General features: G+C 42.2%; 1 protein-coding gene across 3 annotated transcripts; it reads left to right on the top strand.

Moving 5' to 3' along the window:
* The first annotated feature begins 3,171 nt into the window (after positions 1-3,171).
* Positions 3,172-86,243, top strand: PRDM15 (PR/SET domain 15). 3 transcript variants are annotated; one of them, XM_060234222.1, is made up of 25 exons: positions 3,172-3,796; positions 12,467-12,512; positions 16,215-16,308; positions 19,459-19,612; positions 20,092-20,344; positions 20,900-21,025; positions 21,495-21,593; positions 24,596-24,820; positions 29,051-29,186; positions 31,523-31,701; positions 46,270-46,364; positions 46,672-46,759; positions 48,202-48,369; positions 53,364-53,458; positions 56,571-56,702; positions 58,323-58,457; positions 60,148-60,311; positions 61,085-61,164; positions 62,080-62,199; positions 64,505-64,636; positions 69,315-69,398; positions 69,521-69,696; positions 81,653-81,733; positions 82,820-83,029; positions 84,516-86,243. In XM_060234222.1, the coding sequence occupies exons 2-25, from the start codon at positions 12,476-12,478 to the stop codon at positions 84,993-84,995; spliced, it is 3,543 nt and encodes a 1,180-aa protein (XP_060090205.1). In that variant the 5' UTR covers positions 3,172-3,796; positions 12,467-12,475; the 3' UTR covers positions 84,996-86,243. The 3 variants fall into 3 exon arrangements, with proteins under 3 accessions (XP_060090205.1, XP_060090206.1, XP_060090208.1); XM_060234223.1 differs by having other exon boundaries at positions 82,841-83,029; XM_060234225.1 differs by lacking the exon at positions 84,516-86,243 and having other exon boundaries at positions 82,626-82,995.
* Positions 86,244-144,179: the final 57,936 nt, after the last annotated feature.

Below are 144,179 nucleotides of genomic sequence, written 5' to 3' on the forward strand. Positions count from 1 at the left end.
AAAAAACCCTACATTAGCTGTATTTTTGTTTTTGCCATTCAAGACGTAGAAAAAAATTAAAAATGGAAAATAAGTTTTATAGTAAACAGAAATATGTTTTTGGACAGAAAGAACCTTGCATACAAACTAGCAACACATTTGTGTATTGAGTTAAACTTTAGTATAGACAAACTATTTTTTTCAGTCTTGTATAATAATTATAGACAAAGTAGGAGTCAAGTTCACCTTTAAGACCAACAAAGTTTTATTCAGAATTAGTCTTGTTTAAACAATGTATTTTTGTGGAAATGATATATAAATTTTCAGCACACATGAATTAGCATAGCCTAATGCAATCGATCGTCTTACATGAGAACTGGCATGCTATACACCTTTATGCTGTCAACTCATTCTAAGAGTGACAATATTTTGGGTTGGTTTCTGGTTTCCCCAGTTTTTTACTACGGGAGAAAAAAAATCTGTTTGCATGTGAATATGTTTTTGCCCCCAGGCCTTTCTGGTTTCCCCAGTTTTTTACTACAGGAGAAAAAAAATCTGACCGTCCCTCCAAGGGAAAAACCATTGGGTTTAGCTGACAAATGAAAGTTTCTCCAAGAATTCATTCTAGTGATGTGGCTTTCAACTGCTTGAGCAATATTAAAGGGTGGTGCTGACAACAGAATACTACTACTTGGTACAAAGTAAAAGCTGGAACAGCCCAAAATGGGTAATAAACAATAGTACCGCAAAAACAATGGGATGGCTCCCACAAAAGCAACAGAGAAGACAGCTGTCAACCTTATTACTGGAGAAAGGACTGGCCTTTTGAGTGGGGCTTAGAGGGCTTACAAGGACTGGCATTTGTAAACAGAGGCAACTCTGGTGAGAGACTCGGGCAACAAGCAAGCCAAATAGCTTGCACAGCAGTGGAGGCTTAATTGATTCAGGGGAGACACTGTGGTGGTAATGCAGAATGACTAAATAAAAGAGCACCTGAATTGCAGTACTTGAGAGTTTCTGGCCTTAGTGACTCTCTGAAAAAGGGTAGGGTCTGCATGAACTGTTACAAATAGTGCCACAAAACCCAGTGGGATTCAATACAGACACTTGAGAACAATATGTTAGAAACAGAGATGACAAGCTCCTGTGCGGGGCAGGGGTTCCCCTGGTTTGGGGGCCCCTAAGCTGCTGGCATGGAGCAGGCTGCCAGGGGGATCCCCACCCCCAGAGCTCCGTCATTGCGCGATGAACCCTGCACGATGGCATCACCCAGAAGTGACATTGTGCTGGGAATGCTCTAGGATTTGTGGCAATACTCTATGGTACCAGAGTTTTTACCACGAATCCTAGAGCATCCCCAGCATGACACGGTTGACATGATGACATCACTGCTGGGTGTGTCACTGCGCCATGCACTTGAAGCACACGCAAGCAGCAGCAGGGGGACCTGGCAGCCCAAGTTAGAAATTAGAATGTGGAACTCTCACATTTTATAATAACCCTTTCCAGGCCAAAATGCTTCCAGAACAGCCCAGAGTGGGCATTAAGCAATAATTCTATCACAAAAAGCAGTGGGCTGCGTTAAAGGCACGCCAGAATATTTTGGAAATCAAAATGCAGAAATATTGTGCATTTATTAATCCTTTCCAGGTCAAAATGGCTCAAGAACACCATGGGCATTAAATGAACAATAGTTCTATAAAAAAACAGTGCGATGCATTACAGACACTCCAAAATAATATTTTAGAAATGAAGAAGTAACATGCTTTTATTCAGCCAAATAGATTTGGAGCAGCATGGAGCCAGTTGGAACCTGTATAAATAAATAGTACTGACTGTGTTAATGTGTTAATGACACTTGAGAACAATATTTCAGAAATGAAAACACTGAAATTTCACTCTTTTATCCATCATATTGCCAGCTCTGGTTCGGGAAATTCCTGAAGATATGGGGATGGAATTTGGGCACGGAGTTTTTGGAGAGGAGGGACTTTAGCAAAACATATCCATCCTCCAAAACTGGTATTCTCTCCAGAGGAACTAATCCCTGCTCTGGAGAGCAGAAATAAACTAGGGATATCTCCAGCTACCACCTGGTGGTTGGCCACCCTAACCCTTTCCCAGCAAAGTTGATTTGGCATGACACACAAGACAGTTTTACCCTTCTCACCACATAGGAAATCAAACTGAAACTGTACATTTTCTAACAAACCACCTGCAGGGCAGAAATGGTATTCCCAAGAAGTTCCCAAAGGGAGAGAATGAGTTTTCAGAAAGAAACTCAATACAGACACTTGAGAACAAAGTTAGACAAAAAGAGGCATCTCATTCATTTAGAAGATAATACATATGCACATAAAGCAATGGAGCAATCCCCAGTGTCCAGGCATGCTAAGTCACCTTACTCCAACAAATAAAGGTGTGAAATTTCAACTTTTCCATTTCTAAAACATTGTTCTAAAGTACCTGTAATGCATCCCACTATTCTTTGTGGTGCTATCATTTGTTTAATGCCCGCCTGGGTGTTCAGGAGGCATTTCGCTGGGAAAGGGACAATAAAAAGCATGAGAGTTCTGTTTTTTATTCTAAAATATTATTGTTGAGTGCAACACATCCCACTGTTCTTTGAGGTACTATGGTTTGCTTCATGTCTGTTCCAGAGGCATTTTGGCTTGGAAAGAGTTCATAAAAGCATGAGTTTGCTGTATTCTCTTTTCTAAAATATTGTTCTGTTACACACCCCACTGCTTTTTGCAGTAATCTTTTTTTAAGCTCGTTCTGACCTGTTCCAGAGACATTGTTAATAGAGTTAATAGGAAAGGATTAATAGAAGTGTGAGAGTTCAGCCTTTTCATTTCTAAAATATTGTTCTTGAGTGTTGGTAATGCATCCCTTTGTTTTTTGTGGTACTATTGCTCATTTAATACTTGTTCCAGCCTGTTCTGGAAGCAATTTGGTCTGAAACAGATTAATAGAAGTGTGAGAATTCCATGTTTTCATTTCTAAAATATTGTTCTCCAGGAGAATATTGTTCTCCTGTATTTCAGGGGTTTTTTTGGCAGTAGTATTGTTTGTTTAATGCTCGTTTAGGACGTTCAGGCTTTTACTCTGCCTCCTATTTCCTAACAAATCCAGGTGGGTAGCCATGTTGGTCTGAAGCAACAGAATAACGTTCTAGTCCAGTGGCACCTTTAAGACCAACTAAGTTTTATTCAAGGTATGAAAGCACACAGTTCTTCAGATACAATGAAATGGAAGAAAACCGTTTAAACGTATAGACAGGGCTGAAAAGCAAATTAACATATAACATGATGTAGACATTTTGAGACAAATCAGGAACAACAAACCAAATATACTGGGTCAACAACAGCCGTATGGATCAAATTAAGAGGGAACAGCCTCCTATTTCTTAACAGTTATGGATGGTTTCCGGAATGAACAACTCAGCCGCAAGAGGGTGGATGCGGAAGTTATAATTTTACTCAACCTAACCACTTCGAAGGCATTAGCTACGAATTGGAAACCGGAACACAGAGAATTGTGGCTGCAACTGTACTGGAACGAGTCTGATGCCAGAATTTCAGCTATGCCAGGCAGGAACGCTATGCATTACACTTCGTCCCAGAAACTATTATTACAATACCCTCTTCTCACCACGGCCTTCCTGTCTGCATCAGGGACATTTTGAGCCATAAGAACTACGATTCCCAAATTGCATTGCGAAAACCACACACCAGCTTCCGGTGGCGCGTAGTTTCCGGCTCAGATCGGAACCCGGAGTCCGGATTCGATCCGGGTGCGAACATTCCAAAAGCAGGTAATGCCAATCCCCGCCTTGCAGTGCGCCGTTCTGTCGTTTCCAGGAACCGCCCTTACTCGCTGCTCGGGACCCTCCACCAGGGGCTCCTCGTCCCGTCCATGAGGTTGCCCAGGGCGGCGCAACGGAGCCCATGGTCCGGCCGCGCCTCCGTCTTCTCCTCCTCCCCTCCGTCCCGCTCGCCTCCTCCACGCCGCCTGTTCTTTGTTACAGGCAGTCGCCGCCAGCTGCCGCGCGCGCGGTGAAGGGGCGAGGCGGGTCCGAAGCAAAACCCGGCGGAGCCGCTCCTGGATCCCTAGCCGGGCCCAAGCAGTCGGACGCCTCCCCAGTGCGGCGCAGGATGGCCGAGCTCGTCTCCTCTGTCCCGTCCCGTCCCGGGTTGTTCAGCCCGAGTCCCTCCCTCTCCGTCTGCACCTTAAAACGGGGAGGGGCAGCTTGCGTGGGGCCGGGGAAGGAGAGAGGAAAAGAACAAAATGGGCATGATTTGGAGCTGCCCAGTAAAGGGTGGGCTCCGCTGGAGGGTCGCACGGCCCCGGTTAGTCTCAGCGCTCGTTGGCTGAGTCAGTAGAGGACGGGGCTCGCTGGTTTTGCTCCGCCACTCTTTGTCACTGCACTGGTGCCTGAGGCGCTTTTCCAAAAGAGGAAAACGCCTCATGAGGGGCGTGTTAAATCTTCAAGTTGCCACGAGGCTCCTCTTTTATTTTGGGATTGTGTAAAGGTTAGCTGTTTGATAAGGGGTGATGTGGGGATCGTGCCTTTTTGCATTTTTGTGCTGCATAGTTAGGTGTTGGATCACACCCAAGATCACTTCCTTCTCTATGCGCAAATTACTTGCATGGATTGCAATCCCTATAACAAGCAAAACGCGCTGAAAGGATTTTCTTAAAATCCAGCCTTTTACCGTTTTTCCACTCACAATAAAATAAATGTTGATGGTAGGTAAGGTATCCCTAAAATACTTAAAATTCTTTCTTGCATTCTGTTTCGCCATCAACACATTCCCCTGCATTGTAGAGAATCTGGAAAACCCTGTCAGCCAAATTTTCTTAATGTTATAAGTAAGGGAGGATTCTCCAGCAAATTGTGAGGACTGGGTTTTACATCACTGATGACAGCCGTAGGTGAAGACATGTATTTTTCTGTTGGTTTTGAAAGGATCATAAAATAGTGATGCGCCAACAACAGTTGTGCTGTATGAGTATTTTCTTACATGCTAGTTTATATTAACAGCAACATTTTCCAGAATAATATATTGATTTGGATTTAGTATGCTCATTTTTTTCTGATACACACACATTCTTTTCTGCTAATGTGCATTAGGTCCACATTCTGCCTATTCTCTTGATACTATGAGTAAAGGAGGAAGCATGTGTGCTTGAAGAGATTTGTATAAACTGAATCGAAAACACAGCTGCAAGTTATATGAATTGCACAATTAACTTTAATCCTACAACACTTAATGGGGCCAGTGTAGTTCATCTACTAGACAGAGTCATGTTTAATATTACAGCCAAAGATTCTGCAGGGTACTGATGCATCTCATAGAATTATACTTAGATAAAAATGTTAATTAAGCAAACAGCAAAATAGTGGGAGGTGTTAGATCCTGCTTGTAATTGTTCAGATACAAATTCATGTGTTAATTCACCTGTACTTTCCCATCATTTGTAAAATGCATGTCGATTACATTAATCCTGCAAATTTTAGGCATGTTTATTTCTTCAGAAACCAAGTGGTTGTAACATCGGGACCAGACTTTTCAGTGTCAGAATCCTTGCTTTTTTAGCTACTCTGAAATATGACCTCTGCACTCTACATTGGCTCTTTTTTATGTCTGTTAGATCTATCTTCCATTATTTGTCCTCAACAGTAGTATACCAGTTAACAGTATATTGTGTTCATTTGCCTGGTACCATTTCCCCCAGTTTTATGACTGATATATGTTCTTCCAAAAACCATGGCAATACAGTAAATATCAGTTTGGATAATATATCTGAATTAGGAGCCATGTCCCTGGAGAACATAAATGAAGGCATTAAACATCAAGGAGAAAGGACAAAAAATCATATTCCTTAGACAGGACTTTTAAAAACTACACATGCAGAAATACTGTTATGGGATTCAAAACAATCTTGCTTTTGTCAATATGTTGATTTTTATAGCATGCTTACAGAGACTAGTAATACAACAAAACAAACACTTTGCTTGACCTGTAAAAAATTATTGTCAACTTACATCCTCATAGGGGCATGAGGATGGGAAATTTGGAACAAAGAGATCTAAGAACTCCATTCCACTTCTTATTCCTTCCTAATAACTCCCTCCAGAAGTGGCCTTTCCTGTGTAAAGACCATTGAGCTATAGTTGCATGTATTTGCATAGACTATATTTGTATAGATTTGAATGGGTAGCCATGTTGGTCTGAAGCAATGGAATGAAGTTTGAGTCCAGTGGAAGCTTTAAGACCAACAAAGTTTTATTCTAGGTCAGGGGTGGGGAACCTTTTTTCTGCCAAGGGCCATGTGGATATTTATAACATCATTCATGGGCCATAAAAATTATCAAATTAAAAAACAGTGCTCCACTGTGGAAGAATGATTCAGGCCAGCGAAATTAACGCAAATAATTGTTTTTCTATTTGAAGTCATGTGAAAGCCTAATCTAGCATGTACACACACACATACACCTGGCCCGCTGCCCTAGGCAAATGCATAGATCCAGGGCTCTTTTGTAGAAAAAGCCCAACAGGAACCCTGCAAGCATATTAGACCACAGCCCCTAATATTAGCATATTAGATCACACACTTATTAGCATATTAGGCCACACTGTCTGGGATAATCAAGTGCAAACTGAACTGTGAAAGAAACTTTTCCAAGCCTTGCAGCCATTCTGGCCTGCCGGCCAGGCCCCAGGGAGGCTGTTGCACAGCACATCTGGGCCCTGTGATCCCTGCCTGGCCCTGGGGAGGCTGCCGCACAGCGCGGCTGGGCCCCATGATCCTCGCTGCCCAGCCAGGCCCCAGGAGGCTGCCACATGGCTTGGTTTGGTCCAGCAATCACTGAGGGCCACATGGAGTGACCTCGAGGGCCATATACAGCCCTTGGGACTGAGGTTCCCCACCCCTGTTCTAGGTATTAGCTTTTGTGTGCATGCACGCTTCTTCAGATAAGTGTGCATTCACACAAAAGCTAATATCCAGAATAAAGCTTCATTAGTCTTAGTGTCACTGAACTCAATCTTTGTATATTTGTATGTGGGGCTTTTTTTGCAGAAAAAAGCCTGGCAGGAGCTCATTTGCATATTAGGCCACGCCCCCTGACATCACCATTGCTTCACATAGGACTTTTTTTGTAGAAAAAGCCCAGCAGGAAGTATTTGCATACTAGGCCACACCCCCGACACCAAGCCAGCCGGAACTGCGTTCCTTCTCAAAAAAAGCCCTGTTTGTATGTCTTTGTACAGTTGCATGTTGCCTAGACTGCGTGAATGAATGAGAGAATTTAAATAGGTCTCTGAATGTGCAGAAGAGCAGCCTGAATAGCCTTCTGTCATCAGAGCTTGAAAGCTAAGCAGAGTTAGCAGTAGTTAGTAGTTGGATGGAAGCCCACCAAGGAAGACTAGGTTTGCTGTGCAGAGGGGGACCATGGCAAACCATTCCTGGTCATATCTTGCCTTGAAGACTTCATGAGGGCTGGAGCTTGACACTTTATTATTATACACGGTAGTAGGTCAGCATACCTTGAGGTGGAGCAGCTGCTAGGGCCTAAGACCTCTGGTGGGAGCTGCTGCCTCTGATCTCCACCTACATACCTCCCCTGCCATATGTCTGTAGTTGTGCTTCAAACTGCCCAGAGTCATAAAGGTAAGGCCTGTGGGTGGTGCACAGTGGTAGCACTCCTGGTAGCAATGGGAGCAGCATTCACAGATGCATACACTGGCCAGTGCTGTTGGGAAAAGGATGTGCAGGTGATGCAGGCAACTGAGTATGGAGGTCTTGCAAGCAGAAGAAGGCCAGGTGGGGTATACAGATGTGGGGGTAGAAAGAAGGGCATGAAGCCCCCCCCAAACCTCCCCCCCCCCGAAACTAGCCCTGTGGTAGAGAAAGAAAGTCAAGTGTATTTTTGCATGGCACCTATTAGTGAGTGACCAGTAGCTCATAAGCTACCTGTTGGAGACCACAACACAAGACTGGAGACGACAATGCTAGTATTGCCATCTGACTTTCCCTTGGATAGTTTATGAAGTGGAGATTTGTCAAAATCAAGAAATACAATCTAGATCCAGTCCTCTCCCATTGCTTGATTCCCCAGCCAGGAATCAGGCTGCTCAGCTCAGCTGAGATCCTGGGGCAAAAGACATATTTTGGGAGGAGGGAATGAATTAGTTAGGCTGAGTGTTCTTCAGACTTTCCCTCATTCTGTTGTTCTCCCAGGATTCATGCTGATAATCTTGAAATCTAGATCTGAGCCGGGAAGAGAAAGATGAACCATGCCAATGCAGCACTTGGATGAACTGATAGCAGAAGAATGTATAGCAGAAGGGAAAAATTGCCCAAATTGATTTGCCTTATTTCCCAATGATAAATTTCTTCAAGTCTAACTAAACCTCAAGGGCGTAAGAGCCCCACTGGATTGGATCAGTCATCTCAATCTGGCAGTCTCTTTGCAAAAACAGCTGGCCAGATGTCTCAGGCAAATCAGTCATGAAGGCAACATCTCTTGTACATCTACATCATCTGGTATTTCAAGGAATGCTTCTCTGAATGTGGACAATCTATTTAAATATCCTGGCTTCTACTTTAAAAGAAAAACATGCAAGTTATGTTTTATGGTCTTTCAGACAAGGAGACTACCTTTGCCTTGCAGTCTGACCCTGCAGTCAGGCATCCTTCTCCACAGCTGACTTGCATTGTACAAAAGCCTCCACTTTAAAATTTGATTCTGAAGTCTTGCTCTTATAGTAGTTGAGAAGAAAACCCTCTTTTTTAGTTAAACAAAAATCCACTCCATTCTTAAGTAGTTAAAAATGTCTTGATGGGAGCTGTTGCATTCAGAGTTTTCTTGAGTAAATGGTATTCTTGAAATATGTCAGGGTAGGTGCTATTGCAAATATGCAATGTTATCAATAACTGCATGAAGTATGATTTATCAATAATGAGCACAATATAGACAAATGAACAAAACTAACCTTTTTGGCATAGAAAGGGCAAGGCATTAGTTACAATCTAAATTTTGACATGTCTTTGACAGTGATGCTGTGACAAAAAAAGTTGTTGCAATCTTGGGGTGTATCAACAAATCACAAGATGTCCTAGTCCCCCAGTACACTGCATTGGCCAGGCCGCACCTGGAGTATTGTGTGCAGTTCTGGAGGCCTCTCTTCAAAAAGGATGTGAACAGAATGGAGTGAGTGAACAAGAGAGTGACAAGGATGATCAGGGGCTTGAAGATCAAGCCCTATAAGGAAAGGCTGAGGGACTTGGGAATGTTCAGTTTGGAGAAGAGGAGGTTGAGGGGGGGGGCATGATTACTCTCTTGAAGTATTTGAAGGGCTGTCACTTAGATGAGAGCAGGGAGCTGTTCCTTTTGGCAGCAGAAGTTAAGACTTACAGTAATAGGTTTAAATTAAGGGCGGGAAGTTGAATTGGGTACCTAGGGAGTTGGTGAGCTTCCCCTCACTGGCAGCCTTTAAGCAGTGGCTGGACAAACATTTTCCAGGGATGCTCTAGGCTGATCCTGCATTGAGCAGGGGATTGGACTAGATGGCCTGTATGGCTTCTTCCAACTCTGTGATTCTTTATGTCTTGTGGTTCATGAGTACATCATGAGGGATGGTGGCTCAGTGGTAGAGCATCTGCTTGGGAAGCAGAAGGTCCCAGGTTCAATCCCTGGCATCTCCAAAAAAGGGTCCAGGCAAATAGGTGTGAAAAACCTCAGCTTGAGACCCTGGAGAGCCGCTGCCAGTCTGAGAAGACAATACTGACTTTGATGGACCAAAGGTCTGATTCAGTATAAGGCAGCTTCATATGTTCATATTCAAATACATTCTTTCCAGGGTTCCATCCTATTGTCACATTTCCCCAAAGCTCACGTTCTTCTCTTTTCTGATCTATTCCCAGCATCTCAAGTTAGTGGGGTGGGAATGTGAATTTTCTACACTGGCTAGTGCTTTTCCAGCATTTCTTTTCATGCCCAGTTATCTGTTAACTCCTGGAATTCAAAGCTAAATGTGGCAGTTCTGTGCTGCATGCTCATTTTTAGGCCTTTTCTTTAGACTGGTAATGCAGTCCTAAGCAAAGGTATGCCCTTCTATTCCAACAGATGTGGAAGGGTACAATACTGCTTCGGATTACACTATAAGGACTGTTCTGCTTATTATGTGAGTCATAAACCTAAAATGAATCTAGTTTCTAAAAGTGCCAGACTGATAATCCCAGACACAAGACAGATGCAGAATAGTAGAGTTGAAATGTGATAGAGTAGGAATTATAGGGACAGCTGAATATATGAATGAATGTCAAACTCTTTACTGGGGCCCATTTAGTGAATACATTACAAGGTAGAGAAGTATTGCCAAATTATGCATCTGTGACAGGCCATTTGCCATTTTACATCCCAAGTAGCTCCTTTGTTCTTCAAGGAAGAATGAATCCCACCTGTTCTTTGAGGCCTAAGAATGTCGACTGTCATCTTTATTAGTAGCTTTCCTTGGAATACTACTAGACTTCATATTCTTCTGTGGCAGTGAGTATACTCCAAGCTTGGGGGGGGGGGGTGTCAGAGATATTTAGGATTTATTCACTCAATGTAACCACTTCACTATCTCCCCACCCCAAGTCCAGTTTATGGTGAAACAAAAATAGTTTCTCAAGGTAGAGTATCAAAATGGTTCTCAGAAGCAAAGTTAGTTTCTGAACATAGACAACTCTTGGATTCCTGTTCCCTCAAGCTGTGTTTTCACCAGCATAGCAAAACTATCCCAGCCTTGGGAATCTCATATGATGGCTGTTGACAAGCCTCTGTGAAGGACCCTTATGTTTAAAGGATTTATTAAATTTCCTGGGTGGGAACAACCTCTACCACCTGCCATGGTATTTGCTTTCAAGCCACATTAGTGTTTCCAACATGATGTTTTCTTGCCAGTTGTGAGTATCTGGAAGCACTGAGCAGTGTCCTACCTAGGGTTGCCATCTTTACACTTAAGGATATTTTTTAGCTTCGTCATGGCTGCCCTTTTGGTTAATGATGAAGCCAAGGAATAGAAAATCTTGAACAATTTCAATTGCATCATTGTCATCCTTAAAGTTGTGCAATTCCTTTTGTCTTCTTGATGTTCAGCTATAATCCTGCTTTGGCACTTTCTGCTTTAACCTCCATCAGTAGTCATTTCGCCTATTTCTGCTAGTAATGTGATGTCACTTTCATATGTTCCTTCCACCAAATTTCACTCCACCTTAATCTAAACCTAATGCAGTTTTCTTTATGGTATGTTCTGCATTAAGACTGAAGAGACATGACAATAAAATACATCCTTGCCTGACACTTGTCAATTAGAAGCCATTTAGCTTCAGTCATATGGGATGGGGACTTTGGTATGGAAAGAAAATAGGCAGGAGTGAGTGAAAAAACTTGGTGGATTCAACCCAATATCTACAGTATGTAGACCCATATCCAGAAAGATAGTATGAGAGAGCATATCCAGACAGATTAGGATCCAGAGTGGAAGAAATAAGCAGGAATCACTGGCAACCAGGGCTTTTTTTTTAGTAGGAACGCAGTTCCGGCTGGCTTGGTGTCAGGGGTGTGGCCTAATAAATGAATTCCTACTGGGCTTTTTCTACAAAAAAGCCCTATGTGCAACACTGGGGTGTGGCCTAATATGCAAATGAGTTCCTGCTGGGCTTTTTCTACCAAAAAAGCCCTGCTGGCAACTATTTAGAAATTTGTTGCATGGTGACCCTGTGAATTGGTAGTGGCCAACAATATTCAGTTGTGTAGGAAAACCAGTGTTGCCATCTCATAGCTTCCTGGAAATCTGGGGAGATGAGGAAAAAGTATTGTAATGCTAACCCTTTCATGCAGTTACCGCATGGTTCCTGTTTGTTTCCATATATAGATGACTCAGCAGTAATCCGGGTGTTGCCCAGAGTAGCATCATATTTGCATTTATTACGGTGGATGTTGAAGCATAGTTGGAAGGAAACTTGTTGCACTTAAGTCCTATTTATATTGCACTTATTACCTCCCTGATCTATTTGATTTGACATAGTTTTACATCATTTAATCCGCCTCTTGTTGAGAAAGGCAGACTGTAAAGTTATTAAAGAAAAAACAGCCAATAATGTTCACATTGTATGCTGTTTCATGAAACAGCACTAAGAGTCTTACTAAATAAGAGTTTATTCTAATCACCTTGAGTGCTCAATCTCTCAGTTTATCTTCACATTAAATACTGTCACATGAATTTATTATCACATGATAGGATCTCAGAGTCAGTGATCTGTAACACAATTCCCATTGAACATAAGATGGGTCAAAATTATACCTTGCCTCTGAAAGCGCACAGAAGTATTTTTACAAGGATGCAGAAATCTATGTAACTCTGTGGGGAAGTATTTTGTCAGGAAGTGCCCAATAATCTAATTGGTGTTGTCTCTTCTGTTTTGACAGAGATCAGAAATGGCAGATGATGGCAATGAGGAGACCATGTTTATTTGTGAGTATTCCTCAAGTAATGGCAATTTGTTAAGAAGTCAATGTTTTAACTGGTTTTTATTGCTTTTATTTGTATTTATTGTATTTTTAAATGTTGTAAGCTGCCCCCAGTGCCTTGTGTCAGGTTCCCTGACAATTGGGTCAGAGTGTCAGATGATTGTGCTGTACTGAGGTGTTCATTCATATTCAGTCATTCCTATTTCTTTGCACTATATTGCACCCCTATATTTTACCCTCATAACCTGGATTGTATACTCATTTTCTCCCTTGCTCAAACATGTATCCATTTGTGCTTGCTTTGGCATTTCACTTGCTGGTAACTTTTCACAAGATGTGCAGGAGGAAGACTTTGGCAGTGGAACTATTATGTGTTAGCCTTGGCAATGTCTGGCTTTGGGGGAGGATGCAGGTTTCTTGGCCAGATGAAATCGAGCACCTGGAGAAGACTCTGTGTTATACACCTAATCCTGAACCTTAATGGACAGGGACTGACTTTAGCTTGCACACCTTTTTTGCTTCGTATATTATTGGTTCTGTTTGTAAGTTACCCTGTCCTCTGCAATGGTTTCGTAGCACAAAGGTCCATTGCTCTGTATTGATCTCCAATAAACTTCTGATCATTTTCATATGGCTGAGTTGACTGGTATCAGTAACTGGCAAAACCTCCCACCTTGTGGGGAGAGGGTGCAGGGTATAAAATAAATAAATAAACCTATGGGAAGATTATATGGAAATCTGCCCCATTTGCAAGATGTTTTGCAGACATTTGCTGTAATTTTGACAGAATAATTCCAGAGGTATTCTCAGAGTGATAAGCCTGGTTTCTCTGCAAGTTTTTCCAGCTGTCATGGTGGGCATTTGTCAAGTTCTGGCTGTATGTGAAATCTGGAGGTGATTCAGGTGGTTGATGTGATCACTTTTAGATGTTTCCTTCCATCCTATAGAGCCCATTCTGAGCTTTGCTTTTCTAAGTCTTTGAGGTTGGCTGACTGCTTGAGCATAATTTATGAAAACTTAAAATAAACGTAATTGAACAATGGTTAAAATGCATTTTTATGCCTTGCCTACTCTGTAGCAGTAATGCAGTAATGGTTAAAAAAACCATGTGTTTGCACAAAGCCGTGCTCTTCTGAGTAATAAAAGGTTTGCTCCATTAGAACCCATATGAACATCTAGACTGAGTGTGGGATAAATATATTTTAAAGAAACAGATACGTCTGCTAGGCTGCTAACAAAATGGCATTTGTGGTTGTATGTATGCTGCCCCATTTACTTTGAGAAGAAAAAGAAGAGGCTTTTATATCCCATTTTTCTCTGCTGTAAGTTGTCTCAAAGTGGCTTACAATCACATTCCCTTGCTCCCCACACAACAAGCACCTTGTGAGACAGGTGGGGCTGAGAGAGCTCTGAGAGAATTGTGACTGGCCCAGGTCTCCCAGCAGGCTTTATGTGGAGGAGTGGGGACTCAAACCTGGTTCTCCAGATTAAAGTCCACTACTCTTAACCACTACACCACGCTAGTTATTCTATAGTTTACTTTATAGAAATTTCAGCTAGTGTTTCAAAACCACAGCAAAGAATAGACCAACCCCACCTTAGGTATTACATTCCAATATTATGATGCCTTAAAGTGTTAATTTGCTTTCCTATTCTTTCTCTGAACTTCATAGTCTTTTAAAAAGAACCTCAAGGCCATTTCTGGCATTATATATATATATATACTTGATATGCATTCTTTAAATATAATCTGCATCCTTCACTTGCACATTAGACAGACAGACAGATAGATAGATATACTGTATATATATATGAATGGATGTCAAGTTATGGGTCCAGTGACCGCTTTTTATTCATGTTCAATATAGCGTTTGACCTGAGCTGAAACATGTTATGATTTTGTTTGTATGATTTGTTACCTTGGCAAATGCTGGATTGCTGATAGTGTGTTGAGAGCCTACACACACACATACACACACATGTCACTTGACTGTACACTCTGTCTACATGCTCAGGTGGGAGTATAGTCTTATTGTACCCCCCACCCGGTGGAACTTATGAACAACCCAGGACTCTTCTGCAGAACATCACTTAAGTGAACTTTTAGATGTGGCAAGTACAAGTGCTTTAACTGGTTTCTGGTTGGTTCCCTTCATACATTTATAAATGATTTGGGAAATATAGCATTGCAAACTTCTCTCAAAGTAATGGAATTAAGGATACATCAGTAAAAAGTATAGGTTGTAATTTTTTTCTAAGTTCTGTGTGAAGCATATATTAAATAATCCTATTTAAACAATCCTAAATTGTATTTTTTGTTTGCTATAGGAACTGAATGTGTGTAGGGGGATTGTGATGGGTGGGGGAGAAGGGAGAAATTAATTTCCACCTACTAATACCATGGATGCCTATGCCTTCACTATCATTTTACAAGGCAAACAATTTGTTTCTTCTAATAAAATGGTACTATTGCTATGTGGGTTATGCTGCCCTTTTCTTTTTTGTCCAAGATAACCTTTGTAGATGTACAGCAAGCATAAGAGAACACATAGTGCTGTTCAGTTGCACTGACTCTGCAGTGCTGACAGCTATGAAGCTTTTTAATGTTATACAGGCAAGCTAAGAAGATGTGTTTGAGATACTGGTAATAAATTATAGTTTAACTCCATTTGGGATTTTATTAGGGTGCAGTACCACAGGAATAGAAGCAGAGGACTGGGTGCTGGAAATAATTTTTAAAAAAATTATGACACTACTGCTGACTCATTATGAATGGCTCCAGCATTATTTGCTTGTGTGTTTGTTGCTGGTTGGGGAAAGGGGCTTGGTTGCATACCCAGAGGAGGATTAATTTAGGTTGGCATGTTTTTGTCACAGTAGTTCTTGCTGTCAAAGAGACAAGCCACTGTTTAGTTTAAAAAGCAGGTTGTGTCTTCAGCAGTAGAAACCATTGTGGTTTTAAAAAAATCCAGACATTAAAGGCTTGGCAGGAATCCACATTTCTTGAAGATGAAGATATTGGATTTATATCCCACCCTCCATTCCGAATCTCAGAGTGGCTCACAATCTCCTTTATCTTTCTCCCCCACAACAGACACCCTGTGAGGTGGGTGGGGCTGGAGAGGGCTCTCATAGCAGCTGCCCTTTCAAGGACAACCTCTGCCAGCGCTATGGCTGACCCAAGGCCATTCCAGCAGGTGCAAGTGGAGGAGTGGGGAATCAAACCCGGTTCTCCCAGATAAGAGTCCGCACACTTAACCACTTAATTTCTGCCCTGACAATGCATGTCTCTTCTTTGGATCCTGAGTTGGACACTTGTTGGGAGTGTTTGCAGAATAATGAAAAGACACTACAGTTATATACATGTGTATTTTAAGAAGCTGATGAGAGTGCTTCCAGTTTTTAGGCACACAGATTATTCTATTTGCACTATCTGAATCAATTCACAATATATAATTTTCATGTGTTTCTGCTCCTTGTGTTAGGCATCTTTCCTCAATTGCAAAAAGTATATTTGAAGCATAAGTTCTTTGGAAATTTTATCACTTAGATGAAGTGAAATGTAGTCTTGTTTCAACTGGGTATGTAGCCACTGGTTTATGGAATATCGCAGAAGATGGAATTAAACTGGAGAGCCTTGAATGTCCTCCCTGGCTACTTACTGAGAAAGTTAGTCCAAGATGGTCTTTCTCTTGTCTGCCTCCAGGGTGTGAAGACTGTAGTCAGTATCATGATTCAGAATGTCCAGAACTGGGACCAGTAGTGACTGTCAAAGACTCCTTTGTATTAAGTAGAGCAAGGTAAGTTGAATTTCAAATTCTGTCATTTTTTTTTAAGCAAATGAAACCAGAGCTGCAAAAGAGAATTCACTGAACTTTTGATCTTTCTTTTTTGCCTGATGTTGGAGACTTCACATGTACCCTGTTCTGACTGGCTGCTAAAATAATTCTAAACTACTGCTGAAAGTTTTTCCCAGTCTGGCATAATTCAGTACTGGGAAGGCAATGAAGATGGCTCTGCAGCAGAGAATAATTGGAAAGGGTGTGGCTCAGTGGTAGATCCTCTGCTTGGCATGCAAAAGGTCCCAGGTTCAACCCCTGGCATCTCCAGTTACAAGGACCAGATAGTAGGTGATGAGAAGGACATCTTCCTGAGACCCTGGAGAGCTGCTGTCAATCTAAGTAGACAATACTGACTTTGATGGACTGATTCAGTATAAGGCAGTCAGTCAGGAAAGAAATTCATGGCTATATGTCTCTGTAGGCTTCACATTGTATTTGGACTAGAGCAGGCGCAGATTGGCCCTTAACACCATCTGGAGACATCATGATGACCAGTAGCCTAAGGGGCTTCCCCCCTGTTTTGGGACTGTCCCAACCCCAAAGTGGCCCCTTATGAAGTGGGCAGGGGCAACTGCTGATGCAAGTGGGCAGCCCGCATGAGTCCTTGATTCATGGGAGCTAGGGAAATTTTAGCCAATGTTGAAACCGCTTGCAGAAAGACAGATTTCCTTCTTCATCACTGGAGGTGTTAATGAAACTGCCGGCGCTGGGATTCAGGGGTTGGCCTTACAATGGCTCTCCTCCTTTCTCCAGGGTTGGGGACAGAGGGTAGTGATAGGGGAGGAACTATCCCAGTGGCACCCACTTATATGTGGTGTGCCACGGGGGCAGTTCTCTCTCCAAAGTTATTTAACATCTTCGTGCGCCCCCTTGCCCAAATTGCCCAGAGGTTTGGGCTGGGTTGCCATCAATATGTAGATAACACTCAACTCTATCTGATGATGGGTGGCCAGTCCAACTCCTCCCTGGAAGATCTGTCCATGGCCTTACAAGATGTGGCAGGGTGGCTCAGGCTGAGTCGACTGAAATTGAATCCGACGAAGACAGAGGACCTGTATCTAAGTCGTCACAGTCAGGGGCCAGAGGTCTCTCTACCAAACTTTGATGTAGCGCAACTCACGCTGGCACCTAAGGTTAAAAGCTTGGGAGTGCTCCTGGATCTGTCCCTCACAATGGAGGCCCAGGTAGCAGCCACTGTCAAATCAGCCTTCCATCATCTTCTGCTGATAAAGCAGTTGATTCCCTTTCTTGAACGCGACAACTTGGCAACAGTGATCCATGCTACAGTCACCTCAAGATTTGATTATAGTAATGCCCTCTACATGGGCTGCCCCTTGTCCCAAATCCGGAAGCTGCAACTAGTGCAAAATGCTGCATCCAGGTTGTTAATGGGACTTCCTTCACGGGAACACATTCAGCCTGTGCTGAAAGTGCTGCACTGGCTTCAAGGTGCTGGTTATTACCTTTAACATCCTACATGGCCAGGGACCTGCATACCTTAAGGACCGCCTTTCTCCGCATGTATCCCAGAGAGTACTTTGGTCAGGGTTACAAAATCTACTCTTGATCCCCAGCATTAAAGAGGCCAGGCTCAAGATGACCAGAGCCAGGGCCTTTTCTGTTGTGGCTCCTGGCTGGTGGAATGAGCTTCCAGAGGAGTTTAGAGCCCTGCGAGAGCTCTCACAGTTCTGCAGGGCCTGCAAAATGGTGCTCTTCCGCCAGGCATTTTTGAACTAAAATCTACAACAGAAAAAAACAGATATTAAATCATCTGACCCAAAGAAACAGATACCATTTGGCCCACCTCGAACACTCTACTGTGACCTGGAACTGTTAGATCAAATAGCACTTTATATTGTTTTATATGTTTTTATCTATGGTGCACTTTATATTTTTATGTGACAGCTTATTAATACTGGTTTTTTATGACCTTTCAATGTAAGCCGCCCTGAGCCTGCTTCAGCAGGGAGGGTGGGATATAAGTTGAATAAATAAATAAATAATAAGACAGATGACTGAGCTGGGGTGAATACTTGCTTACTATGTAAGTTTACCATCCTTATTTGAGTCATTACTTTATATCATTTGCAAAGTGATTTGCAATTGGTCTTTGCAGTGGGCATGCACAAGCTCATTGTAAATTTGAGACTTACTGTAGCTCTATTGAATATAGCACCTTAATTTATTGTAGTTTTAAATTTTATGTAACTGTTTTTTAAATGTATTTATTAACTGTATTGTAAAATTGTTTTATACAAAATCATGGTATATACCATGTCCTGTTAGCCGCCCTGAGCCTGCTTCAGCGGGGAGGGCGGGATACAAATAAAATTTATTATTATTATTATTATTATTATTCAGATTTTAAATTTACTGCATAGAATTTTTTTTAGTATAGGGAAAACACATATACATGATTTCTAAACAGAAGTGTTTTGGTGGTGGAATGTGCCATCATATCACAGCTGACTTATGGTGACTCTGTAGGACAGGGGTGGTCAACGGTAGCTCTGCAGATGTTTTTTGCCTACAACTCCCATCAGCCCCAGCCAGCATAGCCAATGGCTGGGGCTGATGGGAGTTGTAGGCAAAAAAAACATCTCCAGAGCTACTGTTGGCCACCGCTGCTGTAGGGTTTAAAGGCAAGAAACATTCAGAGGTGACGTGCCATTGCCTGCCTTTGTGTCACAACCCTAGTATTCCTTGGAAGTCTCCCATCCAAATACTAGCCAGGGCTGATCCAAGATCTGCCTATCCTGGGCTATCCAAGTCAGGTTTTACTTAAAGGAAAATCATAATTCCTAAAAGAACATTTAAGGTGATGCTGAAAGATGGCAGTATCAGAAGAAGACTTCCATTGCTTGTGCACACTGATGTTCATACCATATAAAAGTGCAGAAAGGCCAGCTTCTTGTTCCATCAGTGTGGCAGGATGATTTCAAACTTTTGGATTTTGCACTTGCTAATTATTAGCTGTTTTTGACATTACTGCGTTGAGGGGTGAGGTTGAATTACTGTGTTGAGGGATGAGGTGAATGCTGGCAGACATGTACCAGACACAGTTCATTTCTGGCCTGCTCTGACTTGTCCAAAATACTATCTTTTTAGGTCTTCGCTTCCCTCCAATTTGGAGATCAGACAACTTGAAGATGGAACTGAAGGTGTTTTTGCAGTGACTCAGATGGTCAAGCGTACCCAGTTTGGTCCCTTTGAATCCAAAAGAGTTGCCAAACTGGAAAAGGAGTCAGCATTTCCATTGAAGGTACCATATATTAAGGCTTAGGTTATATGTCTGTGTGACAGTTTTATTCTGCTCTTTCTCAAGATAGGTTAGATAGAGAAGAGTGAGTGGTGCGCTCTCTCTCTTTCTGCATACGTATATGGGGAGGGAGGGTATTTTGGAATTGTCATTGGGTAGGACTTAGTAGGAATAGGAGTCCAAAAAGTCCAATACACTATGGGCTTTGTGGCCAAAACCTGGAGGAAAAATGAGATTTTCACAGCCTGAAGAGGTTGTGTTACATCAAAGAACAGAATTCCTATTGCCAGAGGCTATCTTCATCATGGGAACTAGTTTCTAATAGTTTATTTTTCATGTCACAACAATAATACCTGAATGCTGGGACCACATGGGCAGGGCACAGTCTAGTAACAGAAATGCATTCTTGTATTTATTATTATTTGAAGTGATCATTAGCAATAAGTTTATATTCAGTTTCTAGCTCAATGGGTGTGTCTCAGGTTTTTCAGAAGGATGGACCTCCAGTATATTTTGATACCTCTAATGAAGATGATTGTAACTGGATGATGATGGTGAGACCAGCCACACAGTATGAACACCAGAACCTGACTGCCTTCCAGCATGATAATGAAATTTACTTCACTACTTCCCGGGATATCCCACCGGGAACTGAATTAAGAGCATGGTATGCAGCTTTCTACGCCAAAAAAATGGAAAAGCCCGTTCTAAAGCAGGTTACTAGCGTTGCCAATGGTACGTGTGGTTGGATTTACTGTGCAGGTCTATGTACATGGTTGAACGGCTAGAAGTTTCAACTGTCTCCCAGTCCTTTTAGACAGAAAGTTGTAATAGATGGTTTTGTGGCTTATTTTTTCATATTAAAATATTAATAGCATATTGTAAATTCTTGTTTTAAAAAGTATATGCCTTCTGTTAAGATCTCTCAAATTATAACGTGCATTGTATGAGAGGCGGCTGGAACATTCTTGGCCTAAGTAGAACAGAATTAGAGGTATGTGTGCAGTATTCTATTCCCTCCACATCCCTCCAAATGAAAAAGCCACTTTTAAAGCAGGCTACTAGTATTTTTGGGTGGGTCTAGGGGAAGTGTAGAAAGAATAATTTTTTAAAAATTCTCATCCTTCAAAGTTAATATATTAGAGGCATGTTTTTTGACTTTTCTGTTTTTCTCAAGGTATGGGATGGGACCTCCCTTGTATATCAGTGTAGCCCATGTTGCCAACCTTTGTAGTATCTCACTGATATAGTGTGGGAGAAAAAATAATAGAAATATTCTTATTATATTAGATGTCTGCTTAGTTGTGATGGAATGTGACCAAGAAGGAAACAAAATTACTTCAAAGCCTTCTGACACATGTGTCTTTTCTGTCAAGAAAGTAAAGAAATCACGATTCCATGAGGCCAGTCTTACAGGTATGGAAACCCCTTTGGTCTCCATTCCATTCTCTTTCTGCTATGTGGTGGGGAATGTTGATGCCTTTGCAGACATTTATTACAGAGTGTGCCTGTGATGAGACAGCTGTCAAGTCTGATGGTTCTTGCGATGGTGCTGGCTGTAATTCAGGAGTGGATTTAAGCATGGCCCTACTTTTGAGAAAATAGTCACATCTCAAAATGCAGCTTTATTTTGAACTCACCCAGAGATTTTTCAATACTGCCCCCCCTACTCTTATCTCTGTGCAATCCTAAGTGGAGAGGCACCCTTCAGATCCCATGGGAACCAGTGGGCTTACTTCACAGGTAGCTCTGCTTAGGTTTGCTTTGTCAGTGTTCCATAAATCTGAATATTTTAATGCTATATGTGTCCATAAAGATACTGAGGAGTTTTCCATTTTGTGTTTTTGGGAATGCTAAGTGTTCATTTTTGTTTGCTATAATCTAGAGAGCACTATAGAAAGTAGTGGGCCTCTTGAAACGGAGTCCAACCAGTGGACATGTAAAGTATGCTCAACAACCTTCCAAGAACCTCAGCTGCTGACAGGTAAGGGAAGGATTCCTCAAGTTCTGCAATTGCATAAATGCTCTGCTGATATAGAAGCTGGTATGGAATCTCAGCTGTTGTGTGTGATTTCTGCTGCTATTTGTAAGATTGCATTTGAGGAAGCCATTGCTTTGTGTGTGCCCTCGAGCATCCAGGAAACTTTAGATCAGTGCTCTGCTCTGTCTCAGCACTGTGTCTGTGTTTTCATAGGGTCATTAACTTCCTGACATTCTACTGATCCTTGCAAAACAAATATGAGTTGTTCCTTAAAATATCATTCCAACTGTAGGCTATATAAAATTGATCTTAAAATAAAATGGGCAAGATAAATTGATCTTAAAATAATTTAATTTAATTTAACTTAATTTAATTTGTGGTTTATGCCCTGTCGTATCCCACAAGATGGGCTCAGGACAGCTTACAACATTAAAACATTGCAATAACAATAAATAAAACATATCCAATTAAACGCAACAAATTTAAAATAACTCATAAACATAATACATAAAATAGAGAGTCATAACTCCAACAATAGTCCAGTCAAAGGCCATAGTTCAGCAGTTGGTATGACTTCAGCTAGTTAACACCACTTAGCAAAGCTTCAGGTCATTGACACTACTTAAGGTTGTAACTCAGACCCTTGATCCAACTCAAGCACATGGGTAGTAAAGTGCTGGGGGAAGGTTTCCGAGGACGCCCGTTAGATTAAAAGCCTGGTGGAAGAGCTCCGTTTTACAGCCCCTGCAAAACTTAGGTAAGTCCCACAGGGCCCGGATCTCCAATGGGAGCTCATTCCACTATGTAGGGACCCAGATTGAAAAGGCCCTGGGTTGAGGCCAACCGGTCCTTAGGACTAGGGATCACAAGAAGATGTTGTGTAGATGATCTCAAAGTCTGGGGGGGGGGGGGGCTCATATGGGGAGGGGTGGTCCTGAAGATATGCAGGCCCAAGGCTGTATAGGGCCTTAAAGATAAGGACCAGCACCTTGAAACGGATCTGGTACTGGATGGGGAGCCAATGCAGTTCGCACAGTACTAGCTGCATTTGCGCCCGCATAGGCCTCAATGCTAATAACTGGACTGCTGCGTTCTGCACCCGCTGGAGTTTCTGGAGCAGAGTCAAGGGCAGCCCCACGTAGAGAGAGTTACAATAGTCTAATCTGGAGGTGACCATTGCATGAACCACTGTGGCTAAATCACAGGGTGCCAGATAAGGGGCCAGCTGCCGGGCTCGCCTCAGATGGAAAAAGGCGGTCCTTGCAGTGGCGGCAACCTGAACTTCCCAAGTTCTTTACCTCTGTTGATGGCATTAATGGAGTACCATCGAAGGGTGGGAGGCGGATCCCACTCCCTGTCTGCTCCCCCCCACCCCGATTCAGACACAGGATTTCCATTTTAGATGGATTTAACTTCAGCTGGCTCTGATGCAACCGACCAGCTTGCAACACCTCACCCAGTTGATCTGGGGCGGAGTCTGGGCGGCCATCCATAAGCAGATAGAGCTGAGTGTTATCAGCATACTGGTGGCAACCCAGCCCATATCTCCAGACCATCTGGGCAAGGGGGCACGTATAGATGTTAAATAACATTGAGGAAAGGATTGTCCCCTGCGACATGCCATGTTCAAGTTGGTGTCGCTGGGACAACTCCCCCTCAAGGGCCAAAATAAGTGGACAAGATAAAGTTGAACAGAATTAGTAATTAGTTAAAAATATTGCTGATCCAAAATACAATTGAAAGCATAAATTTTTCTTAGGAAAGGAAAGGTCCCATGTGTGTGCAAGCACCAGTTGTTTCCGACTCTGGGGTGATGTTGCTTTCACGTTTTCACGGCAGACTTTTTACGGGGTGGTTTGCCCATTGCCTTCCCCAGTCATCTACACTTTCTCCCCAGCAAGCTGGGTACTCATTTTACTGACCTCAGAAGGATGGAAGGCTGAGTCAACCTCAAGCCGGCTACCTGAAAACCCAGCTTCCATCGGGAACTCAGGTCGTGAGCAGAGCTTAGGACTGCAGTACTGCAGGTTTAACACTCTGCACCACGGGGTAATGCAAAAGTCTTCATTTTCTGGATGACCCCTTTAGTGGGTTTTAGAAACAAAAAGTTCAGTTTTCTGCAAACTGGACCAAAACTGTTGCTTCACCAACCATTTATGGCAAAATCTTTTCCTTATATTCTCTGACGATATATAGGATAGGAAAACAAACAAGGTAGTAAGATTCCCCCTAATTCACAGGATCAGTGCTGCTAATTATATGCAGTCTCTCTGTAAAAACATAGCTTGCATTGATGGAAATCTCAAAAGGTGTAAGTTCTCCTTAAAAGGAGCTTGACTGAACATATCCCCATGCCATCTTGATACTTATTCATGTTTTGTCTGGGAACAATACTAACTGAAGTTATGGATAATAAATTGCTCTGAGCATGCACTTCCAGGTCATAGGGATAATATGAGCAATGTTAATAAAAGCAAAGAAATTGCAAAGAACTGGGCCCTACACATCACATTTTGGAAATCTGAAACTTTTTCTGGAATAGCCCAGAGTTTGGATGTCAGAAATAATCCAGTCATTTCAGTCTTTTCCGAAACTGTAACTGGGGTCCACAAACCCCCGTAATTGTGAATTGTATTCTTGAAAGCATGAGAATGTGTATTGGTAGAAATTTTCTGGAATACAATAGAAAAATCCTGCACCCTGTACAACATTGACCAAATTGGTCAGCAGTGGATTGAGAGGATCCTGAGAACTGTACTACCCTTTAGAAGGTAAGACTATCTTTAATTCTAAGTCCAACTTTACTTTTGCAGCTTTGCCAAGTTGAAGATGTTTTCGGATGGCAGTCTTTTATTCCCCCCCCCCCCCAAAAAAAAGTTTGATGAAGTATTGATTTTGTTGTTTCTTTGTGTTGGATGCTGTGGACTGCTTCTGGCTTTAGGAAGAATCCAATTTTTAAAAGCTCCCAGATATTCCTGTCAAATATTTTTGGTCTTTCTTTGCAGAACATCTGCTGAGTCATTTGGAGCAAGCCAAAGGAGCTCCTCAGGGCAATCAAAATGATGCACTTCCAGAGAAGGCTATTGAGACTCATCCTCCCAGTCAGCTGGAAGTCTGTGAAAACACCAACATCAATGCAGATATGAAAAGAAAACCCCAAAGGAGCAGAAAACCAAAAGAGGCAAAGGCAGAAACTCAACTTGCGGTTGTGGATGATAAAGACCATTCTGGTGAGACCTAGAGTTATTAAAAGTAGCCATCACTGGCCTTTCATTTAATACCTAATGATAGGATTATATAGTGGTAGATATGCCACACTTTTCACATCCCTCCATGTTGCAGAGCTGCTTTCTCTTCAGATTTGCTTCTTCTGTAAGATGTAAATTACTTATATGAATTATGGAACACGTTAGTGTTTGTGATTTATAACTGCAATTTTTACATGCAAGGAATGTTTTTTTAATGGACGTAGAAATTAAATTGGAAATAAGAAATATTTTATACTCTTAGCCAGTACCTCTTTCCACTGCCAGTTGATACATCTTTCACAAATGTGCTGCCTCTCTTTCACCTGGATTATCTAAGATCATTTACAAATTACCTTACAGACAAAAATGAATGTCGGTAAGACATCTTCTTGCATTGGCTGCTTGCATTACTTGTACTCACTTCTTCATATGTTTGCCATCTGTATTAATCAAAATGCCATCAATTTACGCACTATTTCCATTCTGCAGTCATCCCTGAAGATCTCTGTAATTGAATATATAGCTTTATCTATGTCCCAGTTAGTAAACATCCATTGAAGTCAGGGCCCCAAATAACTTTTAACAGTGCAGTCCTAAGCAGAATTACACCCTTCTGAGTACACCAAAGTTAACGAATGGTATAACTCTACTTAAGACCTCTTAAGAATTCTGCTTAAGAACTTTTGCACTATAAATAACCTTTGGCTTAATCAGTTTGTTTTTTTTTAACCTGAAGCGCCAATGTAATGCATGGTCTAAACTTCCACTACTGTGATGTCTTGGGATTCAATGCTCCCCCAGTAGTAAAGTCAATAGATACAGAAAAGAGAATTTAAATAGCAATGACCATGGCCACAGAGACCCTAGCAATAACATTGCTACTCACCAATTACATTGCTCCTGGTGATAGCTATGCACTGCTTGTGTGTATGAGAGGCATCTGTCAGCAAGCAGTAATGTCCAGATTCTGTCAGGTAACCTCTTCCACACTTGCCAACGTACACATGGCACAGATTTCCTGCCTGAAGGCATTGCATGTTTTGACTCAAAATGATAGGGAAGAAGTAGCCTGTGCCTGCAACGGACACATAAATACCCTGGTAGTCCAAGCTAAGACAGTACCCTTTTTGCCTGGTAAATATAAGGAGGGAAGTAATAACATTACACCCATTTGACACTTCCCCCTCCAAGCATAAACTCACTGTCTGGTGACTGTTAAGTGCCTCTGCTTTAAAGGGCAAGGTGCTAGCTTACCAGGTTAGACAGCAAGTAGCTGGTGTCTGCAGGCAAGAGTTTGAGAGCCTGCATCAGAGCATCTGAGATACACAGGGGTGAAATAAATGCTGTCCCAACGACAGGATAACCATCTTCAGAGTGATATGGGGAAGTGTGTGCAGAGAATGTATGCCTTTCTTCTACCTCTTTGCAGTGTGAGGGTTCATTGGGGATAACATGCTTTTTTAACAAGGGGGAGCTATTCATGTGAAAAGAATGGAAGCTGCAACACCAAGCAACAGAGTAAATGCCTCCTGGCACTGTGGGGAGTATGAGAGAGAAAATGAGACTGGGGTTTGAGTCTCACTCCCCACCCTGGGAAGTAGCAGTACAGCCTCTGCAAGATTCTGGCCAGCAAATACGCTGGTCTAGAAAAAGAGAAACAGGCTAAGGAGAACTGATACCACCATTCCACAGATTCACACACTTAACCGAACAGCCAGAAGCATGGTCAAATGTAAAGCTTACAATGGAGCTTTTGAAGTCTTTCAGATGTAGCATGTACTTCAGGCACTCTGCCCCATGCCCTTCATGCACAGAATGATCCCAGCTATAGGACCTGGTGCTGAAGGGCCACTTCACAGTGCTGTAGTTTACTGAATATAACTGGCTTAGGACACAAGAGGCTGCAGGTTCAGTCTGCCTACTGAGCCCCTGCGATTTTTCCTCTTTATTTTAGCCAACCCTATCTTGTTGCTTATTAATTTGCTGCTCCTTACCCCAGTAGGCCACATTCTCCATCTCCTCCACTTCAGGCAGATCAGCTGCATAGCTTATTTCACTGGCCATATCCAGGAGAGGTGTGAACTGCTGGGAGTTGCTCCCTTGCCCTAGTGTTCAGGTAGCCAGAGCCTGGAGAAACTGCAGGTGGGATAATGAATAGCTATAGCCTGATGTCCTAGTGCAGGTCCCATCCTAAAGAACCCCATGATGAGTAAGTGCAAGGAGAGAAGAAACTCATAGCTGCCACACAGGGACATGCTATGAAGCAGACATAAGGGAGGTAGTTCTGAAAGCAAAGAGGAAAAGGGTTTCCATTATTTTGATTCCAACAGGCTCCTTTGCCTTTGAAAGCTGATTGACAGACACCAGAACAGCAGGTACAGTGCTACTGTCCATACAGTCACTTGTCAGGAATGACTACACCTATCATGTAACTTTATACACTGCACATTTCAAAGACAGAGGCATTGCACTATAACGGGGTGACCAAACTTGCTTAATGTAAGAGCCACGTAGAATAAATGTCACATGTTTGAGAGCCACAAGACATGAACATCAGATGTTTGAGAATTGCAAGACAAGGAAGGAAGGGGAGCATATAGATGGAGAGGAGGGAGGGAGAGATGGAAAGAAAGCAACTTTAACTTTAATGCATTCTCCAAGTAGCTGGCTGGCTTGGCTTAGAGAAATGATTTAAAGAGACAAATGCCTTCTCTAAGCTGGCCAACGGGATGGTGGGGACTTTGAGTGCCAACAATATGTGTGAAAGAGCCACATATGACTCCTGAGCCACAGTTTGGCCATCACTGCACTATAACAAGAGAGCTGATGGTCCTGCAGCCAGACAGCTAGATATATGCTGTTCCTGGCTGAGGCCTCACATATGAGCTACATTGCAATCAGAGACATTGCAAATATCTTTGCCTCTGAAGCTGTTGTGAGGCTGCGTGGAAGAGAGAGCCAAGAGACAGTATTGAGTATGGGCCGGCAATTGCAACAGGCAGCAACTGGGTTCAGGCAACTGGGAAGGGAAGGGGAAGAAATGAGCGAGTGATTGAGCTAATGGCAGTGGCTAGGTGTTCTTGCACACGAAGTCATGAAAGTATAATTACATCTTGAAAATAGTAGGTTAAAATTATGAGCATGACAGCTGATAGACTCCTTAAAATTTACTGTGATATACTGCTTGCTCTTGTCTGTTTACTTTGATTCAGTAATTTATGTGGATGATCCACCTGTGTAGATTTTGTCCAGAATATTTGATTGGTCTTGAATCATTGGTTGCCACAATGGAATTTTTAAAAAGAACAAGAGATATGTTTGTCTATAAGAATCTAGCTCCACTAGCAGCAGTGAGAATACCACAATGATATAAGATGTTCAAACTGTAGTAGGGAGTGGGGAATGGCTTGATAACTCACCCTAGAATTCACTTTATTCAAGCTGTGGTATATTTCTTCAAGCTGACTGGATGAGCATTACCTGTGTATGCAACAGAAAAAAATTAAAGTCTAGTGGCACCTTTAAAACTAACAAGGTTTAATTCAAGTTGTGAGTTTTCATGTGCAACCACGCTTCATCAGATAATGGAATGGAACTGTCCTACAGCCTCTGTTAATTCCATTCCATTGGCTGATGAAGCACAAGAAAGCTCACACCTTGAATTAAACTTTGTTGGTCTTAAAGGTGCTACTGCACTCTAACTTTGTTCTGTTGCTTCAGATCAACACGGCAACCCACCTTGATCTGTCTTTGTATGCAATACAATTGGAAGGTTTGTGCTAGTGGGAATATGGCAGTCGAAGACATAATACATTATTAATTTGACTGCCAAACAATAAAAATTGCTAGCCATATTTCTTTCTGTTTTAAGGAACTGGTCAAACAAGCAGAAATTAGAGTGACTGTTGGCAAAGAGCAGTAAAGATACGTATATTTTGGCTACCTGTCTGCTGGCAGCTATGAAATACAAATGAAAATGTATCAGTTAGATTGTTGTGGATTGAAATGTGAGCAAATAAGCCCTTTGCTCTTTATTTTCATGAGGGATTATTGATTCTTATACTGCTTTTCAGTTATGCTTTTTTGTGTTGTTCATCTTATGGTCAATTTTTTACTGCCAAATTAATCAATGTACTCTTGTACTTTCGGTCTGCATGGTAGTACTTTAAAGTGACAATTCCTTTTTTTAAAAACAATAAATTCAATCAAAAGAGGATCATGTTGCTGAAATTATAACGGAGATCCCACCTGATGAGGTAGCTCTTCCTTCTGCTGCAGAAGAAAGGATCATGGAGCTGGTTTTAGGGAAGCTACCCAGTACTGGAAACAGTATGAATTCCATGACAAAGTAAGTTCCTCTGAAAACAGAGAAGGCAAATGGTGAACATTCTTGCATTGTACACTTGTTTCTTTCATTTTAATATAAAATATGAATAGAAGATGTTCATGTGGGACAAAAGGTAAAGGGATGTATACTGCCATTCTACTCTGCTAAGTGTGGAACCCTCCTCTGGCAAAAAAAAAGGCTCTTCTTTTGGAGGAAGGCTCTGTGCCCTGGAAAAAGTCCGTACGTTTCTGAGTGCAGTGGTAGGATATAACCCAGTGGCTTTTGTCATCTTCAGTAAGATTCCATATGAGATAATTACTTTTTAAAAATAGTAGAATAACTGTATTAAAATTCTTCTTATAAGGAATATAAGAATCAAATTCTAGTCTGTGAAATGGCATATTAATGCTGAAACTTTATAGCCTGATGAGAGTACTTGGTTTTATTTTATATCACTCCTATATCATGATTGTCCATTTAACTTTCATTAAAAATAATCCATAGATATTTGCTGATTGCTAATTTTCAATGTTATCATATTTGTAAATAAGACATCCCATGTGGTGACGTCCATATGGTTAGCAGAAGAACCTCATCTAGGAACTTCAGAGCCCTTCAATTTCTCTGATCTGTCTAATAGAGATCCAAAATCACACTTCTGGCAAGATTCAAGTCTGTTAGTGACTTAAAATCTAACAAGATTTCTAGGACATATGATTTTGAGAGTTAGAGCTCCCCTCATGAGATGTCTAACAAAGGAGGGCACACTGGCTCTCAAACGCTTATACCCTAGACATCTCATTGGCCTCTAAGCTACTGTTGGATTTGACTGTTGCTCTTCCACTGACTGGCCACCTGGCATTTCTGGCTGTAATCCATAAATGGGGTTAAAGTAGTATGAAGGGTTTGAATATGGTAGACCCTGGTTTCAATCCATGTTCAATCACCAGAGCTGCTGCTTTGGCTTAGTTGTATGTGTGTGTGTGTGTATATATATATATGATTAGATTTTGTGGTGTTTGTTATGTTGTTTTTAATTTAGTTTAAGTAGGGTATAATTTTTGTCAAATACTAAATGAAGCTCATTGGGCAGGTTCCTGTGAAATGCCCCAAATGGTCAGGGAAACATGTTTTCCCATGCAGATTATATTACTTGTAGGACACATTTGGGGACCATTTGTTGAAATGGAAAGACAATAATAATAATAATAAATTTTATTTGTATCCCGCCCTCCCCACCTAGGCAGGCTCAGGGCGGCTAACAACATTTCGTACATATACAATAATAAATAAAACATTATATTTAACAGTAAAAACTTTAAACATTATTTAAAAACCAGTTAATGTATTTAAAAAATTGATACTTTGAATTGATCTGGCAGTAATGGTGGCATTCTGACGCTAGTTCCTGCCAGTTTAAACAAATTCCATGATGACATAGGTCCCTAAACCAGGACCATGTTGGCGGGTCCTTAGTTGACAACAATTCAGCAGTCGATGTATGCTCGTTTAAAGAGGGCAGTCTTGCAGGCCCTGCGGAACTGGTCAAGGTTCCGCAGGGCCCGCACCTCCTCAGGGAGCTGATTCCATAGGGCAGGGGCCGCAGTTGAAAAGGCCCGTGCTCTGGTATTCTGAAACTTGATCTCTTTCGGCCCAGGGATAGTCATTTTATTTTTTCCAGCTGACCTCAGTGCCCTCTGGGGTTCATATAGGGAGAGACGGTCCCTCAGGTAGACTGGTCCTCGGCCATACAAGGCTTTAAAGGTAATGACCAACACTTTGTACTGGACCCGGTATGTAATTGGCAGCCAGTGCAGTCCACGCAGCCCCGGCCGTATGTGCTCCCATTTTGGAAGCCCCAACAGCAGCCTGGCTGCCGCGTTCTGCACTAGCTGCAACTTCCGGGTCCGGCACAAAGGTAGCCCCAAGTAGAGGGCATTACAGTAGTCCAATCTTGAGGTGACCGTTGCATGGATCACTGTTGCGAGGTCGCGACGCTCTAGGAAAGGGGCCAACTGCCTTGCCCGCCTCAGATGGAAGAATGCTGACTTGGCAGTGGCTGCTATCTGGGCCTCCATTGATAATGAATACCTCCAATAAGAAGCTTCCCATGTGGGAAGAGCTTTTGACATAGGGATACTTTCAAAGAAGTTAATTTCCCCCATGAGTGCTGAAGTATTAACACTTCAGTGAGAGGACTATACCAGCATGTTGCATTGGCTGTTCATCCTGCTTCAAAGGTGTAAAGTATGCTGATTCTGTTGAGAAATGTAGATTTAGAAATGATCTGTCTCCCAAAGCATTCTTTTCATAGCATGGTTGAACTTTTTTGTTGTGACTTCTTTCTAACCTGGTAGATATCCTCATCATCAAAGCTCTATTTCCCTCAAGAGGAGCTTAATCCTCTCTAGTAGGCATGGAATACGACGAAAGCTGATCAAGCAACTCGGAGAACACAAGCGGGTATATCAGTGTAACATCTGCAGTAAGATGTTCCAGAACAGCAGCAACCTCAGCAGACACATCCGGTCTCATGGTGGGTTCAAGCTGGTTTTCTTTTGGGACCTTCCATAGCTAGTTGTGGCAGCAGATCTATAACCTAGCAGACAAAAATAAAACAAAATTCAGTGACAGATAGTTGAAATATTAGTTAGATGGGCCTACTGTGATTTTTAGCATTCAGATTACTTGTAAAGAGAGTTTGTCAAAGTTCAACAAGAATCTCCCATCATTTGAAATGTAGAAATTGCTTGTCTTTTCCGGGAAACTGTATATTATATATTGAAGTGTTTTAATTAACATGATTTTAATAGTTAATGCTGATGCATGTTTATATAAATGTTAAATTATGTATATGTAGATATTGAAGAGTTAATATGTAGTTATTCTTAAATTTCTATAATGATTTAATAATAATAAGTTTTTTAAAATGAAATGTTTAAACCAAAATTTGATCAGAACAGTTGGCTAAGAGCTTTATTGGTTAATAATGCAAAAATGTGATGGTGTACATTTGTTATGTCTTCCATCCATTTCTGTTTCAGGGGTATGTGATTCAAATTTCATGTCAGGGTCGGGCTGATGCAGTTCTTTCCCTAGCTAGTACATTCTGGATAATGTGTGAAGTAGCTAGTGACATGCAATCTAACCTCTCCAACCATGTGGTGGTTTTAAAAAAGCAGGCTTTCAACAACTTTTAAAAGCAAAATATCCTTGTTGGCTATGTACTCTCCTCCTGTGCTAACACACTTCTGCATTGTTCAGCAACCACTAATAATTTTATGAAGGTAGGGTTTTCCTGGTGTCTTTTTCACTCCATTATTTCAAGAACCAGAGTGTAACTGATGACAGTAATATTTGTTATTTATTTTATTTTCAACATTCGTATCCCGCCTTTCTGCCCCATCGGGACCATCAAGGTGGCTAACAGTTAAAACAAGCATTTTAAATATGTCATTAAAACAATTATTTATTTTTAAATTGGATTTATATCCCACCCTTCCCACCGAAGCAGGCTCAGGGCAGCTCACAACAATAAAAACATTTACAATTCTGAACTCTAACAGTTAAATACATTAAATGGATTAAACAGTAAACCATTAAACACATTAAAAGCAATTTGGTGCTAGTGTTATTTCCAGTGTATTCAGCCCTCTTTAGGTGTCCTCCTATCTCAGTTGAAGGCGAGTTGAAACAAAGCTGTCTTACAAGCCTTGGGGAAGGTCCCACAAGGCTCTTACTTCTTCTGGGAGTTGGTTCCACCAATAGGGGGCCGCTATAGAGAAGGCTCTTTCTCTCATGGTCTTCAGTCTTGCCTCCCGTGGCCCAGGGATCGGTGGCAGATTCTGTGTCCCCAATCTGAGTACCCTCTGGGGAACATATGGGGAGAGACGGTCCCTAAGGTAGGCAGGTCCTCAGCTAATTAAAGCCAAAAACTAAAATACGTATTTAAAAACACAGCAAAACAGTATTTAAACATAGGACAGGAAAGAGGGATCACTGTGGGAATGCCTGAAGAAACAGAAAAGATCCTTAACTTGCTCGTGGAGGAGACCTAACAGAAGGGAACAGCCATTTTCATAGCTATGGTGCAATGGCAGAGAAGGTACTTTCTTGAGTTGTCACCTGCCACGTTTTCAAGGTGGGGGCATTTGAAGCAGGGCTTCAGAAGGTAACTGTATGTTAGTATAGGAGTAGATGGTCCTCTAATATTTCATTAATTAGTAGGAATTGGTACCCAACCAGTGTAATGTATTGAAAAGCAGCTATGACTAAAAAGTGAAGCAAAGCCATCCAAATATCTTAATTTACATATGTTTTCCTCCAATAAGAGCATATTTAAATAAACATTTTTAATGTAATTACATATTGTTCTTTGTACATGTGTCATTCTAATATAAAAGTTAATACTTTCAGAGACATAATGGAGGATCCACATTTGTTTATTCACATCTCTACTAATTGTATGGGAAAATGACAGGCGGTCTCTCCTCCTCCCCCTCCTCCTTTTTAACATAAAGGGTTTATGAAGGTGGTCTTACCTGGCCTTAGCTCTCTATACTCATAACTTCAAGCATTTTTGTTGTAGCCCAGCTCAATTGCAATATCACATGCTTGAATAATAAAACCAGATGTCATTCTCATCATACACATGAATAGGTGTGCCCATGAGTGAATATATACACATACCCCTGTCATGTCTAGTTTGGCACTAAGCCTATTCTAGGAAAAGAGTCGTTTGATTCAAAAGGATATTTTAAATTTTCTTATATTGGATTAAGATGTCTATAAACTTTCCATTGTTACCTGTGATCAGGCCTCAGATTCAGTGGGAGCTCGCAGGAGCAGAGCTCCTGAAGCTTTCTAAGAGTTCTACCTCCTTCTGAGAGTTCCACCTCTTCCTGAGAGTTCCACCTCCTTGTCCATTGAATAGTATTGCAACTGCATAACAATCCCTGGATGAGCCGATTTGAAAGCAGCTCAGGACACAATGGTCCGAGCCGCTTTCAACAGCGCGCTGCCGAAACCAGCTTGTTGAGGGGTCGCCCCCGAAGGACAACTCGATTCTGGGGCCCAGGAAGGGCCCCAGAAGGCAGGGAAGCTTGAGTGGTAGATCGGGGGTGTCAGTGGAGGCGGCTGCTCCCTGATCCTGCTTCTCCCGAGCCTCATCGCTCCGATCGCCATTTTTAAATGGCAAGAGGGTCAGCCACCGGCTTCTTTCCCCTTTCTTCAACACTCTACATTCTGGACTTTCAAGCTTTTCAATTTCAAGACAAGTGACATTGATCTTTCGTCTGCTGTGTTTCTTTCCTATACTATTTTTGGATTGGTAACATCTCTGAGAAGCAGGGAAAAGGAGAATCAGGACTGAAGCAGATTTCAAGTGGGGCAAAAGACTGAGAAGGGGGGGGGACTCTCCCTCATTCTTTTTCAAGGCTTGCAAAAGTTTCTGTCTAACCTGATAACATTTAAAATACCTGCATGAGATTGCACCAATTTGTAGCTTTATAAGAGATTTGATGACTGAACCTAACTGATTTACTTTAAACCCTCCCTGGTGGTGGAAAATGCTTTGGATTTTGGGAAAGATGCTTGCTGACAAGTTTACATGGATGTGAAAGATGGTTGCCTAAAAGACACTTTGAAGTTTAAACTGACGTGCTCTGATTGAATTTATGAGAAGTTTAATTAACTTTTAAAGGCTGGTGGGCACCTGATATTCATTTATAAGGTATTGCAGGATCTTTGGCTGTAAGAAGAATATCTTTACACATTTCCAAAGTGGATTTTTATCTATTTTTGTGGATGATATGGATATAATCTTTTAAGCTTGCTTTTAATTTTTTTCTCTTTTTGCCTTTTGTCCTTCTATGGTTGGATTATTTTTTGACATGGTTTAAACATTTTTGGTTTGGATTTTATTTTTTATGCACCTTTTATTTTTCATTCTTTTTTGCATCACCAAATAGGAGAACTTTTTCCTATTTTTATTATTTTTTGCTCTTATTTTTTGGTTTGCTGGATTTTCTTCCCTTGTGTCTGGATTATTGGTTTATTGTTTAATTTTGGGTTTCACTCTTGTATTACAAATAGGGGATTCAGCCCTGGATTACAAATTTATACTTTGTAGCTGCTGAATTTTGATAGTTGCAAGACATGGTGGTGATCTGGATTGTACCTGAATCAGCATTGCTGGAAGACATTTAACAGTGAATTGCTGTGTTTGTAGTGAACTGAACTGTTTTGTCTATTGGCTATTCAGTGTGGTGAACTGAAAAGTTGTGTGTATTATTATTCTTAGAATTGTTTTGGCTACCACAAATTGTTGATAGAAGCTAGAAGGTTGTTTTCTTTTTGGAACTATTTTATAATAAGGGCATTGCTTGGAGGTGATTAGCCTATCTGTTACAAACAGGAACACAGAGTTTTAAAACAAACGTTGAAGAGGCCTTATTTAACTTGTGGCCGTGAGTGTGCTTACTTTAATAAGAATGGAAAATAAAGCTGGGACTGCTCCCAAAGAAACCGTCAAAAAAAAAAGAAACTAGAGAAGGAAAGCCACCATTTATTTCACCTAACGCTTTACCTGGACCTGGGAAATTTACGACTATGCAAGGAGATTTGAAAGAAATGCAAACTACCTTAATGACTGCTATAACACAGCTAACAAGTAAAGTAAACAATATTGGCGAGCAGATGGCAGAGATTAAACAAGAGCTTTTGGAGAATAGCAGACAGACAGCTGAGACCAACAAAGCCTTAAAAGTACTAGATGGCCTGGTGATGGAGAATATCCAAAAGGTGGAACATCTGGAAAAAGAACAGAGTATACAAGATTCTAGACTCTTGCAACTGGAAGTAGATTGAGCCGCCTGCATGTTGAGGTTTCAAAATATACCAGAAGAGAAAAATGAAGACTTACAGAAAATTTTAAGTGAAGCCTTGGCTGAAATTTACAGGTGACTCCTCAGAGGATGGAAGAAGAGTTTGATCAAGTTAGACGGGTGCCATCGAGCTACACAAGATGAAACAAATTACCTAGTGAAGTTCATTTGAGAGTCACAAGAAAGAGGACTAAAGATGACATTTTGAAACAAGTAAGAGATAGATCTATGATGATAGCTGGAAATATGGTCAAAATTCTAAGAGACATTCCTTGGCCTGTGAGACAAAAGAGAGAATATCAAGCGTTAACAGATTTTTTGAGAGGAAGAGAAATACCCTATATGTGGCTAATGCCAGAGGGTCTTCTTTTTACATATCAGGAGAACAGATACAGGATTAACTCCACTTTCAAAGCCCAGAACTTTTTGGAAAGAATGAAGAAAAAAAAAGGCAAAAAAAAGGATGATGAGGAGGAAGAACGTTCTGGTGAAGAAGATCCAAATGAACCATGGAGATACCATACAAGGCAGAATTCTAAAAAAGATAAGAAAGATAATGATAAGCAAAACCCATAATGGCTTCAATAGTTTCAGTTAATGTGAATGGACTCAACTCTCCTGCCAAAAGGAGAAAGACATTTAGATATTTGGCAAAAATGGAAATGGACATAATTTGTTTACAAGAAACTCATATCCTAACTAATTATAACTGCAATATTGGCACAACGTTTGAAGAAAATGTTACAATCTATAATACACTATGATCACGCAGAATTCCTTCCTAAAAGGTAGTTGAAAGACAATGTCAGAACAGATTGTAATATTTTGGAATATTATGAGAATCACCCAGAGAAGCAACTGGCTTTAATTTGTTTAGACGCTGAGAAGGCCTTTGACAATGTTCGTTGGCACTTTATGCTACAGTAACTGAAAGGCATGGAATGTGGTGAAAACTTCTTGAGAGTGGTAGAAGCAATATATTCCTCACAAAATGCAAGGGTGACAGTGAATGGCAAACTAACAGATGTAATTAACATTCAACATGGTACAAGACAAGGCTGTCCATTGTCACCTCTACTTTTTATTTTATCTCTAGAGATATTGAATAATCAAATAAGGGAAGATGCAAGTATAAAGGGAGCTGTGATAAAAGATGAACAATATAAACTCAGAGCCTTTGCTGATGATTTAGTTTTTATACCAGAACAACCGATGGACTCAATAGACTGTCTTATAAATAAGATTAAACAATTTGGCTATTGGGCAGGATTAAAGATCAATTATCACAAAACAAAATTTTTGACAAAGAATATGACAACGGAACAGATTCAAGCCTTCCAGCAAAAATCAAGATTTTTGTACGAAAAAAGAATCAAATATCTAGGTGTTGTTATTACAAACAGATGTAGCAACTTAAAAGCAGATAACTATGACAAACTACTTAAAGAAATTTAAAAAGATCTGGAAAAATGGCATAATTTGAACCTATCTTTAATGGGAAGAATAGCTCTAATAAAGATGAATATTCTACCAAGGTTATTATTTCTGTTACAAACTATCTCAATATTTTTAAATAGTGGATTTTTTCAAGAACTGAATAAGATGGTTGCCAAATACGTATGGCAAGGCAAAAAAATCTAGAATTAAACTAAAGACTTTGCAGGTCTCTAAATTAAGAGCAGGTATGGGCCTTCCAGATTGGCAATTGTATTATAAAGCATCTGCACTTCTTTGGGTAAGAGACTGGATATTGCTGAATGACAAGAGACAATTGCTGTTAGAAGGACATGATTTGACTATGGGGTGGCATGCATATTTGTGATATCAAAGACTTGAAGGCCACTCCTATTTTAAGAATCATTGGTTTCAAAAAAACTTGTACCATACATGGTCATGGTTAAAGACTAGAATTTATCAAAAAATTCCAAGATGGGTTTCACCAGTAGAAGCATTTACCCATCCAAATCTCCTAAAATTAAACCAGAGCTATAGGTATGGACCTGTTGGGGAAAGATAATCAATTGAAAACTAAAGTAAAGCTGGAAAATATGGATGTTAAAATGAATTGGTGGCTGAGAATGCAAGTTGAATCCAGATATGCCAAAGACAAGGCATATCTTTCATCAGCGCTGCCTTTGCACCATCCTCAACATCCACTGGAGTGACTTTGTGACCAACACTGAAGTCCTCAAGTGGGCGGAGGTTACAAGCATCGAGGCATTGCTGTTGAAGACGCAGCTGCGCTGGGCAGGGCATATCTCCAGGATGGAAAACCACCGCCTTCCCAAGATTGCCCTTTATGGTGAACTTTCCACCGGCCATCGAAATAGAAGGGCACCAAAGAAGAGGTAGAAGGACTCCTTGAAGAAATCCCTTGGTACCTGTTGCATTAACCATCACTAGTGGACTGACCTAGCCTTAGATCGCAAAGCATGGAGGCACACCATCCACCAGGCTGTCTCTTCCTTTGAGAACACACGCACAGCTGGTCTTGAGGACCAAAGGAGATTGAGGAAGAATCGTACTGCTACAGCACCAACCCCAAATCAGACTTTTCCCTGCAGCCACTGTGGCCGGACCTGCCTGTCCCGCATTGGTCTTGTCAGCCACAAGAGAGCCTGCAGCAGACGTGGACTACTGCACCTTTCTTAAATCTTCGTTCGCGAAGTCAAGCCGAGAGAGAGAGACTTCAAATGAAAACACAAGATGAAGTTGTAAAGGACTGTATGGTTCAATGGGCAAAAAAATTTGGTTATAATATTACATTAGAAGAATGGAAGAGACTGTGGAAGCTTAATGTTAAACTAACTAGGTCAGTAACTTTTAAAGAAAACCTGTACAAGTATTTTATAGATGGTACTTGACCCCACAGAAATTGTGTAAGATTTATACTAATATGTCTAACAAATGCTGGAAATGCACTAAGCAGATTGGTATCTTTTACCATATGTGGTGGATGTGTGAGATGGTGAAAGGTTATTGGAAAATGGTGTATGAAATGTTACAGAAGATTATGAAGACTCAGATTCATTTCAAACCAGAACTATTTTTATTGAACATATTTTTTGAGGACTGTTCTAAAGAGATGAGACATTTCTTGGCACACTTTAACACAGCAGCTAGGATACTTTTGGCACAGAGATGGAAATCTCAGGAAATTCCCACAAAAATGGACTTGGTGGGAAAAGTTCTAGAGACAGCAGAGCTGGACTTTCTGTCCCAGCTGATGGCTGGGAAATCTAAAGAAGAAGCAAGAAAACATTGGATGAAATTTTATGCCTGCTTGGACATTCAGAACTATTAAGATTCTTTGGTGTGATCTGATTTTTTTCTCTTTCTTCCTGTATTTTATACTATAAAATTTACCTTTACTGGAATTGTCAAAAGTATTAGATTAAAACAAAAGACTTATACTAAACAATTTTAAAATGGATTATGTACAGTTTAGATAAAATAATATGGGACAATTTATGTAAAGAAAATATTGTAGAATTAACCTTGTATTCTTTGAAAGTATTTTTATGCAAAATAAGGTCAGAATCTATTGTGCTTTTTATCTCTCCTATTTCCTATCTCTTTTTTCTTCTGAAACTAATAAAACTTTTGAAAACTCAACAATCCCTGGATGAGCTCCACCATCTATTTTTCTACCAAACGACCCCTGCCTGTAATACTTTTGTATGATCTATTAACACTCCCAAGCAGTCGGTAGGGGGTTGACCCTGGAGTCATGGGAAAAATTGGTTTACCCATTTAAAACTTTCTACAGGCATGCACCTCCTGTTAAACCTTCTCCTTAGTGAACTGTACTGCCCTGAAATCCCTCTCTTCCCTCCCTACTGCTTTTCTTTTTTTAAATTTTGAATATCATCAAAAGGGAGATTGGGTCAATTTGGCCCCCAGTAGACTTGGCTTGAAAATGAAAGCACTATCCATAATAGTCACTAGGGGTTCTATTTACCCCAACAAATACTGAAAAAATGTTTTTAGCACTGTTCCCATGTTTATATAAATGGACAAACACTTATTATCTCAATTTTATTGAAAGGTGGAGCAAGCAGTGAAAACAAAAAAAATCTTATAATTTATATCTATAGCTGTTTTTTTGCTTTGTTGCTTTAGAACACTTTTGGAATTGGGATTGCAATGACCCCAAGGGAAAGCAGTCTTTGCAACCTGAATTGTTGAATATATACTAGGAGCAGGTAAAAGCCCTATGTTTGTGCTCTGTCAAAGCTTCCCTCGTGCCCATAGCCTCATGGAAAAGCTCAAATTGAGCTGCACTATACTTTTGGAAACAGGATAATTCTATCCTCCAGCAGTATAAGCCTGGAGAGATTTGAAGGCATCCACTGAACCTCACATTTTTCAGACTTGAAGGAGCCATGAAGTCTGGAACTCTAGAATTCTAGACCACCTTTTTTCTGAGAGAATTGCTTCCCTTTTGTCCTTTAAATTTTGCAAACCTCAGAGTGATCTTCTCAACTTTACATATCTGGGTTGGGGAAAGTACTCTAGATGACCATCTGTCTACTGAGCTGATTGGTTCCCTTTGCCCATCAGAGTTTCCAAACCTCTGATTTGATCATCTCAACTTTACAGGGTGAAGTTACTCTAGGTGTCAGACTCATTTATTAGTAAGACCGGAACTGACCCAAATGGGACTTTGTGGAGCCAGGCCATGTGTGTCATAAAACGTAATGTGAGGTAGCAGAGCTATAAACTTTATAGATGACACAGACAAGCACAAATAAAGATATTCTGTTTTAACTTAAAATACAAACATGCTTAAAACTCTTGCAATATTTTGTTTAAAATGGAAAGGTGGGGGAATACTGGGATTTGGGAGTACAATTTTAAAAATGAAACATCAAGAAAAAGCACAAGGATCACAGCAGAAACTAAAAATATAAAATGCTCTGAGCCTGGGAAAACAATGAAATGGCATTGCAAGCTTCTCTCTCCCCCCCCCCCCCTCCAGCCCCGGGGTCTACTCAGCTTGGCAATGACTCTCCAGTATAATATCCTTCTTTGGCTGTGGGTTCCCAGGTTAGAGTACTCACTAGGTCAGGTCCATTGAGCAGAGACAAGCTGTTTCAAAGCATCAACCCTTGATTTGCAAGGACACAACTCCAAGAAGCCTGAGTTTCAGATATCTATATAGGAACACTGAAAGTTAAACTGATCTCCACTCCATCGAAACACATTGCAGCACAAACAAAGCTGCAAGGAAAATGTGGAATGGATCTTCCATCAAGGTCCCTGAGCCCTATCTGTCTGGGCACAGAGACCATAAAAGAAAATGCACTCCCCGTTCTCCCTGCAGCTTTGATGGAGAGTCCATTCCATGTTTTCCTTGTAGCTTTGTCTGTGCTGCAGCCTGCAAAGACAAGGCAGAAAAGGCAGGAAACTGAAAGAGAAGGGAACTTAGTGTGTGTGTGTGGGGGGGGGAAGAGCCCAGGGGCCTGATTAAAGCTCTGGGTGAGCTGGTTCTGGCCCACAGGCTGGACATTTGACACTCCTACTCTAGATGATCCATAGCCACCTGTGCACTGAACTTCAGATTTCCCAAACCCCTGAGTAACCTTCTCAACTTTACATATTTGGGATGTGTGTGTAAAGTTGCAATGATTGCTTTCTTTAAAATAAACAGTTTTATGGATTCCCAACTGTCTGTGTCTTTTTTTTTTTAAATGGTGAGGTCAATTTGACCCATGTACGCTTTTTTTGAGGGGGGGTTTTTGATGTTTTCAATGAGGGGTATTTCTGATCTAGGGACAGCACTGCTTGCTCCACACGGAGAGGGGCCTAGAAAAGGTGGCCTAAACAAAGCTCGTCTCCTCCACCCCAGTTGGCTAGCCGCGGTCAACAGGCATCCTTACTTGCGGTCAAAAAATAACAACAAAGAAAAGGCATGCACCTGCCTCACAAAGTGTGCAAAGACTAAAGCTTGCGTGTTGGAACATCAGAACCATGCTTGACACAGTAGACAGTGGTCGCCCTGAACGACGCTCTGCTCTAGTTGCCCACGAACTTCTCAGATTGAATATCGACATAGCAGCTCTCAGTGAGGTCCGTTTCCCTGAGGAAGGTAGTCTTCAAGAACACGGTGCTGGCTATACCCTCTACTGGTCAGGTAAGTCAAAGGCTGAGAGCCGCCTTTCTGGCATTGGCTTCATGGTCAGGAACTCCATTGCCTCCAAACTCGAAAACCTGCCAACAGGTCACTCAGATCGCATCATGTCCATGCGCCTCCCACTTCAAAACAAGCAGCATGCAACACTCTTCAGTGTGTATGCCCCAACCCTTCAAGCAGATCCTGCAGAAAAGAACAAGTTCTATGCTGATCTACACAACCTCGTACGGAAGACCCCTACAGAGGACAAGGTGATCATCCTTGGCGACTTCAATGCCAGAGTAGGTAAAGACTCGGAAGCCTGGAAAGGAGTACTTGGCAAACACGGCATTGGCAACTGCAATGACAACGGGCGCCTCCTGCTAGAATTCTGCACGGAGCACCAGCTCACCATCACCAACACTATCTTCCAGCAGAAGAACAGTCTGAAGACAACCTGGATGCACCCACGGTCCAAGCACTGGCACCTTATCGACTACATTCTGGTGCGCCAGAGAGACCTTCAAGATGTCTTACACACCCGAGTAATGCCCAGTGCAGAATGTCATACGGATCATCGTCTTGTACGCTGCAATCTCCGTCTTCACTTTAAACCCACACCCAGGAGAGGAGGTATCCCTCGGAGGAAGTTTCAGGTTGGCAGTCTCCAGTCAGCCGAAGTCAAAGCTGCCTTCCAGGCAAAACTCCAGTCAAGAATTGAGGACCCCAGTTGCCCCACATACCCTTCTCCAGAAGCACTCTGGGAACACCTAAAAACTACCGTCCTGCAGATCTCTGAAGAAGTCCTCGGGTTCTCCACAAGGAAGAACAAGGACTGGTTTGATGAGAACAATCAAGAGATCCAAGATTTACTGGCGAAAAAGAGATCTGCCTACTAAGCACATCTTGCTCAGCCCTCCTGTCCTGGGAAAAAAGCAACCTTTCGCGCTGTATGTAGCAACCTCCAGCGCAAGCTTCGAGACATTCAGAACGAGTGGTGGACCAAGCTTGCTGAGAGAACCCAGCTGTGTGCAGACACTGGTGATTTAAGAGGGTTCTACGAAGCCCTGAAGGCAGTATATGGTCCATCATATCAGACTCAGAGTCCCTTGCGTAGTGCAGACGGCCAAGTGCTCCTCACAGACAAGGCATCCATATTGAACCGGTGGTCGGAGTATTTTCAGGTTCTCTTCAGTGCCAACCGCGTAGTTCAAGATTCAGCAATTCACCTCACCCCACTTCAACCAGTGAAAACAGAGTTGGATGAGATCCCCACTCTAGAAGAGACTGTTAAAGCCATCAAGCAACTGAAAAGTGGCAAGGCAGCAGGAGTTGATGGAATTCCACCAGAGATCTGGAAGCATGGGGGCACAGTACTACATAGCTCACTTCACAAAGTACTTGTCACCTGCTGGGAACAAGGCAAATTACCACAGGACTTTCGCGATGCAATCATCATCACCCTATACAAGAACAAAGGGGAAAAGTCAGACTGCTCCAACTACCGGGGGATAACCCTGCTCTCCATCGCAGGCAAAATCCTTGCCAGAATACTCCTGAACAGACTGGTGCCCGCCATTGCAGAAGAACTCCTCCCAGAGAGCCAGTGCGGCTTCAGAGCTAACAGGAGCACCACCGACATGGTATTTGTTCTCAGGCAGCTCCAAGAGAAATGCAGGGAACAGAACAATGCTCTGTATGTGACTTTTGTCGACCTTACCAAAGCTTTCGATACCATTAGCAGGAAAGGCCTGTGGCAAATCTTGGAACGTTTAGGATGTCCCCCAAGGTTCCTCAGCATGATCATCCAGCTACACGAAGACCAGCGAGGCCAAGTCAGACACTGCAACGACCTCTCGGAGACCTTCCCAATAGGCACAGGTGTAAAGCAAGGCTGCGTTCTCGCGCCAACTCTCTTTACGATCTTCTTTAGCATGATGCTTCAAAGAGCCGCAGTAGATCTAGATGATGACGATGGTGTCTACATCCGCTATCGCACCGATGGCAGCCTGTTCAACCTGAGGCAACTAAAGGCCCACTCCAAGACAATGGAAAAACTCATCCGAGAGCTACTGTTTGCTGATGATGCTGCACTCGTCTCCCACTCGGTATCAGCTCTGCAGCATATGACATCCTGCTTTGCAGAGGCTGCCAAGCTATTCGGCCTAGAAGTTAGTCTGAAGAAGACAGAAGTTCTCCACCAGCCTGCACCCCAGGAAGATTATCACCCTCCCTGCATCACTGTGGGTGATTCAGTTCTGAAGACAGTCCAGCAGTTCAGCTACCTGGGGTGCATCATCTCCTCAGATGCTAAGATCAACAAGGAGATTGACAACAGGCTGGCAAAGGCAAACCGTGCCTTTGGCCGACTGCACAAAAGAGTGTGGAGCAACAAGCATCTGAAAAAAGGCACAAAGATCAATGTTTACAAAGCGGTTGTGATGACAACCCTCATCTACGGCTCCGAATCGTGGGTTTTATACCGTCATCACCTGCGACTCCTTGAGCGCTTTCATCAGCGCTGCCTTCGCACCATCCTCAACATCCACTGGAGTGACTTTGTGACCAACACTGAAGTTCTCAAGCGGGCGGAGGTTACCAGCATCGAGGCACTGCTGTTGAAGACGCAGCTGCGCTGGGCAGGGCATATTTCTAGGATGGAAAACCACCGCCTTCCCAAGATTGCCCTGTATGGCGAACTCTCCATCGGCCATCGAAATAGAGGGGCACCAAAGAAGAGGTACAAGGACTCCTTGAAGAAATCCCTTGGCACCTGTCGCATCAACCATCACCAGTGGTCTGACCTAGCCTCAGATCGCAAAGCATGGAGGCACACCATCCACCAGGCTGTTTCTTCTTTTGAGAACGCACACATAGCTGGTCTTGAGGACAAAAGGAGATTGAGGAAGAATCGCACTGCTACAGCACCAACCCTAAATCAGACTTTTCCCTGCAGCCACTGTGGCCAGACCTGCCTGTCCCGCATTGGTCTTGTCAGCCACCAGCGAGCCTGCAGCAGACGTGGACTATTGCACCCTTCTTAAATCTTCGTTCGCGAAGCCAAGCCGAGAGAGAGAGATTTCTGATTCCAGTTCCAAATTTTACTCTCCTTTGTCCTGCGTTTCTGAAGGAAGTTATTCTTGAGGCCTGATTTTTTTCTTAGTAGCTAATGCCTTAACTAAGAGCTGTCAGTTTTCTATCACTTCTTGCTGTAATGTGGGATCATTATGCCAAAATAGTATAGTTGGGTTTTTTTCCTTTGAGAGTTAAATCTGTCTGCTGCTTAAACTTGAGTAGGGCTGCTTCATGAGTTGTATTTCGTACTAGGAAACTGATTCACAGATTTGAGTCTGAGGAAAGAACAAGCACTCTTCTGTGTACGTTGCATACAAAAGTCATGCTTTTGTTTGTTTGCTTGCTTTGTTTACCCCCCCCCCCCACTTCTCCCCACTGAGGACCCAAAATAGTTTGCATTATTCTCTCCTCCATTTTAGTTTCACAACAACCATGTGAGGAAGGGATAGGCCGAGAGTGTGTGACTGGACCAACCTGGCCTGGCAAGCTTCCATGGCAGAGTGGGGGTTCAAGTTTGGGTCTCTCAGATCCTAAATGGCACTCTTAACCACTACACAACAATGGTTCTCACTCATGATTGTGGGCACCCTTTGCAGGCTATGCATGTATTTTATACCCAGAAACTGATGCATGAGTACAAAATATAGCATAAAGTTGGTCCTGAGTTATCCCTTGAAGGCACAAGATACTGGACTTGATAAATCATTGGTTTTATCCAATATCACTCTTGAAGCTTCAAAGATATCAGTACAGAATTTCACTTAACTAGAAAGGAGGAAGTGGTAATCTGAATGTTTTTCTTTATGGTTTACAATTATACAATTATAATTATAAAACATTCTAAAGCGCAATAGTAGTACAGATGCAATATCATAACTCGATGATCTTCTTGTCTTAATTTTTGAGAACTGCAGCATAAACTATTATTGTTTACTTTTTTATTTTTGGCTGTTATTTATTAGTTATTTCTGAAATTTCAATATGGTACATGAGTGACCTGACTTTGTCATGTTATAATTTGATCCCTTAGGTGACAAATTATTTAAATGTGAAGAATGTGCCAAGCTTTTCAGTCGCAAAGAGAGTTTGAAGCAGCATGTTTCCTATAAGCACAGTAGGAATGAGGTTAGTATTCTGCTCCAGTGAGTTATAGTGAGCTGATGGATGGGAGGTGCAATCACACTGGAGAAAATTTGCTGATTTGTGATTGAACAAAGTTACTGTTGTCCCCAGATAAATCTGGTAATATTTTTCCAAAATTTTAGAAATGACTGCAGAAATGTGGTGTAGTAAAAGTAACAAAAACTTTGACATAGTGTATGAAAAGCAATTTGGGTGGTGGTGGGGTTTAAAGGAGTATTTGAAAAAAGTAAATAATCTTATAGCATATTACTTGTGCTTTCTTTTCAATTTTTTACCTTTTTATCCTTAGGTTGACAGTGAATACAGGTACAGGTGTGCTACATGTGAAAAAGCTTTTCGAATAGAGAGTGCATTAGAATTCCACAATTGTAGGACAGGTATGCTAATAATCATATCACTTCCACTGAGTTTACTAACTGATCCAGAGCTTTGCTTAGCAGTGCAAAAGTACAAAAGCAATAAAAATAGACCAAATATATTGAGCTCTAGCTGTCTAAAACAGAATAATGCATGGACGGTTTCTCCTAATTTCTCATATAGTCCACTTTGGCACAGTGTTTCTGTTGATACATTATTCAACCTTTGCAAAATAGGACAGTAGTTTGCTAAGCATTTGTTCTTTGGCAGAGTACATAATGGGAAACAGAAAATATTCTGTACCCTTCAGGAGACAAATACTCCCAAACTGTAGTGGATGCATTCTAGAATTTAAACAGAATTTAAAAATACTCCCAAACTGTAGTGGATGCATTCTAGAATTTAAACAGTCACTGAAGAAGTGTTGAATGGGCCACAGTTACTTATCTGAATATATGAAACTTCCTTTTACCTTTAAGTCACTGATTTGAGTTTAATTTTGTCTTCTCTGTTTAGCAGTAGCACTTCAGTGGTTCAGCAGGGATCTTTCTGCAGTGGTTCCAAGGTGCTGCAGTCTAAACATTTGGGAGAAGCTCTTCCTCCTGGATTCAGACAGGAGCTATTCTCTGACTCCAGTAGGAAGGGTTTCTTCTCTGTTTTCCAGTTCAGCCCTTTCTGGCAAGCAGATAGGATGTTGTGAGCCTGCTCTACTGAGTAGCTCCACTCCCTTTTCTTTTCTACTCAGAACTTTTAAAAATCTTTCTATATCTACTTTCTCTCTCTCCCTTCATCTTAGTTTTGGGGGGGAGTGTTCAGTGGCTTTGGCCAGTCCTTGGGCCCAACAGTGGCCCGGCTCCACTGGAGGCTCTCTGTCCCACCCCAGAGTTTCTACTGGGATGAAGCAGTGGGAAATGAGAGAGGGAGCCAGCTAGCCTCTCAGGGACAGCTATGGCAGCAGCAGTGGTTCTGGAGAACATCTGCGAAGCTGCAACCTCAGAGGTAGTTTTGGAGAAAGCCCCCCACTTTATGACCATTCAAGGCTCAGATGCTGGTCTCTTTTTCATCCCATGCCTAAACCTCACTCCAAACACAGGTGAGAGGCATGCCTTGGGCAGCAGCAGCAGCAACAATGGCCTCATTTATACCTGTGCCTAAGCCCTGCTGTCAATGGAGGCAAGAGGCACAGTGGCCACTGTTAGCTGCAAGGGGACAGGCCAAAAGCCTGCCTTTGTGGCAGTTGGGTGCCTTTAGAGTTGATGTGATTTTGGCAGCAACCACATCATGGTCAAGGTGTTATTCAAGACAAGATACTGATGAGTGCACTAGCATTAGACGGACAGCAAATGGCTTTGAGAAACAAGCCCAGACCAGATGCGCTCGCAAGATTTGATTGGCATATTCTTAGAAATTATAAAACGTAAATACTACATATTGGCTCTTTGGTTTTCTTCTTTTCTTGCAGATGACAAGACATTTCAGTGTGAGATGTGTTTCAGATTCTTTTCTACAAACAGCAACCTCTCAAAACACAAAAAGAAACACGGGGACAAGAAGTTTGCTTGTGAAATCTGCAACAAGTTGTTTTATCGAAAAGATGTCATGTTGGATCATCAGAGGCGACATCTGGAAGGTAAGTACATTTGTAATGAACATCCTGGATCTTGACTTGGTGATGGATATTGGAATATGAGCAAACATTTTCCTCTACATGCTGGTGTGGTGGTGAAAAGTGCTGTCAAGTCACAGCTGATTTAAGAACAGCTGACTTATGGTGACTTCATAGAGTTTTTAACGTGAGAGACTAACTGGTGGTTTGCCATTGCCTGCCTCTATGTCATGGTCCTAGTATTCCTTGGAGGTCTTTAATCCAAATACTGGCCAGAGCTGACCTTGCTTAACTTTTGAGATCTGACAAGATCAGGCTTGCGTGACTATCCAGGTGAGGTACATGCTGATATTCTTTCAAAAAACAGACCAGTGTGTACGACTCTCAAGGCCCCAGCCTCGGCTCTGGACTGAACTACCCCACCCCCGACTGCCAAGACGGTGCCTGCAGAGGGCTGCCAAGGCGTGGACCCACCTGACAGCGATTATACCGGGAACAGATGACAGCTGGACCAACTCCACCGGCAGTGTGCCCATACCGCAGAGGGGGAAGGGGAACACCTGCACACACCCTCCGGGGATGCAGCCAGGTCTAATAAAGGCATGACAAGGGCCGTGGGAGGGGATGGAGCGGGAGAGGATGGTTCTTTAAAGACAGACACATGGGTGCACCAGGGAGAAAGGGTTTGGTGCTGCCAGGACTGGAGTTTTCGGCAGAGGTACAGAGAGAGAATGGCAGAGAGAGCAAAGGGACATGAAGGGGGGGGCACAGTGAAGTTAATCGCCCCTCCACCCTGGTCTGAGGCGTACCCTGTCCGGAGAAAAGGCATCCTGGAGCCCGCTCCCGACTCCTCCTGAGACCTCCGGCTAGAAGAGTCTGACACAGTGTTCCATATGTATTGTATAAATGAATAGATAGATCCTGCTTGGTTCTTTTTGTCATTTGGTTCCTCAGTGGAACAGGCTTCCTTAGGTGGTAGACTCTCCTTTGGAGGTTTTTAAGCAGAGACTAGATGGCCATCTGACAGCAATGTTAATTCTGTGAACTTAGGCAGACCATGAGAAGGAGGGCAAGGGAAGGTACTTGTGAATTTCCTGGATTGTACAGGGGGTTGGACTAGATAACCCTTGAGGTCTCTTCCAACTCTTTGATTCTGTGATTCATGGTAATGAAGTAATGTGATGGATTACAAATGTTCCCTCTAAGCTGTGGAGTATTGTGACAGGATGGCTACAGCAGCAGCTACCGTGCTGGTGGATAAACTGACTACCACCAACTATAATATCTGGTCGTTAAGGCTCGAGCATTTCCTGAAGCGAGAGGGGCTATGGGACTGTGTGTCTGCTCCTCCCGAGGATCCCACGCCGGCAGAGACCGTTCAGGACCAGAAGGCTCTTGCCACAATCATCTTGAGTGTGTCGGACGATCAGCTGGTGCATGTTCGAGGGCACCAGACAGCGAAGGAGGCTTGGGAAGCCCTCAAGGCCGTGTATGTCCAGAAATCAGCAGGCCTCCTGATATCTCTAACTCGGAAGCTGTACAGGAAACGAATGCTGGCCGGGGAGTCGGTGAGGGACCACCTCGACAGTATGTCTGTGTGTTTCCAGGAGTTAGAGCAGTGAGGGAAGGCTGTGCCTTGATGAGGACAAGGTCTACTTAATTCTCAGCTCTCTTCATGAGAGATTTGACATGCTAATGATAGCATTTGAGGGCCAGGATTCAGATAAACTGACTTTGCCATATATAACGGGAAAGCTCCTGGCTGAAGACCAGAGGCAGCTGGAATGCAAAGAGCAGGCTGACCGTGACCACAAGCAGAAGCCAGGGGGAGTCGTTTCCAGCTGGCAGGCAGAGCCGGAGGAGAGAGCTTTACAAGTAAAAAAGATGTTATATCCGCAACCAGACCGGACACCCGCGTAGGAGTTGTCCTCAGCAGAGGAGAGGCTGGCAGCCGTCTTCAAGGACACAGCAAGCAACTCTGGTGAGAACTGGCTCAGAGCTATAGAGTGTGCCGTGGATTATAGACTCTGGAGCAACGCAGATGTTTTGCTGCAAGGAGGAGCAGTTGCAGGACACCAAGCCGGCCAGTCAAAAAACTGTAAGCTTTGCTGACGGCCGGGAGGCTGACGTGCTTTGCCAAGGCACGGTGCATTTTCCGGGACTAAATTATACCTTTGATAATGTGCTTTGTGTGCCAGCTTTGGAGACGAGCCTGCTAAGCGTCTCAATGTTGGCAACAGCTGGTTTCACGGTATCTTTTGATTCTAAGGGCTGCAAGATACTAAAAAAAGGTAAACAGTTGGCAAAGGGTGTGTTGAAGGAAAATGTGTATGAGTTAGACAAGACGGTGGGAAAGGCACAGGCAGTGTGGAATAAGCAACCCCCACAGTAGGTGCATTCATCTTTTGCACAGACGTCTGGGACACGCAAGCTACAATACCATTAATAAAACACTGGCTATATTGCAAGGGAATAAGGTTGACAAATGTGATGTGTTCCTAGATTGCAATATCTGCAAAGAGGCAAAGTCCAAAGGGTTTCCAGTAGCTAAAAAGAGTGACCGGGTATCAGTAAGACCACTCCAACTAGTGCATGCAGATGTAGTGGGGCCGTATGCACCCAGTGTATCAAAGAACAGATATGGGTTAGTCATAGTAGATGACTACAGCCGCTATGCGTGGGTATATGCAATTAAGCAAAAGAGTGATGTCTTTCCAACTTTTCAGTACTGGGCAAAAAGAGTTCAAAAGCAATTAAACTGCAAAATAGCAGCTCTCCAAAGTGATATGAGAGGTGAATTTATGAGCAAAAGCTTTGCAAACTATTTGAAGGAGGAAGGCATTAATCACAGGGTTGCCAACGTCTCCTCTCCAGCCGAAAATGGGGTGGCCGAACGCAGAGGAGGCCTCCTCCAAACTATGTGCCACGCTTTACTGAAGTTGGCATATTGGGGAGAAGCATTAAAAACAGCTTGTTTTATCTCTAATAGATTGTGGACTCAGGCTCTGGATGATATACCATATAGAGTACTGTATGGAAAAAAGCCAAACCTAGACTACCTTAGGATCTTTGGGTCTAAGGCATGGGTGAATATTCCTCTGGACAAGAGGAGGAAAGGGGGAGCCAGAGCCAGAAAGCTATTATTTGTGGGCTATCAGAATGGCATGAAATCATATAGGTTTGTGGATGCAAATAATATGGTGAAGCTGAGTAGAACAGCTTCGTTCTGTGAGGACGAGAACTGGGCTAGAATCCATGCCAATGAAATGCCTAAAGGAGTTGAATTGCAGCTATCTCTATAGAGTGAGGAGGGGCACGGTGATGTAAACAGAGAAGCTCCCTCACTGAAACAGAGAGAGGAAAGTGCTGGCAGTTCAGGCAGTATGAAACAGGAAAGCTCTGAAGCTGCAAAGTGCAAAATGCCTGAGGTCAGAGCATCTGCTGGAGAAAATAAGGGAATACCACCTAAACGGTATGGATATGACAGTGACATAAATTATCTGTCTAATGGGAAGCCCAGGTGTTACCAGAGTGTACTGGATCTAGATTATGGTACCTCTTCCACAGAGGAGGAAGAGTCACAAGCTAAGAGTCCTGAAAAGGTAGAGGCTTCAATAAGGTATCTGGAAAACGGACTCTATGTGCCAGCAGACTGGTAGTGTTAATGTAAAGAATGTAACTCCAAAGACAATGCTAGCTGCTACAAATGTGTTAATCAAAGAAATAAACTCTGAATGACAAACTGATGTGTAAACTCAAAGCTGTAAAAATAATGTGCCTCTGTAATACAGATGATACGGTATGTGCTCTGGCAGAGCGGCCAGAGGAGAAAAAGGGATGAGCCGGGGGAGGCTATCTAACTGATAAGAATGTACTTGGAACAGTAATTAAGGAACAGAACTAAATGTGTGTGCCAACACAGTGTCTCAGAGGCAGTATACTGAATGGTGATGATTGTATATGTGTGCAAATGTGAATGTAAACTATGTTTCAATGTTACTATGGAACCTGTGTAATATGTAATGTTAAGGTATGTTGCAGCTATGTGCTTATAAACTGAGGAGGGGTGTCAGTATATTCAGAAGCCAAGCAGTTTCTATGCACATGCTGGGAAAGTGAAAGTTACAGAACTGCCAGGTAGATCATCTAAGTGACAGAAGGTGGCTGGTTGCCAGATTGCATCAGCCTGGACAATGTCAGCATGACTCAGCAGGAAGCTGATTGGTTACCTGGGTGGATGGTTTGTATAAATGTACAAAGACACTTTACTGTGTGTGGGGATATGTATGGTGGAGGTGCAGCGGAGCATTCTGTTGGTTTGGAGAGTGAAGGTGTAAATAAATTGTATATAGTGGTTTTAACACTGCTGTGTGCAAGCCTTCATTCTTTGCGTCACTAAAGACCACCCTCACTAAGCACAGGCGCATCAACATCCTGATCCCCTGGGGAAGGAAGGAAAGAGCCAAAGCTTCCTTTGCCCAGTTCCCTGGATCCCATGGGAGAACTACAAAGAAAGAATTTTTAAGACCAATGAGGGGTAATATTTTAAGCATGTTTTATTTTAATTTTTAAAAAATCTTTAATTGTGTTTGTCTGTGTCCTTTATAAAGTTTACATTTCTGCTACCTAATCTTAAATAGGAACACAAATGGCCCAGCTGACATGACCCAGCCCGACAAGGTCTCATTTATGTCAAATCAGGCCCTCAAAACAAATGAGTTTGACACCCCTGAGCTAATGTGTTATGTGAACAGGAGCTTTGGTTTATATGTGGAACAGACAATTTAAGATTGTTGAACATTAAATACAGTATGTTGCATGGCCTGGGACCAAGACACTCTCTGAATCCCGCCTGCTTTTTGATGTGCAAGGCTGTAACTGAGCAGCATTGATAGTGTATACATTTTCAAGGATTCTTTTTATTTGTGTTATATTGTGTATTTATATTTTTAAAAAACTCATAGGCATGGTTTATTTTATATTTGTTCTTTATTTTTGGTGGGAACTGTTACCTTAAGGTGTGAGGCGTGTAAAAAGAGAGGACTTTGAGCACAGCTCAGACAACATGGTCCGCTACAAGAAGGAGCCCTCTGGTTGCCCTGTGTGTGGAAAGGTAGGATATCATATTTGTTTTTAATTATTTGGTTCATTTATACCCTGCCTTTCTCCCCAGTGGGACCCAAAGTGGCTTACATCACCTTTCTTTCCTCCATTTTATCCTCACAATAAGCCTGTGAGGTAGATTAAGCTGACAGTCTATGACTAGTTCAAGGTCACCCAGCAAGCTTCCATGGCTCAAGTGAGAATTAAATCTGGGTCTCCCAGATCCTACTCTGACACTCTTAATCACTGCACCATAATGGCTCTGATAGGTGTACATCATTAGGAGCTTTAATTTGAACGACTGCCCTCACAGGGTTTTTGTTTTAATTTGCAATACAAAAATAGGTAACCATATTATTAAACCTGATTTAAGGATTTACAAATGACATTGCTTAGAGAAACTGGAAGGAATTATGAATACTTCCTTATTAAGATTCATAATCCAAACATTTGAAAGTTAGAAAATACCAGGGGAATTAACTCCCCAAAGAAGCAATATGGGTCAAAGTACTGGGCCCCAAGGGTTACTTAAAAGTGGGGTGTACTATTGCAGATCTGATCAAGCCCTTGAGGTTGATACTGAGATGGAAAAGAAAATAATGGAGGTGACTAAAGCAGATCATATTGTTCTGAGAGACTTCAGCTACCCTCACATTGACTGGGTGAACGTGCTAGAATCATGTTGTAGAAAGAGATTCCTAGACATTATCACTGCAACAGTTGGTCACAGAGTCAACCAGAGGGGTACTGGTCTTGGATTTGATTCTGAATGGGCCTTGACACCAGATGAGAGATGTAGAAGTTGTTACACCAGTTAAAAACAGTGATCACAATGCTATTAATTTCAGGTCAATGGAAAGTTACTCCTGAAGTTCAAAACTGTAAAATTTGATTTCAAAAGAGGGAACTTTACAAAAAATGAGGCAGATTGTAAAAAGGAAGAGAGTCAGATCCCTAGAGGATGCTGGGAAGCTATTTAAACCTCACTAATTGAAGTCAAAATAGAATGTATTGCACAGGTTAGGAAAGGTATTGCCAAGCTGAAAAGAAGGCCTGTGTGATTAACAGTGCAGGTCAAGGAAACTATAAAAAGTAAAGAGACTTCTTTTAAAAAGTGGAATATCTGCCCCAATGAATTGAACAGGAGGGACCACAGGCTCTTGAAAAAAGAAATAGAAGTCAATAATTAGGCGTGCAAAAAGAGATTTTGAGGTGTGGGTGGCTAAAAGCATCAAGACAAATAATAAACAGGTTTTTTAAAAAAAATATCCAAGCAGGAAACCAACCACAGAAACAGCGGGCTCATTGGAAGACAAAGGAATAAAGGGATAACTAAAAGAAGATAGGGAGATGGAAGAGAAGCTCAATAACTTTTTTGCTTCTGTATTAACTGTGGAAAGTGTGGAGCACATCTCCATGCTGCAGCCCCTGTTTTTGGGGAGAGAGTCTGAAGAGCAGTGATAAATTGAGGTGACAGAGATGAAGTTCTAGACCTATTTGGGAAATTAAAAACTGATAAGTCTCCAGGTCCTGATGGCATACACCTGAGCATTCTTAAAGAACTCAGTTGTGATATAGTTGTTCTGCTAACCCGTATATGTAATCTGTTATTAAATTCAGCTGCTGTACCGCCAGAAAACTGGAGAGTAGCAAAGGTTACATCAATTTTAAACAGAGATCCAGAGGGGAACCAGGAAATTACATAACAGTTCTTACAAAGAATGATCTAGAGCCTTGTGAGGAAGAGACAGGATTTTTGGGTTCCACTTAAAAGCCATCAGTCTTGAAAAAGGCAACGAAATGTTTGACACCAGCTAACATGGACTGGCTTTATGTGGATGAACTTATTCTTTATCCTACACCTCACTGAAAAAACAGTGGAATGAACGAGCAAGACTGTGAAGTGGGATAATTTATTTCTTTAAGTTTCTGGATGGAAGAATTCATTACAGACTGGGTGAAAGAATTCATTACAGACTGTTCTCTTACGATTTTGGTTTATGAGTCAATAGCAGACTCTTAACCTTCTAAAAGTGCCTGTGTGCACTTTAAAAATGCCTGTGTGCACTTGGATTTATTTTTCTGCAGACTGTTTTGAATTCATTTTGGTTCAGACTGTTTGAGAATAGAGGTTATGTCGAAGTGCCTGCGTGCACTCTTGTGTTTCATATTGCAGTCCGTTTAAGATAGAAGCTTTGGATTATTAAAGTGCCTTTTGTGCACATTCATATTGTTCATCTTAGATTATTTAGGCGCAGAGTCTACTCGGAAGTAGAGGCCAAAAGAGTTTTCCCTATGACATATATGTTTTGATAGTATAGTTTCACCCTGACGTTTTTTTCAATTATAGTCTTGCTAAAACTCAGGGAGCACCCCTTTTCTCTATAACATCTGTCCCAGGCAAGTTAGTAGATATGGTAATCAAAGGCAGAACTGTTAAGCCCATAGAGGGAAAATGCCTGCTGAGGGAATATCTGCATGGCTTCTGCAAAGGGAAGTCCTGCTTAACCAATCTTTTGGAGTACTTTGAGAAAATAAACAAGCATGTAGACAACAGTGATTCAGTAGACATTACATAACTGGCCTTTCAAAAGTCTTTTGACAAAGTTCCTCACTTAAGACTCCTGAGTAAACTTAGCAGTTATGGAATAAGAGGATGAGTTCTCTGATGGATTAAAAACTCGTTAAATGGCAGGAAGTAAACTGTAGGAATCGATAGATAGTTCTTACAATGGAGGGAAGTAAGTAATGGGGCCCCAGAAGGATCAGTACTGAGGCTGGTACTATTTAATTTATTCATCACATTCAGAGGCACTAAACTGAATCCCAAAGCCAGGGGGCAACATCAAGGGAAGGCCTCGAACTCTGCCCTGTTGTTGACCATCCAGAGGAACTGATTGTCCACTATGTGAGACAGGATGCTGGACTAGATGGATCATTGGTCTCATCCAGCAGGACTCTTCTTTATGTTCCTATTTTGCCATTTCTGTGATGGTATGTTGAAGGTAGGAAGAACTTAGAACTAATTGACTTAACTTCATTTTAAATAATAAACAGCTAGAATCTTTCATATTTAACAGGAAAATGATGTCAATCCACTAACCTGTTTGTCTTTTTTTCAGATATTTTCTTGTAGGAGCAATATGAACAAACATCTTCTTACCCATGGAGATAAGAAATACACCTGTGAAATATGTGGACGTAAATTCTTCAGGGTAGATGTACTGAGAGATCATATTCATGTTCATTTTAAGGTATTATGTTCATTTATTTATATAGTTCATTTATACCTTGTTTTTCTTCCCAGTGGGGGACCCAATGCAGGTTACATCCTGCTCCCCATTTTATTCTTGCAGCAACACTGTGGAGTAGGTTTAGTTTAGGGTAGGCCTAAGATCACCTGGTTAGCTCCATGACAAAATGGGGATTTGAAACTTGGTCTCTCAGATCCTCATTTGACACTCTAACCACTATGCCACACTGTCTGTCTGAGCCACTGGTTTGCTCAAAGACAAGTTCCAGATCTTCAGGGGTCCCCAACATGGTGCCCACAGGTGCCATTGCACTAACAGGCTCCTTTCCTGGGCCCCACCAAATGCTTTAGAAGTTTAGAAAGTAGATAGGACCAGGTAAGTCTTTTACCTGATTGGCTATGCAGATTTTTAAAAACATTGCTTTGGCAGCCACTGCCACCACAACACAAAGTTTGTCACTGAAGATATGCAAGAATGTGCATATGCATCAAGTATTTTAAAGCAGTATGTTCATTTAAAAAGGCATCCTGTTAAACAAAGCTTCTGGCTGAAATATTAAAGAATTACCAATGTCACTCTCTGACATTCTGCAGTTGGCTGCACCTCTTTTGGCAGCCATTTTGTGGTTGTGCCTACCATCCTGTATCAGAATTTCAATGGTGCCTGCAGGCTCAAAGAGGTTGGTGACCCCATTCTAATGCTTTACAATGTGCAATGCAATTTTTGTGATGTCTGTATTTGACTGGGGGATGGAATGCCTGCCAAAGAGAAAAATTAAGGACAAACTTTCATAAGAAGAGCATTGTACAGAATGGTTAAGCAACTGGTTACAGGCCAGTTTTAAGTCCTCAGCCACAACACTTGCACTGTGCTGTGCTTTAGGGTTGAATTAGGAGCTGTAGTGCTGGTTTGGATCTGGCCAACGTTTTTGCTCAATCTCTGTCAATTATCCTCCTTATTTCAACCCCTGTACTATAAGACTTTTTTCCATGCAGATCCCATGAACACTAGCACTGCACTTATGGTGGCTCATAGGGACCTCCTCACTTTTTCACCAGTGGAAAAGTTGGTTGGATCTAATTCATTAAATATGTTATTGATATTTCTAGCTAAAGGATGTTATAGATGGTTGCTCCTTTGATGTTATGAGATATGGAATACGAGGGAAAGTTGTTATCAAGGTAGATGAGAAAAATGTGATTTTATTTTCTGTATCTGTTATGAATAAGATGTGGGAAACATCTGTTGAGGGATAAATTAAGGGATAAATACAAGCATGAGTATTATTTTAATAGCTGTAGTTTTTTAAAGGTCATTCTTTTGTTGACATTTAAAATATAGTAAAGTTTTTTATGTATCTTTGTAATAGTAGGCAAGAAGCTGGTATGTACCATCATGTTATTCAGATTTGGGCATCTGAAATCAGGCAGAGGAACAGTGAGGTATAATCTGGACAATTGTGTCTTGTTATTAACAGAAGTTCTACTAAGATACAAGTTAAGGTGTCATTTATCTCAGTTGCTGAGGTTTTGTCTTAGTATTGTAATAAAAACATTATAACTGTGTCACCTTTGTTTTATGGCTGGCTAAGATCTGAGTTTAAACTTCCACTCCATGTAGGACATTGCAATAATGGATGACCACCAAAGGGAAGAGTTCATTGGCAAAATAGGAATCTCTTCAGAGGAAAATGATGAGAATTCAGATGGAAGTGTGGATTCTGAGCCTCACAAGTATAGCTGCAAAAGGTGCCAGGTAGTTTTACTCCTTTCAAACATTTTGTGGAGTTGTGGGATGGGAGAGCTGAGAAAAATTCTCTAATCAAGAGACTTGTGTGTTGTCCTGTGTGCACATGAAGTCTTGCATGGACAGGCCACCACATTCATGCCAATGGAGGGAGCAGTTCTATACTTTCAGAAAACATGACTTCAGTGTATTAGTGGAGTCTTCCAGCCAGCAACATCTGATCTATTAAGCTACTGGCTGGAAAACTCCTTGTATACATTAAAGTCCTCAATGGAGCATTTATATGCAATGGTAGCTTGCAGGATTGAGTTTGGTAGACAGGTAGCCTGGGCCCTTCTATAGGGAGTAGTACAGTGCTATCAATAAGTAGTATAAGGAGTCATGAAAAGGTCTTCTTACTTATCCCTACTACATGACATGGGTAGCTTCTGGAATTTAAATGAAGCCTCTGAAGAAGATTTCAGCCAATAGTTTAAGGACCACTATAATGTGATGGTTACAAATTCAGTACCTCTGCCCAACCCTTATTGTATCCCTATATCATCAATCATTGACTCTAGGAATATCCTCAATCCCTTTTCATCTCTGCACTGTGAGTTTCCTTCTGTTATTGCCCCCTTCTTGCTTTGGTTCTTGAGCATATTCCTCATGTATCACTGTCCACCTAATGTCCCTTCAGGTCCCTCTCTCAGTCTTCTTCATATTCATGAGTGAATTCCTGACACTTGGCCCTATTTAAGAGTCAATCCCTCTTCATTTCTGGGGATCCAGTATGAAAACCTTCCATCAAAAGAGCAGAACCCTAGGAGCAGGGAAGGATCTGTTCACCCCTTCCCCATTTTACTATTTTGGTCCCCAGTGTCAGCAGAGACAAAGACAAAAGTTGTTTTTGTTGTTTTTTTAGTAAGATACTATTGCACTCCTGCAATCTTGCAATTAAATGGGCTTGGCAAATGTGCTCTTATTATTGCCCAAGGCAGCTTAGGAAAACCATGGGAGCACAGCTGCAATATTTCTGATTTGTGAGATCACACCAGTGCTTTCCTATGACACTTAGATATAAATGTTATAATTGCTGATTGACGTGACTGGAGTGCCTTAGTGCTATCTAAAGAGCTCAGTGACCACTTACAGAATTATCTGAGCCCATAAGGGGAGGGCGGGATGCAAATCTAATAACATAAATAATGAATAAATAAATCTAGAGAACCTTCTCTAAGTGGCAGAATCACAGGCTGGAGACCAGAATTGTGCTCCAGATACTGAATCTGATTCTTAAAGACGGTTCGCTAAGAGGTATATTCACTGGCCAGAGTACAGTTCTGAGCTCTAGCCAACAATACAGTTTTTTAAGGGGAAAAATGTACAAGTAATACAGGAGTTCACTTGTGACACCTTGGCATGTTCCCTGAAAGATATGCTGTGTGAGGTTTTATTCCCAGTCTCAATGATAAGAAGGGCTTCTCTGTACACTATGGTCATTTCCTGAGTAAATAACACTCTAATCCAGCCTCTCAGCCCAGCCAATCAGCGGTAGAGGATTCATTGCCACAAATTAAATAAGATCTTGACAGCCTATATCTGATTATTGGTTTCTTTTACTATTTCTCTCAAAGCTGTATTAACTAGTGGTTGCTGTTTGCAGATTTTTCTTTCTCCTTTCAGTGTGTGATGCACTCACTATTGTTTCATTCCTTAGTTAACATTTGGCCGAGGAAAAGAGTACTTGAAACACATCATGGAAGTTCACAAGGAGAAGGGATACGGCTGTAGCATCTGCAATAGACGTTTTGCCTTGAAGGCAACTTACCATGCACACATGGTCATTCACCGGGAAAACCTGCCTGACCCCAATGTGCAGAAGTAAGCAGATGTATCTGAAAAAACAAAATTAAGGATATAATGTAGCCATCTATACATGGGCTAAAGTTATTGACTTCATTTGAATTTAGGCATAAGAAAGTGGAGGCTGGCTCACAACCTGTTTTCTAGAGTTATTGGCAGAACAGCCAATAAGAACAGTGAAGGACATTAATTGTAGGGAATAATGAGCTAGTGCTTATGGTGCTTGATCTTGGGATTTCTATTTACAGTGTGCTCACTTTGGGAACTTTATTTAGACTGATTTTGCATATAACTGCCAGAGCCAGCTACACCATTTTCTTGCCACTACATCGCATAGATATGATAATTCCTGCCATTTCCAGCCTGCTCGTGGAAGAGAAAGATGGGAACAATTTTACCCAAGGCAGCTTCTGGACCCTTTTGATTATTGCTCCACATGAATCTCGTGACCCTGGGAATGGCTGCTCAGGGGAGGGGAGAGCTTGGAAGACTTGGCAATCTTTGTACTGGATCCAAACTGTATCTTTTGAAATTCAGTAGTCATTTAGGACAGGAAATTTGAAAAATAGAGTCAGTGTGCCTTTGCAGGGGATATTCCAGTAGGCAGTTGGACAGATGTACTGAAAGGCAGCTGAGTTTTTATGCATAATTCCAAGGTGCAATTATATGCTTTTAAAGAGGTGTTTTTAAAATGTGGGGTTTTTTGCAGATTAAAGTACATATACACGATCATAGACTTTAAGTTATTTAGAAAAAGAATATCACTAGCTGATCTTTATTTCCCATTTTAGATATATCCATCCATGTGAAATCTGTGGAAGGATTTTTAACAGCATAGGGAATTTAGAACGGCATAAACTTATTCATACAGGTAGTCTTGTTTTATTATTATTTACTTTATAATGAAGGTTTTACTCTTCTGCTGTTTTTTATTATTCTGTACTGTTTTGTTATTTTGTGACACTTTTCTGTGGGAGAAATGCATTATAATGACTCATTCATGTATTGAAGTGGGATTCTGCACCCAACTCCCCAAACCTTGAACCCTGCTGCACAGGGGAGGGAGGGCTATAAATCTAAGATATAAATAAATAAAAATCCTTTTATTGGGGAAGACACCTTAGAAGAGTAAGAATGCCCTCAGTCATAGTGCCTGTGGCCAGGTTAGTTTATAAAGCAGACCTAAACAGCAGCATATGTTGATCTTCCCAAACTACATGCTTCTTTGCTATACTTCTTCTCATCACAGCAACAAGGAGTAGGTGGAACTGCTGAATTGCAGCAAAGGTAGATAGGAGATATGGAAGTCATACTGCCTAGTTCTTGGTTGTGAAGAAATCAAGGGCTCTACCAGACATTCCAACTGGACAGGGTGTTCTCTCCTTCTGGGTACAGAAGCATTTCTGTAGCATTTCTGTTCCTTGCAGGGTCTCCATATATAATGTGATGGAAAATATTCCAGGTTGAAAACAGCTCCCATTGGTTGCTTCAGTCACTTGCTTACTGCTTTTTCGCATCTATCTCTTGTTGTTTTTCTCCTTTTTGCCTTTTTTTTTTAATCAGTTCTTTGGAGATCTTTTCTTACAGCTGTTCTGAGATATCTCTGCAGCTTTCTCTGTCCTTTTCTGCTTCCACTGTCATTCTACATGTCCTTTTAAAATTATTTGGCTTTCAAGAGTGTTTACTACTTTATAAAAGAAGCTGAAAGAGAAACTTCCATACACAATTTGTATTTTTTTCCATTTGGTATTTTGTTTATATATCAATCTCTTTTTGTTTTTAAAAGGTGTGAAAAGTCATGCCTGTGAACAGTGTGGTAAGTCATTTGCAAGGAAGGATATGTTAAAAGAACATATGAGAGTCCATGATAATATCCGAGAATACCTGTGTGCAGAATGTGGCAAAGGTATGGCTATCCTTTCATATCTCTAAATACCTGTAATCTAGCATAAAATTACTACTGTTAAGTTTTGACTCCTTGTTAAGTTTTGACTCCTCTATAAATGAGTTGGAATCATGTTTTTTAACATTGATAGAATACTGGAGGTATTTATTCCTACATAATTTTATATCAGCAAACCTCTGCAGCAGAGCACATTTTTAACTTCTGAAGTCTCATATACATGATCAGATGGTATAATGCCATGATGCTGATAGCTTTTTAAAAAATGTATCTTGCGTATGCTTCAGTAAAAGTAAATCAGGGATATTATAACTACCAGAAATACAGTAGAAAAATAACCCCTCCTGATGATAATGCATCATGCATCAACACAGTCCTGTAGAGAAGTGATTCTCAGCTGGTAGGCAAACCACTGATGGGATGCAGAAGTAATTAGGTGGGATGCAGGATTTTCATAATTATTACTAATAATTTGCTCTCCTTCAATCACTGTGTCCACCTACAAGTGTGACATGTTGTCTCCTGCCAGCCCTACCTGCCATGGATTATTCATCTGTAATCCTTTGGCATGCTTGTAGTAATAACAGAATGGTGAAAGCATATTACTGTCCTCAGAAAAATTGGGGGTTAGGGTTTTAGTGGGACTCAGGTTATTTGATAGAGAAACTGGTGAGGTGTAGCTGTAGCAAAAATCTTTTGGGGCATTGCATTAGTTATGGATACTTTTAATCTCAGTGTTACTTAGTTGCAAACACTGTTGTGAAGAGCTGCTCTCACCAATGTGTTATCTGTTGCCGATTTTATAACTCCTGACATAATTATTTATGGGGCTTAATTTTAAAGAACTTACCATTGATTTAAGAGAATCCTAGTTCCAGGTATTTTAACTAATTAATTCATTAATTGAAATATTATGATGTGGAGAGAAAGAGAGGGTGTCAAGAGAGAAGCCATCTTAGAGAAAAATTCCAACCAAATTCTCATCCTGTTGCACTCTGACTTTTCTACAGGGGTCAGCAAGTCACACACCCCTCCCACTGGCAGTTACTTGTTAAGGTTTTCAAAGGCCTGGTAATTAATTCACATGGTTCAGCTGTGAATCTGGTGGGGGGGGGGCAGGAAGTTCACTGTTATCCAGAAAGTTCCATAGATAGCTGTAATTGGTTAGGGAAGGTCAGGAGGTTATGGCCACCTACCAGGGTAGCTAGCTCTTGGTTGTAAAATTCCTGAAGATTTGAGGATGGAGCCTGGGGAGAGGGACTGCAACAGAGTACAATGCCATAGAGTCCACCTTTCAAAGAGCCATTTTCTCCAGGGAACTTGATCTCTGTAGCCTGGGGATCAGTTGTAATTCTGGAAGATATCCAGGTCCTACCTGGAGGTTGGCAATCATACTACCTACTGACCATTGCTGCCTGAAGATACTCTTTGTATGCTCTGAAACATCACATGCTTTAGCTGCAAGAACCAATGTTGCTGCTATTAGGAATAAGAAAGTAGACAGCCAGTTAGTTTTGTTATTTTTCTGCACATAAAGAACTGAACAATTTTTTTTGAGAAGTTTTCTTGAATTTCTTCAATAAATCTTTTTTTGCCTCTTTTCTGTGAGTTACTGAGGAGTGACTTGAACCAATCAGGGCCTAAATTAGATTTCGGTACCACAACACGGCAGGACAGACTTGACACAGGGATTAGCTTCCCCACACCTGTACTGATTTCCTGACATCAAGTTGATTCCCCCCCAGTTGTCTGTATGTTTTCCCCCCAGTTTCCCCCACATAATTTATGTTAGAATGAAAAAGTAATTTTCCTCTCTCAGTGCTGCAACCACTATCTGACTTGGAAGGGTGGTAGTGATGAGGCTCTCCGCTGTTATTTATCAGCAAAAATGCTCAGAAAATCCTTTTGCAAGCTCTTCCAGCATCTCCTAGGCTGACTTTTCAAGTGTTACAGCAGCTGAATTAATTTAAAGAAACTTGACATAGAATGCACATAGATCATTATCACAGTGCTGTAGCATCTGAATTAATTTTCAAAAACTTGAGAGCACACAGAGATCAACATAATTCATTTCCGAAAGACCGATTTCAAAGCCTCTCATTAATCTTTCATTGCCCTTTTTCATGGATTTCGTGAAGTTTTTTATGGATTGTTTTCTGTTGCACAAAAGATGTTTCAGTCAGGTTTGAAGAGGTGACCATTGGCTTAAAACATTCTCATGCAAAGTCTTTTTTCTTGAGTGTTGCTAGGGGAAGAGTGGTAAAAGAGCTTCTCCACCAAGCTTCAGTTTAGGCTTTGTTTCTTACAGGCATGAAAACAAAACATGCATTGCGCCATCACATGAAATTACACAAAGGGATAAAAGAGTATGAATGCATGGAGTGCCATCGGAAATTTGCACAGAAAGTCAATATGCTGAAGCACTACAAAAGGCACACAGGTGAGCCTGTTAACAAGAGCCATTGAATAAAGCAGGCTAATTGCCTGGAAGTCCATTGAGGAGTGTTCTGCTATTCTCTTCACTGACATCATTGTACAGTACAGTCATTCAGCAGTCACTGTACAGTGACAACAGTTGCATATTTGCTAAGAAAGTACAACTGAGTTCAACTTTCTGGAAGATGTGCATAGTGCTGTATCTTAGTAATTGACATGGCTATATTTTACTTGCCAGCAATTTTATGTGGAACCAGCTGTATCTACTTTATGGAATTTCCAAGTTTTTATGGAGGAAGTATGACAGACAAATACATGTAATTTGGAGTATGAGCAGATCTTTAGAGGCTGACTCTGCTAATGATTTTTACCAAATGCACTTAGGTAATTTCCCCCCCAACATCTTTTCCGGAATAAAGAACTACTAGCATGATTGGAGTAGCTGATAAAGACAAGAAGCTGAAGGAAGATATTCATATTTTGAATTGTGTAAACTGTGAATGTGAACTGTCAGTACTAATAAAAGTGATGAGATGTTTTGACCTAATTATTTATTTGATTTGCTTAATTCCCATCTTGGCCTAGGACAGGCTCTGGGCGATGTACATCAGATAAAATACAAAAGTTAAAATAACATAACAATTCAAGTTAAAACAATAAATTAAAAAAAACCCCAACCCAATGGTGTCCCGTTAATTGAGTTCTCCTTCCAGACTATCAGAGTTTATGTCTGTGTAGTCTTTGCTAGTGAATTGCACCATCTTTAGCCTGGTATTAAGAGATCCTCATTTCATGAGAGCTGAGGGTGATTCCTTTGCAGCTCCACTGCTGTGGAATCAACTACCAGAAGAGGTGCGGGCCCTACGATGTTTAGATCAATTCCGCAGGGCCTGTAAGACCTACCTCTTCAAAATAGCCTTCAACTAATGCCAAGCCAAGAAAGTGCCGCCGGATATGTTTTTTAGCTACTGAACCTACTGAAGACCTAATGTTATAGCACCACTATGTTAATGTTAATTTTAATATAACTTGTAAATTGTTTTAATGATGATTTTATAATTATAATTGTTGATGTATATTATATTTTTATGCTGTGAGCCGCCCTGAGCCTGCCCTAGCGGGGAGGGCGGGATACAAATAAAAAGTATTATTATTATTATTATTATTATTATTATTAAAATGGGCCTGCCCTGGGTCCTGTAAAGGAGATGAGTGCTGAGAGTTTGAAACTTTGATTTTAGATCCTGCATTTTTATCTTGGTGACAGGCTGGAGTAACCAGAATAATAGATCTCTTTGTCAAAGGTAAAGTACTTGGGAAAACCCAGTTGGACACCAAAATAGGGCAGATTCCCCCATGGTATAGATATTTACAAATTCTTCATATGTTGAAATGTCAGAACATGTCACAAATTAGCACTAGGCCACTCACAGACTTTGAAATGCTTATAAAAAACAGTGATGGTTCATCCTCAGAGCTTGTCTTCAAAATTTACAAGATACTTCTATCCCTAGAAAGTACAAAGCCTCTGACTAGCCAAAAACAATGGAATTTAGGCTGTCGGGATAGCCTTAAATCTGAGGACTGACCTAATATTTGGAATTTTCCAAGTTTTAAGTTAAAGATTTTTAGTAAAAGATTCCAGGCCTTTAAGATGACATCTCGGTGGTACATAACTCCTGCAAGGTTAATAAAAGAATAAAAGCTACCAACAGTAAAAAAATGCTAGGGAAAATGTGGACACACTGGAGACTTCTTACACTGTTAGTGGGGGTGTGAGCTCTTTAGTGCCTTCTGGAATCAGGTCCTAAAGGAAATACAGGTGATCACAGGTCAAAATACGGGTCAAAATTGATCATTTTTGCCAGAAACGGTCTTATTGGGTTTGTGGGATTCTCAGGGATGTAAGAAGAGGGTTATTGAAATGATTTCAAATCTGTTGGTGGTGGCAAAAATCTTAATTGCTACTTACTGGAGACATCCTCAAGTTCCATCGATAAAGTCTTGGAAAGAAAAGCTACGGGAATATTTTGTATTGGGTAAAACAATGCTTTACAACCTCCAGTGTTCACAAGATTTATTATATTCACGTTTTGAAGAAATCTGGTTTCCTATAGGTTGTAATATTTGATGGACACTTTTTAACCTAGGAATGCATATTATAGAGATTTGATTTACTTTTAGTGTATATTTTAACATGACTTGTTGGATCTCTATTGACTACTGAATGATTGTATTCTAGGACTTAACTATTAATAATGTGTGCTAATCTGTAACTAGTTGTATGTTATGCTGTGGGACTCTAACTGCACTCTTTACAAAAGTATTTGATGTATACTTTTAATTGTTGTTTATTGTACATTATTACTGATGGTGGCTTACTGTTAATTGGAAAACTTTTTGTTAAAATAAAAAAAAAATCAAAAAGAAACTTATTCTTAGTTATGATTCTCAGCCAATCTGATCTGGGATCATGGTGTGTGGAGAGAGAGGGTTTAGGCCTTCCCTTGTGTTATTTTCCTGACTTAAAACAGCCCTGGGGAGCTATTGTTTGCCCTGTTAGCAGTTATGTAGGGTAAAAAATGTACCAATGGTATATTATTCTGCGGAAAATTTTCTGCCTTACAGAAAATTTTGTAAATATAGTATTTTATATAGTACATTTGTAAATATAGTATTTTTCTTATCTACAGCTGCATAAGGGCTGTTGTGCTAAGAATCAGCCATGTTTGACAGCCTAAACATGGGATGTGAACAATGGCCAAAATCCCCAGTGTTTCTATAAGGTCCTGGTTTGTACATGGTGGACTTATCTTCTTTGCTAATATTATTTAAATTATTTATAAACTTAGAATGGAAAACTTCCCACTTCAAAACTTACTTACTGATGGAAGTTTCCACAATGGGACAAATAGCAGCTCCCTGGGGCTATTTCATGTTGGGAAACTAGCAATGAGAGGAAGACTTTCCCACACATCATGGTCTTGATCCAATTGTCTCCACATGCCTGAGAACCCATGTTTCAACCAGAAATTTTCAGCACATGTCTGATAGGTTCCAAAGTAGACTTGGGAGCTACCTGGATCCATTCCAGTCCAGCTTTCAGCCAGATCACGGGATGGAGACGGTTCTGGTTGCCCTCATGGATGACCTCATGCAACATCTGGATCAGCAGTGCTATTGCTGTTAGATGGGTCGGCCACATTTGATATGGTTGACCACCAGCTACTGTCTAGCCGCCTCACCGACGCGGGGATCCAGGGGTCAGCCTTACAATGGATGGCCTTTTCTCCAACGTCGGGGACAAAGGGTGGTCATAGGGGAAGAATCATCCCAAAGGCACCCGCTTATATGTGGTGTACCACAGGGTGCAGTTCTATCCCTGGTGTTATTTAACATCTATATGCACCCACTTGCCCAGATTGTCAGGAGGTATGGGCTGGGATGTCACCAATATGCAGATGACACCCAGCTCTAATTATGGGTGGCCAGTCCGACTGTACCCCGGATAATCTAGACCTGGCTCTTCAAGCCATAGCCTCTTGGCTCAGGCAGTCGGTTGAAGCTGAATCCGACGAAGACGGAGGTTCTCTATATGGGTCAGGGTGGCCCAGGAAGGGAGATCCCTTTACCAACTCTTGATGGGGTGCCACTGATACCGACCCCTAAGGTCAAGAGCTTGGGAGTGCTTCTTGAGTCCTCTTTGACAGTGGAGGCTCAAGTTGCAGCCGCTGCCAAATCCGCCTTTTTCCATTTCCAGCAGGCTCAGCAGTTGGCCCGTTTCTTGGAACATGACAACCTAGCAATGGTAATCCATGCCACGGTCACCTCGAGAATAGATCACTGTAATGCTCTCTACCTGGGGCTACCTGACTTGGAAACTGTAGCTAGTGCAGAACGCATCAGCACAGCTGTTAATGAGGCTCCCTCGATGGGAGCACATTCAGCCGGTGCTGAAAGAACTGCACTGGCTACCTATTGTGTTCCAAGTCTGTTTCAAGGTGTTGGAATTGACTTTTAAAGCCCTATATGATCGGGGGCCTATCTATTTTTGGGACTGCCTTTCTCCACATGTTCCCCAGAGAGCACTGCGTTCAGGGACGCAACATCTACTGTCCATCCCCGGACCAAGGGAGGCCAGGCTGTGCACTACATGGTCTAGGGCCTTCTTAGTGGCAGCACCTGAAATATAGAATGCACTCCCGGAGGCCATAAGGGCCCTGCAGGACCTCTCTCAATTCCGCAGGGCCTGCAAAACCGAGTTATTCCAACAGGCCTTTGGCACTTAAACCAGGAGAGGACTGCCACCTACACTGCTGAGATATTGGAACTACTGTGGGTTTAACTGTTAGTAAAGGACAAACTGCCTGCACCATAACATGGTTTTAAAATGTCTTAAAAGGTTTTAATAGTGTTTATTGTTTGATGTTTGATCTTTTAATTGTATTTATTGTCTGAAATTTTGAACTGATTGTTAGCCACCCTGAGTCCACTTGTGGAGAGGGTGGGGTATAAATTAAAGATAATAATAATAATAATAATTGTGCAAGTTTAAACTTACTACACCTATCACAAACTCATTAGCTTAAATGAATTAGAGCTTGCATTGATTTCTGGAGAGATGACCCACTTATGCCAATGCAGATTGTCATGTTGATCCTAATGTATTTTCTGTTCGGCAGGAATCAAAGATTTTATGTGTGAGCTCTGTGGGAAAACATTTAGTGAAAGGAACACAATGGAGACGCATAAACTTATTCACACAGGTAAATGTTTGAGCAGTTTCCAAAATTAATTGCTTCTGGATTCTGTACCATATAGTTCTCAAAAGTGTTTGCTGTGATAGAAATGCAATGCTAAAAGAGATTTTTGTTTTATTGTCCGCTAGTGGGGAAGCAGTGGACATGTTCAGTGTGTGATAAAAAATATGTCACGGATTACATGCTGCAGAAACACATCCAGCTGACCCACGATAAGGTGGAAGCTCAAAGTTGTCAACTCTGTGGAACGAAGGTTTCTACCAGAGCTTCAATGAGCCGGCACATGAGGCGAAAACATCCAGAGGTGAGAATGTTTGCATGTTAGTGGTTGATGATTCTCATGACTTCCAAGTGAGACTTTTTAGTTGTATGTATTCTTGTTCTGAATGTTGCTTTTATACACCAATGACAGTTCAGCAACTTTGAACATATGAACATATGAAGCTGCCTTATACTGAATCAGACCTTTGGTCCATCAAAGTCAGTATTGTCTTCTCAGACTGGCAGCGGCTCTCCAGGGTCTCAAGCTGAGGTTTTTCACACCTATTTGCCTTGACCCTTTTTTGGTGATGCCAGGGATTGAACCTGGGACCTTCTGCTTCCCAAGCAGATGCTCTACCACTGAGCCACCATCCCTCCCCAAATGCATTATGATGCATTGCTTAAATCTGTTCCTCACATCTTCCCAAGGCTGCTTCTGAAAATAATATATCTCACTTACAGTGAATTTTCTCAACCATTACGTATAGGAAGAGAGAAGAGGGAGTTAGTTGCCCGGAAGAGCTTGTTAGAGCCAAGATGCATAAGTAACTGGGCAATTATAGCTGAGATTGAATTAAAGTGGTAAGATCTGTGAATAGCAGTAAATTAGCATAGAAATACTAGAGTTAACGGATAAGATAATGAAGTTTGAGCCAAGTGGCACCTTAGACCAGCAGATGCACACTCCTTCAAATACATCAAAACAGATTTCCTCAAATGTTAACATACAGGTGGGGGATTTAGTTGCCAGGAAGGGCTAATTAAAATCAAGATGCATAAGTAACTGAGCAATAAATACATCTAAATTTGGAATAACATATTTGGGAAGACCTGTGAATAGCAGCAAATTGGTATATAGATAAAGGAATTAATAACAGATGTGAGAACTAAGTTTTAGTCCAGTGGCTTTACTGTGGTCTCCCCAGAAACTTTGGCGCAAAGCAGGCTTGAGAAAAAATGGAGGAAAGCCATGAGAAGGAGCTTGTATGCATCCTCATGCTGTGAGGAAGCAGCGGGAAAACCCACTTTCTAACAGCATTAATTCTGACCACATGTGGAAATGTCCCATGTCACAAGTCCAAAGCAGCCACTTTGGGGCAGTAATTTGTGACATTTAGCATCCATGAACACAATTGCTGCTTCCTAGAACTGGTAAATCACAGTACTTTTATTATATATATATTCTGCTTTAGAGGTTGCTTTCTCCCCAGAGCTGCTTATTCAGCACTCGCCCACTGAAGAAGTTCACAAACATCTGAACCTTCCTATGTTGTAATTAAATGTTGTTGCAAAGGAATGTGTTGGGTGGGGGCTATGGTTCTGTTCTGTTCAGCTGAAGGACATAGTGTGTCTACATATAAAGCCTGCCAGCACTTTACCCCTAAAGCTTGAGGGGATAGGGCATCAAAACTTTAGGCAGCTTTGTGGGAGAAAGCCCTTAAAGCCTTGGAGCCCTGGACAAAACTCCCAATTCTTTAGAATTTACACATTTGGCTCCACCTCCTGGATCAGCAGCTCTGATCTTGGGTCGTGCTCCCCTCCACCTCATTCTGCCTCTTCTGAGCCACTGACCAGAAAGGTTAAAGGCAAGGATAAGGAGAAATGCAACCTGACCTTCTAGCAGTGTGGTCCCATCTGCACTCCCAAGCCTTCACCAGCCTTGTAGGAGAAATCCAGAACTCTGTCTCTGGATCTGAGATTTCCACCCGTTTTTATCTCAGATGTGGATGTGGGTCAGGATCTGTGTGAGTCTGTTCTGGAGCAAATGGCCACAGTGCTGTGGTCTCAGCCCCAACCCATCTACCTGTACATGATGTCTCCAGGATATATGGATTAATGGGATGACAACTTCACAAGCCCCAGGGATGTGACTTTATATTATCATCTTCAGGTGTGTCATTGAACCCACCTTCAGTGACGGTTGCATGCAGGCTGTGTTCTCCTGTACCTGAGGGGAGAAGAGGCAGCAATTGAATCTTCCGGATCTGACACATTAGATCCCAGTCCAGACAAGAGGATAAGCAAGCCATTTCCATCATCTCCCACAGAAGATCTCCAAATGTTTGGAGAACAGATAATTCGTACGGCCCAGTCTCTCAAGATAGAAATCATTGCCTTGGAGCACAAGCTGAAAGATGAGTCACCACTACTCAGAGTCCCCTGGTATTAATGCATTCCTGGTGTTGGTGAACCTTGAGGACCTCACACAGGAACTGTGGTAAAAACCTGCATCTCTCCAGCCTACCTTGAGAAAAGCAGAATATTTTTATAAGATCAAAAAGGAGCCACGTAACAACCTAATGACTCATCCTCTGCTGTCTTTCTTGGTGATGGATGAGATGCAACCCAAGGGCCACAAGGCCTACCACTCCACCTCACAGATAGAGAGGGAAGAAAGCTGGGTGTCCTGGGTCAGAAACTATATTCCTCAGCAGCGTTAAGTTTTAAATCTCTAACTATGAAACCGTTATAGCTGGCTACCAGCTCTTCTTATGGGAAAGGATTCTTCCCTTCCTGAAACTCCTGCCAGAAGATAAGGCTCTGCATACGGAGGCCATTAAACTGTCAAAGCAGCAGATTAATGTGGGATGGCATTCTACAAATTCTTCTGCATGAGCCATAGCATTGTTAAGATCAGCAGTGTTACCTATGGTGACCAATATTAAAGTTGAGGACTTCCCTTTCCAAGGTTCCACTCTATTCTCTGCTAAGATGGACAAGGCACTGTTGCTGATAAAGAAAAACAAGCAAAGTTCCTGGGAGTGTCACAGTCATCCACCTCCTAATTTAAGCAGAGGGCTTTTGTGAGACAGTCCTGGCATCTGTGACAAAGCAACTACCACTTTTTTATGCCAATAAAGGCTAACTTGACTTGACTTGACAACCACTTTTCTGGCTCCTTGGGGTCTCCTAAGCTGTTTACTCCACAACAGGGTTACCATAGGCAAAAGGCATGCATGTGTGGAACCAGCAACTGCCCTCTTCCAGAGAGGCAACTGCATTCCAAAAACTATATACATTTGACTAGTATCCCTGTCAACTAGGGATGTGTAAAAAAATAAAATTCGGAAGTATACGGATTCGGAAGTATACGGGGGAAAGAAATACGGAATCCCATATATTTCTGAATTCCGTAGTCGGAATAGCCGCATATACGGTAGATGCGCGGCTATTTCCAAATATACGGCCCCATTATACCCTATGAGCCATTGAAATCAATGGCAAATAGGATATATTTGAAGCCACCTGGAGGGGAGGGGGTTTGAGGGAGAGCCCCCAAATTTGCAGGGGACTCTCCCCTACAAACCCCCCAAGTCCCAAAGAGATTGGGCCAGGGGGTCCCATTCCAGGGGCACCCAAAGAGGGTGCCCCTATTCCACCATTATACCCTATGGGCCATTGAAATCAATGGCAACATAGGGCATAATTAGAGGCTACTGGGGGCAGGGAAAGTCCCTAAAACTGCAGGGAACTCTCCCCTACAAAACCCCCAATTCCCAAAAAGATTGGGCCAGGGGTCCCTGTCTTTGGGCTCCCCAAAAGGCCCATTGCCAACAATGCTGGGGAAAACCAATTAGCCACTTCCTCCACTATAATTGCTATGGGGAAAGTGGCTCTGGCCAGAGGGGAGTTTGAGGGAGAGGCCCCAAAACTGCAGGGCAGCTTCAGGGGACTCCCCAGCATGAAACCCCCCTGGCCCAAAAAGACTACACCCATCTGTGGGCAACCCAAAAGGAACATTGCTCCCAATGGTGAGAAAAAAACAATTAGAGCCGCTTCCTCACTGTAATTGTCGTGGGAAAAGTGGCTCTGGGGAGCAGGAGGGTTTGAGGAGAGCCCCCAAACTGCTGTGCAGCTTCAGGGCACTGTCCCACACAAAACCCACAAGGCCAAAAAAAAAAAAAATTGGACCAGGGGGTCCAATTCCTGGGGCATCCAAATCCAAACCTAACTTCACACCAGAGAATCTCTATAGGACCCAAATGCACTACATCCCTCTATCTACTCTATGAACCCTGCAGGCCTGGAACCAATATAAACCCAGTTGCCAACGTCACTGCCACACAAAACACAATCTGCTCAAGGTCTGCTCTGCAGACCTGGCTGCAGCAAATCCAGATGCCATCTCTCCAGCCCTGCCCCAAAGAACACGGGGAGAGCTGGCCAAGCACAACAAGCCTGCTGGTTCTGGATCTCTCACCCAGGTGCCAGCTTCCCAGCCACAGAACACACAATCTACAGATGCCAGCTCTCCAGCCCTCCCCCTCCCAAAACCAGAACCAGAAAAAGGGATAACAGGAGAAGGCCAAGAAATTCAACTGTTAAAAAGTGGCCTTTTAAACAATGAAAATTAAGCCAAACAGCACCCCCCCTCCAAGAACCAGAAGAGAAGAGGAACAACAGCAGCACAACACAGCAGCAACAAATCAAACACAGAATCCTTTTAAAACAGCAAAAAACGTAACTTTTAATAATACAGGAACTTTACCAACCCCTCCCCCCCCAAAAAACCTTCACCCTAACCCCAAGAAATCCAAGCCACCCAAATCAGGAAAAGTGAAAGGACACTGCACTTTTAAAAGTCCTCTCACTAAATTAAGATATGGGCAAATTGGCAAAAAAAACCCCCACCCCAGCAGAACCCCCTAACCCCAAATAAGCTAGTACCCACCACCCAAATCTGGACAAGTAAAGGGACTCTGAGTCTTAAAAAGTCCCTTTACCAACTGAAATAAAAACAAGAACCCCAAGACTGTCTTACCTTTTAGACGTCTTCTCTACTCCAGGAGAGTCTGGTAAGGCTGAGCAGCAGCAGCTGCCTAAGGCCAAGGGCCAGCACAGCTTGCCCTTAGGGCTGATCCAGAAACTCCAGCTTATGCAAAATGCGGCAGCATAGCTGTTAACTGCATTGCCTTTTTTTTTATCAGTCATTCTTTTATTTCTTCTACCTATAACAACTTAAACAACTATAACAACTTATAACAGCATTAAATCGACCAAAAAGAAGAAAACAAACTACAGACCATGTATACAGTAGGAGTGTGGATGTGGTCTTACAAAACATGAAAACAAATAATGAATTTTCGTAATTGGGATAGAAAGCCACAGGAAAAAACAACAACAACAACAAAAACATATTATAAACTTCTAGACACAGTTATAACCACCCTGGTCGCTTTCACATCCCGCCTGTTAATGTTTCTTCATCCAGTTATAGAATTTTTCCCAATTTTTAGAGATATCAGATTTCGGCACCCCTTTCAACCGGTTAGTTAAAACATCCATTTCAGCGGCATGTAAAATTTTGTCAATAATCTCCTCCTGCGATGGACAGGTTTCCTGTCTCCAATAACTAGCAAACATGATTCTAGCCGCCGTTAAGATATAGACTGTTAAATACTCGTCTTCCTGTGGAACCTCTTTTCTAACCAACGATAAGAGCATCATCTCCGGTTTCATCTGTATACTTATATTTAAAATTTCCTTTAGCAATCCATGAATTTTGACCCAGAATTTTTTTGCGACTTTACACAACCACCAAATATGATAATAAGTGCCTATCTTTTCTCCATATTTCCAGCTCAAAGGTGATATTTTTGTGTTAAATTTAGATAGCTGTATTGGGGTGATATGCCATCGATGAAATAGTTTAAAAAAATTCTCTCTATAATTAACTGGTTTAAGGATCTTATAGTTTAGTTTCCAAAGGAGAGACCACTGGTCTAAATTAATATTATTTTCTAAATTTTTAGCCCAACTGATCATGGTTTCTTTGACAGTTTCGTCTTCTAACTTTATTTGGATCATATAATTATATACCTTTTTGATTACCTTATCTTTATCCATATAAAGTATTTTATCGAGATCAAAGTTATCTTTGGTAAACCCTCTTACTTTATCCTTGTTGTATTTTGACCTGATCTGATTCATCTCCCACCAATGTATCTTTATCCCAGCAGCTTCCAGGACTTCCTTCCCTTTCAAGTTGTCCTTATCATCCAACAAATCCTTATATCTAATAGGTCTGTTAAAATTCCATAGTTGCGGTTGTATTGAGGCCTCTTCTGGTGATATCCACCTTGGTGTTTTATGATAAAATTTCCTTTTTATCTTTATCCAAGCCTCATACAGTGCCCTGCAAACCAGGTGGTTGGTAAAATATTTTTGGGTTTTACCTATGTACCATAAGTTGGCATGCCACCCTGCCTGTAAATCAAAACCTTCTAAGGCTAAAATTCGTTTGTTGTCCAACATAATCCAGTCTTTCAGCCAAAGCACTGCACACGCGGTATGGTAGGTTTCCCAATCAGGGAGACCAAGTCCACCATTTTCTCGTTTATCTGTTAAAATCTTCTATTTGATCCTAGGCTTCTTTCCTTGCCACACAAATAAGCGGATTAATCGCTCAATCTTCGAAAATAGGGATCTCCTAACCGCAAAACTGATCATTTGGAATAAGAACATCATTTTTGGTAGAATATTCATTTTGACCAACGCAATTCTTCCCTTGAAGGATAGCTTCAGATTGCTCTACTTTTTCGTATCTAACTCGATCTCTCTCAGTAAAGGTATAAAGTTGTTGTCATAGATGTTGCTGCACTTATTCATCATAATTATACCCAAATATTTAACTTTTTTCTCCACTTTGAATTCCGTTTTCCTCTCTAGAACAGCAATATCTTGCAATGTCATATTTTTAGTAATTATTTTTGATTTTTGTTTGTTCATCTTTAAACCCGCCACTCTCCCATATTCCTCTATCTCAGTTAACATCTCGTCCACAGAATCTTAACGGATTCTGCAAGATTGTGACCATATCATCCGCATAGGCTAGAACCTTATATGTTTCACCCTTTATCTTCAACCCAGTGATTTTGTTGTTGTTTCTAATAGCATTGTTCAATATTTCCAAAGATAGGATAAATAAAAGCGGAGATAGCGGACAACCTTGTCTCGTACCTTTCCCTAGCTTGATCTCCTCTGTTAGATCCCCATTAAGAACTATTTTAGCCACTTGATTACTATAGATAGTTCGGATATTTTTTATGAAACCATCCCCCAAATCCATAAATCTTAAAAGTAACAACATAAATTCCCAATTTAGATTATCGAAGGCTTTCTCGGCATCAAGAAAAAATAATGCCACTTGTTTATCTCTGTGTGACTCATAATACTCTAAAATATCTGAGAGTATGCGGACATTGGTTCTCATGTATCTTTTTGGGAGAAAACCCGATTGATCTGAGTGTATAATGGTATTGAGAACCTTCTTTAACCGCTGGGCCAAAATCGTGGCATATATTTTATAGTCGACATTGAGTAGAGAGATCGGTTGATAATTCTTAATCTCATCTAGATCTTTCTCCGTTTTGGGGATGAGAACAACATTTGCATATTTCCAAGAGTCTGGCAGATTTCCTGAAGACCATACCTCATCAATAAGCTTTTTGAATTGATTTATAAGAAACTCCTTAAACGTAATATAATACTCGGCCAAAATGCCATCTGGACCAGGCGCTTTATTTTTCTTTAGCTTGCCCCAGGCTTCCTCTATTTGGGCTATTGAGAATCAGTTTTTGTTCTTCCGTGAGTTTTTGTGATATTTCATTCCGCAAGTATTCTTCCTGTGATACCCTATCTAGTTCCACTGGGCTATATAACTTCTTATAAAAGTCACTAGCTATTAACTTCATTTCCTCTAATAGGGATCTATGTTTTCCATCTCTATCTTTTAAAACCTTTATAATCTTCTTTTCACGCTCTTTCCTGATCTTATATGCCAGCCACTTCCCTGGTTTATTGGCGTTCTCAAAATATTGTTGTTTAGAGTATCATATTTTCCTCTCCATCTCGTCTTGGAATACTAAGTGAATCTTATGTTGACTTCGTTTTTGATTTCTTCCAATGTTGGGTTCGTCTTTAATTACTTTTCTTTCCTTTTCAGTAATTCAGTCAGTTCTGTTAAAGCTTTATTATCTTCCCGTCTCTTGAAAGCATTATAATTTATGACTAGCCCTCTAAAATATGCTTTACTTGCGTCCCATACAGTTCTATAGGAAATCTCATTTTGGGCATTTATCTTAAAAAAGGAATTCATCTCTCGATCTATATATTCGATAAATTTCTTATCATCCACTACACTCACATGCATTTTCCAACCTATCTTCCTTTTCCCCCCTCTCAAACTAAGCAAAATAGGGTTATGATCCGCTATAGTCCGTGGCAGAATTTCCATCTCTTGAATCATTTTCATCGAACCTGCTGTTAACCAAGCCATATCAATACGGGACCAAGAGGCGTGTCTGTTAGAAAAGAAAGTAAAGTCTTTTTTGTCTGGATTTAGCGTACGCCAGACATCCAGCAAGAGAAATTCATCAGCCATCCTGTAAAAGACTTCTGGTAGTGTGCTGCTGCCTACCAAGCCTTGCTTTCTCTTACTGGTTCTAGGGCTTCTATCTAATTCTGGACATGTAACTGCGTTAAAGTCCCCAATTAAGCATAGGTGTTCAGTTTTGCATTTACTTATTTCAAAATATAGGTCTTTATAAAATGTTACCTGTTTGTCGTTAGGAGCATAAACATTTACTAATAGAAATTTTTCTTTTTTTTTATAACTTCAATACCTTGAAATCTAGCGTCTTTAGCAGAAAATAGTAATTCAGCCTGTAAGCCATCCTTAATATATGTAACTAAGCCTCTTTTTTTCTTATTTAATTCTGAGGTCATAATTGCTTTCCCCAGCCCCTTCTCCAGTAATCGAAATTCATCTTTCCTCCTAATATGGGTCTCTTGGAGACAGACAATATCAGCATTCAACTTTTTTATTTGAAGAAATACACGCTTTCTTTTCTGTGGCGAGTTTAACCCATTAACATTCAAAGATAAAATCTTCAATTGATTAATCATATTTTATTAAGAAGGTCCTAACAGATGCTTTGTTGGATTTTTTTCTTCTTCTAAAGTCTTGTTTCTCTCTGTGTCTGCTCTTCTTCTTGTGTGACCTCCCCTTCTTCTTGCTCGCTCGGCTGGAATGGGTCTCCTTGTTCCGTAGGATCCCTCTGGCCTGCTCTATCCTCCGTCTCTATTGAGTCCCTACGTCCAGTCCTTGTGCGCCAGTGTCTGGCTTGGTTTCTAAGAAAATCCTCTAGTTTAAAAATTGAGTCGATCCTATATCTACTATTTGCATAGGTAAACAGCAAACCCTCAGGTGTCAACCACCTGTATGTTACGCCTTTCTCCTGTAGTAAAACTGCTAATTTCAAATAATCTTTCCTTTTAGATCTTATTAGCCAGGGGATTTCTTTCATGACCTTGATTTTAGTTCCCTTAATCATAACCGGTTGTTCTTTAGCTTCTCGCCATACTCTCTCTTTCATACCTTTTCGGACGAATTTTAAATGGACCTCTCTAGGCAGACCATTATTTTTAGCATATTGAGTATATACCCTATAAACAAAATCTATTTCCTTTTCCAGCTCCTCCTTTTTCATATCCACTAAATCTGTCAGGGCATCGACTATTATCTTAGTTAGATTCTCATTTTTCTCCTCAGGTATGTTAAGAAATCTAAAAATATATTCCCCCTGAGCCATCTCAATTTGGGCTATTTTTCCCGTAAACTCCTGTTGCTTTTGCTCCACTTCGTCTACCCGCTTTTCTGTTAGTTTAAGTTTATCTTCAATCAACTTTGTAATCTTAACTACTTCTGAGATGTCTTTCTTAGTGTCTATAAACTTATTGTCCAATCCTTCCATCTTATCCGCTAGTCCCTCCATCTGGGAGGTTAAAATTGACTGCATCTGATTGAGAGCTTCCAGGAAGGATTGTTGTATGTCCTTGAGAGCATCCTGTGAGATACCCGCACTCACTGATTTTGGTTGTCCAGGGGACAGTTTCGACTTAAGTTGCTGGGACATTTTCATAACCCCGAAGGATAGTTTAAGGCAGTTGAAAAACCTATCCTCTCCTTTTAGCCACTTAACAATTAGCTTGTCTTTACACAAAGAAAAAGATAAGGAGAAGACTACAGAGACAAGGACAAGCGTAGCAAACGTAAAGAAATACCACTAAGATAGCTCTAATCTGATCTAGAATCATCTACTTAGAATCTTAGCTCTAACATTTGTAATTTGCTTATAATTTCCTTATATTTACACCCCTCACTCTATTCCCTGATCAGGCACTCTTTCCCCTGATTGAGCTCCAGTTGAGTCTTAATTAACTCAGGTCAGATTGTTAACAGAAAAAAAAGAAAGAAAAAAAAAAGACAAGCAAACCCCAGAGATCCGCAGGATTAAGAAGTCCACCAAACTCAGTCTTTACAAATGAAACTTGGAACAACTGACGTTGGATCCTCCACTATCGTCTGCCAGGTCACCACACTCAGTCTAGGTCTTGTTCCAATCAAGCAGTCACCCCCCACGTAGGGGATTTGCTCTTGTGACAGCCACCAGTTCTGGTATCTTTGCACCCCGTTAGCCAGTAATTCAGTATTGTTCCGTCACAACTTCCCTCCTCTCAAAAGCCGTTCCACCTTATGCACAGACAACCCGACAGCCAGCTTCCCCCACTCGAGCGGAATTGAAAGCGGTCAGGCGGCTTGTAGACGTCTCAGAGCCTTGAAACGACAACCTCCACGCCTCACAGCGCCGCAAGGGTTTTAAGTTCTTTCCACTCCCCTCCGCTCCACTCAGCATCGCACTTTTCAGCCTCCTGGTGTTATCAGAGAGAGGACACACCCTCTGCTGAGCCTGGGAGTGGCCTGAAAAGGGTCCAGGGCCGATGCCGACAGCGACTCAAATTCAGCAAAAAAAAAAAGGATAAAAGGGCACGAATAAAGGAAAAGAAAAGCACTCAAACGCTGAAAGAGTTCCTGCTCCGCCTCCACCATCCACCTCCGTGCTCTGGAAGGCAGGGGCTAGCTCGTCAAGCAACGCCAATCAGCTCCAGGACCTCAAGGAACGGGTAGGTCGACTTGGCTCACAAGCTCCCCACCGCCGCCCCTAGCCCCTTCTGTGTGCTTTGCCTCTCAAAACTGAGGCTTGCACGGACCCTAGAGCCAAGAGGTTTCTTAAAGGGATAGATAATCTTACCCACCATGGGATCCTTTATTGATTGTGTTAGCACAGTTAAACCCTTTGAACCCCTTGCCATGTGTTCTTTGACAGAGCTTTCTATGAAGGTGTGTTTCTTAGTGTCCAGGAGGGTGAGTGAATTAGCAGGTAGGAGAGCATCATTTCAGACCCTGTCTTGATGGATTGTCAGGTCCATTAGGGAGTGCTATTGTCTGGCCAGGTTACCATACCCTTTAAACATTTGTGCCCATTTCACTAGGACAATGGTTTCTTCAACAGCTTTCATAATTAGAGTGCTGTTGATGGAGATCTGAAGAGTTGCCACCTGGTTGTTGGCAGATACATTCGTGCAGCATTATGTTTTGAATCTGCAGGTGGGACAAGAGGCTCAAATAGCAAGGCAGTACTTCATTTGCTGTTCAAGTGAGGAGAGCATGTCCCACCTCCTGGTGAGTAGCTTGTTAGATTCCCCATGTGGAACTGCACAGAAGATCAACGATGAAAACAAAGTTGCACTTGTAACTATTGTTCATTGGTATCTTCTGTGCAGGCACACATACCCTCACCCCTTCCTGCTCCACCACATGTGTTTGCTTCAGCAGTGCTAGAGGTACTGAGAGTGCAGACACTACTGCACAGGAACATGTGGTCCCTGGGTAGGAACAAGCTTCTGGAGTGCAGTGCCCCCTGGTGACTTAGCTTAAAGACCTATCCAACAGCAGGCCTACTCATATGTGCCTGCACAGAAGTTACTCGATGAACAGGAATTACAGGTAAGTACAACTTTATTTTTACACATATTGGGTGTGTGATAAAAAAATGCAGTTGACAGAGTTTTAGCCAATTCCAGCTCCTTGGTGGTTGTACCTGTAGGATACATATGCCACTTCACATGGTTAATTTCTTAATATATTTTATTTTTAGGTGCTTTCAGTTAGGATTGATGACTTAGAGCAGCTCCCAGAGACCACAACTGTGGATGCTTCTTCTATAGGGATTGTGCAGGTAAAATTTATCAGAGTCAAATATGAATTTTTTGAACAACATCTTGTTTCTTCTCCTGTATGTTTTGGATACTTTTGTAGTGTAAAAAAGGGTGGGGAACTGAATTTTTTTTATGCTGTATTAAAATATAAGTATTTTTTATTCTTGTGATTGAAGGGATACCTTTGAGTTTGTAATATCAAAAACGTTGCTTGTAGCTTTTGCACCATACAGGATGCCCACCACTGGCAAGCAGTTTCACCAGTGAACAGCTGCTGAACAAAATAAAACATATCCATAACTCAGATGAACAATCAGCTCTATTCAATTTTGTTGGCACACTTTGCATATATCATGTCACAACACCCAAAGGTTTATAATCCATTAACACCATTTGCTCAAAGACCATTTCATTCTGTCCTTGCTGGAGGTCTATATGGGGCATGTCCATGAAAGTATTCAACATGTTCATCACCCAGGTCATCATAAGAACTGCAGCATGGAAATTTATTTCAAATAATCCAGCAAGCCAACAGTCTTGGACGACGTAAATCATTCTAATACCATCCTCTGGTTTCACCCTTGCATTAAATACACTGCAGCCAAAAGTTTTGCCATAGCCAGCATTATAAGTATTAGGTAGCAGAGAAGCCAAGGAAGTGGAAGAAGCGCCAGAAGCTATCATTGGCTGAATCCAGAGAGGTCACCAATACAGAGCCAAAAAAAGATACGAGCTAAAGAGTTTGGATATTTTGATACAGAATGTTGTTTCTCATCGTGGTCTACGAGCAATAGGCTTTGGTGGGTTCATCCAAAAACCTGACTTCTGGGTGGAGTTCAATGTGATATTGCTGAAGTCATTGTCTCTTGTTTGTTGTGCTCTGAAAAACAGTAAATAGTTAATTTTTTCCAGGATATATTGACTTTATCATGATGTAATGCTTCAACAACACTGTGGCATCGAAAGAAGAAAAGAAAGTACACTTTGTGGTTCCTTTGCAGATAGAAATATTTCACAGTGCCAGCATATTTTTACATGGAGACATAATAGCCCTAAACTGACCAGATCAGTGATATTGTATGTTATTGAAAACTCTGTCCATGCAGCCAGATCTCTCTCTGGAACAGGGAGAGCTACCAGAGGGCAAACATATGAAGACTCATAAACGTGGCCATAAACGAAAGCATAAACCAGGGGAAGAGGAAGAAGTCCAAGTGCCTGAGGACTCTGCCTTCAGTGAATATACAGAAAAAGAAGTGGAATTCACAGGAAATGTGGGGGATGAGACCAATTCAGCTGTGCAAAGCATTCAGCAGGTAAGTGCTGTTTACAAAGGGATTGGGAGAGAGTTCAAAATGGACTGCTGAAACTATTCAAAAGTTCAAAATGGACTGCTGGAACTATTAAAAGATTCCAGGGAGTGTATGTAGCTTTTGTACCATACAGGATGCTCACCACTGGCAAGCAGGAAGTGCATGAAGTTTGCTATGGGCTCTTGATGGAGAGCCAGTTTGGTGTAGTGGTTAAGTGTGCGGACTCTTATCTGGGAGAACCGGGTTTGATTCCCCACTCCTCCACTTGCACCTGCTGGAATGGCCTTGGGTCAGCCACAGCTCTCGCAAGAGTTGTCCTTGAAAGGGCAGCTGTTGTGAGAGCCCTCTCCAGCCCCACCCACCTCACAGGGTGTCTGTTGTGGGGGAGGAAGGTAAAGGAGATTGTGAGCTGCTCTGAGACTCTTTGGAGTGGAGGGCAGGATATAAATCCAATATCATCTTCTTCTTCTTCTTGATGTGATAACTTGTGTAATGCTGAATGGAGGACATAAGAAAGGGATCCATAAAAGTCATGCTGTGTCTGAATGCAAGTTCCCTCTCACTAGCTAAATTCATTTCCATGTGAGAAAATAATTGCCTTCATTTTATGAACATCCACTAGGGAGGAGATTTGCTTCCTGTTACTGATACTGGTGACTGGAATTGTGGGGAGGATGTTGGGGAAAACTTTGCCCCCAACTTGCCATTATCTCAAATGTAGCAATATTTTCTTCCATAAAGTGTCAAAGCAGGCACTAGCTATGAAACCAGGCATTGCCTCTATTTTTGCTCAACTGTTTAATTCAAACAGATCTGCCAACATCTAGATCCAGGAACCCAGGGCTCTTGGTAAGACAGTGAAACCTAAAGTTCATCCAATCACATACCTTTTAATTCCAGCTTTATTTGGAATTATGCTGCTTCATTTGCCGGTTTCCATTTATAAGGAATAATGAGGTTCTTACAATTAATACCATCCTCTCTTGCTTTTAGTTTTATGTAGTGGATTAAGCTCAAGGAATGCAATCTAGACTTGTTCATATTAATATGAGTTTTAATTGACAGGAAAAGTACTAAACTGAATCAGTAATTGTACGTAGATTGTTTATGACATCTCTGTCGGTGGTGGACAGCCTTTTACTAGTTGCAGTTCCCATGAAAATTCACATGAAATCTGCTTTTTAATAAATATATTAAACACAGTGATCAAGAAAGACTTAACTTTCTGAAACAATAATAAATATTTTATAAAGGTCAGAAGAATTTAAAAAAATCATATTAATCTCCGTTTTGCATTACATAGCTGTGACTCTATTCTAATTTTTGAGCTTCCTTCTTCCTTATGAGATAGTAATTCCCTTTATGCCATCTGCTGGCAAAAATAAATATAGTCAAGGCTGTCTGTCACCCATAGTTCATTTTTTTTTGTACTGATGGTTAATTTGCTAATTAAAGCCATTTTAAAAATTTCAATTGTCTTTGTCCTCAGGTGGTGGTGACCCTTGGTGATCCAAATGTCACAGCACCTTCTAGCTCTGTTGGTCTGACCAATATTAGCGTCACTCCCATTACCACTCCAGCGGGGACTCAGTTTACAAACCTACAACCTGTGGCTGTAGGCCATCTTGCGACTCCTGAACGCCAATTACAACTAGACAATTCCATTCTCACAGTAACATTTGATACAGTGACTGGTTCTGCCATGCTTCATGGCAACCGCCAAAATGATATCCAAATTCAGTCACAGCCTGAAGCAACAAACCCTCAATCAGTGGCACATTTTATAAACCTAACAACTTTGGTGAACTCCATTGCTCCATTAGGGAGCCAGATATCAGAACAGCATCCCTTGACGTGGAGAGCAGTGCCTCAAACGGATGTCCTGCAGACTCAAACCCAGCCAGCGCAACCACAGACAGGGCAGCAGCAGGTTCCAACAGAACAGCAACAGCAGATGTACAGCTACTAATTTGTACTTGAAAGAAGATCCCAAACTGTGAATTGGCTTATATGAGCCCAGAGGCACTTAGCAGTATCAGTTGCTGGATACCAAACCAAAGTGGAAGGAACAAGCATAAAGAATTACATGTAAGCTGATGTCAACACATCAGTTTGACATACAGCAACCTTGAGAGTCTCCTATTCTACAGGCACCACCACTGTTCATGCAAGCCTGTATTGGTTCATTTGGAGTGCTGAGGCCTCATGGGGGGATTATAATACATTTGACAAAGAAGGTAAATAATACAGCTGCAGCAGCTTCAGAAATCTTAAACCAAGTAGGTTTAAGTATAAAAGTCACAGTAAGCTAGGATTCACTTGCCTGGCTACAGGATGTAAGAGCATAATTGAGCAGAAATAAATGCTTTGCTTTTTCTAGCTTAGACAATCCTGTATCTAATGGAAAAAAAATAAGTGGGTGACAGTAGGGTGGGAATTGTCTGTGATGTGAAATGTGCTTCATTTAATTAATTGTTTCCATTATGGTGAAAGAGAAGCATTTCTCTTTCAATAAGTCAGTAGGGGGGACCTCAGCTGAAACAAGTAGCCAGTCTGATATTAGAGCAGCATTTATGGTCTTATAATAAAAATTGAAACTTGCTTCGAGCTTATGATGGATGAAACTCTTATACTTTGATAGACTTGTTCCAAGAACTGTTTTTTGAGTAAAAATTACATTTAGTTAATAGGCCTGGAGAGCAGCACTTCCCACTGAAATTGAGTTTTGCTGGTTGGCTATGAATTCACCAGTTAGTCTTCTATCATGTAACATACACATATTTGAATAAAGGCGTTTTCCCCTTTGCACACGCTTTGTGACCTTGGTGGATATTTGCAAATTAAGGGATATTTTCTAATTACTTCATGTATCTTTTAATTTTTCCACCTATAATAATGGATGATGGATTGGGCTCAGGAAAAAAATTGAAACCCCACAGCAGTATACTACTTGGGTACCATCTGTTGAATATTAGGGTGACCACAAGGAGGCAGCCTAAACTAGTGCTTGCTAAGCACAGAAGGGAGAAGGCAATAGATTTTTTGCTACCTGTCTAGACTGTAGTTGGCATTTTTGCAGCCTAATGAATGTACCTGCCACACCTTGCGTTAAGGTCTGTCTTCTATGAAACAACAATGATTGTATCCTCAAAAAATAAAGAAAAATAGCCCGGCAGTTGCTAATGAAGAATGAATAAAAGTTCATCTTGCCTCTGCATTTGTGAATGATTATTCCTAGCCAAGAGATGACGAACTTAATATGTTTGAAAAATTGTGTATCCTTTGCCTAGTAAATTTCTTCACACAATTACACCTGTTATTAATATCTACAAGAATCTCTTTTGGCCTAGCATACCACTGAATGTGGTGAAATTATAAAACAAACAAAAATATATAATCAGGAATGAGTTAAACTGAAAATTGTATTTCTCACTATCACCATTTAAATTCCTTTCCTGCTTCAAAGTTCCATCCATATTTCCTTTATTTTCTATTTTCCAACCATTACACAAGGACAAAAGCTTTAGAGAGAGAACGACTATGCAGCATCCTTAACTTGCCTTGACATCAGAAGCTAGAACTTTGTTCGTGATTAGTCCCCAAGATCTCATTAAATCCGAGGCTCCCTGACTTCTTCATCACTGCTGCCTGTAGGAGAGGGACTCCCGCTGTCATGCCTCCTTGGATGTCCTTTCCAAATAGATATGGCCCAGCTTCTCTGGTTGTTACTTCATGCAATTCTTTCTGTCAGATTAGATCATGCCATGTTTAAAAGGGAGGGAGAGTATGCATCATATTATTGAGTCATAATAACACATAACCCCCCAAATCTGATGACTATGACCTCATTAAAAGGGGCATCATACATAATAATAATAATAATAATAATAACTTTTTATTTGTATCCCGCCCTCCCCGCACAAGCAGGCTCAGGGCGGCTCACAACATGTAAGTGCAATACAATATAATAAAATCATATAAAACAATAAGATTATCTTAATCAGTGTACAGTTACATTTAAAATTAACATTAAGGTGCTAAATAGATCTTAAATTCAGTAGAAGAGAAGAAGCATACACAGCGACGTTATCTTAGCTCAGCATGGGCGAAGGCTATTCTGAAGAGGTATGTCTTACAGGCCCTGCGAAATTGATTTACACATCGCAGGGCCCGTACCTCCTCCGGGAGTTGGTTCCAGAGTAGTGGGGCCGCAACGGAGAAGGCCTGATCCCGGGTGGTCTTTAATCTGGCCTCCCTTGGCCCAGGTATATTCAGCTGGTGCTTACCAGCTGACCTCAGTGCTCTCTGGGGCTCATATGGGGAGAGACGATCCCTCAGGTAGACAGGCCCTTGGCCATATAGGGCTTTAAAGGTCATGACCAGCACCTTGTAACAAACTCGCTAGACCACTGGCAGCCAGTGCAGTTCGCGCAACCCTGGCTGTATGTGCTCCCATCTTGGAAGCCCCAATAGCAGCCTAGCCGCCGCGTTCTGCACCAGCTGCAACCGCTGAGTTCGGCACAAGGGCAGCCCCATGTAGTACTACAGTACTATTTATATAGTGTGTTTTTTATAATTGCTATACTCAGTAATATGATCCCCTATAAGGTAGATCACTACTATCTTACCTATGTGTTGCTGAGTCCAGGGCCATCCAGGGAACTTATGTCTGATAGCAGTTTGATACCAGGCTACCCCGATCTCATCAGATCTTGGAAGCTAAGCATGGCCAGTCCTGGTTAGTTCTTGGATGGGAGATCACCAATGAAGTTCTGGAGCATACATGGAGACAGGCAATGGCAAACCACTTCTGTAAACCCTATGGAGTCACCATAAGTCAGCTGCAACTTATTGGCACTTTCTACTACTCATTTTTTAAAATCACCATGTCTATTCAGAACTAGTCCAACTTTAATACACAACACACTGGAAATAAAGCATCTTATTTTCTCTGATGAGCATTTCTGAAGGTATGCATGGCCCTGTTTGGTAATCCAGTTATCAGTACTGCCCTGCTGATTGGAATCTTATCACACCCTATCTTCTCCAGATTTCTGCATGTGTAAAAGTGAGGTTCAGTTCTGTTAATTACTTGGCATGATAATACAGATAATCAGATTATTAAATGGAACTCAGTTTTGTCAGACACTGAAATTACTCAAGGCTTTCCCTTGCAGTTGTTTTCCAGTTTGTGAGTGCAATTCCTGTGAAAGTTAGCAAAAGGGGAAGGGCTGAATACTTCACAAGGCACAAAAATAATTAGCGATACATGCATTGTAAGAATTAAAATCTGTGTTCTTTGGCACAATATAATGGATTTAGTAAACATAGTCCAGTACAGTATAGAAGATACTACAGAAAACAAATAATAATATGTATTATGTTCTGTAGTTCTTGACAAGGTCTGAAGCCGACAATCCAGGAAAGATGTCATCACGCAGAAGTGCAAGTCTTTCCTAATCCACTGACTACATATGTCATGACCAGGGGTCATTTTGTAGAAAAATAGGTGGTGGAACTCATCCAGGGATTGTTATGCAGCTGCACCTACTATTCAATGGATAAGGAGGTGGAACTCTCAGGAGGAGGAACTCCCAGAAAGGTTCAGGAGCTGCACTCCTGTGAGTTCCCACCAAGGCCTGGTCATGACTGAGAAGTAGCCCCCTTGCCAATCATTTGAGAAGCTCTTTTGCCTCCTCAGGACCCACCCTTTTGTTTTGACCTGTTAGTCCCCAGGGTTTGTGGATATACATCAGAGTCCTGTGGGCCAGCTCCTTATTTTTTCTTCCCTACACTTAGGAAACATAAAGTTTCAGTTGAAAGAGGCTTATTACTGTCAGTACCATACATATTTTTATGTGCATTATTGTATCTTTACAGCTAAATAATATTTGGCTTTTTCTTTATTTTAAAACTTAGGTAGCAAGTTATTTTTCTGAAAGTTACCTCATAAGGAGTTCAGGTGGTATGCATGGTTCTTGTTTTTTCTTCTCAACAACTCTGTGAGATGAGGTTAGGCTGAGAAAGAGAGAGAGAGATTGCCCCAAAGGTCACCCAGTGAGTTTCATGGATACGTGGGGATTTGAACCTAGATGTCCCCATTATTAATCTGATGCTCAAGATTATATACTGTTTTTATTATTAACCAGATGACATGACAAGAGAGTCCTCTTGTCAAGTATAGGTTGTGCATTTAAAAGAGTTTGCAACAAGCTAGATTCTGCACCCATGACACAAAATTCTGTGCCTTTCATACAATATGAAACAAAATTCTGTACCTTTAACAACAAAGCAAATTTGACTTATTTTTCATATTTTCTATAATTCACATTACTTTGTGTCACTTCTGCCTATTTGCTATGGCAGTGGTAGAACTTTGGGGTATACTTCTTCAGACTCTATATGGAGACTCAAGAGTAAAGGCTTCCTCATATAGAAGTCCCTACACAAAGTAAAAGTGTTCTATGCTTTTTAAAAAAAATGTGGAGGAAGTTTGCTATGGCAGAGCATTCAGTCATGTGAGTTCTCACCTGAAGTAATAGAGCTCAAACAATGGCTTGTCTCTTCAGAATTACACCATAATATGATGAAATGCGTGTTTATAGGCATAATTTAGTCAAACAAGAGACCCTCCAATGACTAGAAGCCTTATTGATTCATTCTTCTGGCACCTGAGATTTCAGGTAAGCATTGTCCACACACTTGGCAAGGATACCTTGATTAAATATGAATGATACTGTCTAGTGTCTGATCTACCAAGACCATAAGCAAATAGTCTTGTTTCTTCCTTTTTTCATTACAAATATCTACACTAGTGATTTCCTGGAGTGGGCATCATTGAGAGCCACAAGAGTCATTACAAGAGACCTGCAAATCCATATGCACACTATGCATCATTTTCTCATTATAAATTTTCTCAGTCCATGAATGCAACTGCTATCATGTGGAGAAGGAGGGGTCTGCAACTTTTTTATGTTAAAAAGGTCCTTGTACTCTGAAAGGTTGGGAACTACTGAACTGAATGCATGTAGAGTCTAGTTAACGTTGACATGCCTTCTTGTGCTCTAAAATTCATCTACTTGTACAGAGTTAATGAAGGTAACAGCAATATGCAAGACAGAGTGAGTCATGCAACAAGTATTTCATTTATTTGTTTTACGGTGTATGAAGTCAAGACCTCTAATTTTAACCCCAACCAACAAGCCTTTAAAGAAAGCCTTGTCTGCACGAAGAAGGTGGAATCAAGCCCAATGAGTGTCCATGTGTACTAATACAAGCTAAAACTACTTGCTAAACCAGAAGTAAGAATGGAAACTTGTTCCTGGGGGCAAATATATCTTATCTTCACTCCCTCTCCTCCCTCTTCTGCTATTTTCCCAGGCTGTGCACACAAATCTCAACATGCTTTATATTTGCCTTCAGGCATAACTTATTCAAGTGGTTATTTGAGTGAGAAACTGGGTTAGAAGAATGAAAACTTCCAGAAGCAAGAAGAGATGCCATAGGCTTCTGGTAGGAAAGTCTCTATGTAGCATATAATAATTTCTGGCTTGTAAAAAAGTAGGGTTGCTGGGCACCAAATAGGCAGCTGTTACTCACTTTCGGTTATACATAGTGAAAACTATTCCTATGGAAAAATTTCAAATTGCATGAGATAACGTGAATGGGAATAATAAGTTTAACTACTCCATGGGATGCAAAGGATTTTGTATTTTCCTGTTACTTCTACAATCAATCAAGGTCATTTCATCCATTCAATACAGTTATGCAGACTGATTTTATGCTTTAATTAGACTCTTTTTCTATGGCTGATGGAAAACAAACTGAGCTAACAGGAGCTATTGAATGGAAGAATACCTATTGTCCTATCTAAACTCTGTATATTATGGGAAAACTATTCCTTATCATATGGACTGTTTGAGTACTTTGTATGAAACATACTACAGCTATTATTGTCACTGTCAACTCTCATGGTGGCTGATTATGTAAGCATTCTTAACAAGCTACTAATGAAATTTGGGCTGGGATATGAGGCCACCTAAAATATTTCTCTTGTGGTAGGAGTTATACTAAAATCCTCGAAGTTAATAACAAAAGTACAGCAACTTTGCAGTGCCATCTTAAGCAGAGCTACCCAGGGCTTTTTTTGTAGCAGGAACTCCTTTGTATATTAGGCCATACGCCCCTGATGTAGCCAATCTTCCAAGAGCTTACAGGGCTCTTAGTACAGGGCCCACTGTAAGCTCCAGGAGGATTGGCTACATTAGGGGGTGTGGCCTAATATGCAAAGGAGTTCCTGCTACAGAAAAAGGCCTGGTTACAACATTCTAAGCCCACTGACTTCAGTGAGCTGGTATAACATGTATGGCTTATATGAAATTTTAGGGAAATGAACAGGAATAATGTAAAAACTACTGGAAAACTGTCATTATTTATATCCAGGGCTTTTTTTTCTAGCAGGAACTCCTTTGCATATTAGGCCACACACACCCTGATGTAGTCAATTCTCCAAGAGCTTACGGGACTCTTATTACAGGGCCTACTGTAAGCTCTTGGAGGATTGGCTACATCAGGGATGCGTGGTCTAATATGCTACACAACAAGCCCTGTTTATACCACAAACTGTTGTCTGTAACACTTTACATAGCAAAAAAGGGCAAATCCCTGTAGAATCCAACCTAATGTAAAAAGTGAAGAAGGTGAAAGAAGGGGGAAACCAAATATGCTTTAATAGAGAAGTCGCCAGCCTTTTTAAGACCAACAGGACCTTTAAAATTCCAGTGCAGCTTGGTTGGTGCAACCACAAAATGGCTGCCCCAGGAGGTGGAGCCAACCACACAGAGGAAGCTAAGTGCATGGGAGAAATTGGTAATGTTAAAAATTATACTGTAAAAGAAGAATAAGATAGAACAAAACCAACATTGTGGTGTCAGCCAGCAATGAAGCAACTAAATTTTAACCTGCTTGGCCAATCAGATTGCCAGTGGGCATTTACAAGCCCTTACTGGGCAAGTGACCACCCGCTTTCCTAAAAACACTTGGTGGGCACCATGACACCTACAGGCACTATGGTCTAAACATTTTCTTGCTGTGAATCTATACTACCTCCTGTCTTCCCAAGGCCACCAACTGGCTGAGCCCTGCTTCCAAGTAGGGATGTGCAAAAAAAAAAAAAAATGATAGTACATGGATTCGGAAATATACGGGGAAAAAATTTGGAATCCTGTATATTTCTGAATTCCGTAGTCGGAATAGCCGCATATACGGTAGATGCGTGGCTATTTCCGAATATACGGCCCCATTATACCCTATGGGCCAATGAAATCAATGGTAAATAGGGTATATTTGAAGCCACATGGAGGGGAGGGGGCTTGAGGGAGAGCCCCCAAATTTGCAGGGGATCTGCAGGAGATCTGCACGGGACTCTCCCCTACAAAACCCCCCCAAGTCCCAAAAAGATTGGGCCAGGGGGTCCAATTCCTGGGGCACCCAAAGCCATACCTAACTTCACACCAGAGAATCTCTATAGGACCCAAATGCACTACATCCCTCTATCTACTCTTATGAACCCTGCCACACAAAACACAATCTGCTCAAGGTCTGCTCTGCAAACCTGGCTGCAGCAAACCCAGATGCCAGCTCTCCAGCCCTGCCCCAAAGAACGCGGGGTTCTGGGTCTCTCACCCAGGTGCCAGCTTCCCTGCCACAGAACACACAATCTACAGATGCCAGCTCTCCAGCCCTGCCCCAAACAACACGGGGAGAGCTAGCCAAGCACAACAAGCCTGCTGGTTCTGGATCTCACACCCAGGTGCCAGCTTCCCTGCCACAGAACACACAATCTACAGATGCCAGCTCTCCTGCCCTGCCCCAAAGAATGCAGAGAGAGCTGGCCAAGCACAACAAGCATGCTGGCTCTGGGTCTCTCACCCAGGTGCCAGCTTCCCTGTCACAGAACACATAATCTACAGATGCCAGCTCTCCAGCCCTGCACCAAACAACACAAGAGAATTGGTGGACCGCACCTAGCTCCACATCATTCTGCATCTGACACAAAGCAAGAAGCTTTTAAACTTACCTTGAGTGATGGATGGTTGGCTGGTCTAGGCTCTTTTGCGTTACCCAAGGTGCACCACGAGGAGGCGAGCCAGAGTTGCACCCCAAATGAGGAAGATTGTGTGAGAGGAAGGCAACCATTCCTTCTCTCTCAGCAGCAGCACCCCAGCTATCACTGTCCCATTAGAGAGACCTCAGCATTGGTATGGCTGCTGGTTGCCTGTCATCATCACTGGCACCTGCCTCTTTCCTCCTCCTGCCCCTGAAAAACAAAACAAAACTGGGTTTTCCTGGCTGGGCCTGTGGGTGCTATCGGTTACAATTGGGGGCTGCAATGGCCCTTTCAGTATTATTAGACATGTGTGGATGGGGACTGGGGAAATTTGGATTGCTTTGCAGATTTTAAACCAGCATTCACTTTTGGTTTGGGGAGGGATGAGGGGTGGGGGGGGGGATGCACTGCCAATCAATTTGTGAGTGAGTTTTTGGGCTGTGTTTGGACTCTAGTCTATTTTTAGTGGAGGAGCGTTTTACAACCACCTTCCAAGCGCGGGCCAAGAGAGGATGCAGGCACAAGTAGGTGCTCACTTCATTCACTCTCAAAGTCTACATTCAGGAAGACCAACTACTCAACTGTCCAGGGTTGTAGGCGATTGCGATGTGGGCAGACAATGTTGCCCATATGCGAACAGACACGCTCGCTCTGCACGCTCGTCAGTGGGCATGAGAGGAACGCCTTGGCCACGGAGGAGAGGGCCGGCCAGACCTCCTCCTTCGTGACCCAGTAGTCCAAAGGAGACGTTTCCTGCAGCTCCAAAAGATAGTCCCTCACCATCGCAGCACCTGTTTTCGCTCTCGGTGCCCTACCGCTCATACAGGGGCCAACGACCCACCCGATGAGTGTCACCTCAGGACTCTTCGTGGCGTATGTCTGGTGGGAAACACTGCCTAGCTGGGGAGGTTGGGGATGAACAACAGCAGTGGAAGTGGCATATGAGCTGCTTCCACCCCTCTCCTCCTCAACTACCGGCACTGGGCCCACCCTGACTCTGGAACGCTCGACCTTCTGGGAGAGCTCGTCTCACCAGCGATCGAACTCGTTGGCCCGCTCGGCAACTGTGCCCTTAAGGCACGGGTCTAAAATGGTCGCCATCATGTAGACTTTATCCTGGGTGAAAGTCTGAAAGCAGGCCTCAAGCCCTTCCTGCAGCCTAACAACCAGGGCGTGCACCACTGGAAGAATGTCTGCACGGCCTTGAGCTGGCACTAGAAATGAGGCCAGGTCCTCACGGGCCATCTGGACCATGGGGACGACGAGTGCAATGCTCGCCATTTCAGATGAGAGCATTTCTGTGTGGGTCTTGAAGGGCCCAAGAACCTCCACAGTGTGAGAAATGACCACCCAATCCTCTTGGGTGAGACGGTTCTCATCCCGAAAGACCCTTGTCTCAGAGACAAAGGCATCCAAGGCTGCTCTCTGCTTCACCATGCGCTCCAGCATGGCACAGGTGGAGTTCCAGCGTGTGCTGACGTCACCAATCAGGCGGTGCCCTGACACACCTGTCAGTGTCTGTTTCTCACGCAGCCGATACGAGTCCGTATTGCTGCGTGAGAAGTGATGTGCTGACACTTCTGGAGCAGAAGTCGGTACTCATGGGTCGCGGCTAGATACCGACGATCCTGGCTTTTTGTCTGGACCAATGCGTCCTTAACCACGAGATGCAGAAGGTGGGCCACGCAAGGAAGGCGTTTTAGGCCCTGACGCTAGACAGCCGCCTTGATGTTGGAGCCACCATAAGTCACCACGAAGCCTGTGGCGACATCCCCACTGCCTACCCAGCCCTCTAACTGCCGTGAGAGGATGGCTCTGAGAGTGTCCACTGTGTATGGCGCGTTGACTGCTTCGGCATGCAGCAAGACCCAGCAATAGCCGGCCTGGAGGCCCTGACCTTGCCTACCGCTACTGCTGCCACCCCCACACTGCACTGCCCCCAGCTCTCTGAGTTGCCACCAATTCGCAGTCAGGGAGAGATACCCCTCGAACGCATGTTGGGAGCTCCAGATATCTGAGGTGAAATGAACAGTCCCCCCAGCAGCACGGGACAAATGCTCCTTCACCACAGATCTGGTCACCCTGAAAACAGCTGGCACAATGGTCCTGCTAATGGTGGTTCACACTGAAACTTTGTACCAGGGCGCCAGGTACTCGAGCATCCCTAGCACCCCAGGATTCTCGATCACTGAAAATGGAAGCCCATGGGCGATCAACCTGGCAAGGTTCCAGGCGATCACCCTCCTGCCATACCTGATTCCCCCTCTTGGCACACAGGTGCGGCCCCCACCAAACATTTCAGGCAGAGATGCCTGGCATCCCTGTACTCCCACGGAACGCTCCTGGAGAGCGGAGGTAGTCATGATGGGATGGACCTCCTGGCTGGGTGGTGTTGGCCGCTTGGGCACCACAGCACCAGCCGGCTTCTCCCCCTTAAGAAGCACCCCCGGGTGGTGCTTCCGCAGGTGATTCCACATCCCCCCCGAAGTCAGGTGGGCAGGTTCCCACCCACAACTAATCCGGGCCCTGCACAGCTGGCACTGCGCATAGCGTGGATCCTCCATAAGTTGGAAATGCTTCCAGACTTCGGAGGTGAACAGATGCCCAAACTGACTGGCAGCTTGGGTGTCCGGAGCCACCTCCTGTGAGGGGCTCAGGGCAGACACATCATGTCTCGGGGTGGCAGGAGGGGCTGTCCGCCGGGGGGAAGTGGGCGGAGATGGAGGCACTTCGTGTGTCTCCATCTCTTCCTCCTCCACCCCATGCGGCCTCCCCTCCTGGCCATCCCTTGAAGGACTGCTGGTGCCTGAAGGAACCGAAGAAGGGGACTGGTCCTCCTCAACCAGCTTCTCCTCCAGCTCCTGCACGACACTCTGCACCCTCCTTGGGGTGATCGTTTTGGACAGAAAACTGTCCCCAAAGCTCATCTCCAAGGAGGGCTGCTCTTGCTGCCCCTCCTCCAGCTGCTGAGGCCGAGTGACATCAGCTGGAGGAGAGACTGCCCAAGCAGCAGACCCCTGCTCAGTGCCAGCACCTACTGGCACCTCTGCTGAGGGTGCCCCAGCAGCAGCCTCGATGAAGGACCCAAGGCGGGCCTTCTTCTTCATCACACTCTGGCCAGAGGTCGGAGTGCTGGAAGGTGGCTGTGGAGTGGCCCCACGCACAGGTGGAGGAGAGACCTGGGTCCTCCCCCTCCCCTCCACCCCTCTAGTCTTCTCCTTGGCCTTGCCCCCAGGGCCCCTCTTCTGCTGCCTGTCACTCATGTCACCCTTGGCCAGTCTCACACAACCTGAACTGAGAGTGGGGTTTTTTACAAACCTAACTCACTGCACTGTACCCTGAACCAACAGGTGCCCTGACTTTTTTTTAAGAACCCTCCCACCAAAACTTGTTTGTTTATTTTTTTGGTCCCTAACCTGTCCCTCTTTGGGTTGGGGTAGTAGTAGTCTGGTAAAGTTTAGGAAACTAGGTGATCCTGCCTCTACCTGGCTACAGTTTTTAAAAGGCTACCTTGAGATGAAGGCAATCCTTGTTATATCCTCCTAGTTAAACTTCTCCTAACTAGATCCTGGGACAAACCTGATTTCCTTGCAAACTAGAAATCAGGTGTCCCCTATAACTTGAGAGAAGCTGTGGTTTACCCTAAGGAAATCTAAGGATGCACCAGCTTTCAGTGGCTCAAAGCAAGATGCACTGCAACCCTAGTCTCTTTAAAAGGGAGCCTGATGTGGCCTAGTAGTCACGCTGCCTTTTATGAGAAACCTAAAATCTTTTTAAATCACCCCTATCTGGCCTACTTGAATTTTGAAATGAGATAAAGCCCTAAACTGGATTTTTTTTTTAATTTCAAAAAACACAATTCCTAAAAACACCCTTATAAGTGGGGCAGCCTATTTAGTGGCCCTAGCCAAACCGAAAGCACTCTCAGACTCCAAAAATAACTCTATAAAACATGAAAGTGACCCAGCCCACACAGCTCACACACACCTTCACCAACCCCCACACCAACCAGAGGTAATTAAAAAAAACCAAAACGTGACAGAAGGAAACTTAACTTTTAACCCACCCACCCCAAAAAACAGCACAATCAGAAAAGGCCAAGCAACTCAACTGTTAAAAGATGGCCTTTTCACCAATAAGAAGCCTCAGGCCAAATCAGTCAACAACACCCCCACCCAAAAAAACAGAACCAGGAAAAGAGGGACAACAGGACAGGAGGATGCAAAACCTGCAGCAATAGAGAATAGATCCAAACAGAAGGCCAACACAAACTCTACTGTTAAAAAAGTGGCCTTTTAAACAATGAAAATTAGGCCAAACAGCACCCCACGCCAAGAACCAGAACCAGAAGAGAAAAGGAACAACAGTAGCACAACACAGCAGCAACAAATCAAACAAAGAATCCTTTTAAAACAGTAAAAAACTTAACTTTTAACAATACAGGAACTTTACCAACCCCTCCCCCCAAAAAAACCTTCACTCTAACCCCAAGAAATCCAAGCCACCCAAATCAGGAAAAGTAAAAGGCCACTGCACTTTTAAAAGTCCTCTCACTAAAGTAAGATATGGGCAAATTGGCAAAAAAACCCATACCACAGGCCCCCTCCCCCAGCAGAACCCCCTAACCCTAACCCCAAAAAAGCTACCCACTACCCAAATCAGGGTAAGTAAAGGGACTCTGAGTCTTAAAAAGTCCTTTTACCAACTAAAATAAAAACAAGAACCCCAAGAGTGTCTTACCTTAGACGTCTTCTCTACTCCAGGCAAGTCTGGTAAGGCTGAGAGAGAGCAGCAGCAGCTGAGGCCAAGGGCCAGCACAGCACAATCTCTCTCTCACACCAACACATACCAACACAGCAGCAATGGAGAAGTCCAGCCAGGCAGACTCCTTAAAAAGGTTCTCTGGCCCTACATAGAGCAATTTCAAAAAATAGCACTGCTCTGTGATTGGCCAGACAACAGTGCTTACTTGGATACCCAAGTAAGCAAAAGATCAAAAGAACAACAATGTTGCTGATGGCTGGGGAATCAGCTACACAACAGCCCTGCAAAGCATGCATTTGCAATGCATTTTGCAAATGCATGCTTTGGATTGGCTGCTGGGGCTCCTCTTCCCCCTCCCTGATCCCAGGGGGGCTATGGGAGAGGCGGGAAAAGGCTACCAAAGGCGGGAAAGGAGGCAAGCAGCTCCCCTGAGGCTGCAGAAGCCCCTTTTCCATGGATTTCCGTATACTTCCGAATATCTATAAGGAAGTATACGGGGAGCCATACTCGGTTCCCGCATAATGAGCCTCAATTGGATTCGGCTGTATGCGATTCCGTATACAGCCGAATCCGGGGTGATTTGGTGGTTGATTTGGTTCGGCTGAACCGAATGCACACCCCTACTTCCAAGTTGTCCATTCAGCCACAGAACAAGCCTACTCTTTTTCAGTGATGGCTGCATGCATCCTCATTAAATGTTTGAAGGCCCTTCCCAAGGAGGAGGACCAAATTCCTACAATGTCTACAGTAAAAAAATATAAACTGTTACTTTCAAGTCATAATTTTGCAGTTAATTTCATAAATAATGTATTGTATAGCTGTGTTCTTACTGTATTTTTAAAAATCTTAAAGGCCTGCTATCTGTGAGTCAGAGGCTGCTTTGTAAGCTGCCTTGAGTCACTATTGTCAGTGGGAAAGGAAGCATCTAAATATTAACAAGTGTGGGATTCAATGATAATTCTGTAGGCTTGGGATGTGGTAGTGGATTAAAAGTTAAAAATCACTGCATTTAGATGCATTCATGCAAAATGACATTGGAAAGAGTAAGGATATTCCCACATCTAAGTTGTAGGTTTTTTCAGTTTTTAAATTTTAAAATTAATTTTAAAAGGAAACATAAGGGGGGGAAACCAAGGATACATATATAAGCACAAGCATGTCCATCCCACAAAACTAAAGGGGGAAGGAATTATACACGCATACGTGTATACACACATATATACACATAGAAGAAGAAGAAGATAGAAGATATTGGATTTATATCCCGCCCTCCACTCCGAAGAGTCTCAGAGAGGCTCACAATCTCCTTTACCTTCCTACCCCACAACAAACACCCTGTGAGGTGGGTGGGGCTGGAGAGGGCTCTCACAGCAGCTGCCCTTTCAAGGACAACTTCTGCCAGAGCTATGGCTGACCCAAGGCCATTCCAGCAGGTGCAAGTGGAGGAGTGGGGAATCAAACCGGGTTCTCCCAGATAAGAGTCCGCACACTTAACCACTACACCAACCTGGCTCTCCTACATACATACATACATACACGTATACATATACATATATATATATACACACACACACACATTTATAAAACGAAGAATCAAATTACAGAGAACAACAAAAAATGTTCACATATTGAAGCGTTGATAGAGAGCTCAGCATACAGCACATATATAGAAATAAGGTTTTCTTTCTTCTTATTAAAAAACCTTTAGGCAAATATAATTAAAGAATGGAGAGCAGCTTACTTGATTTTTTTCCAATAGTCTGAGGAAGGGCTTAAACATACTTTGAGTATTATTCTGAATTATGTATAAAATAAAGTCATGCCATTTTTCAAAGAAATCTGAGATTTTGTCTTCGATTATTCTAATTTGACTTGTTAATTTTTCGGCCATCGATATCTGTCAGAACTCAATATACCAAGACTATAATGTTAATAATTCTACAAATTTCAAACTTTTAGCTATTGTCCTATGGACCACCATTAACATGAACACTATTAATTCTTTAGATGACACCTTTTTCATTTTGTTTCTCCTGTATTGGTTATAGAGCCAAAACTGGTATAACATTTATAGTTTGACATGTAGTTTTTGCCAGTTCTGCAAAGATTTTCTCCTAAAACTGTGACACTATTGGGCATGACCACCACATATGGATGTAATTGCCTTGCTGATTACAATTTCTCCAACATTTTTTATTATTTGTGTCACTTATTCTTGCAAGGTGTGTTGGAGTAAGATACTATCTATGTAATAATTTCAAGGAGTTCTCTCTAAGAGCTATTGATACAGTCTTCCTTGTTTTGGCAAACCACATCTTATTTTATATATTTTGTTCTATTTTTATCCCAAGATCTTTCTCCCATGTTATTGTCAAACAATTCTCAAGTAAGCATATATTTTAGAGACTACTCCTTTTGCATTAGTCACATGTTGCATTACAATTTGTTCAAATTTCAACAGCGTTCTGGTCATAGTTCACTTTACTGTAGAGTTTACAATTAAGTAGTGTAACTGATATAGCAAAAACCAATTTGTTAACTCTCCCAGCAATTTTTATTTTAGTTGCATGACATTAAGGGGAGTCCCTTCTACATAAAAGTCTCTCATTCCATAAATTCCCTTTTCTTTCCACTTAACATACCTTTCTGGTTTATCCAAATAAGAAAAATTTGGATGCAGCATGAAAGGAAGCAGCGGGAATATCTCTGGGATTAATCTATTTTTCCATTTAATCCAAACTTTTAATGTGGTGTATAAAAAGGGGTTCTCTACCCATTTTATATTGTCATCCCGAGACATCTGCTGTCTGCCAGGTATACACATCCAGAATATGACAGAAAGGATTGGAAGACTTATCAAGTCCACAGATTAGTATCCTTCCTTGCTGATCCATGTGGGAAAAAATGATATTGCCTGTCACAGCCTTAAACGTATTTGGAAAGTCTCTGTGGCTCTGGGTCAGAAGGTGAAGGAGCTGGGAGCACAGGTTGTGTTCTCGTCACTTCTTCCTGTAGAAGGCCATAGCGTAGGACAAGAAAGAAGAATTTCAAGTAAATGACTGACTACATCGATGGTGTCATCAGGAAAGATTAGGATCTCAGGATGCATTAAACATGGATTCCAATGTCTCTACACTAATGCACAGAGTATGGGAAACAAACAGGAGGAACTGGAAGTCCTAATACAGGAAGGAGACTATGACATAATAGGCCTTACTGAAACTTGGTGGGATGACACTCACAACTGGAATATTAGGATTCAGGGGTACAGCTTATTTAAAAGGGACAGGCAAATGAGAAAGGACGGAGGCGTAGCAGTATATGTGAAGGAGGTATATACTTGTGAGGAAATATATGAATATGAGCAGGGCAGCTCAGTTGAGAATCTCTGGGTAAAAATAAAAGGAGTAAGAAATAACAGTGATATTATTGTGGGGGTCTGCTATAGACCACCAAGCCAGGCAGAGGACTTGGATGAGATACTCCTACAACAGATTGCAAAGTTTTCCAAGAGAAGGGATATAGTGATCATGGGAGATTTCAGTTACCCGAACATCTGTTGGAAGTCCAACTCTGCTAAAAATGAAAAGTCAAATAGATTCCTGACTTGTCTTGCTGACAACTTCCTTTTCCAGAAAGTGAAGATGGAAACAAGGGGATCTGCTATCTTGGATTTGATTCTGACCAACAAAGAAGAATTGATTGAAGAAGTGTAAATAGTGGGCACCATGGGCTCAGTGACCATGTGATTTTGGAATTTACAGTCTTAGGGAAGGGAAAAGCTATACGTAGTCAGACTTATAGGTTGGACTTCAGAAAGGCAAACTTCGATAAACTTAGAACTATGCTGGGTAAAATCCCATGGTCAGAAATACTTAGGAAGAAGGGGGTTCAGGAGGGGTGGGAGTTTCTTAAAAGCAAAATACTGAAAGCGCAATCGCAGACGATTCCTGTGAGAAGAAAAAATGGAAAAAGCCTAAAGAAGCCGAGTTGACTCCATAAACAGCTCTGTAAAGACTTGAGAAATAAAAAAGACTCCTTTAGGAATTGGAACCAAGTGCTTGTAGAAAAACAACCAGTGCTTGAAGTGAAAAAGTTAGGAAAGCTAAAGCTCAGTAGGAGCTTAGGCTGGCCAAAGATGCTAAAAACAACAAAAAAGGGTTCTTTTCTCATGTTCAAAAAAGAGCAAGGACATGGTAGGCCCATTGTGAGGGCAGGAAATTGAAATTGTAACAGGTAATGAAGAGAGGGCGGAACTGCTCAATTCCTACTTTTCCTCAGTCTTCTCTTCTGAGGGAAACAGTGCTCAACATGGCAAAAACAGAACATATAATGAGGGTATGGAGTTCCAACCTAGGATCAGCATAGGCATGGTACATAAACACCTAGTTTCTTTAAATGAAACCAAGTCCTCAGGGCCAGATGAACTACATCCAAGGGTTCTAAAGGAGCTTGTGGATGTGCCCTATATGGCTTGTGCCCTATATGGTCGAGGACCTGCCTACCTTAGGGACCACCTCTCTCCATATGTTCCCCAGAGAGCACTGTGATCAAGTTCAAAAAATCTTCTTGAAATCCCTGGGCCAAAAGAAACTAAATTAAAAGCTACCAGAGAACAGGCGTTCTCTACAAAGGCCCCCCAATGGTGGAATCAATTGCTGGAAGAGGTGCGGGCCCTACAGGATCTTAACCAGTTCCCTAGGGCCTGCAAAACTGCCCTCTTCCAGCTAGCTTTTTAAGACAGAACTCCTGATAAGATCAGTAATACTGAGCCATCTTATACACCATTCGACTGTATTTTAATGTCATACTGTTTTATTGGTTTTATTGTTTAAATTATTAATTATATTATCTATTGTTTATTTATTTCATGGTTTTACCATGTCTTGTTAGCCGCCCTGAGCCTGCCTAGGCGGGGCGGGCGGGGTATAAATAAAAGTTTATTATTATTATTAATAATAATTTCTGAGCCTCTGGAAGCAGGTGAATGTTATTCCCATCTTCAAGAAGGGGGAAAAGGAGGATCTGGGTAACTACTGACCAGTCAGCTTGACATCTATAACTGGAAAAGTTTTAAAATAAATCATCAAATAGTCAGTCCTGGTACATTTAGAAAGGATGGCTGTGTTTACTAAGAGCCAGCATGGGTTTCTCAAGAACAATCAAAACAAAATTCCGACACTAGGCAGTATACAATTTACTAATTAATAAGTCTCATGCTGCAATGTGTTCTGCCCAAGTGGTCCCAGACATTTGTTATTTCATACAAAAATACATTGTAAAAATTATTAAACATATTTTCATTTTTTAAAATGTATCACTTGAATGTGGGGTATTAACTATATAACCATGTATAAATGTGTAATTGTAAGAAAATAAGTACTATGCATAACTGGTAGATAATAATCTTTATTTTATTTTATTATTCAGTATAAAGGAGGAGGAAATTCAGGAATATAAGAGAAAGAATTCCCTGAAGGTTATTTGTTCTTGATAACAGGTATTATGTTGTAATTTAGTAATAATGAATTTAAAAATGATTGTTGAGGGTAAAAACTTAATAATATATATTTTGATTTTTAGAAAAAAGACTTAATATCTTAAACCAATAATATGCTTGGTGTCAAAAAAAATTGATTGAAGGTCAGCCTGAAGAACAAAATTTAAAAAATATATGTTTAATAATTTTTACAATGTATTGTTGTATGAAATGACATGGAGTTTGTATATCTGTTTTGTTCATAGCCTGTACCACTGAAGAAAGATATTGAAATGGAGCAATAAATCTGTCTGGGTATCTGTCTCGGACCACTTGGGCAGAACACATTGTAGTGTGGGACATTAATTAGTAAATTGTATATTGCATAGTGTCGGGATTTTGCTTTGGTTGTACAAACCATCACTCCATTTTTGTGATTTTCTCAAGAACAACTCATGTCACATGAACCTTATCTCTATTTTTTGAGAAATTTACTACATTGCTGGATCAGGGAATGCTGTAGACATCATTTATCTTCATTTCAGTAAGGCTGACAAGTAGGTGAAATGTGGGGCGTTTTCGCACAGACCTTAATCAGCAGCGACACCCCTCTTCACTGCGCAGGATCGGCGCGGATTTCGCACTAATTGCCGCGGAGCACCCGGAAGAGCCGGAAAGTCCCGCAGCTTTTGTGGCGCAAACGGAAACCGCCAAAAACCAGTTTCCGTTTGCGCCGCAAAAGCCGTGGGACTTTCCGGCTCTTCTGGGTGCTCCGCGGCAATTAGTGCGAAATCCGCGCCGATCCTGCGCGGTGAAGAGGGGCATCGCTGCTGATTAAGGTCTGTGCGAAAATGCCCGTGGTTTGGATCCTGTTAGGTGGATCTGTAACTGGTTGACAGATCGCACCCAAAGAGTGCTTGTGAATGGTTCCTCATCCTCTTGGAGAGGAGTGACAAGTGGAGTGCCTCAAGGATCTGTTCTGGGACCTGTTTTGTACAACATCTTTATAAATTATTTGGATGAAGGAATAAAGGGAATACTTATTAAATTTGCAGATGATACTAAATTGGGAGGGGTTGCAAATACATTAGAAGACAGAAACAAGATACAGGATGATCTCGACAGTCTGGAAAACTGGGCTAAAACCAATACAATGAATAAATGTAAAGTTCTGCATTTAGATAGGAAAAAACCAATGCATGGTTATAGGATGGGGGAGACTTGTCTTAGCAGTAGTATGTGCAAAAAGGATCTATGGGTCTTAGTGGACCATATGCTGAACATGAGTCAACAGTGTGATGTGGTGGCTAAAAAGGTAAATGCAATTTTGGGCTGTATCAACAGAAGTATAGTGTCCAGATCACGTGAAGTGATGGTATCACTTTACTCTGCTCTGGTAAGACCTCACCTGGAGTATTGTGTTCAGTTTTGGGCACCACATTTTAAAAAAGATATAGACAAGCTGGAAAGGGTCCAGAGGAGGGCAACAAAAATAGTGAGGGGTCTGGAGACCAAGTCCTATGAAGAAAGGTTGAAGGAGCTGGACATGTTTAGCCTGGAGAGGGGGCAGCTGAGAGGCGATATGATCACCATCTTTAAGTACTTGATGGGCTGTCACATAGATGGTGGTGTGGAATTGTTTTCTGTGACCCCAGAAGTTAGGACCAGAACCAATGGGTTGAAATTAAATCAAAAGAGTTTCCAGTTTAGGAAGAACTTCCTGATGATTAGAATGGTTCCTCAGTGGAACAGGCTTCCTCAGGAGGTGGTGGGCTCTACCTCCTTGGAAATTTTAAAAAGAGGTTAGATGGCCATCTGACAGCAATGAAGATGCTGTGAATTTAGGGGGAGGTATTTGTGAGTTTCCTGCATTGTGCAGGGGATTGGACTAGATGACCCTGGAGGTTCCTTCCAACTTTATGATTCTATATCTCTTACTTTTTTCCCATCAAAAACAAGTTTCTCAATTAATTTCAGATGTTTCCCATCTACTTTCATGCTCACCCAAGACTTATATTTTAAAAAATCCATTTAAGTATGACACGAAAGCTTTCAACTGGTTTGTATCAAGAGTCACTCCATCTTTGTTCCTCTTGCCATATATATTCAACCAATTATACGATGCTGTTGCTTGTGCTTTGCAATGCTCTGCTATGCTGTCTGTGAAGCAGTTAATTGCTTATCTAGAAGAGAGGGTGGCATGTCTGGGAACTGGCTAGTTCCTACCTAACCAAGGTCAGAGAGCTGGAGGAGATGCACCGAGAGGCGATTACAAGCATCTGGGGTGATGAGAGAATTATAGAGAACCCGTGCAAAGTCCCCGCTTTGACTTGACGCACTTGGCTTGAATTGTAACTATCAGGGCAAGGGGTTATAAGAGCAAGGAACTGGCGGGAGAGCCAGTTCTGACAATGCCTGTATATGCCCATGATGCTGAAATAAAGATCTTAAACTCTACTTGTTTTTTCTTTGCCTCTGGGTCTGACATTTTGTCGGAACTCCTATTACCCCGGACTGGCTTAAACCCAGACCCACGATGGCTGGTGAACAGGACCAAGCTATGAGGACCACCAAAACAACTGAGGAGGACGAACCAAAGCCCGAAGGGCCTCGGATTACTCTTGCCACAGTAACGGTACGAAGAAATGATTGAGGCTCCATGGATTTCTGAGAGAGTATTATCAGAGAACTGAGAGAGGACACCCAACAACACCAACTCTTGGGGCTGCAACAGTTCCAGGGTGACGAGAGTGGAGGGGAGTACCCCTGGACAAGCAGGCTGGGGGCCAGGGCCGCGGAGTGGATGCAAGAAGCTCTCACCAGCCAGAGCAGCCAACTCCACGAGGAGATGGAAGCCATACACACCTTCCCAATCCAGGAGATGCACAACCTCACCCGGCAAGTGCAGATGATAGGAGAACGGGTCGTGGCCGCACCCCCCCCTCCAACGAGCTCCAGTGGGGGGGGGGCGAGCAACCATTGATCCACATGGGAGGGGGACCCACAGCGGGGGGAGATCCACCTGCTGGGCTCGAGCTGGCCCCCCCCAACCCCAACCTCACCCTGGACCAGAGGAACCAGTGCCGGGGGGGGGGCCCAAGTCAGTGAAGCGAGATTCAATGGGGACCCTGGGAAGAGCCCCTCAGAGAGAGATCTATTTACAATATCCCGTATAGAATATCGTAGCCCCAACCGGCAAACTTTAATCAGCCAGGATGGGCAAGGGTCCAGATCACATGTTGTTGGGCACACAGTTAAGAGAATTCTGTTGACTTCCTCCAAGCTGAGTGTTGTAAAACGATCCAAAGCTGATCCGGAGAACAGGTACGGAGCCTTGAGTTCTCTTACTGTTTCAACAGTGGCAGGGAGGTCATTACAGAGCGACAAGAACTTATCTGTGAAAAAAGTCGCAAAAGTCTCACAGTCGATATCCAATTCCCTGCAGTTTGGTCTGCCTTGTGGCAGAGTTGTAAGGTTCCAAATAATACTAAATAATTGTGCCGGGTGCGAATTCGCAGATGCAATCTTAGCTGCAAAGTAAGCCTTCTTCGTGGATTTGACTGTCATCTCATAGGACCTCATAAACACTCTATGAGATGTTCTAGATACTTTGTCTCGAGTATGCCACCACCGCTTCTCTAGCTATCTGAGTCTTCATTTCATCAGCCGCAGCTCCATGTTGTACCACAGGGTCAGCTTAGAACGAGGGCACAGAGGGCGCCATGGAGCAATCTCATCAATGGCCACAGTGAGCCGGTCTTGCCAGGTCTCATCCAGGTCATCTAGAAAATCGCCAGGGGGGCAGAGATCCCACAGAGCCATCTGGAACTGCACTGGGTCCATCAGGTTCCGCGGGCGAGCTAAAATATGCTTGCCGCCTAAACAGGTTTGGGGTGGCACATCAATACAAGCCTTCAGGACATGGTCGTCTAACCATGGCACTGCTTCCACAGTGATCCAGTCCACTAAGATTCCTGTTGCAAAGATCAGATCCAACATGTGTCCGGCCTGATGTGTGGGAGTTGTAACAAATTGGGAGAGTCCTAGTGTCGCCATGGATGACACTAGGTCCACTGCCTGACTCGAGTTTGTGTCATCGGCATGGGCATTGAAATCACCCAGGATCAAAGCCTTGGGTGTTCCAATGCCCAGCCTGTTATAGCCACCATCAGGGACGGTAGGGTGCTGGCTGGGGCGGTACACCAGCCCGACTGTCAAACCTTCCCCGACATCCCATGCCAGACCAGCACATTCAATACCATCGATCTTTGAAGACGGTAGGGCCCAGAAGGAGTAAGCCTCCCATATGAATAGAGCCACTCCTCCCCCCCCATCCACTAGTCCATGATTGGTGAAAGACCGAGTATCATGGGGGAGCCACATGGGAGAGAGCTACTGTCTCCCCGTCTCTCACCCAGGTCTCGGTCACACAAGCCAGGTCCATTTCCTGTTTGCACAGGAAGTTCCGAAGGAATGAGCTCTTATTATTAATGGAATGAGCTCTTATTATTATTATTGCGTAACACCAATGACGGAGGTGATTTAATCCTGGATCACTTCAGCCCGCTCAGCCTGGAGGAAGTTGACGGAATTCTCTCCTCTGCACGCCCTACAACTTGCGACTTGGACCCATGCCCCTCCTGGCTAATTAAATCCTGCCTGAGGGAGCTTGAATGTCCTTTACGGGACATCATAAATAGATCCCTCTCGGAGGGGCGCTTTCCATCATCTCTAAAAGAGGCTTTGGTCCGTCCCCTCTTGAAAAAAAGTACAGCGAATCCGGCCGAATTGGCAAACTACCGACCGGTCTCTAATTTACCATTTTTAGGTAAAATTATAGAGAGGGCAGTGGCGTCACAGTTGCAGAGCTTTCTGGATGACGCTTCCGTCCTAGACCCTTGCCAGTCCGGCTTTCGCCCGGGTTACGGGACGGAGACAGTACTGGTCGCCCTGGTAGATGATCTCCAACGGCACCTGGATCGGGGCGGTGTGGCGGTGCTGATGTTGTTGGACCTGTCGGCTGCGTTCGACACGGTCGACCATCGGCTACTGACCCGCCGCCTCGCCGATGTAGGGGTGAGGGGGTCTGCCTTACAATGGCTTGCCTCCTTCCTCGAGGATCGGGGACAAAGGGTGGCAATTGGGGGCGAGCTGTCCCAGAGGCGCACACTGGATTGTGGAGTGCCTCAGGGGGCAGTTCTCTCACCAATGCTATTTAATATCTACATGCGCCCCCTTGCCCAGATTGCCAGGAGACATGGACTTGGGTGCCATCAATATGCAGATGACACCCAACTCTATCTGCTAATGGACGGCCGGCCTGACTGCGTCCCAGAGAATTTAGACCGGGCCCTGCAGGATTTGGCAACCTGGTTGAGGAAGAGCGGGCTGAAACTGAATCCAGCGAAGACAGAAGTCCTTTGTCTGGGTCGGGGCGCTCGGGGAGGGGAAATACCTCTCCCGGTCTTCGACGGGGCGCCGTTGAAAGCGGCGCACCGAGTTAAGAGCCTGGGAGTTTTACTGGAGCCTGCATTATCAATGGAGGCCCAGATTGCAGCCACTGCCAAGTCAGCCTTTTTCCTTCTAAGGCGGGCAAAGCAGTTGGCTCCCTTCCTAGAGCGCCAAGATCTGGCAATGGTGCTTCATGCAACGGTCACCTCGAGACTGGATTACTGTAATGCCCTCTACATGGGGCTGCCTCTGTGCCGAACCCGGAAGCTGCAGCTGGTGCAGAACGCAGCGGCTAGACTGTTGCTGGGACTCCCTAAATGGGAGCACATACAGCCTGGGCTGCGCGAACTGCACTGGCTGCCAGTTACATACCGGGTTCGTTACAAAGTGCTGGTCATTACCTTTAAAGCCCTATATGGTCGAGGACTTGTCTACCTTAGGGACCGTCTCTCCTCATATGAACCCCAGAGAGCACTGAGGTCAGCCGGGAAAAACCTGCTGACTATCCCCGGACCGAGAGAGGTGAAGCTGCAAAGCACCCGTAACCGGGCCTTCTCCTCTATAGCCCCGAGCCTATGGAACCAACTTCCAGAGGAAATGCGGGCCCTGCGGGACCTAGAAAAGTTCCGCAGGGCCTGCAAGACCTTCCTCTTCAGACTGGCCTTCCCTGATGAAAATGGAAATTGCGAAGGAAACCGCCATCAGAAAAAGTAAACATAGCACTAGCACTTTTAAAAATTAACTAATTTAATTTTAAAGCTTAACCAGATTTTAACTAAATGCTGATAATGTTTAATGTAGTTTTATTTACTTGTATAATTTAACTCTGAACCATGTTGTTAGCCGCCCTGAGCCTGCTCCGGCGGGGAGGGCGGGATACAAATAAAATTTGTTGTTGTTGTTGTTGTTGTTGACCTGACCCCATAACCTGCTACCGTTGGGATGGGATGCAGACTGGAAGGGGGTTGAGCACCTTCACGTCTCAGCCACCTTCCCTTATGTCTATCGTCTGCTCCCACCGTCAGACCTTCCCCTCCCCAGGAGTACTGTGATCCCTAGGCCAGTCATCCCCTATTGGTCTCCATGATTGCCTCTGACTGGTATAAGGATACACCGCTGCAACCATGTGTTGTTCAATGTATTTCCCCACTTCGCCTTTGCCAACTAAAAGCCACCCTCTACAATCCAATTTACCCTCCCCTCTGCCAACTAGTATTCCCTAAATAGTTAATTAATGCTAAGCCCCAATTTCCTACTCAATTAATTAGCTAAAAACCCCACTCAATTTAACCAATGGCCAATTAATTCTAAAAACCCCTACCCGTCATTAATACACCTTAATCAATTAGCAAATAACACAATCAAATCAAAAGCCAATTAAATCCAATACAATTTCCAACCCCAATTTCTCCACCCAATTAATTAACTACTAATACAATAGGATCTAATAATATAGCAGCCAACAATCACATAACAAAAAATTTTTTTTTTGCATTTTTGGGTTGATATTTATATATAATATTCCACACTTTATAATTGATATGTAATCCTGCAATTGCTCCTTAGTCACAAATCTCTCTTGTTAGTTCAGGTAGCGCTTCTTTGGGACTTTGCAAACTGTTCAGCTATTTGTTCTGTATTATGTTCTTTTATTGTTATCACTTACATGATTTGAAAACATATTGATCATATGTACTGATCCATTTATTTCTAAGACTTTAATATGCTTATTGGCCCTCATTGCAATTGCTAGAGGTTCTAACGAAAGAATAAAAAGCAGGGTTTCTCTGGTCAGGGAGAAACTAGTAGAATCAAAGCCATTTATTTGCACTCTAGCTTTGGATTTTTAATATATTGAGTATATTGCATTCATGAAGTATTGCCCAATATTTAATTTTTTGTAAAAGTTCAACAATAAAATTCCATTCCAAATGATCGAAGGCCTTCTGTGCATCAAGAGATGATGTCTCTCTCTTTTTTAACTAATGTGAATGGCATTCAATATTTTATGAATTGGGTCTGTTATCTGTCTTTGGGGTACAAATTCTGATTGGTCTGGTGAAACATAATCCTTATTTATAATGTTCAGTCTGGACACAAGGACTGCTGTAAAGATTTTTGTGTCTTGATTCAATAATACTATTGGTCAGTAGGAATCTAATTGGTTTGCCAGCTTTTAAGATCACTGTAATCCTTGCATCTTCCCATAAGTGTAGTGCTTGTTTATCTTTCATTATTTGGGTAAATAATTTTGTCATAAATGGGAGTAATAGGACGTTGAATTGTTTGTAAAATTGTTTGTCTATGCTTGGGGATTTTCCATTTTTTAATGACCTCATCTATTTCTTTGCTTTCCATTGGCTTGTTTAAGATATTATTATGCTTACTTTTCAATTTGGAAATATTCAATTTTTGTAGATATTCATCAATTTTTTTTCTGATGGATTTTCTGAAGAATATGTTTTTTCAAAATACTTTGCAAACTCTTCAGCTATTTGTTCTGTATTATGTATTTTTATTGTTACATTCTCTCATTGATATTCTGTTTCTATTATTATGTTTTCTCACTTGCTAATAACTTGGAACTCTTACCAAATTCATAATATTTCTGTTTTAAATATAGCAATTTTTTAGTTATGGAATCTTATCTCCAGGACATCTAGTTCCTTCCTTTTATTTACCAAGTGCTTGTAAATCTTTTTGGATCCAGGTTTTTTTTAAAAAATGTTTTACTTCTAATTCTATTTCTTCCTGAAATTTTAATTTTTCACTATTAATCTTCTTTAGCCATTTCTTGAAAACAAATCCCCCTTATTACTGGTTTTAGTGCATTCCATACAGTATGCAATGACATACCTTCAGTTGTATTTTCTTTAAGATAATTCCATTCTTGTATTCTTTCTTTGGATTCTGATTTAGTCAATAGGAAAAGGAAAGGAAAGGTCCCCTGTGTAAGCACCAGTCGTTTCCGACTCTGGGGTGATGTTGCTTTCACAACGTTTTTATGGCAGACTTTTTACAGGGTGGTTTGCCATTGCCTTCCCCAGTCATCTACGCTTTCCCCCCAGCAAGATGGGTACTCATTTTACCGACCTCAGAAGGATGGAAGACTGAGTCAACCTCGAGCTGGCTACCTGAAAACCCAGCTTCCACCGGGGAGCGAACTCAGGTCGTGAGCAGAGCCTAGGACTGCAGTATTGCAGCTTTAACACTCTGCGCCACAGGGCTCTTAGGATAGTGTTAAACCCCCATGTGTATGTAGTTGACTGCTGTTCAAAAATATTGAAATCTAACCATTCTGGAGAGTGATCAGATAGTTATTTGATGCCAATTTCTGCTTTAACAATATTTTGCTTTAAACCTAATTATGTCAAAATAAAATCTATTCTGGAGTATGAATTGTGTCAATGTGACCAATATGTGTAATCACTTTTCTGTGGGTTATCCACCCCAGGCATCTACAAGATTAAATTCTTGTAGGATCTTTAACGATTTGTTTTCCCCTATTTTCCTTTCTGTATTTTCCTTTCCAGTTTTGTCCAGATAGTCCAATTTAAATCTCCCCCTATTACCACTGCTCCCTCTTTGAAAACATTCCTTAAAATTTTAATTTACTTCTGGCTAGGTGCATAAATAGAGGCAAAAGTAAATGTTTTATTTGCATATTACCCTTTAACAAAGATATAGCAGCCCAGTAGATCTCTTACTATATTAGTTTTCTAAAATGGGCAGGCCATTGAAAAGATAATTGCTACCCCCTTGATTTATTATTTCTTGATGATGAATAGTGTTGCTCAAAATATCTATGTTTAATAATCTATCATCTTTTATACTGTGATGCATCTCCTGAAGCATTGTAAAATCAGACTTTGATAGGATCACCCATTTCTCTAACATTGAATTTTCAGATTTTAATGTCTCCTTTTGTAACCATAATCAATTACTGTACTTGAGACTCTATATTTATACTATAATTCCCTCTCTCCATCTTGCTTTAAGTCCTCCACATGAAGGCTTAGAATAATTTTGTAATAAATCAGTGTCTTGGCCAAGGTCTCACTTCATCCTGAGGTGAGACGGTGTAGATTAGCTATATCTAGGCCATGCTGTGGCACTTTTGGTGGATTCATCCTTTCCCATCTTCTTCCCCATGCCTATGCTTAAGGCTCTTTTTAAAATACTTTACAACCTTAATTAATAGCATTTCTATAAATCTATATCATATAACTGAAATACGTTATGAAAACAAATGCTTTATAGTGTTTCATATTAAGTCCAGTATTGTCTCTTTAAATTACAGCTGGTCAGTCATTATGTCTTTATCAGTATTTGGATTTTGCTTGCTTTAGGAGTGTAGGACGGCTTTGAATTCCAGCTGCAAACTCCTGCACGGCAGTTTCTAGAACTTTACTGAAGTAATTTACTAAGGTAACTTTATTAAAGTAATTTTACCTAAGGTAAATAACAACTCCAGGTTGGGAAATTCCTGGAAATTTTGGGGTGGAGCCTGGGAAGGATAGAGTTTGGGAAGGTAAGGGAACCTAGAAGGGGTATGCTGCCATAGAGTCTATCCACCAAGATTATCATTTTCCCCAGGTGAACTGATTTCTGTAGTCTGGAAATCACTTGCAGTTCTTTGAGAATTCTGGGCCTCACCTGGGGATTGATAACCCTATGTGATGTCAGAGTAAGTCTCCAAACTATCAATTCATGTGCACTGTTAAATGTAAGGAAATGTATAAGGAAAATGTATAAGGAGGAAAAAGTTAAATACAGTAATAGGAGGAATGCTAATATAGCCATGTGCTGAGGCAAGGGAAGTTTATAATTTCCTCTGTGCCATCTTCCTGGTGCAGATTGACCCTATACTTGAACTGCCATTTGCCATGCAGGGGAGAGGCAGGAATATAGAAACCATACAGATACCATGTTGTATTATTATTAAAGGGTTGAGAATAATGATCATGAAGCTAAAGTTAGCTAAACTGCTGTTCCTTTTGATACCAAAGCCATCAGGCACGTATTTCTCAAGTTTCAAGAGTCCTGTGCAGTGTAGCTGTTTGCTATCTTAGCCAACAAAAGCAGATAAATAGGATTATCTGAACAATTTTGGACTCTGTTTCTAAAGTACCTTTCATCTCTGAATAACCTAAAGCACTTTATAGACAATGGGTAAAAGCAGAAAATATTTAACAGGTATGAGTTGAGGCATGCAATTACTTCCTTTGATATTTTATAATTTTTTACTTTTAGAAAGTCATTCAGATGCAAGAGCATGTTCTGGATTTTAGAATATATGCATAAAACAGCACAGGAATCTAGGCCTCATAGACAAGTAAAACCAATAAGAGGAAAAAGAAGAGCCACTCCACACATGATTTTGACACTTTTGCATGAGTATATTTGTTGCATGAGTATGTTGCATGAGTATGAACAAATCCATACACAGTACCATATATTGTTCCACGTGAAGATCAAGTACTTGTCTATTCTGCAGGGAACTTGCAATTGGCAGTGGGTTCCCAATTAATCATTACTTGTCAAAAACAAAGTGATCTTCACAAGTAATGGCATGAGTAGCAACAACAACCTTTATTGGCATCTTCACAAGTAACACTGTACATATTTGTTTGATTTTTTTTGTATACTTGTGAACATGTGTGCAGGAAGCAGTTATTGTGTGAAGTAACATAGCCCAGAATTTGAGCTCACAGATACAAGAATGATAAATTATATAAGATTATAAATTATAAAACCACAGCTACAAACCCTGGAATTTCAGTGGCCAATTCCAAAGAGATGGGAGGCCCTCTTTTCAAGTTTCATGCATAGCTAATGACGTAGGTTACAATATGTACTCAATTTAAGTGTGGTATGTGCTCAATTTAAGTTACTAGGGAAGATGAAAGGCTTGAGTCCAGCTTAATGAGGTTGGTTTTAAGTGTGGAGGAGGCTACTGCAAGTCTAACGTTTGGAAACAATTATCATTATGATTGTTAATTATGATGCTTAAATAAATTAGAAAAGAATTCCTCAGTCAAGATTTTGAACAGTTCTCCAACTGTTTCAATTAATCCTTTGTACATAGGGAGGATGAAAGGGATATTAAAAAATACAACTTTTATTCAGTAGAGCAATTACATAGTTTATAGGTTCTTATCACAAATTCTAGACCGTAATTTTAAAAAGAGAAGCAATGGGACTCAGGATTAACTGTAACAGACAAGCCATTATACACCTTTTCATGTAATGGCTTAAAAGAATAATCTGTCCACAAAGTCCTTGGCTCAAATCTCATCTCACCTATGACTTCACTAACTCTCAGCCCTCCAACTACACTTGTCCACCTGACAGGGTTGTTGTCAGGATTACTGATATATGTAAATAGTTTTGAACACTAAAAATGCCTGGGTTTCCTCCCCCCCCCCCTTTCCAGAGGCTGGGTCTAGCCATAGATTTCCTCTAACAAAGGGTTTTCAGAATGCCCCCCCCTTACAGCAGACTTACAACTCCCTCCTCATGCTATTTTATTTTTTGATTTGATTTGATTTATATCCCGCCTTCCCCGCCGAAGCAGGTTCCTTGTGGCCCCCTGTCTCTCTGGATCAGAATTTCAGGGAGCATTTTGGGCTGCAGTACGATGAGGAAAGCAAGAAGGTCCTGTTATACTTCTGTTCTGTCAGTCAAAATTACCAAATGGATCCAAATCATTAACTAATAACAGGGTAGGGAAAGAAGAAGAAGATATTGGATTTATACCCCGCCCTATAGCAGTCTCAGAGCAGTTTACAATCTCCTTTACCTCCCCCCTCCCAAAACAAACACCCTGTGAGGTAGGTGGGGCTGAGAGACCTCTCCCAGAAGCTGCCCTTTCGAGGACAGCTCTGCGAGAGCTATGGCGGACTCAAGGCTATTCCAGCAGTTGCAAGTGGAGGAATGGGAAACCAAACTTAGTTCTCCCCAATAAGAGTCCGCACACTTAACCATTACACCAAAGCATATTCCAGCTGGCAAACCTGTGAAGAGAGAAGGATTAAACCCATTCTCCTGCACCACAGCCTTGATCTACTTCAAGTCCTCTTGTGACAGCTCTTTTAATTTTTAAAAATTCTGGGAAGGTCAATTTGTAGATCTCCATGTGCTTTCTCTAGTTAGGCAGTCGGAGAGACTGGATTTCAATTGTAAATCATCTTTCCTCATGGCCATTAATCAATTCAGAAATTATACAAACAGCACACAAAGAACTGCCTTTCTGTTTGTCACATATGTACGCCAACTGCAGGAAAGAAGCTGTACAGTCCTTTAAGCTACACATGTATTTGTTTTACTGTAGTTATTGTTTGCCTTTCCTGACACTCAAAAGCAGACTAAAAGGTTAAGAAAACAGTGGATCACCATACTACACATAAATAATACCACAATTGGATTACAAATATTCAAAATCAACTCAGTTCAAATAAGAGACTACAGACAATATCAGTTTAATAAACTATAACTCTAGTTTCCTTTATGAAAGCTCCCTCATGACAAATTCCATTTTACACTCTCTGTGGAATGAAAGAAGTGGGAAAGCTGTCCTGACATGTCCAGCTCTACTGTATCAGTCATTGGCCACTCTTACTGCTGCCTTTGAAAGTCACAAAGAATAGGCTGGCTGTCTAAGCTTCACTATACAGGGAGTTTAGCTAGAGCAGGGGTGTCGAACTCATTTGTTATGAGGGCCAGATCAGACATGAATGAGACCTTGTTGGGTCAGGCCATGATGATTTGGACTGAGCCATGTTTGGCCTGGCCATGTGTGTACCTATTTAAGATTAGGTAGCAGAGATATAAATTGTATAAAGAACACAGACAAACACAAATATATTTCTTAAAAAACTTAAGACATGCTTAAAATGTTAGCATTCATTGGTATTACAAATGCTTTCTTTGTATTTCTCCAATGGGATCCAGCGAACTGGCTCTTTTCTTCCTTCCCCAGAGGACTGCGAGGGCGAGGAGCCTCAGCCAATAGAAGGAAGAGAGGCTTGGCTCAGTAGCTCTGCTATGCAACTGAGAGAGCCTGGCAAAGCAAGCTATTCCTCCCCCTTTCATCCCCAAGGGAGGAGCCTCAGCCAATGGAGAAAACAGAGGTTTTGCTCTGTAGTTCCTGTGCAATTGAGCAAGCCTTGCAAAGCAAGCTGTTATGCAGGAGGAAGCAAGATATAGGGAGAATGAAGCACATTTTTTTGCTTTTTACACTAGAAAAAAGAGACTGTAAAGTCATTCATTAGGGCTGCCAAACTCCAGGTGGCGCTGGGAAATCTTTTGGAATTACAGCTGATCTCAAGATGACAGAGATCGGTTCCCCTGAACAAAATGGCTTCTTTGGAGAGAGAACTGTATGGTATTATACCTAGGGTTGCCAGGTCCTGCCTCATATCTGGTGGGGGACTTTGGGGGGGAGGTATTCCTGGAGGGGGATATCCCCAACATAATCACATTGGGGATGCAGCCCCATGGAAGGCAACCTCTACGCCAACTTGTAAGAGCAATTTAAAGGGAACCTTCCCTTCAAATGGCTTTTGCAAGTGGAGGCACAAGCTCCCCACATGCCTGAACTCCAAGCAGTGAATTTGCCACTTAGAGGTCAAGTGCATGTGACTCCCACTTACAAAGATCATTTAAAGGGGTCCTATGAGAACAGGGCTGTGCATGCCTGAACTCCAAGTGGCAAATTTGCCTCTTAGAGTTCAGGTGTACAGCCAGTGGCTATCCCTTTCCTTCCCCTCCTGCAAGATTTAAAGTGCCCTCCAGCTGATCAGTGGACCATGTGCTCCCACCAATCTGCTGGAGGGCTCTTTAAATCTTGCAGGAGGAGAGGGAGAGGGGTGTTCACTGTTGGGAGTGGAGGTTCTTCCTGCTGAACAAGTGGCCAGTGGCAGGCAGGAGCCTGCAAAATTGGAGGATCTCTGTCCCCACCTGGGGACTTGCATCCCTAATTATACCCCTACCTTCCCCAGGCTTCACCCCCAGCTGGGGTTCTCCCGAATTTCCTAAGCAGGAGTTGGCAGCTCTAATCCTGATAGCTGCAGGGGTGGCCAAGGCCACATGGCGCCCTAGGCAAACTCCTGTCCCCCCTCCACAGCGCCCCCCCTCTGCAGGGCCATGCTGCCTCCCCCCACCTTCCTCCTTCCCTGGTCAATTTCAGTGCCAGCTGGGGAACCGGTGCTGGAGGGCTGCACTCCCCGGCGGGCCATCTAAAGCCACCCCCGCCCCACCAAAGACTCACTCCCTGGGGGAGGAGGGAGTAGCAGTGTGCACCCTTTCCTTCCTCTGTGGCCAGCGGGCTGGTGGCGCTGACTTTAAGTGAGTCTTCGGCGGGGCAGGGGCAGCTTTAGATGGCCCACCGGGGAGTGCGGCGCTCCAGTGCCGGTCCCCGGCTGGCACTGAAATTGACCACGGTGATGGAGGAAGGAGGAGGAGGCGCGGACCCCAAAGAAGGTGCCCCTATCCTTCATTATTTCTAATGTAGAACTCCCTCACACATCTTAGTGAACATCCTTTTGGCAGACATGAAGAATTGGTATGGACAAATCAGCTCTTAAATAGTGCATAATGCAGCCACCTTCCTAAAACTCAGCAGATAAAGGTCTGATCAGTGTTTGGATGGGATATTGCCTTAGGGGCTCTGCATATATTGCCTTGAATTGATCCTTGTAGAATGTAGTAACTATTGTGGACTTTTGTAGAACAATTATATTTGTGTAGTATGTTTGATCCAAACAACAGATAAACACCATTGGTTTGATGTGGAGATAGAATTTACCATATAGAGACATTCCCTTATATTTTAAACGTCAAAGGAATTGTTAATTTGTTGACTTGCCCTAAGATCACATGATATTAGTTTGTTCTAAAGCAAAGCTTAGAGGCTGCAGCACAAGATGTTTCAGTTGCTGTTCATAATGTAATTGTTTTACTCCATTTATTATCTGGTAGTCTTTTTCTATGGAGCCAGAAATATTACAGGTGACAGGCTATTGAAGAGTAACTGAGTATTGCATGGAACATTCAGAAGTAATTATTGTTTTGTGTTCCCTCTCCTATCTTTGCTCCTCATCCTCAGAGCACTGTACATGATTTCCTCTAGGAGTATCACAATGCCCAGTGAAGCCAGAATTGCAGTGGATCTGTAAGGCACAGAGATCAGTTTCACTGGAGAAAATGGCGTCTTTGGAAGGGTGGACTCTATGGCATTGTGGTCCTTCTATTCCCCAAACTCTGCCCTTCTCAGGCAACACTCCTAAATCTCTAGGAATTTCCCAACCTAGAATTGGCAGCCCTACTCTCTACCTTCACAAGTCTGTGAAGTAAGCTGGGCTAAGATGGAGTTTAACAAGACCATAATCGCCTAGTGAGGTTTTGCAATCAGGAGGCATTTAACTGAATCACTGTAGTCTGAGACGCCTAGTCTCCAAATGCAGAATTAGGTGATAATGAAGTGTCGAAGTAATAAGACAGTCAAATGGATTGCACACTGCAATACTAATTCCCAGTAAATAAAAAACTAGCACTACATGTGCAGGGCCTAAGAAGAACTTTTCAGCCTTGCTGTATGTTTGTGCTTTTATTTGCAGGGAGTTTTACAAGAGGAACAATTAAAATGTGACACCCCCACCTGCAGTCTGAAGTAGTAAAACAGTGCATTCTACTAACTTTCTGCTACTCATGTCAACCAGGCCCAAGCAACTGTCAACAGTTTTTTTCTTGGGGTTTGTTTGTTTTGTAATTTTGCATGTGTAAAAGCCTTTGTTACTACTAGATATAGCTTGAACATGCATTTGGAGACAAGTGGCAGATCAGTATTAAGATACATAAATAAGATTTTATCCAGGGCTTCCCCATTTATTTCGTTTCAAGTTCTGCCTGCAACCCTGGAGAAAGGGAGTTGGTATAGGCACTGTGAGGCTTGCTGAACCACTGTAATTAAAACATTCATTAGAAAAGTTAATCCAGTGACTGTTTGATAAAATTAATAGGAGTGCTGCTTAAGTGATGTCACTTGAAATGACTCACTTCCCAGGTATGTTTTGCATTGTAAGGTCATTTTAAGATATACCTGGGTCTTAGATACAGCCTGTTAGCCTGCAAATTATAATGGTAAGTCCAAACGACTTAGATTAATAAAATATAATATAATGGGTTCCATACATGGAAGAAGCGAGGTGGTAGTGAATCATAAGTTCTTTATTGATTTCAGCATAGTAAGGCCTAAGTATAAGACTGGGAAAAGGGCCAACAGGCCAACCTTATATACATGTCAGGGTTCCCGTGGTAGCGTTCTACAGGGCCATTCAAACCAGCAGGGGGCTCGTGATTGGATCAGGGCAGCAGGGATTTGGATCCTGCTGCCTATTGTTCCCAAGTCCCCAAACTCTAGTTGTCTGGCTCCAATGAGCCATGTGGGAACACCCAGTTCAGTTCTCACTTGAGTCCACATACATAACATAAAAGAAATGCATAACTGTAACTTAATTTAATCGTATTTAAAACCTGCCTTTCTTACAACGCAGGTTCTGAAGTATATATGTTTTAGAGAATGGTCTTCAGAAACAAGTTTGAGTTATATGAATGTGTTACCATGTGAATGGGAAGAGTGCCTCTTCATAGAAAAATGTATGGAGACGTTTTGTAATCATATTGTACAACACTTAAAAGAAAATAAATATTATCCAGTAAAAGAAACAGGTAATCTATTTATTCTCTTCATACTGTATCTTTGATATTGAAATAATTACTATTAATATCCTTAATAACTAAGATTATTATTGGCAGGAGGAAGAGAGAAGCATTCTATGCCTTAAACAGCTACATGAAGGTGCAAATTATGTGTTGTTTTTCTGGTATAGATCTCAGTGCCAATGATTTTAACAAGCTGCATATGCTAAAGGTCTGCCTGTCACATTGCCTGCTTAAAAGTAGAAAAAGCCTTGTCCTTGGGGTAGCGAATTGGACCCGAGAAACCTAGATCGAAATGGCTCCTGAAGGACCCAGTCTTGCCCCAGGCCATTCACTATCTTTTTGTCTTTGTTCCATATCTGTGAAATGGACTTTAGAGTCTTGTAGTAGCTAGGATTAGAGAGATAAAGAGAGTATACTTTGTAGAAGAAAGGTGCTATCAATGATTTATAATTTTAATTAGCAGTTCACATCAAAGGAAAGATACTGAATGATTAACATCTTTCTCTGGCTGTCAAGAGAAGCTGACTTCAAAATGATTTTTTTTTAGCAACTTGAAATACAAGCATAAGATTTTAGACCAGTTATTGTCAATTGTGTATTGTTCAAGCCTGGTGGAGGTATCTGTGCACTGTAAGTGTAAAATAAATTAATAACGTAAAACTGGAGAGCAAGTTTAAAGAATGACTATCAAAATTTGTTGTACCTTAAAACCAAACTCATTTATTTATTTTTTATTTTGTGGGTTTATATTCCGCCTTATCCCGTAGACGGGCTCAAGGCGAATCACAACATATAAAATAACAATAAAAAACCTACAGATCAAAATTAAAACACCACATTAAAATTTAACAATAAAAGCAATAAATAAAACGTACCACCGGCGCACAGGGCACAGCGTATCAAGTAACCAGTTTTAGGCCCACATTAAACTATGTGGTATTTTTGACATGTGACTGTGGACTGATAATGTGATGAGTTTCCTATGAGAAAGAGTTCTCAAGTGTATAGGGCTCTGATTTGGATTGGGATTGGGATACATGGGAAGAATAGGCACCTTCCTTTCCCCTGCACTGTTTTCCTAACTCCGGATGGTCTAGAGTGGTGACATTTGCCCTTCCAGCTACTGCAGTTGTGCTGATGGGCAGCTGCAAATGGGTCAAATAACACCCTTCAGGACCATATCAGGTTGAAAAAAATGGCTCAGAGGTGGGAAGGTAAGGAGTCTTGTCTCTCCCTGTTAGGGCTGCCAAGCTTGGGTGGGGCCAGCAGATCTCTTGGAATTACATCAGTTCCCATGGAGAAAATCAACAACTGTGTACTAAACACACAATAAAAATATATACAAAGTAATTCTTATTTGTCTATGTTTGTTCCCAATAATACCAAATACACAGTATATCAAAATGTTTCACAAAAGGAAAGGATCCACAGTATTTCAATGTCCAGAGAATATCCCATACCTTCTCCCTTGTTCAATCCTGTGTGGTATCCAAATCCCTTACAAATCCTGGCTCCAAAGGTGATGTTCCCTTATGTGCCTGTCAACTTGGATCATGTGTCGCATAGAATGCTTCCTCGAAGAGCCAATCTGCTCAATTTTTCTTTTTGACATTAACTAAAACCACTTGATCAAATTTCCAATAGGCACTGAGCTACTGCCTTTGTAAGGAATTTGGATATCTCACAGGATTGAAGAAGAAGGGAGAAGGACTGGATATTCTCTGGACATTGAAATTCTGTGGATCCTTTCTGTTTGTGAAACATTTTGATATACTGTGTATTTGATATTATTGGAAACAAACAAAGACAAATAAGAATTACTTTGTATATATATTTTTTATTGTGTGTTTAGTACACAGTTGTTGTTTTCTGCTATAGACTGTGTTGCCACTTTTGTATGGTGTCCCATTTAGGAAATGGCTGCTACAGTGGGTGGACACTGCCACTATAAACTGCTGAGTGCCTTCCGCTTCCCAAGCTCCACTCTCCCCAGGTTCCAGCCCCTAAATCTCCAGGAATTTCCCAACCTGGAATTGGCCACCCTGCTGCTCATACACTATAGTTCTAATCCAGATCAGTGCCTTGCACAGCTGAAAACTGACTCCTCCATGGGGAATTTGCCGCTGGTTGAAAGTCCTCATCACAGACACATGTAAAATATATGTTTGGCCCTAATAAAAAGTTCAATTTGTTATTTTGGTGGAAACGGGCATCTGAGATGGATCTAGACAGGGAGGCTGCCTACCTTGGGGGCAGATTTTAGAGAAACATTAATGGCAGGAATTTGTCAGTAATTATATTTTCACTACCTATGGGAAGATTGTAAACTGAATTTTTGTCTCAAATACCAATATGTCTTGGACCAGCTCTGGAAAGGACTGCTTTTAATGAATTGTTCTGTAGAGCAGTGGTCACCAACCTTTGCGGCATCGGGGACCGGCAGGGTGAGAGCACCAAATTTGGCCCCACCCCCCATGGCCACGCAACCTCGCCACCCAACCCTCCCACCATGCAGCCTCACCCCAGCCCCGCCTTGCCGCCCCTCTTGCAGCCTCACCCGCCACTCCCGCGCAGCCTCACCACCCCTTCCACAGCCTCGCAGCCTCTTCTGCTGCCCCTCCAGCACCCTCTGTTTTTACGATTTTAAGGCCAACAAACTCCTCCCCCCCCCACTGATTGGCAGCGAAAACCTTTGTGGCAGCAGCGGGCCACCTGCTGAAGAAGCGCCACCGCCCTTGTCTCCTTCCCCCCACACCCAGGAAGGAAGTGGAGAGGAGACAAGGGTGGCGGTGCTTCTTCAGTGGGTCACCCGCTGCTGCTATGAAGTTTTCGCTGCCAATCAGCGGGGGGAGGGGTGGGGTCTGTCGGCCTTAAAATCGTAAAAACAGAGGGTGATGGAGGTGCTGTGGGAGGGGCAGCAAGGCTGTGGGAGGGGCAGCAAGGCTGTGGAAGGGGCAGGGTCGGGGGAGGAGGCCACAGCCCGGTTGCCAACAGGCCATGGACTGGTAGTGGTCCACGGCCCAGGGGTTGGGGACCCCTGCTGTAGAGCACTCTACAGAATGTCAGTGCCAATGGCAAAGTTTGAATTTCTGGCTACAAATGCAAAGAAACTGGTAATCCGTGTACATTTTCACAGTCACTTTACCAAACTAAAATTAATAGGCTCTCAGTTTAAGAGCATCTTATCAAGATTTGTCAAAGTGTTCCTGGAAAAAGCAAAGCCAGAACCAGATATCAAAGATTTCAGAAGCATTAGTCTGTCATTGTTTTATTTATTTTATTTTTATTTTATTTAATGATTTATATCCCGCCCTTCCCACAAGTGGCTCAGGGCGGCTCATTGGGAGAAATATGACGTAACTAAAACTTGAGCCTATATTTGCCTTCTTATATTTTCTAAGACTGTTGCAGCATTTTGATGATGGAAACTTCCACAATCAGATAAGAACATAAGAGAAGCCAAGTTGGATCAGGCCAATGACCCATCCAGTCCAACACCCTGGGTCACACAGTGGCCAAATTTATATATATATATATATATATATATATATATATATATATATATATATACATACATACATACATACATACATACACACACACACACACACACATATATATATATATATATATACACACACACACACATATATATATATATATATATACACACTGTGGCTAATAGCCACTGATGGACCTCTGCTCCATATTTTTATCTAACCCCCTCTTGAAGCTGTCTATGCTTGTAGGCACTGACACCTCCTGTGGCAGTGAATTCCAAATGTTAATCACCCTTTGGGTGAAGAAGTACCTCCTTTTATCCATTTTAACCTGACTGCTCAGCAATTTCATTGAATGCCCACGAGTTCTTGTATTGTGAGAAAGGGAGAAAAGTACTTCTTTCTTTACTTTCTCCATCCCATGCATAATCTTGTAAACCTCTCATGTCACCCCGCAGTCGACGTTTCTCCAAGCTAAAGAGCCCCAAGCGTTTTAACCTTTCTTCATAGGGAAAGTTTTCCAACCCTTTAATCATTCTAGTTGCCCTTTTCTGGACCTTTCCCAATGCTATAATATCCTTTTTGAGATGCAGTGACCAGAATTGCACACAGTATTCCAAATGAGACCGCACCATCGATTTATACAGGGGCATTATGATACTGGCTGATTTTTTTTCAATTCCCTTCCTAATAATTCCCAGCATGGCGTTGGTCTTTTTTATTGCAGTCACACACTGTCTTGACATTTTCTGTAAGTTATCTACCACGACCCCAAGATCTCTCTCTTGGTCAGTCTCTGCCAATTCACACCCCATCAACTTGTATTTGTAGCTGGGATTCTTGGCCCCAATGTGCATTACTTTGCACTTGGCCACATTGAACCGCATCTGCCACGTTGATGCCCACTCACCCAGCTTCAACAGATCCCTTTGGAGTGCCTCACAATCTTCTCTGGTTTTCACCACCGTGAACAATTTAGTGTCATCTGCAAACTTGGCCACTTCACTGCTCACTCCCAACTCCAAATCATTTATGAACAAGTTAAAGAGCATGGGACCCAGTACCGAGCCCTGCGGCACCCCACTGCTTATTGTCCTCCACTGCGAAGACTGCCTATTTATACTCACTCTCTGCTTCCTATTAATTAGCCAGTTTTTGATCCACAAGAGGACCTGTCCTTTTACTCCATGACTCTTGAGCTTACTAAAAAGCCTTGATGAGGAACTTTATCAAAAGCTTTCTGGAAGTCAAGGTAAACAACATCTATTGGGTCTCCTTTGTCCACATGTTTGTTCACCCCCTCAAAGAACTGTAACAGGTTAGTGAGGCAAGAGCTTCCCTTATAGAACCCATGCTGAGTCTTCCTCAATAACCCGTGTTCATCAATGTGCCTACTCATTCTGTCCTTGATAATGGTTTCTACCAACTTTCCTGGTATTGAAGTCAGACTGACTGGCCTGTAATTTCCCAGATCTCCTCTGGAACCCTTTTTAAAGATGGGGGTGACATTTGCTACCTTCCAGTCCTCAGGAATGGAGGCAGATTTCAATGAAAGATTACAGATTTTTGTCAGAAGATCCACAAGTTCAACTTTGAGTTATTTCAGAACTCTTGGATGTATGCCATCCGGACCTGGTGACTTGTTAGTTTTTAATTCATCTATCAGTTGTAGGACCTCCTCTCTTGTCACCTCAATCTGACTCAGGTCTTTCTACACCCCTTCCAAAATTAGTGGTTCTGGAGCTGGCAAACACTTCTCATCTTCCACAGAGAAGACGGAGGCAAAAAATGCATTCAGCTTCTCAGCCATTTCCCTATCCTCTTTCAGTAATCCTTTTACCCCTTGGTCATCCAAGGGCCCCACTGCCTCCCTGGCTGGTTTCCTACTTCTAATATATTTGAAGAAATTTTTATTGTTGGTCTTTATGTTTTTTGCAATATACTCCTCATAGTCCCTTTTTGCCTGCCTGATCACAGTCTTGCATTTGATTTGCCACAGCTTGTGTTCCCTTTTATTAATCTCACTTGGACTAGCTTTCCACTGCTTAAAGGAGTCCTTCTTACCTTTTTACAGCTTCCATTACTTTGTTTGTTAACCATGCAGGCCTTTTCTTATACTTGTTTGTGCCTTTCCTAACTTGTGGTATATATTTTATCTGAGCTTCTAGGATTGTAGTTTTATATAGCCTCCAAGCTTCCCCAAGGGTTTTGACTGTATTTACCTTGTGAGGTAGGTCTGGTTGAAATATGTATCACCTAGCAATCTTCCATGGCAGGTTGGGGATCTGAATATTAGAGATATATGACAATTTACTTAAAAGCTCTGCTATTACATGTTATATCTCATGGAGATAACCTGATTCAGGGTGTTCCAGTTCCCTTCATTTTTGGCACTGTAACATGCATCATCATTTTGGGGTTGGTGGCCAGTTTTCAAATGTAGCATTATTTTCTGAGTTATGCCTGCCAATGAGATCCTTAGCTTCAGTTACAAATAGCATGGTGTGGTGGTTTGTCTCACCTGGGCTAGCATTTTCCAGTGCCTTTCAATTTTGGCCATGGAATCCCCACAATTATCCTGAAGGTGGTATCCAGTTTTGAGTCTCCTAGCTTTATTCTGTGATGAATTATGCCTGCCAGTATGGTGTAGTGGTTAAAGTGTCGGACTAGGATCTGGGAAATCCCCACTCTGTCATTGAAGCTTGCTAGGTGACATTTGGTTGATTACACACTCTCAAGCCTAACCTACCTGACAGGGTTGTTGTGATGATAAAATAGTGGAGAGGAAAATAGTATACAATGCTTTGGGTCCTCATTGGGAAGGAAGGAAGGAAGGAAGGAAGGAAGGAAGGAAGGAAGGAAGGAAGGAAGGGACAGCCCAATTATTTTATTACTATAGATTCATAGTAACAGCAAACCAGTTATTTGTTTGTTTTGTTATGAAATTTGGTTTGGATAAGGGTCATGGGGGGGGAGCAATGGAATCTTTGTCCAGAGGCCCATGGTAGCTCTTGGCATCTTTGGCTTTTGTTGCCTGGGCCTCAAACCCCTGTGGGTTGGATTGTGGAATTGTAGTTTCTTTCTACTGTGCTCCCTAAGAGCTACTCTACATTGCTGGAAGACTCTCAGGATTGGGGGGGGGGGGGGGGTTGCAGTGCGGGAAGTTTGTCTGCAGTGGAATGGGAAATTAGTGAAAATTGCCTTCCGTCCACTAGAGCAGGGTTGGCTAAACTTGCTTAACATAAGAGCCACTTAGAAAAAACATCAGATGTTTGAGAGCCGCAAGACATAAATGTCAGGTGTTTGAGAGCTGCAAGGCAGGCAGGCAGGCAAATAGATGGGGAGGGAGGTGGAGGTGGAAAAAAAGCAACTTTAACTTAAATGCATTCTTCAAGCAGCCAGCTGGCTTCGCTTGGACAAGTGATTTAAGGATTTTTCAAGCTGGCTGACGGGGCGGTGGGGGCTTCAAGAGCCACGCAATATGTATGAAAGAGCTACATGTTTCTCCTGATCTGCAGTTTGGCCACCCCTGCACTAGAGGATGGTGTACTTCTGCTAAGACAGCTGCAGATTCAACCTTGTCCATACAGTCATCATTATCTAGAAACAATAGAAAAACCTAGGCAATGGTAGGATTAGTGTCCTTACTAGAAGTAACAGTCCTTTCAAACTGCTTCCAGCTAGCAGATCACTTTTAAAGACACAGTAAATCTGGATATTGAATTAAACAATGTATAAAAACATTGAACTTTTCAATAGTATATTATCAGTAGGTGCCAAAATAACTGTAGACAAAACTATCCACATGAAAACAATAGAATTTAAATAATGGATTGGATACAAAGGCGCTTTTCTGCTGACAGGATTGTTTTACATCTCATATTAAACGGTGTCCAAAAAAAAAAAAGTGAAACTAAATCCAGAAATGTAATTTTGTTGCACAAGTGGTTGTTCATCAGATTGCATAAGCAGAACTGCTATAGACCTCTGGCTCTTGAATCCTGCTTGAAAACTACTGCATGAGCATTTCTGGAACAATGCTAGTAAATGTTTTCTTTCCACATGCAGTTTTCTAAATCCAGCCCAATATGTCCTTGAAAGTATCCCCATATAGTTCAACATAATTTTGCTAATGAGGATTGGTTTTTGAAAGATCAACAATGTCTAAAGGCTGCAGGCAACCAGAAGAAGGCAAGAGTTTGAGATTTGTTCATGTCTACAGTGTACTTCAAGAAGTATCTGAAGAAGTAAGCAGTGACATTTTTCTCCAGGGCTGCTGGAAATCTTACAACAGAGGCAACCAGGGCTTTTTTTTGAGCAGGAATGCAAAGGAACACAGTTCCAGCTGGCTTGGTATTTGGGGGTGCAGCCTAATATACAAATGAGTTTCTGCTGGGCTTTTTCTACGACAAAAGTCCTGGTGGCAACCTCAGTCTTTAGATCAGGAGTCTCCAGCATGGTGTTCGTGAGTGCCTATGGCACCCACCAACATATGTCTTGGTGCTACCCAAGGCTTTTTTTCTGGGGGAATGCTGCAAAACAGAGTTTTGGAATCTCTTTGTAGAAACAAAATTCTCAAAAAATGTTTAAAAGTTCATGAGGGGCATCCATGCGTTTCTCTGCCACAGTGCTGGAGAAGCAGCTCTTTGGGAGGAAGGAAGGAAGAAGGGAGGGAGGGAGGGAGAAAGTCATTATGTGTGAAGGTGGTGGTGGCGGGGCTGCTGGTGAAAATGGGCATTAGGGGAAGTGTAGGAATGGGAATGCCAGAGTGTATCTGGGGGGAGGGGTATAAGGGACTAGAGGGAGGGCATAGAAAGGAAGAGTTGAAAGTACATACAGTGGGATGTGTGGTAGAAACTGTACTCAGAGACCCATGGGAGGGAGGAGAAATATAGCTGTTGGGGTGAGGGAAGGTGCTGAATGTGTTTGGGGGGATGGTATGGAAGAGCAGGAGTGTAGTTGGAGGCTAAGATAAAACAGGAGTCTTGAGCCACCTTAAATACTTAATGAAATGTTGCTGCATAATTTTTATTTCCTAGGCATGTGTCTTGTTTTTATCCCAAATGGGGACCCAAAGCAACTTACAAGTATTGTTCTTCCGATCTATATTTTTGTTCTCACAACTGTATGTGAGGCTGAGAGAGTGACTGGCCCAAAATCACCCAATGACTTCCATGGCAGAGTGGGGCTTATGAACCTGGGTCTCCCAGTTGTTAGTCCTCATGCTCAAATCTCAGCACCATGGGGGGGTGTCTTTGTGGAAAGTCAGGCCTCTAAGTGGGACTGAATGCAAGGAAAGGAGTGGACAGTGGGAGCAGACATGAAATTTGGAGGAGAATGGACTGGTGTGGATGAATTGCACAGAGGTGGTGGGAGAAAAGGACTGATTGAACATATATGAACATATATGAAGCTGCCTTATACTGAATCAGACCTTTGGTCCATCAAAGACCTTTGGTCCATGATTTAGGAGTTCTGGTCATTGACATGTGGCTGGTGAATCTGTGGAGGTTCAACATTTTTCTGGTGGATTGAGCAAGTGCTGAGGGTGCTGGTTCCAGTTCCTTGGAGAGTAGGGTTGCCAAGTCCCCAGCATCCTGCAGCACACAATGTAATGACGTTGGCGTGTGGGGCCGCTCTAGGCATTTCCAGGAAAATTCTATGGTTTTCTCGGATGCTCTAGTCATTTTGAAGGTTAAAACTCTATTGCACCTATTGTACCATAGAGTTTTCCCTCCCAAATGGCTAGAGTGTCTGGGAAAACAATAGAGTTTTCCTGGCAATGTCTAGAGTGGCCACCACACAACATCGCTGGCACGACAACGTCACTTCCGGGTGGCATCATTGTGCCAGTGATGTAGGGGGAGGTTCCCCCTGCTGGCCCAATGTGGGCCGGCAGGTTGGGAACCTCTCAAGGGTTGGCAGCCCTGTTGGAGAGTTTATATTGTGTATGTTTTGGGATGGACCTCTGTAAGTGAGGAAGAGACTCTGCTTCAAATTATTCCAGAGTTGCAGAGAAAAAAGTTTCTGATCTAGTGTAGTGGGGAAATGTATTTTCAGAGAAGGAAGAGGACCCCTGGGATTCCCCAGGGAGGGGAAGGGTGACAGAAGACGTTTCTCTAAGGTGAGAGGCATATGCAAGGTGGATTACACATAGTGAGACAGTACAATCGATAGTACAGTTGACATTAGCAAATTTTGCCAGTTATGGGGTCTGAAGTACCCCAACAAGGCTTTTGCTTCTAAAATTCTGTCTATGGGACAACATACACTTGTGAACAGCTTTTTTCATAATAAACATAAATTAATCAAAAGTACATTCTCATCTTACAGATACACTCTTAAATAGCATACTCAAGTTAGCTGCAGCACAGACGTTGACTCCAGATTTTGATGCAATGATTCAGCAAAAGATGTGCCAGTTTCCAAAGACTGTTAATAAAGGAAATACTGTAAGAGCATTAATGGTTGAAGCATGTTCATATTTTGAATAAAAATAATATTGTTAATTGGGTTTGTCTGTTTCTTTTGTAAAGTTTATATATGTGTACCTGACCTTATATTTTATGGCACACATGGCCCGACCTGACAAAATGACATTAACGTCAGATCCAGCTGTTATAACAAATGAGTTCGACACCTCTGTATTACTGTGCCATCTAAAAGTATTTTTCTCTATGATCAAGGCTGTGTTACCTCTCCTGATTGTCATTAAAATCAATGAACAAGTCACGAAGATCTCAAGCAGTTATATATCATTTTCCAACTCACTCATCCTTTTTAGTTTAAAAAAGCTGAAAAGCAGTTTTCAATTACATCATAATCCTAAAAAAATCACCTCAGTATCTCATTGTCTCTGAATTACGAAGATCTTGCAACATATCTCTTTTACAGCTTGTCTTATAAAGAGAAACATAGGTGCTGTTTTCTCTCCATATAGACTAGCACACAAGCCTTAAAGAGGAGGACGTATGCTGAAAGGTCTTCTTAATTGTAAGCATTAGTAGCATAATGAGAGACCTTCACATTTTTAAATAGAGGTTCAGGAGTCATATTGGCTGTGCATGTACAAGTAACCCTTTTGTAGAAAATGTAAAAATAACATTTATAGGAGTTGTTTTGATAGGGTAGTAATTTCATTTTCATGTTAACTTATAATTAATGTTTATGGAGAATAGGGTTTTTCGGACTGTTTGAATTTCTCCACTTATTAAACTGACATTTGTCTTTGATTTCATCCACCCCCTCCTTACTATATGTGGTATTTAACTCAATCTTCGTATGCATGTCTTTTCAAGTTCCAACTTCAGTTCTGATTATTATGAGGTGAAAAATGTATTTGCAGCTTTGTTGACAGGCTAGGCTGGTTCAAAAAAAAATAAAATCAAATGAATGGGCTGTGGGTAGAAGGGGAGACATGAAAAAGGGAGGGAAATCTGTGCATCTAACCTACCTTGTTAATGTCTCTTTACACATGGGAAAATGCCCCTTAGAAACTCTCCATCTCCTTCCTTCTTCAATTATTACAGCAGCCAGCAGGCTGGTGGTCTGTGGAGCACTCTTTCAAAAGAGAGGGGGGAGAGGGTTCATTTTTAGAGAACTACAGCTCCATCACTAGGAGTAGCTGAACACTCTGCATATCCACCACACACTTCCCTATGCTTCACCCACTGAGTGCTGGAGCTCAAGAGCAAAGTAGTGGGGTTGGTGGACAGACTGCAGGGAGAAAGGCATGGGTGGAGTTCTGTATCTTACACCTTCACACTCTTTCCCTTTAAACACTGATCACTCCCACTTTACACATGAATAGAGCATGCCCAGGTTTAAACAAGCAGTCTGCTGCCATCATATCTAGTTTGGTCCTAATTATGTAATTTCCAAGCTTTATGACTGTCTGCATTATTCCATCTTGCTGTTTAGATGAACTATGGTAACCAAGAATGGTTTTATAGGCATGTTGCCACACATGTAGACTATAGTGAGAAAGAAATCATTCAGAGTAGCAAGAAAACCTTTTGCTGTCACTAGAAAGGTAAATATTATTTCTTATATTATATAGCAATACAGAAAAGAAATATATTTGGAATATATATGTCTTTCAAATCTGTGGAAAACCCTCTTCAGAATTAGAATAGGAACATTATTTCATTGACAGTTTTTGGACAGATAAGTAGTAAAGAGAAGCTAATTTGGCATCAAAGTAGTATTTATCCTCATTCTTTAATGTGTTTGGGATTATGGCCCATTACACATGCACATTTTACTGCATATTTTCAGAGCATCAAGGCTTTAATTTTGACTTTGGATTCTGTGCCCACCTTACAGAACATTCTTTTTCCTCCAGTGTATATATTCTGCAGGTACAATTTTTAACATTTTTCTTTTAAATTGGGGTGGAATATCACTTGTGATGTGTGGTTTTTTTTTTTTAAATTATACAATTCCCCTATCGCAGCTGCACATTAGTGTCCAGGAAGCACTTTCCATTTAGATCCTTATAGTTCAGGTTTTGCCCATGCAAACTGAGCGCTGAAAGGCAAATCAGTGCAGAATGACAAAGAAAACCTAATGGCCATGCACAGTGAAAGTAAGGGAAATCACCCATGCATAATAGGCTTATAATGGTTTTGGTGACTCTCACTGGGACATTAACAGGAAGAGTTGATTGTCTTGGATTCACTTGGACCTCTCAGAGGCTTCTGATACCATGGACTGTGGTGTTTCTTGGAGTGACTGACTCAGCACGCCTGGGCATTGGGGGGCACTACATCACTCAAAGTGTGTATAGATGTTATCTTGTTGAATGGGATGCCACTTTTTGTCTTAATCTGAGAGCTGTCCTCTGACTCCTCCTCTCTCCCTTTGTCATCTCTCTTTCTCTTTCTACATGGCATTCTGTGGAGACACATGTATCTGCATGTCTCTCCTGTTGATACAATGCTCTCATACTCCCTCATACATGATGATAGATAAGCTAGCCATTTGTGATAGGGAAAGTACTCTTTAGATTAGGTTTCTTTCTCTTTTGACTGCAACCTGAATGTGAGCTGGATCTACTTGAATAAATGTAAGTTTACCTTTTTTGCAATATACTCTTTGGGAGATTTACTTACTGCACTCAGTATCATGCTTCTATGACTGGGCAAACTCTGCTATATTAACCAAATATCCCAATAGTATCTTGGTGGGGCTGGGTGGGTTGGAAGCAAAAATGCTTTGAAGGTTCTGCTTTTGTTTGCTTATTTATTTTGTTCAGGCCTCAGATTCAGTGGGAGCTCACAGGAGCACAGCTCCTGAACCTTTCTGAGAGTTCCACCTCCTCCTTCTGAGAGTTCCACCTCCTTGTCCATTGAATAGTATGTGCAGCTATGTAACAATCCCTGGATGAGCTCCACTACCTGTTTTTCTACAAAATGACCACTGATTTTGTTACAGTTATGAATCACCTAATCCCTACTCTAGTAGGGCTCCAGAAAATAGTCAACATTCTAAAAACATTACAAACCATTAAAACAATACAAATTGTAATAATACATTAATTTAAGAACTAAGCAGTGAAATTTACAATTTCCTCCCATTTCTGGTCTGTGGACACCTTGTGAATCTGGGGAGAGAAGAATTTAATCAGTCTGAGGGGATGGAGGGCAAGGGAGTGTGCCAGCCAGAATATTAATCTTCACTGCTTTCAACCAAAAGCCTGGTGGATCGTCTCTGCCTTACAGGCCCTGCAGACTTGCATGAGGTCCTGCAGGGTCCTGATGTTGTTTGGCAGACAGTTCCGCCACATTGGGGCCAGGACTGAAAAGGCCCTGCCCTGGTTGAGGACATCTGGACATCTCTAGGGCTGGGGATCACCAGCAGATTGTTATCTGAGGAGCATAATGCTGTCCTGGGGTCATACAGGTTACCTCGGGAGGTGGTGGGCTCTCCTTTGGAGGTTTTTAAACAGACTGGATGGCTATCTGCCAGCAATGCGGATCCTGTGAAATTGCGGGGTGGTGGTGGTGGTATTTGTGAATTTCCTGCATTGTGCAGGGGGTTGGACTAGATGACCTTGGAGGTTCCTTCTAGCTCTATGATTCTATGGCTCTATGGAGAGGCAGTCCCACAGATATGTTGGTCCCAGACCACTGAAGGCCTTGAAGGTCAATACCAAAAGCTTGAACTTGACTTAAGGTGCTCCATTGGAAGCCAGTGCAGCTGGTGAAGCACAGGGTATATATATGCTGTCCATGGTGTTCTCGTCAGGACTTGTGCCACTGCATTCTGGATCAGTTGGGGCTTCTGGGCCAGTCTCAAGGGCAGGTCAGTGTAAAGCAAGTTACTGTAGTCTAGCCTGGAGGTGACTGTTGCATGGATTACTGTGGCTACATCAGGGCACAACAGGAAAGGGTCCAATTGCTGAGCCTGGCATAGGTGGAAAAATGCCCACATGGCCAAACGTCTGACATGGACCTCCATACTTAAGGTGGATCCAAAGTCCTGCCCAAACTCCTGACAGACTGTGCTGACATCAATGGTGCCCCGTCAAGAGTGGGCAATCTGGACTCCAGCCCTGAAGCCCCACCCAGTTTCAACCTGCTCTTTTTTAACCATCCCACAATAGTCTACAATCCTGCAGCCAGATTTTGCGAGGCAGCATTCAGGTATCTGTCCAGTAGCACAGGGGTGGCCAATGGTAGCTTTCCAGATGTCTTTTGCCTACAACTCCCATCAGCCCCAGCCAGTATGGCCAATGGCTGGGGCTGATGGGAGTTATAGGCAAAACACATCTGGAGAGCTACCGTTGGCCACCCCTGCAGTAGTGGATGCAGATATTTCACTGGCCAGTTCAAGATGGTGGTGCAGTGGAACTGCTACTCAATAAGATCATGGTGTTTATGATGCCTACTAGGATCCATCTTGTCCCCCAGTGCTGTTTAACATCCACATGAAACTCCTGGATGAGATCACTGCCAGTTAAGTTCCTTTTCCCAAACCTTGCTTTTTTGTCCTTGCTTGTGGAGGCAGGTTGTCACCCAAAAATAGGACATTCTAAATGGTGATATCTTGCCTTTGGAATGCCCTTCGAGTTTGCTTGGTACCTACCTTACTTTCCTTTAGGTATCAGGTCAAGCCATTTTTTTTAACCTAGGTTTTAACTGAGGGGTTTGATCCTTTTTAGTGTTTTTATGGTCTGCTTTTGGTTTGGAAATTTCTTTATGAATATTTTATCATCTCACAGAGGTCTGAGAGGAGCAGAACAGAGCAGAGCAGCTCTGATAGCTGAGACAGCTGGAGATGTTGCTGAGAATTTCTGAGTTTTGAAAGACTACATTCTGAGGTTTGTGGGGCTGCCTAAAATTGAGTTGTGATAGCTGGGGAACTGCTTTTTGTTTGGTCTTTGTTTGCTCTTTGTTTGGTTGAGTGGGCTAAAGGTGAAAGAGATTGAGAGTGATTGAGAGTGATTGCTGCTGATTGCTTAGGAGTGCCTCTGCTCCACCCTCTTTGCATTTTAAGCTGCGCCTTGCCAAAGGGCGAGAGCTAAAGGGCTCTTGGCCTGTGGCTCTTCGCCTAGGGGCTCCCAGATACCTGATTTCCTTGTTCTCCCAATAAGGTAAGTTGACCTTCCAGAAGGGGAGCCACTTAAACAAACAGCATTTAAAGAGGACTGTATATTTTATCATGAAGATAGAATGCCAGAAGGGGGGTGGGGGCTTTCCAGTGTTAAGTGTTAGGCAAGTAGACAGCTGGGTGGCGAAACCACGTACTGACCGTATGGTGACTTGCCTGCCTGGTGCGAAGGTACCGGACATTACGCGTGTAGTAGATAAACTGATAGACAGTGCTGGGGAGGAGCCTGTGGTCATGGTGCATGTTGGCACCAACGATGTGGGGAAATGCAGTTGTGAGGTCCTGGAGGAAAAATTTAGGCTGCTAGGCGGGTGACTTAAGACCAGGACCTCCAAGGTAGCCTTCTCAGAAGTGCTACCTGTTCCACGTGCAGGGCAAGAGAGACAGGCACAAATTAGAAGTCTCAATGTGTGGATGAGACGATGGTGTAAGGAGGAAGGGTTTAAGTTTGTTAAGCACTGGGATGCTTTCTGGAACAAGCGGGAGCTGTACAAAAGAGACGGTCTCCACTTGTCCCCGGATGGAACCAAGCTGCTGGCGCTTAAAATCAAAAAGGTGGCAGAGCAGCTTTTAAACTAAATCTTGGGGGAAAGCCGGCAGCAGATGAAATGTCTCTGGTTTGGGAGGACTCGTCTCAAAGATCTGAAGGGTTGGCTGCTATTTTTCTACTGGGCAACAGATCAGAGTTGTCCACTGTGATGGTGACAAACAGTATGGACTGTCTGCCAGAGTCTCAAGGCGGCAGGAGGAAGGTGGTGGGCCTAGCTTGCCTGGGAAATTATAGATGTTTGTATGCAAATGCTAGAAGTGTTCAAAGTAAAATTGGTGAATTGGAATGTTTAGTGTTGGGAGAAAACATAGACATTGTGGGAATTTCAGAAACTTGGTGGAATGAGGAGAATCAGTGGGACATGGTGATTCCTGGATATAAGTTATATCGGAAGGATAGGGAGGGAAGGGTTGGAGGTGGGGTGGCTCTGTATGTCAGAGAGGATATACGGTCCAGCAAGACTGAGGTCAGAGAATTAGATTCACTTTTAGAAATGCTTTGGGTTGAAATAGAGGGCCCAAAACGAAATTTAACTATGGGAGTTTGTTATCGCCCACCAAATCAAAAGAGAGAGGATGATTATAATATGATGGAAGGCTTAAAGATAGTGGCTAAACGTAAAAACTGTGTTGTAATCTACCCGCAGATTGACTGGCTCAATATGTGTTCTGGTCAAGAGAAAGAGATTGAGTTTCTTGATGCTCTCAATGACTGTGCTATGGAGCAGATGGTCTCAGAACCTACTAGGGGTGGGGCGATCCTGGATTTGGTCCTAAGTAATGCCCAAGACTTGGTGAGAGATGTAAAAGTGATTGCGCCCCTTGGGAGCAGTGACCATAATGTTATTGATTTCACCGTTTGTATAAATAGGGAGTTGCCCAAAAAGACCGCCACAACCACGTTTAACTTTAAAAGAGGTAAATTCACTGAGATGAGGAGGCATGTGAGGAGGAAACTGAAAGGAAAGGTAAATACGGTCAAAACCCTTGGGGAAGCTTGGAGACTATTTAAAACTATAATCCTAGAAGCTCAGATAAAATACATACCACAAGTTAGGAAAGGCACAAACAGGCATAAGAAAAGGCCTGCATGGTTAACAAAGAAAGTAATGGAAGCTGTAAAAGGTAAGAAGGACTCCTTTAAGTGGTGGAAAACCAGTCCAAGTGAGATTAGTAAAAGGGAACACAGGCTGTGGCAAATCAAATGCAAGACTATGATCTGGCAGGCAAAAAGGGACTATGAGGAACATATTGCAAAAAACATAAAGACCATCAATAAAAATTTCTTCAAATATATTAGAAGTAGGAAACCAGCCAGGGAGGCAGTGGGGCCTTGGATGACCATAGGGTAAAAGGATTACTGAAGGAGGATAGGGAAATGGCTGAGAAGCTGAATGAATTTTTTGCCTCCGTCTTCACTGTGGAAGATGAGAACTTTTTGCTTGCCCCAGAACCACTAATTCTGGAAGGGGTGTTGAAAGACCTGAGTCAGATTGAGGTGACAAGAGAGGAGGTCCTATAACTGATAGACGAATTAAAAACTAATAAGTCACCAGGTCCGGATGGCATACATCCAAGAGTTCTGAAAGAACTCAAAGTTGAACTTGTGGATCTTCTGACAAAAATCTGTAATCTTTCATTGAAATCTGCCTCCATTCCTGAGGACTGGAAGGTAGCAAATGTCACCCCCATCTTTAAAAAGGGTTCCAGAGGAGATCCGGGAAATTACAGGCCAGTCAGTCTGACTTCAATACCGGGAAAGTTGGTAGAAAGCATTATCAAGGACAGAATGAGTAGGCACATTGATGGATACGGGTTATTGAGGAAGACTCAGCATGGGTTCTGTAAGGGAAGATCTTGCCTTACTAACCTGTTACATTTCTTTGAGGGGGTGAACAAACATGTGGACAAAGGAGACCCGATAGATAGAAAGCTTTTGGTAAAGTTCCTCATCAAAGGCTCCTTAGAAAGCTTGAGAGTCATGGAGTAAAAGGACAGGTCCTCTTGTGGATCAAAAACTGGCTGAGTAATAGGAAACAGAGAGCGAGTATAAATGGGCAATCTTCGAAGTGGAGGACGGAAAGCAGTGGGGTGCCGCAGGGCTCGGTACTGGGTCCCATGCTCTTTAACTTGTTCATAAATGATTTAGAGTTGGGAGTGAGCAGTGAAGTGGCCAAGTTTGCGGATGACACTAAATTGCTCAGGGTGGTGAGAACCAGAGAGGATTGTGAGGAACTCCAAAGGGATCTGTTAAGGCTGGGTGAGTGGGCGTCAACGTGGCAGATGCGGTTCAATGTGGCCAAGTGCAAAGTAATGCACATTGGGGCCAAGAATCCCAGCTACAAATACAAGTTGATGGGGTGTGAACTGGCAGAGACTGACCAAGAGAGAGATCTTGGGGTCGTGGTAGATAACTCACTGAAAATGTCAAGACAGTGTGCGTTTGCAATAAAAAAGGCCAACACCATGCTGGGAATTATTAGGAAGGGAATTGAAAACAAATCAGCCAGTATCATAATGCCCCTGTATAAATCGATGGTGTGGTCTCATTTGGAGTACTGTGTGCAGTTCTGGTCGCCGCACCTCAAAAAGGATATTATAGCATTGGAGAAAGTCCAGAGAAGGGCAACTAGAATGATTAAAGGGCTGGAGCACTTTCCCTATGAAGAAATGTTGAAACGCTTGGGTCTCTTTAGCTTGGAGAAACGTCAAGTGCGGGGTGACATGATAGAGGTTTACAAGATAATGCATGGGATGGAGAAAGTAGAGAAAGAAGTACTTTTCTCCCTTTCTCACGATACAAGAACTCGTGGGCATTCGATGAAATTGCTGAGCAGACAGGTTAAAACAGATAAAAGGAAGTACTTCTTCACCCAAAGGATGATTAACATGTGGAATTCACTGCCACAGGAGGTGGTGGCGGCCACAAGTATAGCCACCTTCAAGAAGGGTTTAGATAAAAATATGGAGCACAGGTCCATCAGTGGCTATTAGCCACAGTGTATGTGTGTATATAAAAATTTTTGCCACTGTGTGACACAGAGTGTTGGACTTGATGGGCCGTTGGCCTGATCCAACATGGCTTCTCTTATGTTCTTATGTTCTTATGGTCTATCTGCTCCTTGTTTTCCTGAGCCATCTGTTGTGCTTGCTCTGCTATTATCTTTACTCCTTTAATTTCTACTATTTGTTTAACTTCTTGCTTAATCTCCCCAATATCTTTTGTCATTGCTTCTTGTGACGCTATCATTAAAGCTTGAAACTGAGAAATTTGTTCCGATAAAGTTTTAATTGACACCATTTCTTTTTTTTTTTTTGCCTGCCCGTCGTTACTCCTCTTGTTTAAGATTGATTGCAGCTTACTGTGCCGGAATGAGATTTTCTTTTTTTTCCCCTTTGCCTCAGTAACCTTCCCAGGACTCCACAGACTGTTCTTTAGCAGTTTAGTAAGTTTTACTACTTCCTTTTAGGGCATTAATCTTCTTATCCGTCGGAGCGGAGAAGCCGTGGCTCTACTTTTATTAGAGCATGCACACACCTCCCCCGATGCCATTGCTATCATCAACCAAATGCCTGGTGGAACATTTCTGCCTTACAGGCCCTATGGAATTGCATCAGGTCCCTCAGGGCATGGATGTGACTTCACAGAGAGTTCTATCAGGTTGGAGGCAAGGTGGTAAAGGCGGGGTCAAGAACAGCTGGATATCACTTGGGCCTGAGACCACAAGCAAGTTCTTATCAGCAGGGCATAATGTTATTCAATGAGTATACTGAGAAAGACAGTCCTGAAGATACATGGGTCCCAGACAGTTAAGGGCCTTGAAGGTATGCTCCAAAACATTGAAGCTGATTTGGTGCTCAACCAGAAACCAGTGCAGCTTGCATGGCACAGGTCAAATATGCGGTATGTTGTAGATCCCTGTGAAGATCCATGCTGCTGTGTTCTGGACCAGCTGAAGTTTCCTAATCCATATCAAGGGTAGACCCATGCAGAGCAAGTTACAGTAGTCCAATCTGGAGGTGGCCATTGCATGAATTACTGTGGCTAGGTCAGGGCGGGACAGATAGCGTTCAGTTGCCTGAGCTGGTGTAGCTAGAAAAGTGTCAGTCTGACAACATTTGCAATCTGGGCCTCCTCTGATAGGGAGGCATCCAGAATTATGCTTAAGATCTTGAGAGCTGGTGCTGGTTTTAAGGGCACACGGTCAAGAGTCAGGAGTTGGCACCCCAAACCACCATGGCCTCCACATGCAGCATCAGAATCAGTGAAATAATTTTTCACTAGTCCCATTTTTGACTGTTAAGGTGATCTTGTGGTGTTACACCAAACCTGTTTGGGTTCTCCTTTTTCTTTTTTTAAAGAACCAGTTTGCTCCAACTGCTGTATGACTGTGTGGAACACGGAAAATCCAGTGTAAACAAATGAACAAATGTGACATGCAGTTGACCCTTAAAACTTATACATGACGCTGTCACATTGGCTTTTAAAATGCAGTTGCCTTCTTCCAGCATATTATTTCCTGTTTAAAATAACTACAAGACCTTGAATTTCTATTGATGACATAAGAACATAAGAGAAGCCATGTTAGATCAGGCCAATGGCCCATCCAGTCCAACATTCTGTGTCACACAGCGGCCAAATATGTGTGTGTGTGTGTGTGTGTGTGTGTACACACACACACACACACACTGTGGCTAATAGCCAATGACTTATCAGGGCTTTTTTTTGTAGCAAGAAGAACTCCTTTGCATATTAGGCCACACACCCCTGATGTAGCCAATCCTCCTGCAGTCTACAGTAGGCCCTGTAGTAAGAGCCCTGTAAGCTTTTGGAGGATTGGCTACATCAGGGGTGTGTGGCCTAATATGCAAATGAGTTCCTGCTACAAAAAAAGCCCTGTGACTTATCAATAAAGGCTTGATACAATTAAGACATACATTTTTGGGCAAATCTTATTTGGAAATCAGCTAGACCAAGGTTGTACTTATTTGTGAGGTAACTTGAAGTCACATTTTCTGAGATATTTGATTTGACAAACAAGATGCAGATGGAGAGGAACAACAAAGGTTTATTTAACAGAATATTTTATAAGGTACACAAGATCTGTGGATGACTTAAATATATAAAGTCAAACTGGCTCTCAAATAAATAAACCCTGAAGGGAGATTTGATTCCCTTTCTCTAGACAGGATATCTTAGCAGGTTCAAGGCTGCTTTTTTCACTCACAGAGTACCTTTTCAAAGAACCGGCAAACACCACTTTAGAATGATGGGCCCTTAATAGGATGCTTATTTGTCACACTAAGGTTTTCTTTCCTAAGCCCCCTCCCCAAACCCCAACTAAAAAACCAAATGAAATCCTAGCTAAACTGACGCTCCTTTCCAGAGCCACAAAATCCCTATCCAAAAGAGAAAAAAGTTCTTCACCTTTCTTAAGCTGAGGCTAGATTCAGGTTGGTAGCCATGTTGGTTTGAGCAAGGTATATAGGAGAACACTCCGTGAGAGTTTTAACTAACATATATTTAAAACAATATTTTAAACAATATTTTAAATCACAATATTTTCACATTAATTTGAAAAAATTTCACAGTCCATTTTACAATATACTTTTTTTTTCGTTTGTAGGACTTCCTGAAGTCCAATTCACCAATGCAGGCGTGATTGTAGTTCCCAAACTGGTGTGGCTGCAACTGGACTGCTGCTTCTGTCCACTTTCAGATAACTCCTCTTTAACACAGGATTATATTAGAGATAGTACAGAACTGCTTCATGACTTTAAACAGCAGGGTTATCCTCCTCAGTTTTTAAAAAGGGCTCAACTGAGAGCACTCCAAATAGATAGGGCACAACTACTGACTAAAAAAGAACCTAGACTACAGAATATGTTTTCCTGGGCCATGGAATATACACCTTTTTCTTTTGCTATTAAAAAAAATAATTGCCAAATACTGGCCTTTGATAAATGATATTCCTGGCTGTGAACCTGTTCCTTATGTTGGCCTTAGGAAAATACGTTCTATTAAGGACATTGTCATCATATCAGACATTAGGGAGCCTTTGCCACAAAATACTTTGCCAAGAGGTCACTTTAAATGCCAGAAGTGTAAAATATGCGAGAATACAATGCAAGGTGTTTCCTTTACGGTGGGAAAAACAAGTGTGGAGCTTCATTCCTTCAGTACCTGTGATTCTTTAATATCATTTATTATATCCAATGTGAGTGTACCCTGGCCTATGTGGGAAGCACAACTCGACCTTTGAAAGTAAGAATTATGGAACATTCCTCTAGAATAAAAAATAAAGTGATAGAGGCTCCTCCCACAAATCATTTTCTTCACAAATCACATAAGGAAGATGAATTTAAATGTGAAGCACTGTTTGCAGCCAATAGGTCTATCACTCAGAAAGAGTTGCTATGCTTGGAAAAGAGATGGATTTAAAAAGAAATATGGAGCCGTGCTTGATCCCTGGAGATAAGCAGAGCAGAGCCAAGTTGAAACTGTAAAGAGTATATATGAGAGTATATATGGGAGTACCTTGAATAAGACTCTAGAAAATGCATTTGAATATTGTTAACTGGAAACATTTATTTTGTGACATGTCAGTCCCTTGGTGAGCTGCCTGAAGAAGGATTCTCTGAAAGTGGACAGAAGCAGCAGTCCAGTTGCAGCTACACCAGTTTGGGAACTACAATCACACCTGAATTCTGGCCTTCAGAACCAAATGTGTTATTAAGTCCAGAAGATATTGGAATAAAAAGCTATGCTCTTTGGTGCGGGGGAAGGGGGGGAATGATGGTTTATTAGCAGATTCTTATTCCACAGGATGGCTGCCTTAGCTGCAAACTTCTGTGGAAGAAAGTATGAGAAGCCAGTTTAGTTTAAAATATACACCCTCCTCTTCTGCATGAATTCTGCAAACAGAACAACAGTTAGGGGTGGTGTGTAGAGGCAGTAATTTCTGTGGACTCCCCTTCTTGCTGCGCCCTCTGCACCACTTCACATTCTGTTCCCAGGGGCCTGCTGATCCTCAAGAGCAATGCATCAGAGATATGCAGAAAGAAAGGGGAGAGATCTGTTACATTTTGTTGTTGTTGTTCAGTTGCACAGTCAAATCTGACTCTTTGCGATCCCATGGACAAAGTTACGCCAGGCCCTCCTGTCTTCTACCATCCTCCGAAGTCTGCTCAAATTTGTGTTAGCTACATTAACTTGTTCTATACACAGGTCATTGGATGCAACCCTGTATTTTCCATGTTGAAGAAAATGCACATTCCTACGTATCCATTGTCTTATGCGGTGAAGAGTTATGTTAGGCTCACTGCATGTACAAGCAGTAGAAAACAGCAGTTAGCTGAAGATTCACAGTGCATATTGCATGTGCATGTGAAGTATGCTTGTACCTGCAAAAGTATAAATACATTATGCACACATTTTCCTACAATGCATTATATTAGTATATACAAGTTAGCATGTGAAGTGTACCTGTGTGTGAATGAATGAGAAAACAGAATTATATGTCTTTACTTGAAAACAGTTCTGTCTTATACTGCTATTGAAACCCCACCCATGAACTGGATTTGTACTTCTGCATCTGGATGTTTTTAAGGCACAATATTGCAAAGTAAACTCACCCATCCTGTTTTTCAAGAGAAGAAATGCTGGAGAATAAATCAAAGGAGGCAGAGTCAAATTAGACAAGTTTATTTTTTGTTGTCTAAAATGCTCAAGGTGGAAGGCTGGGCACAGGTTTGCATGTTGGTTTCAGTGTTGTTTCCCCTGGTTTGAACATGCATGAAATATCAATCTTTGTTTAAAAAATAGTCACTGTTTTAGGTCAAGTTCAAAGTCTTTAACTGGAACCTGATCAACTGTCAGTCCAGCTTAACTGAAACACAGATAAACTTTCCTATTGAATTCAGTGAAAAAGTACCCGGATTGTATGGATTAGCCTGTAGCCCTCA

This window comes from Heteronotia binoei, chromosome 3, assembly GCF_032191835.1.
Source record: "Heteronotia binoei isolate CCM8104 ecotype False Entrance Well chromosome 3, APGP_CSIRO_Hbin_v1, whole genome shotgun sequence".
NCBI classification, from domain to species: Eukaryota; Metazoa; Chordata; class Lepidosauria; order Squamata; family Gekkonidae; genus Heteronotia; species Heteronotia binoei.

What these genes read in the sequence shown, in the direction of transcription:
- PRDM15 (XM_060234222.1), top strand. Translation starts at nt 12,476, where the DNA reads ATGGCAGATGATGGCAATGAGGAGACCATGTTTATTT. An exon ending in TCAGAGGCGACATCTGGAAG is followed by an intron (nt 48,370 to 53,363) that starts GTAAGTACATTT and finishes TGTTACCTTAAG; the next exon opens with GTGTGAGGCGTGTAAAAAGA. An exon ending in CTTCTATAGGGATTGTGCAG is followed by an intron (nt 81,734 to 82,819) that starts GTAAAATTTATC and finishes CTGTCCATGCAG; the next exon opens with CCAGATCTCTCTCTGGAACA.